General features: G+C 46.6%; 1 protein-coding gene across 1 annotated transcript; it reads left to right on the top strand.

The window, feature by feature from the left end:
* Nucleotides 1-45504: 45504 nt before the first annotated feature.
* GDPD5 (glycerophosphodiester phosphodiesterase domain containing 5) lies at nucleotides 45505-142317 on the top strand (the record flags this gene model as incomplete). The annotated part of the gene is made up of 15 exons (XM_079549170.1): nucleotides 45505-45621; nucleotides 101362-101465; nucleotides 106322-106415; nucleotides 107371-107430; nucleotides 109814-109912; nucleotides 110564-110657; nucleotides 113588-113733; nucleotides 123176-123258; nucleotides 126758-126908; nucleotides 128130-128348; nucleotides 129714-129871; nucleotides 131395-131542; nucleotides 134119-134201; nucleotides 140736-140848; nucleotides 142202-142317. The coding sequence occupies 15 exons, from the start codon at nucleotides 45505-45507 to the stop codon at nucleotides 142315-142317; spliced, it is 1785 nt and encodes a 594-aa protein (XP_079405296.1).
* Between the last annotated feature and the right edge of the window lie 966 nt (nucleotides 142318-143283).

Raw genomic sequence — 143283 nt, 5'->3', positions numbered from 1 at the left:
AAGGTCAGCATCAAGTGCTCAGGTTTTTGGGGATGGTGAGATGTTGCTTGGAGGAGATGCTGATGGAGAAGCACTGCGTGGGACAAGGCTGTGGGGAGGTGAGAAAATCTCGAGGTTCTTCTGCATCTGTAGGAATGGAAATTGCCTCCCAGCAGAAATCTCTCCCACAGACATGTTAGTCTAAATCTAAGAATACTGGAGAGAAATCTAACACTTGCTCATGCAAAGATGGACTTTTATTTTTAGTTTTTCCTCTGCTTGCCTGACTGACCATGGGTACCCCAATGTGCCCTCCCACACATGTGGGAATGGGGGCTGTTTGGTATCTAAAGGACACATGGAGAGCAGGAATTGCAAACAATCCTCAGAAATGACTGTTGACTGAGAATTGCTGGGAAATTCCTCCCTGGATGCATTCAAGGCCAAGCTGGATGTGGCTCTGAGCAGCCTGGTCTGCTTGTTGGCGACCCTGCACATAGCAGGGGGGTTGAAACTAGATGATCTTTGAGGTCCTTTTCAACCCAGTCCATTCTATGATTCATTCAATGATTCTCTGAAATGTTTGCTGACTGGACGGATAAAGCCCTGCAGTCTGAGCTGTACCTTAGCATCTGTCCTTGCTGCATCATAGTCGTTGAGGCTGTACCTACATCTGCAGTGGTTGAAAGCCAGATGTATTTTTAGACAGTGTTTAAATAGACCTCGTCAGAAGCGCTTAATGCTGTCTCATGGGGACAAGAGATGGCACAGAGGACTTTTCTCTGGTACTGAGAGCTCACTTGGGCATTGTGGATAACGCAGAGGGCATGCTGATACAGGGAAACTTAAATATCGTGAAGCAAGTGAGCTATGAGGATGTGCAGGAAATAGTGAGTTGGTCTAAGAATCATGGACTGGTAGAGCTTGGAGGCACCTGTGAGTCCCTGTGACTCAACCCTGACCCAACAGGGTACCCAGAGCAGGGTGCCCAGTGCCACGTCCAGGTGGCTTTGGAGCTCCCTACGGAGCTGCCCCCAAGTAGTTTCCATGACAAGCTCCCGTGCAATCTGCAGCAGCCCTTAAATTGCTGGAGCCTGTTTTGAATCAGAAACGCTTCACGATTACAGCTGTAGTAATGTTGTTTTTCTGAAGTGCTGATCCACTTCCTTCTTTTCCAGTTCCTCAAAAGAAAACAAGATTCAGGCGCCGGGATGTGCTGACTCTGCACACGTTGTTTGCTCTTCTCGTGTCCTTTTTTCTTAGCTGAATTGCCTCAGAGTTTGGACCCCAGTTTTGGTACTCCTAGAAAGGCTTCAATGCAGAGCTGATCCACAGACATGGAAAAGAGCAGAGGGACAGAGCTGATGCTTAAGGACATCATCATCAGATGGGCTTGTTGTGTAGGGACCTCCTATATTAGCTGTGTAATAATTTAAATCCATGCTTAAATGCTGCTTCTTTCAACAATGCATCTGATTGATTTTTTTAAACAATTATTTATTTTTAAGAGCATTCCCCCCTTGGAGGTCTAAGCTTGGTCTCCACAGTGTCCCATACAGAGGAGTTGCGCAGGTTGGCTTCGTGGCAACCTCTGCTCCTGGTGCAGGACCTGTCACTCTTGGTGCATCCGTGCTTCAAAGGGTCCAGGAGGCTCTTTCCCTCCTGGGATGAGTTTTGGGCTCCCATATACAGCTGTGTCTCTATGGCTCCATCCCCTATCTAATGGCAGCAGCCTCAGCTTAGTGCTGTGGAAAGCATTTGGGACAAGGAGCTGGGATGCTATGGACAGGGCAGGCGTGTGCTGCTGCTGCACGAGTGACTTCAGCTCCCATTCAACCTGACCTTGGCAGTCTGCATCACCCCTTTAATCCCCATGCTAACTCAAAATTGGTGTCAGCAGAGCGTCTAAGCAGAGATTAGCGGCGGACGAATGAGGCTGCCTGCAAAAGCACGGAGGGGAAAACAGAAGTTTCTCCAGAGCTGAAAATTGCTTTGAAAGCCTTTCCGTATTATTTACAAGGATTATTTTAAGATTTGCATTTTGAACTAAATACTGAAGAGCTGCCTCAGGGTCTGTGGTGTTGGAGGGTTCCTTCACTGCTGCGCAAAGCCGTCCCAGCTCTCCGCAGTGCCTTAGAGGTGACAGCTGCAGCGTGGCCCGGCTGTCGGTGCTGCTTTGGCTGATCTGCACTAATGCACTGTTTGTTGAGTCGAGCCTGTTTTGCTAATAATAGGCAGCTTTGTAGGAGATAAACACCAGACTGCCCTTATCTGTGCCCGTCATGTTTGGCCTGGGGGAGCTTATTAGCTTGTTTCACGCTGTGATGTATGCGAGGGGAAGTAAGGAAGGAAATGCAAATTTTAAACTGTTGGAGGAGGCTTTGGAAGGGAAGAGCTGGTTGAAGAGGCTTGCTTTGCTGGTTTTGAGGCTCATCCCATGTGCCTTTCCCATCCCTTTGTCATGGGTGGTGGTGGCATGGCATGTGCCCAGAGCATTGGGGTATGGACTGCGTATGGCATGTACCAGTGGCACAGCTGCCCAGGGAAGGGGGCTCACCATCCCTGGGGGTGTTCCAGAGCTGTGGGGATGTGGCACTGAGGGATGGTGGGGGATGGGTTGGGGGATCTCAGAGCTCTTTTCCAGCCTTCATGATTCTATGAGCTGAAGTGCAGAAAGTTTTCTCATGCAGCTCAAGAGGAAGAGCTGGAGAACAGCATCTGGCACTGCACGTCTAATAGCGAGCTTTCAGAACCAGAGGCAAACGTTGAATTCTCATTTGTACCAGCTCACTGCATTTATTTAAAGTCTGCAAAGTGTTTATAGTTGCAGGGGGGTTGGAACTGGATGACCTCAAAGGTCCCTTCCAACCCAAACCATGCTGTGATTCATGTGCTCTTTCAGTGTTTGTGCCTTCTGGGTAAGGTTTTAGCACAAAACGTGGCTGTATGAAGGTTCTTAAAATGGCATGCAGAGTACTGGGAGGACAGCTAATGTGAGGGCAGACTTTCTGGGAGATGGGAGGATGTTTGCTTCTGCCCTTGCTTTGATGCAAAAGCTTGGTGTGTTTGTCTGCTGAGCCATGTGTTGGTTTTACTAACGAGACACCTCCTGGGCTGGTGGGATCAGCTCTCCTCCTCTCCCTGGCATTTGGATAAAAAATGCTTGGGAGGATTACAGTAGAGAAACGTTAATGAATATTTATCAGGGCTGCTTATAACTGCTTTATTCCCGGTTGCACTTGCATTTCTGTTATCTTGTTATGCCTTTATATTTTTCCCTGGAGCAGCAAGAAGGTCACTGTGACATGTATTAAGATGTCAGCCGTTGTCTGTCTCCAGTCACACTGTGGCAGTCCTTGCTGGCCATTGCTGGGTGAGTTCTTGGTTGCTAAAAGAAACTGCTTTGTGACAGCAGTGGGGCCTTTGTGGCAGAGGAAATCTTGGGAGCGTTAAAATATCTTGTTGTGGTGCTTTTGGTAAGAGTTAACCGTTGGTCTGTGTGGGTGTCCTGGGCTGTTTTGGGTTCAGGGGTGTCTTGGGAAGTGTTGATCAGCCTTCCTTTGGGTGTTCCTTGGACTCTTGGTCTGACACGAATCATAGAACCGTTCAGGTTGGAAAAGACCTCCAAGATCATCCAGCCTAACTGTCCACCTACCACCATTTCCCCACTAAACCACTTCTCTTAGTACAACATCTAAGTGTTTCTTGAACACTTCCAGGGATGGTGACTCAACCACCTCCCTGGGGCAGCTCATTCCAACACCCCATCACTCCTTGGGATAGGAAACTTTTCCTAATATCCAGCCTGAAGTCATAGAATCATAGAATGGTTGAGTTGAAATGGATCCCTGAAGGCCATCTCTGGTCTCACTCCCTGCAATAAACAGGGACACCCACAGCTCCATTAGTGCTCAGAGCCCATCCAACCTACCTTGGGTGTCTGCAGGGATGGGGCACCCACCACCTCTCTGGGCAAACCAAAGCCTTGACCTGCGCTGTTCTTTGTGGTAGAAGCTCCATGAGCTCTTAGCATCACAAGCAAATGCTGGTAGAAACGAAATGCTAAATGCAGGTGAGTGCTTTGCTCAATGTCATCTGCTTCCCTGACGTGAGAGGATGGTGGGAAGAGGCTGTACGTATTTGGCAGGAGGTGGTGGCACACATACGTCGTGCAGCTAACCAGGTCCCCAAAGCAGTGGCTGAGCTGTGAAGGTCTGATGTCAAGTTCTGGGTCAGCTGAGGGCACTGTTTACATTCTGTAATTAATATCTGTGCTTTTAATTACTGCAACTGGCAGAGCTGGAGACGCTGGTCTGGAGCTGCAGTTGGTTCCCTGTCCCAGAGATGACAGGAGGATAATAAGAAAGATGTGTCAACTTGGACCGTCAGCTAATTCATCCTCCTCCCATTTCCAGCATGAGTTAGCAGCATATAAATCAACATCTTTATGAATCAGTGCTTTAATTTCTTCCTCCTTCTTGGAAGGAAAGTTCTTCTTTTAACACGCAAACGCATGGGGCAGCTTCAACACAACTTGGCAAAGGCAGAGCTTTGAACACAATGTTTTTGTGCTTTGTGGGGTGTTGAAGCTGCTCGTGGGAAGCCAGCCTGAGACCTTGGTGGGTAGCACAACAACCTCTTTGACTCGTGGAGACTTGAGGATCTTAATTACAGCTCAGGGTAACTGAAAAACTAATATTTGGCAGATAGCTGTGTTCTGAAAGATGTTAATAGCTTGCAGGAGCGATTAACCTTGCAAAGCAGGAAATGCCTGTGATGCATTGATTTTTCTTTCCTCTCCCTTCCCCCCGATCTCTTGGTGAATGTCATTAATGCTGCTAACAGAAGACAATTGTAGGCTTTCCTGGGTTTAATGCAAGCTTCAGAGGATGCAATTACTGTCCTTCACAAAAGGATGGGGATGGCTGTAAGAAACCAGGAAATGGGGAAGGTGACTTGAGGTCTCCAGTGTTTCCACCATAGAACGTGAAGCTGAGATTTCCCTGGGCTCCCTGAATCACACAGGAATCCCAACCATCATTAAATGCAACTGGCTTCTCTTCATGCAGCTGGTCTGTCTTTTCTGCTGTAAAAATGACTTTGCTGTAAAGGTTTAAAACCTATTTTGTATGACTTGCGTTCTGCTTTTGATTGATCAGTGAGGTGAAAAGGAATCCATCCATATGCTCTCTCTAACCTTGCTCCAAGCTGTGTACAAAGAAGGCTTTAACTCTGAATCAGAAAAGGTGGTGAGGAGCAAAACAGTGCTTTCCTTGTAGGGGTATGAGTGACCTGCTCCTTCTTAAAACCCTGGGGTGTTTTAGACTACAAAACCAGCCAGGGCTGTAACAGCAGAGATGTCATTAATTGACATTTATCTAAATATCCACCACTTCTGGTTGTGAATTGCTTGTGTTTTTGGGACAGTGCCTCCAAAATAGCCCATCTGGGGTACGACTGTTTACATGGGTGGACAGTAATAGGACAAGGGGGAATGGCTTCAAAGTGAGCCAGGGGAGGTTTGGGTTGGATGTGAGGAGGAAGTTTTGGAGGCAGAGGGTGGTGAGGCACTGGCACAGGTTGCCCAAGGAGGCTGTGGATGCCCCATCCCTGCAGGCATTCAAGGCCAGGCTGGATGTGGCTCTGGGCAGCCTGGGCTGCTGGTTGGCGACCTGCACACAGCAGGGCTTGGAGCTGGATGAGCGCTGTGCTCCTTTGCAACCCAGGCCATTCTATCATTCTGTGATTAACAGTTTTTCAAGAAAAGGCCAAGAGAAGATCACAGGTCCTTCTTAGAGAAATGGGAAGAAGAGGGAGGGGATGGCTGAGAAGCTAATTATTTCCATGCTGAGAAGTTATCTGGATTGCTGGGCATTGCTGGAAGAAAGGCTGGAGTGATATAGAAAAAGAAGAAACAGGTGAGACTGTGATGGGGATGGACTGACTCGGATTTGCACCATCTGCCCCTCCCCTTTAGAGTTTTGTAGGTGGTTGTGTGGGATTTCCTGAAATCCTCAGTTGGAGATGTGGATTTTCTGATCTTCTGCTGAAAACTTTGAATCTTTAATTCTGGGTGGAAAAAAAAAACAGATAAAACAAGAATAGGGCAAAGTGACACAGCTCTGCTGTATTCAGCAAGTGGCACAGCTTGCATGTGTGATTTCCTGCTGAAAAACATTGCCCTGCCTCTCCTAGTGGAACATTTTGCTGTGTTCCTCCAAGGGTGAGGGAGAATGAGCAGAGGGATCTGCATGGACTAGGGCTTATCTACCTCACTGGTGGTTTTGAATGGATATGCTGCTGTGTTCCTGTAGTATCTTAGCTAAGAAGCAGCTACAAGAAAACCTTTATGTTTAAGGTACGTTTCTACCGTTCTGCAGTGAAGGAATAAGCAGATTGTTCCTTTCTGGTGGATGCTCTGCAGACACATGGGATAAGGGAGAGTCCTCCCTGCAGAGCGTGCAGCCAGTAAGTGATGTGGTGGGGGCTGGGAGAGGGTGTGCAGGTGGTCCAGGAGTTCATGTGAAGCTGTGCTAGGGGCTGCTAAAGGCAGGAAGTCATGCAGGAAGAAATCCAGCCAAGCTTTTGTCTTGCCACAGAGGCAGGAAAAGCTTTTCCTTATGTCTGTGACCCATGGCTACATCCACCCAATCCTACAGACCCCAATAATTGGGACTGGTGATCTAAGGAACTAAAAACGTCATGGCTTGTGTTTCTGGGAAGCCAGCAAGAAGATGTACCCTATGGGATACATCCTGATATTTTTCCTTTCCCACCTTGAATCAGTAAGTTGGGCCTGGTGGAGAGATTGTTTGGAGTAAGAAAAGCTGATCTAGTTTCAGCAGTGAGCAGTGAGGGCTTTGGCTTGGTGGAACAGGAGAATCAGTTGTGTTGGGATTCGTCAGATGTTCGTACTGTGGCTGCTCTTCTTTGTGTGGGGTTTTGTATGGGTAGAAGTGAGCAGTTGGGTCAGGGTGACTTGGTCAATTCACTTTAGTCAGGCATATATTTCTGAATAAGTGCAGAAACAAAAGCTAAATTAGTCTGGGAATCTACTGGCACCAAGAAAGTTGTGTGTGTATACAGTGGCAGCTGCCCTCGCCTGGGGAGGTGGGAGGCAGCCTGTTGGTGCTATTTGCAGTTGGGTTAACCCTTCTCTGGGTCAGCTTCAAAGCTTTTTTCATCATTAGGTTAAATGCTCACTTTTATTTGATGGTGCAAAGATCTCCTTTGTATGAAACACCCAAATCCATAATAATAATAATAATAATAATAATAATAATAAAAACCCAAGCTCCCGTGCCTGATTGAAGCTCTTCTCTTGATTTATGTCTCTATTATTATGATAAGAGGCTCCAAAATGCATAATTTCAATGCACGGTTTTGCAGATAAGCTTTTCCCTAGTGATTTTTTGTTCCAAATCCCTCTTTCTTTCCACTCCAGACCAGCAAACCCAGAAAAACCTTTCACAAACACAGTGCAGTGCTGATGACAAAAGCTGTGTTCCTTACCGGTCGCAGTTGATACGACATATTACGGTCTCTGCTGCTTCTCCCTGTGGTTCTCTCACCATCTTGCTGGAAGTGAAAACAATCCATATTTGCTTCTCTCGTGCTGTGACTGGCCACAGGGACTGCAGCCGTCTGCTTCGCTCGTCCATCTGCGGTGCTCTCATATCCTCCACGTGCTGTGGGTTGCATCCAAACTCTTGGTTGCTTACATCACACATCTTCCCCTTAACGTCACTCTTTCTGTGTTAAGAATCTGCCTCCAAACCAAAGGTGCATACACAGAATCACGTGGGATGGAAGGGACCTCAAGAGACCGTTGAGTTCAACCCTTGCTAATGCAGTTCCCTACAGCAGGGGACTGCATGGGTCATATTCCATATGGGTCTGGAATATCTCCATAGAAGAGTCTCTATCACCTCTCTGGGCAACCTGTGGCAGTGCTCCATCACCCCTACCATAAGGAAGATTAGTTAGTCTTCTTGAACACAAGAAGAACGTTCACATAACGTGAATGTCAAATTAGATACCTTTGTTGTGCCGAACTTGATGGCAACAGGTCTCCATGGGGGTACTGTGTCAAACAACTCTGAAACAAAGGTGCTCATGTGCTGCTTGACTCCTTGGAAGGGACTATCTGGACCCTGATTAGAGCATATCATCAGTCATGGGGCACTGGCTTGCTCAGAGCTGCCCTGAAACCTTGGTTTCAGGTGTGCATGAAAGCAGGGGCAGCAGTGTCCTGCCGGAAACCTTGAATGATTTGCTAATTGTCAGCTCTTTGCAAGGATGTGGCAGTTGCCACATCTGATTGGAATTGGCTGGTTCATTTGATTGCTGAGATCAAATGCCTGTGTCTGGTAAAGTGTTCCCAAGCTCACAGTCTCCATGCTGCTCCAGTAGAAATGGTGCAGATGGGTGCAGACTTTGGGAGTTCTTCTTAACATCTGTTCCCTGTCGTTAGGATGGTTCTCTTCAATGTTTTCATCAATGACTTGGATACAGGATTTAAGATAAACTAAGTAAATTTGCAAATGAGATTAAATGGAGAGGAGCTGTTGATGCTCTTGAGGGAAGGGATTGTCCCACTTTGCTCTGCATGATGCAGCCTCACCTTGAGTGCTGGGTGCAGGTTGGGTGCCACAATAATAAGGACATAAAATTATTAGTGTCCACAGGGGGACTACAAAGATGGGGAAGGGTCTGGAAGGCAAAATGTGTGAGGAGCAGCTGAGGTGCCTTGGTTTGTTTGGCCCAGAGCTGAGTAGGCTGGGGATTGGGGTGCCCTGTGGCAGCCCAACAGCTCCTCATGGCCCTACAGCTGCTCATAGGAAGCACAGGGAATGGTGTGGAGCTGTGTGTCAGGGGAGAGTCAAGTGGGTGTGAGGGAAAGGCTGTGCCCCATTGGGCAGTGGGCATGGCAGAGCTCCCATGGTGGTAGGCACAGCCCCAAAATGCCACAGCTCAGGGAGCATTGCGAGGCTGCTCTGACATAGGGTTGGGTTTGGAGGTGCAGTGTGGGGCTGGGGCTTAAGCTTGGTGGTCTCCGTGGGTCTCTGCCAACTTGGGGTATTTCATGATTCTGTCTGGAATCAAAGCCATAGGGGCCTGGCATGCTTGGTGACTCTTCATCCTGGAGCTGAGAGCTGTCTTCCTCTTGGTTTGAATAGACTCATAGAATCAATAGAATCACAGAATGGTTTGGGTTGGAAGGGACCCTTAAAGGCCATCTGATCCCACTCCCTGCAGTGAATGGGGACACCCACAGCTCCTGCAGTGCTCAGAGCCCCATCCTATGACCTCAGATGTCTCCAGGGATGGGGCCAGTGCCTCATCACCCTTACTGTAAAAATTTGTGATGAGTAGGAGATAAAATCCTCTGCCTGCTAGAGTGTTGACTTGGATCTTTGAGTGGCTAGAAGTACCTCAAATACAGCATTTGTGACTCTTTTGTTTAAACGGGGTCATTACATTGGAGATGACAAGGTAGTGGCATCAATTAATGAGGGATGAGCTCTAAGGACTGTGGTGGTTGACTTGTCATCACTCAGAATAAAACCAGTTTTTTAGTAAGACTGACAAACAGCCTCTTCAAGTTGAAACGATTCCTGGCAAATTGACTTCTTTCCCCTATTTTCTTCCAACACTGTCCCCAGACAGTCTTTAAACCTGGAATACGTCTGCAATATCCAACTCTCCTGTGAAGCTGATAATCCTTCTTTACTTTGCCCCTTCATCTGCAAATACCTGTGTGCATGAACAGTCAGCAGATCTGACTTACAGCCATAGGGCTCTGTGGCCACTTCCATCATGAACTCAGCTCAGCCCTCAGTTCTCTCACTCTCAGCAGGGCTGTCTTTCCACATAACAAATTGCCAGCATTTATTGGTCTTCTGACATATATGTTTCCCAAGGGAAAGGAAGGAGGCTGGCTGAACAAAGCCTTCTCTATAATCAGAGTTTGCAGTAGGCTTTGGGCAGAAATGGTGCTTGCTAGCCAGCACAGCTGGGATTTTATTGCTCTGTCTGTAATGGCACTTATACCAACCATGAGATTTGAGACATACTGAGTAATATACCTTAGTCTGTATTAAGAGCTTAGTGTGTATAAAATATGATAGCATTTGCAGGAGCTGATAAGAAACCCACCTGAGCACTGCTTTAGTGGCACCAAGTGCTGTTTGCTTGCAACTGAGCTGGCTGCTGAGCATCAGCTGCATCCTGTGCCCTGAATAAAGCAAGAGGTGCCAAAAGTGAGCTGGATTTTTGGTTGATGCAGGACAAATAGCCCTTGCTTCTTGGTTGCGTTCAGTCTATATCACCTTGTGCTGGAACAGCTTGCTGCTTTAGTGAAGGCATTTTGCAGTGACATCTCTGAGACTCATCTGACTTAAGCTGATGGTTGACTCTGTCAGTGCTGATCTGCGTGAGATGAATTTCTTCCTCTGAAAGGCTTTCTCCTATAAAAAAAAAAGAGCATGGGATAGTTTGGGAGGAAGACTTCTTGTTACTTCTTTTAAAGACCACTCTGTTTGTGCACCTACATAGAAAATTGAAACCTCCTGAGATGGAGCGTGGCCAGCAGGGTGAGGGAGGTGGTCCTCCGCTCTGCCCTGGTGAGGCCACACTTACAATACTGTGTCCAGTGCTGGGCTCCCCAGTTCAGAAAAGACAGGGATCTCCTGGAAAGGGTCTGGTGGAGGCCACAAAGATGATGAAGGGCCTGGAGCATCTTCCAGAGAAGGAAAGGCTGAGAGACCTGGCTCTGTTCAGCCTAGGGAAAAGAAGACTGAGAGGGGATCTGATCAGTGCTTATAGATATCTGAAGGGAGGTAGAAGGCAAATGAATGAGGCTGGGCTCTTCTCGGTGCTGTGTAGTGATAGGACAAAGAACAATGACCTAAAACTGGAACATAAGAAGCTCTTGGAAGATCTTCCAAGAGTAAGGGTGATGGAGCACTGTCACAGGCTGCCCAGAGAGATGATGGAGTCTCTTCTATGGAGATATTCCAGACCCATCTGGATGGCCACCTTTGTGACTTCTTGTAGGGATCTGCTTTAGCGGGATTTGGGCTCAATGATTTCTTGAGGTCCCTTCCAACCCCAGCGTATAATCAATGAATATGAAGATGTTATAATTTCAAAATAAACAAGAGAATTTGGCAAACCAGATAACGATAACAAAAAGAGAATAGATAGAAGGCTTACCCCTATCCTGAGCTCACTTACAAAACTCCAGCAGAGCAGATGTCCAGAAGAGATCCTTCCCCACTGGTAGCCAGCTCTTCAATAGGTCTAGGAGGGATGGAGCCAGGCAGCACAGGTGAATTGCCTTCACCTGTGCTCCTCTGGCTGACTCATGGCTCGCCTAAGGTGATCAATCAGAGGTTCAGGCCGTGGCTCAGCAGTTCCCATACACTCCACCACTTCACGGCGCGAACCAGTGATCAGGTTGACTAAAGGGTAAGCTTTCCCTAATACAGAGATCCTCTATATCACGATGCTTATACAGTTTTCATTGCTATGCATGTTGGTACAATAGGACGAGTGATGATCAGTGAATGTCCATATTATTTATGGGTCAGTGCTCGATGATGTGACTGGAGGCATGAGGTCCTGAGGTGCAGGTCTGTTCCATCAGTCCCATGCAGACCATCACCAGGTGTTACACATGATCTGATGGTAACACTGGAACGCTTGATGGCATTTTGTTCCTTCCGGTGGTCCTGAAGGCTCACAGACTCACGGGGAGTAATACAGATGTTTCAGAGGTACCAGGAGGGGAAGGTCTGCTCTCCAGGGCAAGATACAGGCCGTATTTCTATCCTGGGTCAACACTTCTGCTTTACAGGGCACGTCCTGGCTGCCTGTACCACAGCTTCTGGACAGATGTCTGCGGCTGCATAACGATATCAGGCACCAAAGGAGGTGTCCTGATCTGCCACAGGGACACGATGGGGGTCCCTTTAGCAATAAAGATCGGAGTGTTGACCACAATATCAGTAGGCCATGTACCTATTACTGGAGGGACTGCTGAGCCTCCCACCTCCAATAGTCTCCCCCAGGGTGCAAATAGGCCACACCACTTGGGTCCTACCTGCACCTTCCAGGGCCATTTTATTTTATGGGTACCCAGGGCAGGGAGCAGAAGATTATTTTCGTTACCAATTTGGGGTCTTACCTGATGATCAGTGCCCATAATTTGGATGCTAAGCGGGGTGGCTCATGTCGTCTGCAACATTCTCAGGGCACTGGGTCTGCAGTCTCGAGGTCTTTCATTCAAGTCCCGCAGGGTTTCATACAGTCTTTTGGTCCATCCCTGCAGGGACTGGGAGTCTGTCTTCAGGGCAGCCTTAAGAATACCATTATAACGTTTGATGAGGCCTGCCCCCATTGGGTTGTATGGCAGGTGGAAGAGCCATTCAGTGTTGCTGTCTTTGGTTCAGCCTTGTGTCATGGCACCAGTAAAATGAGTCCCTTGGTTGCTCTCGATGACTGGAGGTGTCCTGTAGGCAGACATTCAGTTCAGTGAGTGCCTTGATGGTACGTGCCTGGTTTGCTCTCAGCACTGGATGGACCTGCAGAAGCCCACTTGTGGTGTTTATGCAGGTCAGGGCATATCTCACCTCCTCAGACCCACGGAGGGCCCGATGTAACCAACCTGCCATCGCTGGAGAGGATTGTGTCCTCTAGCAAGACGAGCTGTTGTTTCGGGCAATGATCTCAGTCTCGTGTTAGAGCAAGCATCACAGTCTCGGCGTGCCTGGATGATGTCAGGTAGCTGTATGGGCAGTCCCCACGTTGTGGCAGCTGCCCACAGTGTCTTTTGTCCTCGTGCTGTAGCTTCTGATGTAACCAGCGGGCGATGTTCTCAGATGGTGAATTCTCAATCCATCGAACTCGGGCCAGCGTGTCGGCTTTGTCGTTTCCCGGTGCCTGTAGGGGTTGGTGACCAGAGACGTGGTAGACACGCACAGTCCTGTGTTTGACCATATTCCATATGTCTAACCACATGTCTCTTTGCCCCAGATCGGTCGGGCGTGGATTGTCCATTGCTGGGTGGCCCACTGTGCAATGCAAAGAGTGAGCCCCCGTACACAGCCCAACTACCTGTTGGATGTTCAGGATACCATCACCTGGTTCCTTGGTTATAACCCTGCACGCGGCTCGCAGTTCTGCCCATTGGCTGCTCTGACCATCCCCCTCGCCAAACCAGATTGTCTCGGTGGAGGGATGGGATGCTACTGCTCTCAATTGCTCGGGTTGCCCTTGCTGGACCCATCTGTGTACCAGGCATCTTCAGGAATGGGATATTTCCCTCCTGAACGGGACTCATCTCCGGTGGAGCGAGCAGTGTTTCTTTCGATGCATCACTGTGTTACTCTCTGGGCCTAGGATCTTCTGAAGTTCTTCTTCCAATGGGGATGTGGACAGACTACTCCTCTAGAAATCAGCCATTGGGAGAGGGGTTTCACCATAGGACTGCTGTCCCCTGTAGGTCCCCATTCTTTGATAATCTGAGCAGGACTTTGCCAAGGGGAACCTGAGAACCCAGGGGTTTCCCCTGGGAGTTTCTCTTTTGCTGTGTTTGTGGTCCCTGTGACCGTGCAACATGCAGCTGGCGTTGTCCAGCTTGCAGTATTGTTTTCTTGCAAAGGCTTTTAGGTGAATTTCTGAGAATGGAAATGTGGAGGGAGAAGTCTAGAAGTCTGCTAGAAAGGAGAGAAGGTCTTCAAAGCTCTTTGTCATTGTGGAATGCTCTGCCATTGAAGCATGGAGAAATGACAGTCCAGAAAGAAGGGATGCCACGTGGAGGACCTGGGTAGGATGGAGAGGCGGGCCCATGCCAACCTCGTGGAGTTCAACAAGGCCAAGTGAGAGGTCCTGCAGCTGGGTGGGGGCAATCCCAAGCACAGACAGAGGTCAGGCAGAGAATGGCTTGAGAGCAGCCCCGAGGAGAAGGATTTGGGGCTGTCAGTGGATGGAAGCCTCAACGTGAGCCAGCAATGTGCGCCGGCAGCCCAGAAGGCCAACGGTGTCCTGGGCTGCACGGAGAGAAGTGAGCAGCAGGGCAGGGAGGTGATTCTGCCCTCTGCTCTGCTATGGGAGGTGTGCCTGCGTGCAGCAGGGGGTTGGGACTGGGTGATCTGCAAGGTCCTTCAAACCCAAACCATTCTGTGATACCATGATATACAGGAGCATAAATTGGAGGAGATGGAGAAACTAAGGAAACCTCCCCAAAGTTTGCACTGTGGATGCCACGACATGGAAGAAGCACTGTGGGTGTAAGGAATGAGAAAGTTTACTCTGGAGGTTGTTCAATTAGTCTTTAATTGTGTGTTATATTCTTGGTGGTCGCCTGGGGTGGAGGCAGGAAGGCTGACAGTCTTGGTGGCTCCTAAACTTCCATGCCGGCCTCAGCAGCGCTCGGTTACGGTGCTTCCTTCTCTTCTGGACGTGGTGTCTGTGGGATTTCGGAGTTGGGCCCATCCATCCCTTTCAGCCTCTTGTTCCATCCTCCTCTTCAGAGTTCTGTTTCGCACAATCCATGTGGTTCCTGGAGGTACTGATGTGTGCAGCACTGCAGGTCCTGACTGGGCTGTCGATCTGCAAGTGAGAAGGGGAGGAAGGCAGAAAGGAGCAGCCTCCTGCCTGCTGCCCTGTGCTGCTCTCCCCTGCACAGCCCTGCTCACCGGGTTGCTGCTCTGAAAATGGTTTCCTTGGCCTTTTGGGGCTCAGTGTGTCAGCAAGGCCACTTTGACACGGCCACTGCAACCAGCAGGTGTGGTGGCAGCACCTGCAGTGGGGTCAGGACTGAGCAAAGCAGACTCAGAGTTTTGGGGTGAGAACAGGAGGATCTTGGGGAGCTTGCATTGTCCTGTAGGAGCACAACAGCTCACAGAATGGATGTGACTTACCTTTTTTGTAGGACACCAGTTTGGAGGTCTGAGCCGCAGCACTTTGGCTGATCTGGTGCCATTAGTGTAGGGCTGTAAATCTGCAAGGCAGAGGGGGAGGAAGGAATGAAAGGAGCAGCCTCCTGCCCTGCTTCCCTGTGCTGCCCTCCCCTGCACAGCCCTGCTCACCGGGTTGCTGTCCCCAGGGCTGTGAGGAAATGCCATTGCAATCAGCAGGTCTGGTGCCAGCACCTGCAGTGGGGTCAGGACTCAGCACAGCAGCACCAAAAGTTGGAGTGAGGGCAAGGGGATTTTTGGGAGCTTGCATGGTGCAGTAGGAGCACGACAGGCTAGAGTATGGAGCTGACTTATCTTTTCTGTAGGACACCAGTTTGGAGGGCTGAGCTCCAGCACTTTGAGTCATCTGGTGCCATTAGTGTCTGCATCTGTAAGGCAGAGGGGAAGGAAGGCAGAAAGGAGCAGCCTCCTGCCCTCTTCCCTGTGCTGCCCTCCCCTGCACAGCCCTGCTCACCAGGTTGCTGCTCTGAAAATGGTTTCCTTGGCCATTTGGGTCACTAGTGCCACGTTGACACAGGCACTGCGGTCTGCAGGTCAAGTGCCAGCACCTGGAGTGGGGTCAGGACTCAGCAAAGCAGCACCAAAAGTTGGGGTGAGGTCAGGGGGAATTTTTGGGAGCTTCCATTGTGCTGTGGGAGCGTAGCGGGCTCCAGTTTACAGATGACTTATCTTTTTTGCAGGACAGCCATTTGGAGGGCTGAGCTGAGGCCCTTTTGGTCACCTGGTGCCATTTTTGGGGGGGCTGTCCATCTGCAAGGCAGAGGGGAAGCAATAAAAGGAGCAGCCTCCTGCCCTGCTGGCCTGTGCTGCCCTCCCCTGCACAGCCCTGCTCACCGGGTTGCTGTCCCCAGGGCTGTGAGGAAAGGCCACTGCAGTCAGCAGGTCCGGTGGCAGCACCTGGAGTGGGGTCAGGACTCAGCACAGCAGCCCCCAACATTGGGGCAGGGCAAGGGAAAGCACGGGGAGCTGGCAGGGTCCCGCCGGAGCGAGGCGGGCTGCAGTTTGGGAGCGACTTATCTGTGGTGTGGGTGAGCACAGGAGCGTCTCGCCGTCCTGCTGTGTCCCTGTCCCCGCGTGTGGCTGTGAGGCAGAGGAGGAGCGGCGCCATCCATCGCCATGGGCTGCTCCTGCCCGCCACAGCCCTGGCTCCCTCGGTCCTCGGCGGCGCTCTGGGGCTGGCACTGCCCTTGTGCTCAGCATTCCGGGCTGCTGTGACAGCAAGCTGGCTCTGGAACACAGCCCCCCCAGCGTTGTGCTCTTGTGACATGGCTGTGCCGGCTGCAGGGGGCTTCCTGGAGCTGCTGGCTGCCCCTGGCAACGTGGCCGTGCCATAGCAGGGCTGGTGCTGCCTGGCGTGGGGCTGCTGCCTTGCGCCGTCCGTCCAATCAATGATGCGTTGTTCATCCCGGAGTGTCTGATGGTGCTTTGGCCATGGCAGCATGAGCGTCACTGCGCGGTGTGTGAGAAGAGGAAGGCCATCTTTGGCATCCAGCTTTGCCATGTGATCGGGGGGCTTGGATTGCAAGCAGCCAGGGAGGGGATCCTCAGTGCATCCGGCTTTGAGGCTGGTGATGGGAATGGATGCTGTGGGCCTGAGCTGGCTGCCAGGGCAGTAAGAGAGCAGCAAAGGTGCAGGATAAGAGAAGTGCAGTAGGGAAATGTGCCTGCGTGGGAGCCCAGCTCAGATGCTTGCACACGAATGCACAGAGCATGGGGAAGGAGCCACAAGTGTGTCAGGTGTGTGTGTGCCTACAGGGCTGTGATGTCACTGGCATCACTGAGCTGTGGTGGGATGGCTGTCATGAGTGGAGTGCAGGAATGGAGCAGGCTGCTGGCGGACCTGATGGCGGCCTTCCAGGACCTGAAGGGGACCTACAGAAAAGCTGGGCAGGGACTTTTTATGTGGGCAGGTGGAGGCAGGATGAGGAGAACTGACTTCCAACTGGAGGAGGGTAGGTTTAGAGTAGGGACTGGGAGGAAATGCTTTCCTGTGAGGGTGGTGATTTTCTCCTAGGTCGGCCACTAACTGGGCAGCCTGCTGGACTACAGCTTCTGAGGCCACCATGGGATTTAATATAGAGACTAGAGTACCATAGAGATGAGAGGGAGCTTGGTGTAGAATCAAGTCTCTCATCCCTGCTGAAAATTTGACCATATCAAGGCCATCAAATGTGTCTTCATAGAGAGCTTCCCTTACGCCCAGTTCACAGATATAATTCTGCAGGTCCTGCATGGCGGACCACATCCCTGTATTGTGTAAGTCTGTTGATTCAGGAGTCTGGTCACTGTTTATTGAAACGTTACAAACTCGGCCTATTGGAAAATGTAGAATTGGTTTCTTCCCCGTTAACATGCCAAGTTCTTGCTCTAGTTTTTCCAATACGGTCTTTCAGAAGTTGATTTTCATTCTCTAAAGTATTATCTCTTATTTCAGCATGATTTAAGGCATTTAATAGTGGCCATGCCACTGTGGAGGCAGCCAGTTGTTTTTCTTTAGTGATCAGTACATCCTTGCTAAGCCCCTGAAAGTGACCTGCCATGCAATATGGGGAAATACTTCCCATAACACGTAAGGGACCCCAGTTCTCAATGATAACCACTAGCTCATAATAGGGAGATCCCACAAATCCTGGGATCTGTCCTTGAATCATTTTCTCTGGAGGAGTACTGTTCTCCTCCTTGCCCCATTTATGGACATTCCAAAGAAAAGACATGATGTAAATTTAGGTATATTTGGCCTGCCTGGCTCGCCAAGTGTATAATCAATGAATATTAAGATGTTATAATTACAAAATAAACAAGAGAGTTTGGCAAAGCAGATAATGATAACAAAAAGAGAATAGATAGAAAGTGTACCCCTATCCTGAGCCCACTTAGAAAATTCCAGCAGAGTAGATGTCCAGAAGAGCTCCTTCCCTACTGGCAGCCAACTCTTCAATAGGTCTAGGAGGGATGGAGCCAGGCAGCACAGGTGAATTGCCTTCACCTGTGCTCCTGTGGCTGACTCATGGCTCGCCTCAGGTGATCAATCAGAGGCTCAGGCCATCACTCAGCAGTTCCCATACACCCTGCAATTCTATGATTCTGTGTGATACTGTTGGCCCAGGTGGTTGTGGTCTTAGAAAGATGATTCCCACTGCCTTGCAAGGAACCAGCACAAGTCAGCCTACGCGTGGAAGAGGCACTGCTGCAGCAGTTTGGCAGGGTTCCTGCTCGTCTCATGCTACCAGAGCAGCAGTAGCAGCTGCCTCTCTAGCAAGGAGGAGGGAGAAGTAGGTCAGAATTTGCATTCTTTGCCCGACTTCTCGGCATGACATGCATGCTTTCTTTTTTTTTTTCCCAGGTCCTCTTTTTCAATGAGCTGTTCCTGTACATGTGTGTTCCTCGGGCTGCATTGAATCAGAGGGTGAAGACATAAATCCAAATGTATAATTGAGCTTTAATGTGTGTTTGCCCTCCGAGAGCAGTTCTGGGAGCCTCCTCAGACTCGAGGGCTGATCCCAGCATGTAAAATCTGAAACGACTGCTTGGGGCAATCACTCTGGTTGTGGTTTTTTTTTTCCCCTGGTCAGGATTTAAACCTTCTCCTGTACGTTTTCTTTTGCATGACAAGAGCAAGTCACCGGTCTGCAAATGAGATGGTGAGACTTCGTTTCAGCACTTCTCTGTGGGCTGTGGTATGGTTATGTGGGTCTGGTGGAGGAGAGGAGGGAGATGGAGCACAGTGGATTCCTGGCAACCGGAGCAGCATCCAAGCATTGCTTTGAGGCTGCAGGGTGGTCTGTTGTGGTTTGACCCTCTGCAAGTTGGTGGAAGTTTTTGAGCCATAGGGTGGTGAGGCAGTGGCACAGGTTGCCCAAGGAGGCTGTGGATGCCCCATCCCTGCAGGCATTCAAGGCCAGGCTGGATGTGGCTCTGGGCAGCCTGGGCTGCTGGTTGGCGACCTGCACACAGCAGGGCTTGGAGCTGGATGAGCGCTGTGCTCCTTTGCAACCCAGGCCATTCTGTGATATAATATAATATGAAATGCAAGAATGTCAGATGGGGTCTGGTGTGAGAGGGCCCCTTATGCAGAGTATGAGAGGGCAGAGTGGGGTTGGCTAATGGGTTACACGGGGGCAACATCTCTGTGTGAACTTGAAGGCTTTAAGGTGCAAGTTTTGCAGTTCGTCAGCACATCTCATTATTATTGTTATATTTCTGCTTATTTATTTTCGTTCCAGAAAAGAAAGAAGGCAGCAGTCAGTCTGAGCTACTTCTCGTTGCACGATGGCCATTTGTGTTGAGGTTTTGGGAGTAGGGGGACATTTCATGGGGGAAGTTCTTGACAGAGAGAGTGGTGAGGTGCTGGAACAGCTGCCCAGAGAGGCTGTGATGCCCCGTCCATCCCTGGAGGTGTTGGAGGCCAGGTTGGATGGGGCCCTGGGCAGCCTGGGCTGCTGTGAGATGGGGAGGTTGGTGGCCCTGCATTGGTGGGGGGTTGGAGCTTCGTGATCCTTGAGGTCCCTTCCAACCCAAGCCGTTCTGTGATTAGGATTTCTGGTTCCCATTGCTGTTTGATGTCCTCAGTTCAAAACCAGGCTTTGCAGTTCAGCATCTCTGTCCTCTCAGAGGGGAATGTAACACCACTTCCTGACACATATGTTCACAGATGGGTGATTTTCTGCAGGGAAAAGTAATGCTGAATTTAGTGTGCGGCAGAAAGAAGTGCCTGCTGCACAATTCCAGTCTGTCTTCAGATCTGTGGGTGATTTTTGCTAAGAGATTTTGTGGTCAGAGTCTTAATTGCTGCTTTAAAAAAAAAAAATTGTCAATGTGAACTCTAAAGCAGATCACCACGTGATCTGAAGGCAAGTGCATGGGTAAAAGCGATAGAAAATATATCCATACCATAGAATCACAGAATGGCTTGGGTTGGAAGGGACCCCAAAGATCATCTAGTTCCAACCCCCTGCCAATGGGATCATTGCTTCAATAGGCTTCCAGTTGATTTTTGGAGTAGGGGCAGCATTTCACAGAGGCTTTTGCTCTTTTTTTTCTTTGTAGATGTGCATCTAGCCAGAAATGACTCATTTTCTTTCTTTTCTTTTTTTTTTTGAGGAAGTTTCAGGCTGGTTGTTCTAATGCTTTGCGCGAGTAAAACTGCAACCTGAACCTCTGCAAACAGCAGTGATGTCACGTTTGTTCCCATTTGTACTTCCTCTGCTTGTCGTCCTGCCCTACTGCTCCTCCTACTCCCCTCGGGGTTTTTCATGCCAAGCACTGGTGATAGGAACGCTGCTTAAAAGTAAATATAAGAACATCAGAGTCTTTCTAAAGCATTGGGAGAACTTGATTTGAGAGGAGGAATGGGAATTGCAATCATTGCCCTGAAAGCATTTTGGATTCCTTCTTGTTTTTCCATGCCATCCAGCCCATGTCTGCATTAATCTGTGTGCATGTCCAATTGTTCCCTTCAGGTGCTTGGTTTTAATTGCACTGTTGTTTCAGTGGCGGTGTGTCTGCATGCTGACAACCAATTTTTGGAGTTGCATGACACGTGGATGTATTAAAGATCATCCGGGGGAGAAGAGGTGTTGCAAAAAGGCTCTGTTTGTCTTCCTGCTTGAAAATAACCCCTGAGATGAAAGGCATCCTGCACAACCATGTGCATGAGCACAGCTAATCCTCCCCACCCAGGGCACTCCTGTGTCACTGTGTGTGTGTGGGCTTTTAAGGTATAGGGACTTTGTCACATATTCCTGTTTCCAGCATGCAAACTTATGTGCTGTTTTTGCAACTGTGGGATGTGGGCTCTGGTCCCTGGAAGGTCTGTTTACTCACTGCTCTGTCTCCATAAGAGCTTTTCTCCCATCTCAGTTATGCCTCACGTTCCTTTATCTCCAGGTAGGATTTGAAGAGACCACTGTTGTTCTCTCAACCTTCTCACTGCTTTCTGTTCTGTTGCTGATGCCCAAGTGATATTTGCACCTTGTGCATGTGTTCTAGTGAGCAATCTTCTCTGTCTGCACTCACAGAATCACAGAATCATTAAGGCTGGAAGAGACCACCGCAACCTCCAAGTACAACCCCATCCCCTGCGCACTCATCCATGTCCCCAGGTGCCACATCTACAACTCAGTACCACCCAGACCACAGCAAAGAATAGCTTGATGGCTGCTAGATCTATGCATAAATCTGCCAAGGTTTGCTTGGCATCTTTCTTCTTGGTTTCTGTGTGAATAGTGAATGGGCAAAGTGCCTACGCAGGTGAAGTCTTGGCCGCCTGTTTCCAAGTTGTGTTAGTGAAACCATCCTGTGAGAATTTCAAAGCCCAACAAGATGAGAATGTAGTTAATGTGGGTTTGTTTGTTTGTTTGTTTGTTTTTTCTGCCTCTGGGACCTGATTTCAGCAAGAAATTGATGATGAGCTTTGACTTTCTTGTACAACCTCATTTCAGGGTGATGAATGGTTACTGGTTCAGCTTCTACCAGGCAATAACTGCAGCTGGAGATACTTTCAGCTAGTAAATTGCATTATATCTCAGAGCAAAAAAAAAATCAAGGCTGTCATAATACAAAGATGGAGACTGTCTTAAACACAGCTTATGGCTGCTGAAGTGAAAAATATCAAGTCAGTTGTGCGAGAGTGCCCTGGAGAGTATTTGCTCTATAAAGCAGGAGGAAAGCTGCTGACAATTCCTGTCTTTAGAAATCCAGTGATTCGGCCTCCTTGGGAAAAGAGTGCCTGTAACAAAGCATAAACATGCAGTAGGAAAAAATGTGTGAATCTCAAACATCTTGCCAAGGTTATTGACTGTCCTCTTCAAAGCACTTTTTCCTTGTTGCTTTCTATTGTGCCTTGCACTGGAGATGGAGATGGCTGGAGAGTTGCCTGTCAGGGTGGTGACAGAGCTGGGGGGGGAAGAAATATTCTTCTCTCCCTTGAAATTAAATGCAGGCATGTTTAAATGGTACCATTGGTGCTGGAGTTGTCTGGTATTTGCTCTGGATCTGCTGGAGCTGATCCTGTCCCTGCTCTTGGTTTCCTCTGTTGGTGGTTGGCTTTAGCAGATTGTTTTATCAGGGAGCAAAATGGGTGATCCTGTTGGCTCTGCCTTCGGGATGATACTTGACAGGCCTGAAATCTGTGTGTGCCAGCTGCTAAACTGACTAAAAAATCAGGCTTATTCTGATACATATAGAAGTCATCTCATCATGCTTGGTTGGTTCCTAGAGCGTAGGGCAAGTCTTGATAGCACGTGTAGGAGAAGAAAAAGGAAAATCCAGTGTGGTGGTAGGTCTGAGCTTTTTCTGCAACAGCAAAGAGAGTGGCAAAGGTGTGACTGTGCTCTTCAATACCCCCCTGGCTTGAACTAAAAATGGATTTGCTGTGTTGTTTGTTTTGTGATCTCCTCCCCATGCTCTGCTCCTTCCTCCAGTGATGCCCATGGATCCTGGTAGGGACTTGAAGCCGATGCTCTGAGGGATGCCACTGTTCACATATTTTGTATATCCTAAATTTAATGTGGAGAACAGGAGGAAGCACTGAATATGAGGGATTTCGGCCCTTGCAAGATGCAGATGTTTGTGGCTTCTTCCACAGATCTCTTCCGACCTTGATGGCAAAGAACTAAGAATCTTCTTAGAAAAAATTCTGTCACAGAATCATGCAATCATTAAGGCAGGAAAAGACCTCTCAGATCCCCAATTCCAACCCCAACCCACACCCATCGTGCCCACTGACCGTGTCCCTCAATGCCACACCTCTGTGGGATGGAGACTCCCCCCCTCCCTTGGCAGACGGTGCCAATGTGTCACCACTCTTTCTGAGAAGAAACCTTTCCTGTTATCCAACTTGAACCTCCCCTGGCACAACTTAAGGCCAGTACTTCTTGTCTTACCACTAGTTACCTGGGAGAAGGTAGCTGTAGAGATCAGTAAGAAGATAGAACTCCTGCTTTCCCTATATGAAGAGGTGTCTGAAATTGGGTATGTCCACCTCCGTCCTCCTTGCCTAAACAGGACGATGTGAGCTTAGTGGCACAACTACCAAATCTGTTCTTATCTTAAAGCCATGCAGCCATATCATTTGGAAACTTCTCCATAGGTAAATGCGGAGACGGGGTTTCATGATGGAGAGAACATAATCCATGGCTGTGCTCTATAAACACATCTAGCTGTGTGTTTTGGCTTCTCCCAAAGTGAGATAGCTGGACTGGTTGACATGGCAGAGAATGACTCCCATGGTGACTGTAATGGGACCTTGGGCAGCCTGTTTTGTGTTGGCTGGAGGTAAGGGTGGGTTTACCCAAGGTGTGCTCTGCAGGCAGTTGTACTCTGTAGGCAGTTGTGGAGGCCGGTAACAAGTGGTGTCCCCCAAGGGTCTGTCTTGGGACCGGTGCTCTTTAACATCTTTATCAATGACATCGATGAGGGAATTGAGTGCACTCTCAGCAAGTTTGCTGACGACACCAAGCTGAGTGGTGCGGTTGATACGGTGGAAGGAAGGGATGCCATTCAGAGGGACCTCAACAGGCTGGAAAGCTGGGCTCGGGTGAACCTGAGGTTCAACACGGCAAAGTGCAAGGTTTTGCATTTGGGCCGGAAGAACCCCAGGCACCTGTACAGGCTGGGAGGAGTGGTCCTTGAGAGCAGCTCGGCAGAGAAGGACCTGGGGGTCCTGATGGACGAGAGACTTCACATGAGCCAGCAGTGCGCTCTGGCAGCTCGAAAGGCAAATGGGATCCTGGGCTCCATCAGGAGAGGGGTGGTCAGCAGGGACAGGGAGGTGATCGTCCCTCTCTACTCGGCTCTTGTGAGGCCCCATCTGGAGTACTGTGTCCAGGTGTGGAGCCCTCAGTACAAGAAATACATGGAGATTTTGGAAAGGGTCCAGAGGAGGGCGACTAAGATGATCAGGGGGCTGGAGCACCTCCCCTATGAGGACAGGCTGAGGGAGTTGGGCTTGTTGAGCCTGGAGAAGAGAAGGCTGCGGGGCGACCTCATTGCAGCCTATCAATACCTGAAGGGAACCTACAGCCAGGAGGGGAGTCAACTCTTCAAAAGGGCTGACAATAGCAGGACTAGGGGAAATGGATCCAAGTTGAAGGAGGGAAGATTTAGGTTGGATGTTAGGGGGAAGTTCTTTACGAGGAGAGTGGTTAGGCCCTGGAACGGGCTGCCCAGGGAGGTTGTGGATGCCCCGTCCTTGGATGTGTTCAAGGCCAGGTTGGACGGGGTCCTGGGCAACCTGATCTAAATGTGGATGTTTAGTGGCCCTGCTAGGCAGGGGGGTTGGAACTACATGATCCTTGAGGTCCCTTCCAACCCGGGTGATTCTGTGATTCTGTGATTCTGTGATTGTACCCGTTATGCTGAAATATGATGTTCCAGCTGTGCATTGGCTGTGCACCATGTGCAGCTCCCTGCAGCCATGGCTGAGCTGTCAGCAGGGTCACCATCTGCCACGTGGCTGAAGGACAAGACTGAACTTGGAAGTCACTTTGGATGAAGTCCTAAGAAAGCAAAGAAAATTCACTTAAACCTTATGGGAAAGGTACTTGCTGAGCATTCCGTTGCCAAAGAACAGCCAGCTCCACTGATCTCTCCTAATCCTATAACATTTTCTGTGGTTATTTCCCTGTGCATGGGGGCTAAGTACCAGTTTGGATTTGTCAGCTTTGCAGATTTGTCCCAATAAGCATCTTGGTTTTTCAGCAGTGGGTTTGAAAAACGTCAGCTTTGACATCGCTTGTTTGTTTAGCTGGGAGAAAGCTCCTGACTTCAGGATCCCTTTTTAAAATGCCTATTCTGGGCTCAACTTGAGATTTAAGAGAAGCAGCACTTACATCCCTGTAAAAAGCTGAGCCACCTGTTCCAGAGAGCTTGGGCACGCTGAGCAAGTTGCATATGCTGAATGAGTGATGGATGGAAAGGCGCTTCTCCTGCATCAGAACGGATCCTTATTAAGCTGTGAAAAGAAACATGAACAGACCATTGAAAGACAGAGCTAGACGAGACGTGGAGCTGCCTCCGTGTTTTTGCTCTTAGAGGGATGTTGTGAAGCCGAACAGATTGTGGACCAAAGCGTGGGGGATGTGTGAGGAAGGCGCTTGCATCATAGCCTGGGAATAGAAATGAGCATGCGATGCTCTGCTCTCCTGTTTGCCAAAAAAAAAAAGAAAGAAAAAAAGAAAAATAGGGAAAAAATAAAAAAAAAAAGAAAAAAGGTTTTAATAGGCTTCATTCCGTCAATATAAAAAGCAGAAAAAAAGGAGAGAAAAAAATATCTGGAATTTAGAGGCCTCAGCAGAAGGTTGTACAACAAAACACCACTGGAAAATGCATGCTATTTGAGTTAATTTTTACAAGATACTGCTGAATATCAGGATGGTGTTTCCTAGCCCAGTGCAAACATCACCCCTTCTTTAATACTGCTAGGAAGACCGATGGCAAGTGAAGGTAAGGATTATCAAGGACTTCAGTGAGTCTTGCAGCGTGCTCACTAGGTTGTAATTGCTATGCTGCTAAAGACAGAAATGGATATTCTTGGAAAGCAGCATGTTCCAAAACCCTGACTTTCTGGAATATGCAAAATTGCTTAGAAAGCTAAAAGTTAATAGCCAGGATTAAAGAGAAGATGGTGATTTATATCGCCTCAACCAACGTTGTTAGCTTGAGGGTTTATGCTGGAAAATGTTTCCATCCGGAGCAGTCAGACCCAGAGTTTTGTTGTTGGCTGCAAACCTCAGACTGTTTTAGAACCTGGTAAAACATTTTGTTTCTCTACTGGAAACAGCCATTTAGAAAGGGAAGGAAAAGGGAAAAGGTGACATTCTTCTCTCTTTCCAACTTGCATCTGAATATAGCTCAAGCAGGGATTTCTTTTCCCCAAGTATGCTGTGCTCTCCCCATCCAGGAGGCAGACAACCAGAACTTCTCTCTGCAGACTTCTTTCCTCTATGGACGCTGCTGTTGGAGACCTGGGATTGGTGAAATAGCTTCTGGGCAGCTGGATTCCTTGCTTTCCTCTGGTGTATTGATGGTGTCTTGAATCAGTATGTGGATGAAATACAACATTTCTTTTGCTGTCAAGCTCTTGGCAAGGCATATTTTCTCCTGTCTGTTCTCCTTGTTTCCTCCATTTTCTTGTGATGTTTTGGGGTGCATCACTCGTGTGCATACCTGCCTTGCTCATTACTGCTTGCACACAAGAGTGGCCATGCTGGTATAATGGACAACAGAGTCCAGCTGTGTTTACTGCAGAACAGGATTGTGTTTTGCCTTGATTAGTGAGATAAATGCTTGAGAAAGTTAGTTTTTCCTTATATGGAGGAAAGGGCTGTGAGAACACGGATTCTGGATACCTTGTAAGGGCGGATTTTGGATGCTGGGAGATAAATGCTCCTTTGAACGCAAGTGGGCTTGTGAGCCTGGCTGAGATCAAGCAGCCAGCAAACTGAAAGCATTCCTTTGTAACTTGCTGCTGAGCTGTTCTGAGAATTTACTGGAATGTCCCCAGAGTTGTTCCAGAACCGTGGAGATGTGGCACTGAGGGATGTGGGCATGGTGGGGTGGGCTGAGGTTGGGCTTGGTGGTCTTTTCCAGCCTTAATGATTCTATTCAATGGTTTGTTGTTGCTGCTGTACGTAAATATTGTCATAGAATGAGTAGCTCAGTTTGGGAGGGACCTCATGAAGTCATCTAGTCAAACCTCCTTCCCAGGGCAGCTGTGGGATCATGTGAAAAGCGGGTTGATTAAGTAACTCTGAATCTTGTGGGTTGGCATAGCCTGGTTTGGCACTGTGGAATGCACAGCCTGATTCTAGAAGCATTGCTGGATGAGCAGGAATACCTCAATGCCATCCTGCATGGCACAGAAGAGTGTGAGCCCAAGGGCTTTAAGTCTGCTGTGCTGTTTTGACTGATTTCACATAATGTGAAATAAAATGCATTCTCCCTTAAAGAAGTTGTCTTCTAGCAGTTATTAATCCAGATCTCTTCTGGATTGTGTTGAAATAGCAGTAGTGAAATCACTGCTTCACCTGGAGAGAGCAGGAATCATTGAATGATAGAATGGCCTGGGTGGAAAAGGACCACAATCATCTCATTTCAACCCCCTGCTATGTGCAGGGTCGCCAACCACTAGAATAATATGGGAAGTTTCCTTCATGTCTCATTTGACAACTATGGGCTTAGGTAGGTAACAATATTTCAATTAAATTTTCAATTCAGTTGACATTAATGAGTGAAGACATTAGAATGATGGTTTTCTGAGTGTGCATGAGGCCAGTTTCCATCTCACTCAGACTTCTGATAAGCTTCTTGATGGCTTGAAGATGCACATATTTATTTCTCTAAGGCATTCTTGGCTTAAGAGCTTCCCAAACCATGTAATGGCTGAGCTGTAAGTTGACTATATAAGAAGAGCCAAGGTACTACTGCAGGTAGAGTATCCCAGTCATTCAAGCTGGGGAGTTTTCAGGAGGAAAAAAGTGGCTTTCTGGTTAAGGGAGTGTGTTGTATCTAATGCCTAGACTATTTGAGTTTTGGGGAGCAGATTTGTTTTGCATCTCTGGGATGAGTAAGGCTAGAGCTGACAGAGATGTGGAAAATGTGCTAATACTGCCAGAATTCAGGTCAGAGAAGAAAACTTTTCCTTCCATTGTAACCAGAGGGAATCTTACATAACTGTTCTTGGGACAGATTAAGAGATAGCAAAGTTTGGGTGGGGGGAGGGGGAGAAAACATTCTGCTGATAATCCACAGAATCAAAAGATAGGATCAGGCTCCTGGGAACAAAAAAAGACCTGTTGGAGGTAATGCTCTGCTAGACTGACAGAAGCTCAAATGAGTGTCAAATCAACTGTGAGCCAAACAGATCTGCTGTCGCAAGTCAGCTGGACTGTATCTTAATGCAAAGATACCTGTGCTGGTTTACAAATTGAATCCTATCTGGAAAATAGCCTTCAAGCTGTAGCAAGTGGAATGGAACGTGTAGGTGATGTGCTAAGGAACGTGGTTCAGTGGGGAAATAGTAGTGGTAGACGGATGGTTGGACTGGATGATCTTGGAGGTCTTTTCCAACGTTGGTGATGCTATGATTCTATGAATAAAAGCTTCCCGTGCCTTACTTAGACCACAGTGCTCTCATATCAAGGATGCAGAGGTAATCAGAGGTCATTAACTCCTACAGTGATTAAGCAGATGGAACACTGATGTTGAGCTTCTGGCTTTCAGTTGAAAATAGTTCTTAAGACAAGGGAAAACAATTGGACTGCCATCTTTGGAAACTAAGGATGTGCACTTAGTTTTCTCTTTTTCTTTTTTCCATTATTTTTATTCCTCGTGGATGATAGATTAACCTGTCAATGTGTTGTGCCAGTGCTGATGCCTTCTGCTTTGTGCTTTTGATGATCCCTTGAGCAGGAAACTGGGTATTTCTGTAAATGGAGCAATGCATTGAGGCCTGTAAACACCTTGAGAGCAAAAGAAAGTGGTTGACTGAGGAGTTTTCTATTCTTTAATACGTTGTTGAGAGGAAGATTTCTTTGCTCAGAATGCCTGAGGGTGTTTCATGAACTCTGTACAAGCTACGGTATCAAACTGTTTTTCCTCGTTGAAAAAAAAAATGTATTTTTTCCTGCTGCTCAGGTAGTTCTTTACCTCCTTAATGCAGGGTTTTACAGAATCACAGAACCACGAAGGAAAGCCCTCCGAGATCCCCAAATCCAACCCCAACCCACCCCACCATAACCCACTGCCCACAGCCCTCAGTGCCACATCCCACAGGTCTGTAACACCCCAGGGATGGTGACCCCAACACTCGCCGTGCAGATGTGCCACTGCATCTCCACTCCTTTGGAGAAGAAATGTTTCCTAATATCCAACCTGGTATGTTGCAATCTTCTGCAAATTTGCATAAGCTACCTGTTGCTGAATGCAGTCCTTGTGGTTCTCTGCTGCGTGCCTTCTCATTTGTGGCCTGAAGCATGTGTGGACAGTTGGGAATACTCTTCTTTTCCCTCTCTGTATAACTATCATAGAATCATCATAGAATGGCTTGGGTTGCAAAGGACCACAACGCTCATCTATTTTCAACCCCCTGCTATGTGCTGGGTCACCAACCACCAGCTCAGGCTGTCTGGATGCCTTTTTCCCTGTTACTGTGCACTCAGCCATCATGAGCAGCCTCCCTGGTGCTTGTGCCTCTGATTGATTTCCCAGTTCCATTCTCCTCCTCCCTTCTCCAGTCTGAGCAGTTACCCAGCTAAGGAATGCTCTCTAAAGCATTGCACCACTCTCTCCTGTGGCAGAGATCAGTGCCCCCTTCTCTTTTCCGTTCCCATATTTACTATCCCAGTTCTGTAGCTGGCATTTTCTTTCCTTCTTGGGCAGCTCTTTTCCTTTGAAATTAAGTACTTTGTTTTATCCAGCCTGGATGCTGATGGCACTGAACTTGAGTATGCTTTTCCAGGGAAGAGTAATTCTTGTGTTGGTTTACCCTTGAGTTCCAGGAGTGTGTAAAAACCATTCCAACAACAACAAAGACATTGCTAGCTGATGGTTCTTTATCTAAAAATTATTTTCTGGTCCTTATAAGGCCTCATCCTGAAATTTCTCTTTGCATTCACATTTGCACAGATGATTAGCAGCTTGGTGATTTCTCTTAATGTGGCTCATGAGCCAGTAGTTTTTTGAAGTGCACTCAAGGAGTAGCAGATATTGGCTTGATCCTCCACCCAGCAAGTTATCTAATGGGAGATGTTCTCAAAGTTTCTCTGTATAACTGAAATAAAGTTGACCGAAGAGCAAACAAAGCCCTCCTTCTTTGAGGCTTATTTCAAATTCTTTCATCTTCCCTCTTGCCTTCTTTCGTGTTTTCAGCTGTACGTGCTGATTAATCTTTGATAGTGGGCTGGACTGGAACTGCTCTCCCTTTGGGGAGGCTCATGTGATCCTGTTCCACCCAACAGTGACTCTTTCAGAGTTTGGCTGTGCATAACTGCTCAGTGCATTGGAAGAGGCTGATGCTCTGGAGCATGGCTGCTTGGAGGGAAGGAGGGGTAGTGGGGGGCAAGGAGTATGGGACTGGGGAGACTTATGCAAGCAGGCTGAGTTTTACTTATAAAAACAATCATAGAATCACCAAGGTTGGAAAAGACCTGAAAGCTCATCCAGTCCAACCGTTCACCTATTCCCAATAGCTCCCACTAAACCACGTCCCTCAACACAACATCCAGCCTTGCCTTGAACACCCCCAGGCTCGGTGACTCCACCACCTCCCTGGGCATCCATTGCAGTGCCTGACCACCCTTTCTGAAAAGTAATACTTCCTCATGTCCAGCCTGAATCTCCCCTGCCGTAGCTTGAAGCCATTCCCTCTGCTCCTATCACTGATGACACAAGAGCAGAGGCCGACCCCAGCTCACTGCAGCCTCCCTTCAGGAAGTTATAGAGAGCAATGAGGTCTCCCCTGAGCTCCTCTTCTCCAGGCTGAACATTCCCAGCTCCTTCAGCCTCTCCTCATCAGCCCTGTGTTCCAGACCCCTCACCAGCTTTGTTGCCCTCCTTTGAACACGTTCCAGGGCCTCAATATCTTTCTTGCAGTGAGGGGCCCAAAACTGGACGCAGTACTCGGAGGAGTACAAGCTGACAATAAAGGTAATTTTAGCTCTTGGCTAGTGCATAGAAATCTGCTTGTGGGTGGTAGCTTTCATCATTGTCCCTAGGTTAGAGGCCATGGTGAGGATGGGCTGATGGTTGGGCATGATCTTAGAGGTCTTCTCCAGCCTTAAGGATTCTATTATTTGATGTAAATGGGCTCTTAATCTGAATTGACTCAAGATGGAGACTCAAAGTGAACTACTAGATGTGAAGTGAGCCAGGCTGGAAGTAAAATGCTGAATCGTGGAAGCTTTGTGTGCAGCTGACCTGCCCTCTCAAGTTACATGGGGTAATTTCCCAGGAACCTCTTAGTGACTAAACCCAAGAGGTACTTTTCTATGGGAGGCTTTTGGTCCCCAAAACCCTTCTCTGCTTCCCTGGAAAGCTGCTTTTTGGGCTGTGTTCTGGACACCCGGTGTATGACCTACCTGAGTGGGTGCTTCTGTCATCAGAGTAAGCATAGCTCTGCAGCCCAGCAAGTGCTTGTTTTGCTTTGTGCTTGCATAAGGATGGCTTATCAAAAGATTTGCAGGATGCCTTTTTGTGTTTTATTTTGGTTTGTTTTTTTCCCCCTTTTTCCCTGATACTGAAAGGTCTGCTTTGGCTCTGCTTGTGTCATCTTTTGTGATGACATCCATGTCTTTCTAGGTTAGGAACAGAAAGGTCATCTTGTCGAATGCACAGTTTCCTCTAAACAAACTATTAGCAACAACTGAACACCTGCATAACTGGTCCTTAATCTGTGATGCTGAGCACTCTTCCCTGGTAAGCATTTTCATGTGGGTTTTCTTGGTGGTGGTTGTGTTGATTTTATTTTATTTTATTTTATTTTATTTTATTTTATTTTATTTTATTATTTTGTTCTTCCCCTACTGCATTGTCATAGAATCACCGATGATGGCAAAGACCTCCAAGATCATTCAGTCCAACCACCCACCTACCACCAATATTTCCCTACTAAACCACGTCCCTTAGTACACATAGTCAAAGGACTGTTAAAGAAAATCACCTCTCCTTTTCTGAGTTTTTTGTTTGTTTGTTTTTGTTTTTTTTTTTCCTAGAAAGATGAGTATTTCTTGGGGAAGGGAAGAAAAATACTCATCCTTTTGCATTTTGGTCTCTGGGTTCCTGTGGGACTGCTTAGCTGCTCCAGATGTTTGGATGAGTTGTTCTGGGCTGGAAGCAATTCCCACCAAACTACATAACTCTGTATTAACAGACCCCTTGGGTTCTTGCCTTGAGACCATGTTCTTTGCAGCACGAGGCTAAGGATCATAAGCAGTGACTTAAAGGGACGCTGGGGCTTTGAGGCACATTGAATGCAGAGCTTTGCATCAGTGTTTACAAAGCCTATAGTAATCTCATCAGATTTTGCTCTGGATGTCTTTGCTTGAATTACATCAATCACCTGCTTGTTGTGAAGGAGAAGGGGAGAAAGATGTAGAAATAGCTGTAAGGATGATCAGTAATGCTTGGCTTTCATGAGTTATCATGAAGAAGTATCCTATTTACTCACTCTAAATTAAATCCTGTTTAGTTTTACCGTGAGCCTCACTGTGAGTGGGGTGGAGGAAGGATGGCTGGATTGCTGTGAAGGCAGTTTGCCAATGTCATTGTTTAACTCTAATGGTAACTTTCTTGTATCCACCACTCCATTTGTCACTGTTCATAGCATGCTATGAATCGGGGTCCCATTGGTAACTGCCTGCAGAAATCATGGTTAATGCTGGAGAAGACTCTGGATTGGACTTGTTTTAATGCCTGTAGTACTGAGAGACCTCAGAAATGTTTGAAAGCATTTGATGGGTTTTGGAGTTTCATCAGTAAATGAGCTGGAATCCCTCATGGCTTGTCCCTTCCATAATGAAAACAATATAGTACCTGATGCAACTGACAGATGGGGTTTTGCATTTGGTTTTTATTAGAAAAGGACTCTTCAGGCATGGGTTGGAATTGATCTCCTCTGTTAGCTCTGGGAGTCACCCTGTGGGTGCAGGGTGGGGGTCCCTTCCTGACCTCCCCCTCCCCTTTCACTCTGAGTGTCAGTTCTACTGCCACAGTCACAATGGCCTTGACCAGAATTTTGGGATGCTTTTTTGAAACGGGAAAGTACTCGAGAGTATTGCAGCTGGTTTCCAAGTCAAATGACAATTCCCTTCTCCTGAAAGGTTTACTCTGCTGCAAACAGAGTAAAAGCACTTTGTCCTTATTCGTGTCTTCCTAAAGATCAGCTCCCGTGTTTTGAAAGTGTCAGCAGTCAAGAGTATTTACCTGTATGAGTAGCTGTGTGATCTGGTGGCTGTAGCCTGTCTTCCCTTACCTGCTTCTTTCCCTTGATGCCATTTTCATGCACCACAGTGTCTAGATTGAGCTTGCAAATCCTCTGGGAGAGAAACTGTCACGTCTGTGTCTCCTTGCATTGAACAGAGACTGATTTATACAGAACTGGAAAGAATTCAGCAATAACTGGAAAGAGGCTTTAGGAAAGCAAGAGAAACCTGTGCTCCACTGAATGTCTTTGGAACAGGAGGCAGGGAAACTGGGCTTGAGTTCTTCCTCTGTTAGAAGTTAAAATATCTGTGGTGAAATAGAGCTGGAGGGCGTTACGGGGTAAGGGAGCGTATAGTTCTTGGTCCTGCCTTTGTTTCAGTGTTTTGTGTGTGTGGTGTTCTGGAAGCTGGGGCTCTTGTGGGAGCTGGCTCTTGGTGTTTTATTTCCTCATGGAACCACAAGCTCGCTCAGGTTGGAAGGGACCTCAAGAAGGCTCTTCTCCACTCCTCCTGCTCAGAGGAGCACTGAGCCAACACTAAGCTCATGCCAGGCTGCTCAGAGCTTTGTCCAGTCAGGTCTCTCCAAAATGGATCTTATATAGCCTTCCAGAGACACCTCTAGCATCTTCTGGAGTCAGAAGTGGTAGCTTCATTTTCAAGAGATGTTGTTTTGCATGTGTCTTCCATGAACCTTTTGGACCACTTTCTGTGCTGGTGTCACATCTGGCCTTGCTAGGCACGAGGCAGCATCTTTCATTATCATCACAGTGGATTCTTGCTAAGGATTTTGATTATTTCTTTCTACATAACCAAGAGGGGTTAACAATCCTTCTGTGTTCACCACTCCTTAATCCTTGCTGACCATTCACAGAGTCATAGAATCATTAAGTTTGGAAGAGACCTTCAAGATTGCCAGCACAACCCCAGCCCCACCATCCCACTGCCCACATCCCTCAGTGCCACATCCCATGGTTCTGGAACACCTCCAGGGATGCTGAGCCCCCCACTCCCTGTGCAGCCTGTACCAGTGCCAGACTGCACTTTGGAGGAGAAATTCTTCCTAATATCCAACCTGATATTTGATCATCTTGGTCATCTCCTGGGCTTTATTAGTTAGCTTATGGCCTTTTGGGAGTGTCCTATCCAAAGGTTAACGCCTGGAAATCCTTTCCAGCATTAGATGGTCTCATTTGGAACAATGAGAAGGAAAGAAATAGTGCTAGAGGTGGAAGCTCTCCAAAATCGGGAAGACAGGATTGGCTTTGTGTCTTTCACGTCACTAGATCCTGCCAACTATTTTCTTTTCTGATTACTTTGGCCACAGGACATCTACTGTGTTTGCAGCGGGAAGGAGCTGGCTGTGCAATTAGTCTTATCAAGTTAATTTATGCATTCTTTGTGCACGAAGCCAAAACAGTATCCAGCTTGTAGAACAAGGGAGCTACAGAGGAGCAGCTAACCACTATGGAGCAGTGAATGTTTGCTTTGGGAATGGAAGCAGAAATAACAACTTGGAAGATGCAGAGGGAGCAGCTCTTGTGCACGTGGTCATCTCGTGCTCTGGTGAGCGTACTGTGGTGCAGAGCTGCATATGTAACCTGCAGAAAGCAAGTTTGGGAGGAAAGAGGCAGCCACTGTATGGGAACAAGTTTGCTGCTTCCCTAATTGAGCCTCTCTGCTGTGTAAGAACATTTATGAAGAATGGCTCGTACAGCCGCATGGAAGGAATCAATCATAGGAAATAAAGAGCTTGTAATCCATTTAAGTAGGACTTTCCACCTCTCGTTAAGCCAGAGACATTCGTGCTTAATTCTCTGGATAGCAGTTGCACAGCAGACGTGCGAAGTATTGATCGTAAAATGAATCTTGCTGTTTCTTTCCCCTTACGGTTTCAATTAAAGTGTGTGCAGTGGGTGTGGAGGCATTTTACTCCTTCTCAGTTGAGTGCTATTGGCACGGTTCATGCAGTTCCCTTCCTGCTGGCGTGAACCAAATTTTCAGCAATGCAGCAGGGAAGATGTCAAGGGGAAAGCAGATGACAAGACCTCTACAGCAATATGTTGGACTGGCTTCTGCTCTAGCTGCTAACATCTTCCAGATGAAAACTGCCCCTCGGAGGACCGGCTAACACAATTCATGTGTGGTTATGGTGAGCTCTCCTGCGTGTGTGTAGGAAAGGGTAATCAGGGAGGGAGGAAGAAAGGCTTGTCTGTAAAGGAAACTGCATGGCAGGGTGTGCATGTTCGAAAAACACTTCTGTTTCCACTTAGTTTCTCAGCAAAAACACATGCTGAGAATGGATAAGGCTCCGTGTAAACTTCTGTGCTTCAGCTTGGCCGAGCTAGCAAAGCTCTGGAGTCTGTGGAGAGGAAAAACTGCAATTATTTAAGCTTCTTAAGGTATTAATAGTTTAAATAATTAAAAAATAAAAGTTTCTTCAGTTTTCCTCAGCATCTGTCTATGCTTCCTTCGTCTTGTCTTCTCTCACTGGGGAGAAAAAGATCACTTCTCTCACCTGTCTCTGTGTTCAGAACCTGCTGATGTGGTTTCATCTCTGAAACTGATGTCACAGTGCATCCTCCTTTGGATGGTCTTTAGGTAACAGAGGTTGAACACAGAATCATAGAGTGGCTTAGGTTGCAGGAGACCTTAAAGATCATTGAGCTCCAAGCCCCCTTCCATGGGTTGAGTGCCACTTATCAGATCAGGCTGCCCAGGGTCCCATCCAAACCAGCCTTGAGCACCTCCAAGGATGAACATGGGGTGTATTGGTCAAAGTGCAGCCTTCCTCTGCTTCCAGCTTCCCCCAGACCCACTAGGCACATTGTGGCATGACTGTTCAGTTCTGTGACTCAGACACTTCCTCTTCCATGTCTTCTGCCAAGATCAGCAGCCACTCCTGCTGGTTCTGTCTGGGTCCTTGTTGTCTCACCCCAGTGTACTGTTGAGCTGTTTTTCATAGAATCATGAATATTCTGATCGTGTTCTTAACTGCTGACCCACTGTGATGCCCCCAGGTGACTCCTCCAGGCATGAAACATGAAGGTTTCTTCCCATGGTCTGTCCTCTGTTTATTAGCAGTGGTATTAATGGTTTTCTTTTGTAACATGGAAACAGGCTGCCTTTCCCTCTTCCCAAATGCCACTGTGCTGGCTAGCTTGAACACCACCTGGATGCAGGATGACCCTAGTGAAGGGACTGGGATCTCTGCTAGCTGACCTGGTTCAGGATTTCAGCAACCTCATTTTGAGTAGAGCTGGGGTTGTCCTTGTCCCTCTGATTTAACTCATCAGCACGTTCTGGTGCCCAGCTAGACTTTTCAATACATCAAGCCCACCCTCACAATGGAAAAAACAGAATGTTCTGTGACCTCCTGTTTGTTTTTCCTGGATGCCACCAAGCAGATCTTTATGGGTGATGTTAAGGCCTCTTTGGGAAGTCTGATTAGCATGTGCTTAGATGGAAGAACTGAAGCTTGGTAGCTTCTCCCAAAGAGAGGTATTATGCATTGACACAGGCTGCCCAAGGAGGTGGTGAGGTCACCATCCCTGGAGGCGTTCAAGAACCATGGAGATGTTGCACTTGGGGACGTGGTCAGTGGGCATGCTGGAGGTGGACTGGGGTTGGGTTGGGGATCTGAGAGTTCTTTTCTAACCTTAACAATGCTATGAGTGTCTGCTCAAGTCCACTGTCTTCCTGGCATCTTCTGGCTTGGAAGCTGGCACGTGCTTCCCAAATGCTGGCTCAGTAGGGCAGGCCTAGCCTCCCTCACAGTGTAAAGTTTACAGTTGGTTTGGCTGCCCTAGCTTTCTACGGGAAGCTGTTTGTATTTCTAATTGAGTAAATGTTCCTGTTGCGGCACTTAGTCTTAGTTTTTCTCAGCCAGAAAGCACTATACAAAGGCAAAGTGCTTAAAGGGCTAATTAGCTCCTTGGAATGGAAATTTAGGTATTGCTGTTACTTCCTGTACTGATCTTTCTACTTAAGAAAAACCAACAAAACGAAACTCCCTTTTAAACTTAACTTACAACTGAATTTCACATTTATGTTCCAGCAATGAAATAACATTTTTGTGTCTGCCAAACAGCATTCTACCTTGTCTGGCAGTTGCCAGCATTTCTGTTCAAGCACAGGAGACACTTTCCAGTGGGCAGCCCAAGTTGGGCTTCCCCAGTGATGCATGCCCAGAGGTGGAAGTCGACCTTAACACACTCAGCAGCTAACCTGAGGATGGGATTAACTCTATTCCACATCACAACAAATTCTAGCTCATTTAGATACTTCAAACTCTCCCCAACCATCTGTATTTTCATGGTTTATAGTTGGCTTTCTCTGCCAGGAACAACCAGGTTTTACGCCTCTTAAGCTGCTTAAAACTTCTTCGCTACTTCTAAAAGCAAAGAACCTCATTAGATTCACAGCTGTAAGCAATTCATGGTGCACTGACAGGAGTTGTTGCCCATCTCTCCACCAAACCAGAGAAGAACAAATTATTTTCCCAGTGACGTTGCCAGGAAGATATTGTGAAAAAGGAACAAAACGTGTTCTGTGCTTCCTCTTAATGAGAAGCCTTGGTGTCCTATCTGCGCTTTGCCTGCGTCTTCCAATAAGTTCAGAACGTTTGTAGTTTCATCTGATTTTTTTTAAATTTATATAAGTTTTATTTAAGAATAAGTTTATTTAAGAATAGTGGATGTCTGAAGAAGGAGGGCTCTGCTGCATAAGCCTGTGTTGAGCTGTTCTCTGGTAAAAACCTTAAACTCCAAACAAGGAGAATGTGCCCCTTCTGGACTTTCTGTTCCTGTTGTTGTTTGGGGGAAGGGTTGGGGATGTCTTGTTTGTCGTGTTATTTCATTGCCTGAAGTGACTTCATTTGCATCCATGTATTAAAGGTCTGTTTTGTGCAGAAGTCTTTGAGAGAAACAAGAAATGGAGTCTGAACAGGCTGCCCAGGGAGTAGTGGGGTCACCAACCCTGGAGGTGTTACAGAACCACGGAGATGTGGCACTGAGGGATGTGATCAGTGGGCATGGTGGGATGGGTTGGGGTTGGACTCGGGGATCTCAGAGGGCTTTTCCAACCTTAATGGTTCCATGATTCTGTAATTGGATAATTCCCCTGTTGAGGAATCATTTGCCACAAGCTGTGATTCCATCTCCTGGGGCACCTGCATGAAAATGTTTCATCTTCACTCTGTGAAGTGCCAATACAACCTGTGTGATTGCCACCTTGTCATTACAAGTAAAAAGACTGCAATATAGTCTTAATGACGTTGGAAAGATCTGTGTAACCAGTGCTGGTTGCTTCCTGGCTTTGGAGAAGGGGACAACCTTGCCTTGAGCGTAGCAGATGTTGGGTTTTCACAACTACACCAGTGTCCTGACTTGCAAGGTTTTTTTGTTAGGGCTCAAGCTCATGCAGAAAGAGGAGATCGCTTCTGGTTATTGCTCTGTAAGAAGTTTGCACAGGTTCTTTCAGTGATCTGTTCTGCTTCTTCAAACCTTTTAAAATGTGATGCACGATACGCACTTAGTTTGTGGAAAACGTGAAGAAGCTGGATTGCAGAGAGTATTAGCGTGCACTGTGCTTATTTATTTAGTGAGATTAAAGAATAAGTTTTTCTTTTGTAATCCCTTTGAAGTGTTTTATCTTTTGAAGTCTGAATTCTCATTAAATGGAAGCGTACAGCCCCCAAACTACATGCTGCCCTGATTTCAAAGCTTTAATTAAAAAAAAAAGCACCAGAAAACTTAAGAACAATAAACAGCAGGTCAGACCCATAGGGGCTACACGTCATCCAGATCCTGACTATTTGGGTCATCACTCAACACTTTGTGAATCAAAGTGACTCAATGGGGCGTCTCCCAGAATTAGGATGCAGTCGTAGGGTTTTTGGCGTCAGCAGGCATCGGGGTTAGACAGCGCCGTTCCCCTTGATAGATGTAAGAGTTCTCTGGTAAAAAACGGGCGAGAACATAACAACTTTTTGGAAAGAATAACCTCACTGATTCATCGAGAGGCCTTCAGGAGTTGGGTGGCCGTTTGTTGGGCGCCTTCCACCACCGAGATGCAGAATCTCAGTGATTGAGGCTGTTTGTGGCTTTGAGGCCTTCTCTTGCCGTCCGTGCCCTGCAAGTTTTCCTCTCGCAAGTTGAGATGTTCTGAGTATGAGCCAAGAAAATGTGGGAAGTGCTGCTCAGTGTGTGCATATAGATTTCCTCTTGTGGGAACGGCTGTAGCAAACATCCCGTCTATAAGAATTGTCCTGTTATTGAACAGATGGGAATGTTGACCCTCTTCCACTTCTGTCTTCCAGTCTGGGGAAAATGAGACGGCGTTACTTTGTTTTGGATGAGTTCAGTTTTATTAAAGAAAAGATTGTTGTGAAGACTGTGAAGAGTCAGTGAAAGTCACAAGGATTTAGATCAGTTCCCTTTTGTGCTTTACATCATTTCAGTCCTGGCTGGGCAGAAGGGATTGCTTTTAGTGCATGGAACTTGGAGGGCTTGCTCTTGAAGAGCTGAACTGCCATTATTATGAAAATATTTTAAGCAAATCAGCATTTCCCATTTTAATTAGGGAAACAATTGACCTGAAGGCTTATAAGAATGTTAATAGGGATAACTGGTTATCAGTAAGGTTCTCATGTAATCATCATTGGTAATTACCTGCTTAATAAGGTCTTATGCATAACTAGCTTGATAGAAGTTGTAATAAGAGATATAAGAGATGGAGATGTTGAAATTTGACAGAGAATCTTGACAAACAGTGATCCTGTGAGTCACAAATGAGAGGAAAAGCATTATCTTTAATGTAGAAAGCAGTGGAATCTGCCAAAGCTCTTTTAAGATGGGTTGGTAAAAAACAAACCAGAAAAAAATCTCAAACAAGAGCGGAGTTTGTATTTTCTGCATCTGTCTGCACGGTGTGGGGGATATCCCTGTCCATTACAGGGGAGTTGGACTGGATGGCCTTTAACGGTCCCTTCCAACTGTGAGGATTCTGTGATTCTAAGTTTACTTGGGCCTGATGTTTGGGAGATTGCACTTTGTGTGCTTGGATCTCATTGTCACATTGCTGTGATGCCAACACTAAATACGAGACGGGACATGAAGGTATGACTGTGATGGCAATGGCATTTCTCTCCTATCCTCATCACCTCCCCAGCAAATCTGCTTCTCCAAAGCTATTGCCTCCCACGTTTCCTCTTTTCAAATCCAACAGTGACTGCATTTTCCATTGGCTAGGTCCTTCCACCTGTACCTTGATGGGTAGGGATGCAGGCCACAGCTGTCCTCCTCTCCCTGACTGGCTGAGCCCACTCCATCTTCTCTCTTGACTTGAGGACTCTTAAACATCCATCAAAACATCACAGAATGATAGAATCACCAACGTTGGAAAAGACCTCTAAGACCATCTAGTCCAACCATCCCCCTATCACCAATATTCTCCATTAAATCATGTCCCTCAGTGCCACATCTATACTATATATACTTTTGTTAGGCTCCCATTAACATCATCATTTAAATCACTGTTAAATCCTGGCTGACCCCACAGCTGTTCAGAGCAGTATTGCTCATGCTGCTGCTGGATGTGCAGCAAGCTGCTCATCTCAGGACTATTAAAAGCTTTGTCCTGAGTTGTTGAATGAGATCAGAGTGACCTGTGTGAAACTGGGTTGGTAGACAAAAACCGAATGGGCATTGCAAGGGAGGACTTGGGCTGTACCAAGCCTTGTGGGAGGGTGGGCTGCTGTCAAACCTGGCATTCACTGGCTTCTTTTGTGTTATATTTGCCCAATGCACTTAAGCATTTGTGTTGTTGCTCTTCGTGTTTCTCAAATAGCATCGAGATTGAATAGTCATGGTTTAATGGTTGATCCCACCTGCTCTATTCTCCCCCTAGTCCACGGTTCTGTAAGGCTACAGGGATGGAGGAGTTAACTCGTGTGGACAAAAAAATCCACATTTTTTTAGGCCAGATCTCCCCAGAGAGCTTCCCTTTTAATTCCCTTTTAAAGCTGCAACTTCAATTCAATTCTCTCTTGCTTTTTTTTTTTTTTTTTTTGGTTCCAAAAGCTATTTGGAAAGGAACAATGTGTGGCAGACTGAAACGGGTACCTACAGTCCAGTATCTCAGGAATGCAGCGTGTGTGCTAATTGAGCATCCTGGAGCTTTCAGATGATGATCCCGCTGCATTTGCAGATGGACTCTTCCCTGCTCCCTGCTTTTTGGACAAGCTAGCTGGCAAATCTGGTTGTTCAGACCTACCATGTTTGCAGCCAGTGGCAGGCAATGCATTTTTAAAATCAAGGTTGATGGGTTGTGTGGGTTTGTTTTTTAATTTCTTTCCCCCCTTCTGGTGTTGACTGGATTTGAATAATTAATGTATGTTGTCTTGCTTCCTGTTTTCATTTCTGTGTGTAATGCTAACCAGCAGAGGTTTGAATCATTCATAGCCTGCTTTCTCCACCTCAAAGCAGTAGATGTCATGGGAACAGTGATTGTTTGGTATGGACTTTCTGTTTCTCTTTATTAAATCCATTCCTGGAAGCAGAAGTAAGTATTCAGCCCGTGATCTCAGCCAAGCAAAGATCTCTGGACAGATGGCATCCCTGTGGCAGTTCTGTTGGTGTGGTTTTATGAGCAGCATTGTGCTGTGCCTCAGTCTCTTCTACTGCTCAGAGGTTTGTATGTGTGGCGGGGAGGATGGGTTCTGCATTTCCTCTTTTCCTGTCCTTTCTGTGCATGAATGCCCTTCTAATGGCATTCATGAAGTAGAGGGAATGCTTTTAGGCTTGCAGGTCGTGCCTTGTGTGATTCAGGGCATGTTGTGCATTTAGGCATGGCTTTTTCTGAACTCATGTTGGAGTTGTTGCTCCTCCTGACCTAGCCTATGGAGGGCAGCCTGAAATGGATGGAGAAGCATCCTAAATCTAAGGGCTCCCATAACATCTGCCCATGCTGTGGTTCAGCAAGAGGACAAGGGCAAGAGCTTCACTTGATGGGCTATGGACCCTTCTCATCTGTGTTTTCCTTTTCCAATCCCTTCCAAGCAAAATATTTTGACCTTCTTGGTTGTTTTTGGTGGATTTTGCTGCTTTATAAAACCTCCATCTGCCTTCTGGTAATGATTGACAGATGTGCTTTTTGGCTGCCTTTTTGCACTTGGAGGGCACTCAGGCCCTCTGTGCTGAGACAGGAGTCTGGAGATGCTGGATTAAGTACTGCTGATGGAGACTGGGGGAGATTCTTCAGAACTGGGCAATAAACTTGAACTCCTTGCATTACCCAGGCTGTTGGTGTTCCTGGAGGGACTTTTCTTTAGAAAGAAGAGTTGATTTTTGGTCCCTCTCCACTCATAAAATACACTTGTACCTTGTTGAAGCAGTGCTACTTGAAAATGCTTTGGTGCATCTCATCAACTGTGGATGTGCAGCTTACTGTGGTGAAAATTCAGGCCTTAACAGGTAGCTTTGCTGGTCATGCTGCTGCGACAAGGTGGGATGTGTTCGTATCTTGAACTGGTTGGTCTGGGGATAATGGTGGAAGCCCTGGCAGCAAAGTCCTTCCTGTACATGCTGACGTGATCCCTGTTCAAATTCCCTCCCCAGCCTCATCAGTGGTTTCTTATGAGCTGAACTGTTTGACATCTTTCTCTGGGAGGGTATGACTGCTCCCTCATTTTGTGTTACTCCTTGGTCATGGCCCTGTCAAACAGCAGCACTGACTGTCATCGTCTTTTCTTGCTTCAACTTTGTTTTTTCCCATGTTGTCACCCATTTAGATTGGCAGCTCTTTCGGTACATAGGAGTGTGTGATATAGCTCTGATCTCTGGAAGCCCCTGGTATGTCTCCATCAGGCTATAATGATGCTGACTGTGTCTCCTATCTCTAAACTTTTGCATTATAAAGCAGATGAAGCTTCACGTAGGGACTTAATGATAAACACTCTAACTTCGGCATCCCTAAAGGAATGGTGGATCCAAGACTTGCATAACACATGAGATTTATTATTGCTGAAGGGCAGCCTCCATTCACAAGCTCTTGGTTCTTCGGATGAATTGGATTTCTGCTTGAAAAATCAGAATTTGCCAGCTTTGGCAGTGTTGTGTGGTGTCATTTTTCCAGGTGTCTGGGCTGGAGGAGATGGGTTTGGTGGGTTGATGGTTGGACTAGATGACAGCAGTCTTCTTCAACCTAAATGTTTCTGTGACTTGAAGAGGCAGTGGCTTCCCAGAAAAGTGGACTGCTGAAAAGCTCAAGTGCAGCACTTCTGGTTGAGATTGCCTTGCAATTCCTGTAAGCTAGCAAATAAAACACCTGGTTAAAGCTTTTAAAGACAGAGATGCTCTGTTCTCATCTCACACAGCTAAAGCAGAAAGGAGTGGAAACTGTGGAGGATGTCCTTTGGAACTGAGTTCATGTAGGCTTTCTAATAGCAACAGCTGTGCTCTGCTAGGTTTTCACGCAGTAATACGTGTCTTGATGGTAGGGTTGTTAATAGCTATGCATGAATTTTGTATTCCATGTCCTCATGTAATTATTTGTTGTTCTGGAACTTCAGGGTGCAGATCGTGGCTTTTTTGAAGTCTCTGAAATAGAACTGAACTCTGTGTGTCTTCAGCATTTCTGTCCTATTCCATCTGACAGCTGTTTCTGCCTGCGGTGTGTAGGGATGGCAGCCTGGGAAACTCGCGTTGCAGGGACAAACCGAAGCAGACAAAAGCTGAAGGAGGGGAGATAAGAAGCAACTTGTGCTGTGACTAATGCTGAGTTTTATAAATAACGTGAGAAAAAAAATGGAGTGCAGGTGGGGAGGTGACCTCAAGCACGGAGGTGGCACAGAGCCTGGGGCAGAGCACAGAGGTGTTCTGGCTAGCAAAGAGCTCTTGTTTCAGACTGGATGTGTTTCTACCTCTGTCCTGTGTGTCCATCCCCAGGGGATGGAGATGTAGGTTGACTCCAGACAGCAAATCCTCTGCATGGATCCCTGAGCTGTGCTAAGTGCCTTAGAGAGACATGTCCTGACAGGGCAAAGTTATGTTTTGACAGAATAAGAGGCAGAAGAGCTACAGATTCTGAATTCTGCAGGCGCAACAGTAATGGTCTGGTGGGCAGCATCCAACCAGCGAGGTCTGTCTGTCTGCAGGATGCTCATTGCTTGGTGGTGAAAGCCAGGACAAGGCTGCCTTAGGCTGTCTGCATGAAAATCAAAAGCTGGAAAGGCTGAGCTGTCTGTACCCTTGTTGCAGTGTCTAACCTCTGCCACAGTGTTCACAACACACACGACCTGTGCGCCCTGTGCATTGGCTGTGATGAAAAGTCACGTCAGCCCAGTTCTTAGAGGCTTCCCTCCATATGACAAGGCAATGGAAGGTTCCTAGATGGCCAGGATACATCTTTAAATCATGTCATGTGTTGAGGCAGCCACTGATGCATAAAATCATGAAGGTTGGAAAAGACCTCTAAGATCCCCAAGCCCAGCCCACCCCCACCATGCCCACTGATTGTGTCCCTCATCCCCACGGTTCCTAAAAGCCTCCAGGGACAGCGATCCTCCCCACCTCCCTGGGCAGTCCATTTCTGACTGAAAGAGCCTGACTGCTCTTTCTGAGAATAATTTGTTCCTTATATCCAACTTGATGCCAGTGAGGATGTTGCTACCCTGAGCTGAGGCAGCTTTTTGCGAGATGTGGGTGCTGGGGATGTTGCATGCAAGGAAATGGTTGTCTAAGAGGGTGAGATTTGCACGCATTTCACGAATACAACTTTGCATGCTCTGGACCGGCAGCTGAACACTTTGCAAGCTCAGTGGCTGATGAGCATCATTCACAGAGCATGAATTATGTAGGCAGCAGCAATGTGTGTGTTGCAGTTGTGCAGCAGTGCACGAGCAACCTGGAAAACCCTTGGTTGCCTTGGTGCTCCAATGGCAAATAGAGCAGCTTGGTCTTTTGGGGAGTGTTTGATGGAAAGGAGATTGGGTGAAAGCTGCATCCGTGCGAGTGCTTGCTGATATGTTTTGTACAGAGGTGGAAGGTGCTGTCTGCCTTTTTTGCACACACAGAAGCGTCAGCACCTCATCTGGGACTGTTCTGCAGGCTCCATAGGATGCTTGTGATGAACTGATAGTACCTTGGCTGGGTTTCAGCCTCACAGAGGTTGAACTCTGAACCAATTTTAAGGTTGTGCTTGTGGTGGGCAAGGCTCTTTACTTTTCAATCACGTATAGAGACCTCATCTGAGCAGCAAGTCAACTGTTCTTGTCCTCATGTGGCTTTCCTTACTGATAACTCATAGGAATGCATTCTCTTTTGGAGATGTGGGAGAAGCAGCATAAGGAAACAAATCTTGCAAACTAATTAAACTTCTCAGATTTATAGAGTAACAAGCTGGAGATACTGGCTGGGCTGGGAATAGATCTGATTATCATTCCTCCTCTCTCGGTAACCAGAGGGCATGGTTAATTATTAAATTGCTTGTTGAAGTATTGAAATATCCCTTGGAACTTAATTTCCTTTTCTCCCCCCTTTTTTTTTCTTTTTCCTTCCTCTTGCTGAAGGGCTCTCCCAGGACCTGATGGCTTTCTGATACGTCGCTCCTGAGGGGCTGGCAGGAGCATGGTTAAACACCAACCACTGCAGTACTACGAGCCACAGCTATGCTTATCATGCCTGACCGGGATCTACGGCTGCCGATGGAAACGGTACCAGCGGTCACATGATGACACTACCAAGGTGGGTGAGAACCCAACCAGAAGCCTGGGAGCCAGAGGAGAACATGGGCAGAAAGTGCTGGGTGCTTGGGTTTTGTTGGCTTGGAGAGATTGTGGAGATCCGTGGTTCTGTGGCTGCAGGTCTGGGAGAAGTCATTACCATAGAGCTGATGTGGCAGATGGACGTGGGGAACTGGTTGTGGTGCTCAGTGGGTTTGAGGCTTTAGGTATCTGGTTGTGGTGCTCAATGGGATTGAGACTGAGGTATCTGGTTGTGGTGCTCAAAAGCAGTTGAGGTTTTAGGTATCTGTTTGTGGTGCTCAGTGGGATTAAGACTGTGGGTAGCTGGTGGTGGTGCTCAATGGAGTTAAGACTGTAGGTGTCTGCTTGTGATGCTCAGTGGAGTTGAGGCTGTGGGCATCTGGTTGTGGTGCTCAAAAGGGGTTGAGGCTTTACATATCTGGTTGTGGTGCTCAATGGGGTTGAGGCTGTGGTATCTGGTTGTGGTGCTCAATGGGGTTAAGACTGTGGGTGTCTGCTTGTGGTGCTCAGTGGAGTTGAGGCTGTGGTATCTGGTTGTGGTGCTCAATGGGGTTAAGACTGTGGGTGTCTGCTTGTGGTGCTCAGTGGAGTTGAGGCTGTGGCATCTGGTTGTGGTGCTCAATGGGGTTGAGGCGTTAGGCATCTGTTCGTGGTGCTCAGTGGGATTGAGGCTGTGGGCATCTGGTTGTGCTCAAAAGGAGTTGAGGCTTTACGTACCTGTTTGTGATGCTCAAAGAGGTTGAGGCTGTGGGTAGCTGGTTGTGGTGCTCAATGGGGTTGAGGCATTAGGCATCTGTTCGTGGTGCTCAGTGGGATTGAGGCTGTGGCATCTGGTTGTGGTGCTCAAAAGCAGTTGAGGTTTTAGGTATCTGTGATGCTCAGTGGGATTAAGACTGTGGGTAGCTGGTGGTGGTGCTCAGTGGGGTTGAGACTGTGGTATCTGGTTGTGGTGCTCAATGGAGTTAAGACTGTGGGTGTCTATGATGCTCAGTGGAGTTGAGGCTGCGGGCATCTGGTTGTGGTGCTCAAAAGCAGTTGAGGTTTTAAGCATCTGATTGTGATGCTCAATGGGATTAAGACTGTGGGTATCTGATGGTGGTGCTCAAAGGGGTTGAGTGTTGTGGGTTTGGCTAAATCTGTCCATATTTTCCCATTGATGCTGGGGAGAATTCTATGTTGTTAATGTTTTTAACTTGCTTTTCTATTGTTGATGTTCTTGTTCTGCCAGTTTGTGGAGGCTGCATTTCTGCATAGTCTGGGCTCTGTGTGTGTGGACAATGAGAACTAACTGGGGATGGACCAGGGCGCTGTTAGAGGTGACTTCACTCCTCTGAATAAATGCTGCTGTGAAGAGTTCTGGCAGAGGGAATCCAGGCAGTCAAGGCCAGACTCCCTGGCTGTTTGAGATGAGTCCCCATCTGATAAATCTGTGGGAAGGATTCTGAAACAAACTGCTGTCAGAGCTGTCACATCCCATCTTCTGGGTAATGGTTGTTGTGTTCTTCTGTGCTCTTGTGTTGTCTGGTATTCTTTTTTTCCCCGATGTGTGTGCATATTACATAAAGAAGGAAAAGAAGTCACAAACACAGCTTAAATCTTGCTTGTTCTGGCAGTGGTCCCTGGGGATCCTTTTGTTGCTTTTTGAGGATACAGTTTTGTTCCAGTGACAGTCAGCTGCTGTTTCACTTCTAAGTCAATGAGCAGAAATCTTTCAGGCAATGGAGTACTTCTCCTCTGCAGAAGAGGCTGAGGGAAAAACACGTGGGTGCAAGAGATCCCATGCCAGAGTGTTCCTGGTTCTGAATTGCATCGATTGCAGACGGTGCAGCTGGACTGGGAGCTCATGGCTTGTATTTGTGCACCGCAGAACAAATTTCCTTTTGTAAAGCAGAAATGTTTGGGCTGGTTTTTCTCCTCTCTTGGTATTGGAACACAGGCCATATGAGGAGAGGCTGAAGGAGCTGGGAATGTTCAGCCTGGAGAAGAGGAGGCTCAGGGGAGACCTCATTGCTCTCTGTAACTTCCTGAAGGGAGGCTGCAGTGAGCTGGGGGTCGGCCTCTGCTCTCGTGTCATCAGTGATAGGAGCAGAGGGAATGGCTTCAAGCTACGGCAGGGGAGATTCAGGCTGGACATGAGGAAGTATTACTTTTCAGAAAGGGTGGTCAGGCACTGCAATGGATGCCCAGGGAGGTGGTGGAGTCACCGAGCCTGGGGGTGTTCAAGGAAAGGCTGGATGCTGTGCTGAGGGACATGGTTTAGTGGGAGCTGTTGGGAATAGGTGAACGGTTGGACTGGATGAGCTTTGGGGTCTTTTCCAACCTTGGTGATTCTATGATTCTATGATTCTCAGCAATGGCTTTTCTGCTGAAGTTTCCTTTGAGCAAACGCTCAGGCGCATCCACACTGAAGGGTGTAGTTGTGTTTCTAAGATTTGGTCAGGAAAGCAGTGAGTTGTAATGTCTTGGCATGCATGCACATACTAATTTAAATACTCAAAATGCCATATTCCTTATGTCTTACGAACCAGAACATTATGTTTCCAGGCTAAAAATCCACGGAAGAAAGCCTGCAATCGACTTTTATTTTTCATTGAAATCTGGCTGCTTGCGCCGGCTTCATTTTTAACCAGAAAATATCAGTGGCAATTTGCCAATTCTGCTTAGAATTACGTTTGTTTTTCTGGTGCTGGAGAAGGACTCTTGTTCGAAGCTGGGCTTAAAAATATGTCCAGGTTCTCGAGTCTGTTTTGAGGTATGCGTGTGTCTCAACTTCCACTTTAGTGCCCAAAAGGAGTAAACGTAGTTCTTTTGGGAGCAAGAGAAGAATGTCTTAATTATTTACATGCCTTTGGAGGTGTTCAGGGCCAGGTTGGATGGGCAGCCTGGGCTGGTATGAAATGTGGAGGTTGGTGGCACTGCTTGCAGCGGGGGGTTGGAGCTTCATGATCCTTGAGGTTCCTTCCAACCCAGGCCATTCTATGATTCTGTGATCTACAGGCTATGGAGAACCAAGGTATGAGGGTACAAAGAATCTGTTCCCAGATTCAGAAAATACCACGTTGTAACCTTTACATGAAGGCTTTACCCAAAGGCATGGCACAAAGCTCTTCTATTGCCCTGTACCCATTGCTATCGCAACTCAATCACTGCAAACCCAGAGTAGAGCCAGTTGTAGCGTAGTGAAAAACCTAGAGTTACCTCTAGGAAGGGCACGTATTCATACAATCTTTACTGCTGTGTAGGCTGTAGAAAGGCTCTCTGCATTCTATTTAGGAGATATGGCTTTCTAGAGCCTTCCCCCACCTATGACCCAACCTTGCATAGAGCATCCTTCAAATCTGCTGTGTGTGACTATGAATGTTTATTTTCTACTTGTGTTGCTGCTGAGCAGCCAGAGTTCTTAGGGATTCTGCTCCCCTTCACTCACATTTATGCAGATCAGGCTTTCTACTACACTTAAAAATTTACATGAAAATGTAAATTGTATGCTTGAATGCCAAGTTGTTTGGTTTTTTTTTTGCCAGAATTGCGATGGTCTTTTGCCTTCACCTGACCCTTTGGGAACGGAGGAGAGGGGCTGAAGGCACACACTTGTGCACATGGCCTCCTTTCTGAATTAATTTTCATCAGTTGCAAAAAAGTTCATCAGCTGCAAAATTCCGTAATCCATTGCGTGGCTTTAGCTTTATTAGCATGATCCCCATTTGTGGTTGTTGGGGAAGATCTGGACACACCAGCTTTGGCTTGTGGCTGCCAGGCACCCTTTTAAAGTTCTAAAGTTCAGACAGCAGCAAGGTAGCTTGCAGACAATGCGATCCTCTTGATGAATTGCCAGCAATTAAACATGGGGCAGCACTGCTAATTGAGCTCTATAAACACAATGCTCCATAAGCAGCCTGTCTGCTTCACCCGAGATGACCCTGTGCTGGGCACTGCAGTGCCAGAGCAGCTCTTGCTTCCAGAGTATCTTTTAGCATCTTTGATCATCCATCCAGAGCTCCTGCAGGGTCAGTGTCCACGTGGGAATTGTTGATGGATTGCATTACGTAAATGTGGAGTCAGATCTGTCAGCTGATTTTGTGCTTGTATTGATTCCAGAGTCATGTTATTTCCACGCAGCAAATATCACGCCAGGGAAATCATCCTAGGCAGGACTAGGGAGAGATTCTGTGGGAGAAAATTGCCATGATAATTTTTGATCTATGCAGATAATAGAAGTAGCTACATCCCTTGGCTGGCTGTTTTTTTGTTTTTTGGGTTTTTTTTTTGTGGTTACTAAATATTGCAGCCTTGGGTGTTTTGCAGTACTGTTTAATTTGCTGTCAAAGGGGATAAAATACTGCTGCTGATTGCAAAGGGCTGTGCTGCCTGGCTACAGGCTTATCCTAGAATCAGAATGTTTGGGTTGGAAGGGACCAGCTCAGGCTGCCCAGGGCCCAGCCATGGCCTTGTCACCTTCAGGGATGGGCACCCACAGCTCTGTGCAGCAGTGCTGTGGCATCATTGCCTCTGGCAAGAATTTCTCCCTAATGTCTGACCTAAATCTCCCCTCTTTTAGTTTAAAGCCCTTTCCCTGTCAGTGATAACCATACTCCCCAACCATGAACCCTTCTGGGTTACAAGTGGGTGATCAAAATGTCACTGGGATCTTTTCTTGTCTTCTTCATTCACCCTGCAGCTTGGTTTCAGCATATATGCCATCTTTTTCCTGGTACACAAGTTGCCAAGGACGGGCAAGTGTAAGGGCCTAGTTTGGTACATGTAAAAGGAAGGTCCATCATCTGGGAATGAACCCCAGATCCCTGGATCATAGACTCATTAAGGTCGGAAAAGATCACTACGATCCAATCATCAACCCATCCCCACCACGCTCACCAAACCACCGGGAAGCTTTCAGACCCAGGTAGCTGAAAAAACAGGATTTTTTGTTGTGATTTCTGCTCTTCAGTGCCATCTACCACACACTTAAATGGGGTCTTTCGGATGCATTCAAGGCCAGGCTGGATGTGGCTCTGGGCAGCCTGGGCTGCTGGTTGGCAACCTGCACACAGCAGGGCTTGGAGCTGGATGAGCGCTGTGCTCCTGTGCAACCCAGGCCATTCTGTCATTTTATGTGGATGCCCCATCTGAGTGAAAGGAGCAGTGCCAGTGATGAAATCCCACATAGGCAGAAATCCCAGTGCTTTCTAGATGCCCAAATCCTCAAGGTGTGAGACTGAGTGTCTAGCAAACCACATCCTTATTAAGAACCTGGAAAGACAGTGAAACTGGATCTAAGGAGGTGCAAGTCCAAGTGCAGGAGTGGATTTCTTTGGTGGCCAATGAAGTGTTCCATTTGCAGGGTTGGAGTTTGGACATAGCATTAAGGTTTTACTGTCCTAAAATCAGGACTTACTAAGAATCCAGCATAAAAAATTATTTAAAAAAAATCTATGCCTTTGCTGGGGGAAATATTGAGAAGTGTTAGGAACACCCTGTTCTGAACCTCTCTCCATGCAACTTGTGGCCATCACCTCTCATCTATCATTCAATGTGTGATCTTGAAGGTCTTTTCCAACCTCTGTGTTTCTGTGATTCTGTTACAAACTTCCACCCTCTCCACTCCTCCAACACAGCGTTCTTAACTGGAATTTAGTAATTGTGACATCCCAAGTTTATCTTGTAGTGTGAAGTGATATAAGTCCCTCTACAGGCTTAATTCTTACTGTGTTACTGGGCAAACAGAGGCATAGAAGCCAAACTGGTCTGTGATGAGTTGTTATTTACCCAGACTGGGTGAATGATGAATCGCAGGGGGCATGGAGTCACAGAATCACCAAAGTTGGAAAAGACCTCCAAGATCACCCAGTCCAGCTGTCCCCTATCACCAGTATTTCCCTCTCATCCTAACATGGATGCTTCCATTATCTCAATACTTGTGAATATGCTTAGGGGCTTCCCAATGGCTCTGGGTGCTGTCTGTTGGATTTGAGGACAGGATCTCAGCAGCTTCTGGCACGGGGGCTGATGCCATCAAGAACTGCAGCTACCTTGGGTCACAGATATGTTTCCTGCAGGTGATGCACTGGCACAGGTTGCCCAAGGAGGCTGTGGATGCCCCATCCATCCCTGCAGGCATTCAAGGCCAGGCTGGATGTGGCTCTGGGCAGCCTGGGCTGCTGGTTGGGACCTTGCACACAGCAGGGGGCTGGAACTGGATGAGCACTGTGCTCCTTTGCAACCCAGGCCATTCTATCATTCTATGATTCTGTGATTCAGGCTCTGGGTAATGTTATAAATGGCTCGTGGGTAGCCTGACCTTTTTAGAGGTGATTGAGTAGCTCTTACAGCAATGGCTGGAAAACTTCTAATGCTTTGCTGTTACTGCTTTATTCAGAACCTTTGAAGTGCTCCATGCATGAACTCCTTGCAATAAACAGCCAGACCAGCCCCCCTGCATACACAAAGGTGCCTTGTGTCTTTCCCAACATTATGGGCCTCCAGAGTTTTATTCAGATGGTGGCATTTCCTTGTTACAGCTGCCAGATGTGCTCCCTCCAACACTTTTTTCTTTGTGTTGCACTAATTATCTGGGTGAATAATTATGTTGCTGGAGCTCATTATTCCTTCCTCCCTCCTGCTTGCTCTTGTGCATTTTCAGGACGGTGTAGCAGATGCTGCTGATGCTCTCCTTTGTGTAGCTGCTGTGTGCATGGTGTTGAGTTAAAAAAAAAAAGAAAAAGAAAAAGATTAAATAAGGTGAGCTCAGCATCAGTGATTGTCAGTAGGTTTTTTGCCCTCTTATCGTAGAATCATAGTGGCTTAGGTTGGACAGGACCTCGGAGATCATCCAATTCCAACACCCCTGCTGAGGGCAGGGCTATCAGCTCAGGCTGCCCAGGATCCCATCCAACCTGGCTTTGAATGCCTCCAGGGATGAGGCACCCACAGCCTCTCTAGGCAGCAGTGCCAGCACTCACCACTCTGAGTCAAAGAATTTCTTCCTAACATCCGACCTAAATTTCCCCTCCTTTGGTTTAAAGCCATTCTCCCTTATCCTATCACTATCTGTCCATGTAAAAAGTTGCTCCCTCTCCTGCTTATAAGCTCCCCTCCAATACTGGAAGGATGCAGTGAGGTCTCCCTGGACCTTCCCTTCTCTAGGGAACTCAACCCCCAACTCCCTGCACTCAGCCTTGGGGAACCTCACTGGTTCTCAAGTGCCCACTTTTGGAGCCTGCCCAGGTCCCTCTGGATGCCATCCCTCCCTTCTGCTGTGTGACAGCCCTTGGTGTCATCAACAAAATGCTGAGGGTGCACTGATCCCACTGTCCACATCCTGGATAAAGATACTGAAGATACACCAGGAAGTCCCAGAGTGGCCATTGCTGGACCTAGTTTTCATCCTGGATATTAGTGAAAAGCAAATTAGAATCAGTAGCTTAAGATAGGTCTCAATAGTTGATGTGCGTGTGGCATGGGTGGACCAGTAGATCCAAGGGCTGGTGGACAACTTTTGTCTGTGCAGGAAAAGGAGCCTTTGGGCAGCTGAGGATGGAATGGGAAAGAAAGATAGGGACAAAACTGGAGGTCACTTTCTCCTTATATTCAAGATTTGTAGAATCACAGAATATCCTGGGTTGGAAGGGGCTCATAATGATCTTCAAAGCCAACTCCTAAGAAATCTCCACGTTTCTTGCTGTCCTTAAAGCAGCAACCAGAGGAGGTAACTTATGTGTATTTTCTTCTATTTTTTCCTTTTTACCTTTGGTTTGCAGACAGAAGCTGGCTGCCCGGGCTGCCCAGGAAATCCACTATGTGTTATCAGGGGGTTTTGCCAAGCCTTTCCTAAAAAGTATTCAGAAAGTGATGACTCTATGCTCGCTGTGCTCACCCTGGGGGGAAGACAGGCTGGAAGCAGGTAGGGCCGGTGCCTTGGAGCTCTAGAGGATAAGGACTGCAGAAAGAGGATTTATTAAAGGCTGTGAGGACCCAGATTGGTAACCTACTGCTGTGGTGAGCTGATGGAGAGAAGAGGTGGGGCTGATGGAGAGAAGGGTTGGAGTTTGATGCGGGTTTCTGGATCAACAGATGGAGGGGAGAGGAGGAAGGCGCAGCCCACTGTGTTGCTCTCTGTGCTGGGAAAGCCGATCAGAGACTTAGGAGCTGTGGCTGTTGCCAAAATGGCAAGAAGAATGACTTCGGGTGCTGTGCTTTAGATTAAGGCATGTTCACCTTGACTGCTTTCTTCACGGTTTTTCTCTGAATTCCTCCTCGGATGTTCAGCTGTGCTGGTGTTTCCATGACGATCACCCAGGTTTTTTTGGCACTCAGAGCAGAAGCTCAATGCATCTGTTGCTTCCTGATGCAGTGTGTCCCACCCGAGATCCTGCAGTGCAGGTTTGCTGAACATACGACTGCTTTGTGGGCTTCTGGGGGGCTATAAAATGCCATAAGAGCTCTGTTTTGTCCACTGACCAGTCGTGTGCAGAATCACAGAGTGATGCACAGAATAATTGCTTTGTGCAGATGTCCCTCCTGGCTAGCTATGTTGCACAAGGGTAAGGATGTCGAGTTATGGCTCATGGACAACTGAAAGCGCTGTCTGAAAAGCAATGCAAGGTGTCTGAAATGTGCAGATGTGGGTTGGGCAATGTGGGGAATATCAAATACTTACAACGCCTCCCTCCTCCTTCAAAGCATTGAGAGCTGCTTGTGTAGCTGCAAGACAGTATAAATTAGTTATCAAAGCATTCCTAATGAATTGGGTGTTCGCTGTTGAGCCTTATTCCCTTCAAATAAAATGGTAATGATTCAGGATGGTCCATCTGCTTAGAAACATCACGTGTCTTTGAGCTGAGGCTTCTGATGGCTTTCTTTTTTTCTTGTTTCTTTTGTAAAATGATGAAGCTGCGAGGAGAATGTGGAGCTGTGATCCGTCGACATAATGGATTGCTGTGCTGTGTCTGTGCTACGTGTATTAATTCATTTCAGAGTGAAATACTCTTGTAATTCCTACTTGGCAGGAGTTGTGAAATGACCTGAGCAGATGAGCTGAGCCACATTGGTGTGATCTATCTGTGGGCTTTAGAGCTGAGACTTTGCTGTGTCTTTAGTGCTAATCCCCTGATGGCCAGAGGTCACAAAAATTGCTTGCCTTGCTGAAAGCTGCTGTTAGAGGAAAGGTGGATTCGCCCCTTTGGGTACAATTTCAATTTGTTAATGCTCATGACTGTAGGACCAAAGATGTGAGTGCTCTTGATGAAAGATGCTCTTTCATGCCTGTTTGATTCTGCTTTGGTCCCTAAGGCATCGAATGGTGGTTTCTGCAGTAGCATTCGGCCAGTGATCCAGAGCTGAATCTCCATGAATTAATACATGAAATGATGTTGGAGTGATGGGCTAAATGCAAGAAAATCCAATTGTTGCATTACATATTGATTTTTTTTTAATTGTTTCTCTTCAATGCTTGCAGTCAAAACCAAAACACTCCTGTTCTCAGCACTTGGACATCCTTTAAATACCCCCTTTGAGCTTTTCATTATACAGGAAGGCTGTAATGTGACACAGGGCTGGGGGGGGGATGGGGTCAGGGTGCTCCTGGCTGCACGTAGCCGTATCACCCTGCCCACATTGCAGGGTCTTCTGCTGAACTCCCTTGGTTTTGTCCTCTTTGCAGTTGCATTGGCCTGTAGGAATTATACTGTCTGTTTCAGCCCCACTGAAATCAGCCTCATGACATCAGTTTCTCTTTGCTCTGGGAGATACCCAGGTACTCAGGAAAGATGCAAACCTCTCTTGGCACTGCTCTCCTGGCATCAAGAGCTCTCCCAGGAGCATGGACACTATCAATGTGTTTTCTTGGCAGTGTTGTAGGATTCAGCTGCTGAAATGTGTTAAAAACTTCAGCAGCAGTAGAAATGCTTTGTGAAGGAGTGAGACTTCTTTTAGTCTGGATAGATGGAAGTCTCCTGGTTGGCTGCATGGAGCAGAGAGGTGCCCTTGTTAAGGTTATCGGATGATTCTGAGTAGGATGGGATCCACAGGGATCATGGAGTCCAACCCCTGGCCCCACAAAGGACCACCCTAAATTCAAACCCTGTGTCTGAGAGCATTGTCCAAATGCTCCTTGAACTCTGGTGTGACAGACTCACAGTAGCTGGGACTCAGAAACTGTTCTTAACCCACTTGAGCTTGCTTACTGTTGGGTCCTGTATCCTCAGACAGTAAGGCTAGTGCTGAAGCCATTGACTGCTTAGAAAGTCAAACCTGCAGAAGACCACTGTTGCTTGTATCTGTTCATACCATGGATATAAAGCCCAGAAAGCCGATATATTTATAACTGACCAAAAGCCCAGTCTGCTGGGCTGCACTGTAAACAGAATATATTGCATACAGTTCCAGTCTTAATGGATTTAGGTTGTATTTTTCCTCAACACCACCCTTCAGTGTAAAGGAGTCACCAGTGATTGCAGATATTGTGGCTTCTGTAAATTCCCTGTAAAGGTTGTTTCCTACTCCAGTAATGCTTGTTTGAAGGATGGTGAATTCCAAGCCCCAGGAAAGCAATGGGGTTTGACTTGCTGCCTGGTGCTACCACTGCTGTCAGGTGAGGGTATTTCACTAAGGCTAATTCTCAGGCTTAGTCCCCATGCGAGCAAAATGCTGGTGGGAGGGAGTCTGCAGAACCCATTGGCTGTGTGTCTGACTTTGGGTTAAGGGGTAAGATTGAGTGATTAACGTGCCCTATGATTTATAATGCTTTATTGGTGTCGAAGGTTTTTACTGCACAGAATCTTGCAAAATGTGTTCCAGGCTATGGATGGTCAGCACTGAGCTGGAGCTGCAACTGGAGGAAGGGGACAGCAAGGCAGGGGGAAGATATGGGAGAAGAGATAGGGAAGGGGGATCTTTGAGACCTGGCTTCTTGCAGCAAACCCTATGCTTTGCTAACAAGAGCTGGTGGCTGTACAGTTTTGGGTTTTACCAGGGCTTTTCTCTGATATCCTTTCTGTCTAGAGGTGGTGATGTGCAGCCAATCTTGCAAAATCTTTACCTGTTGGAAGGATTCTAGCTGAGAGATGAGGTTGGGTGCTCAACCAGCGCATTGCCTTGTATGGGAGAACTTCCTCAGCTGTCCCTGTAAGTGTCCTCAGACAGCAGCAAGAGCATTGCACTGGGTGAAATCACACACTTTGTGTTTTGTTTGTGAGCTAATGCTCAATAGAATCAGTAGGGATGGAAATGACCCCTAAGATCATCCAGTCCAACCAGTGACTCCTTACCACCGTGCCCGATCAGGCTGTGGGATTCAGCAGGCTTGTGCTTTGCTATGGAAGCTGGTGAGGCCACTTGATGTCATGTCAATTCCCTTAAATGCATGTTTTACTTTTCTTTGTGACTCTTTTTTCTTTGCATAAGCAAATAATTCACTATTCCCATCCAACACCTGTGAAAGGACTGGGGAATTCCAGCACTTGCAGTGAGGAAGGTAGAGTATTTACTGAAGGCTTTCTAAAAGCAGGAAGAAGTATCATTTTTCTTCTTACTTTCCAAAAGAACTAAATATATTTTCCCTCTCAGCCGTGTAGCTGCCACCAGTGCTAGATTTAAGCTTTTAAAATTGAATTGGAAATACCTTTTTCACAAGAGGCAATGGGAATGATACTCCTGCCAGCACAATGAAGGATACTCCTGCCAGCATAAACCTTGTTGTTTGTAGCTGCACTATCACAGGTTGATTTGCTGTGTCACTATCTACATGGAGAGTTTGTTCCTTCTCATGAAGACAGCAAGTGCTGTAAGTGAAATGTTGGTAGAATCATGGAAGGATGACTGGTTGGCCTGTTCTGTGTGAAGCCCTATCTGATCTCAACAGGGATGGCAACAAATCAGGGTTCTTTTCCAGAGGACTCTGTCTTATCCTTATTCAGAGGGAAGCAAGGATGACTTTGCTGCCTTTCAGTTGAGCTCAAGTGATTTCCTTTATTTTTTGGCTTTGAACTTCCTTGCCTGCCAATCATCAAATCTCTTCTCCCGGTGCCGTTCCCTGATTCCCAGGTGTCCTGGAAGAGATGCAAGGACGGAGCATAGAAAGGAGAAAGACTCTGCCGTGTGTCCTTGCTGGGTAGCTGAATATTTGCGTATTAGCTGAGAAAAGAGGTTTTGTTTTTTCACCTCACATAGGAAAAAAAAAAAAAAACCAACTTTATTTGTGTCTTATAAAATTACTTCGGTGAAATCTGATCAGGGATGCCTGTGGGTCCAAAATGACCACAAAAATTAACCAGATGAGAAAGAAACCTGGCACCAATGTGAAGAATGAGTGGAACGGAGGAAATTAAAGGAGTGGGATTAGCTTGTGTGGGATTTTCCCTTGGTAAGCATGTGCTGAACCACAGAATGGCTCGGGTTGGAAGAGACCTCAAGGTTCATGAAGCTCCAACTCCTCTGCTGCAGGCAGGGCTGCCAACCTCCACATTTAATACCAGCCCACACTGCCCAGGGCCCCATCCAACCTGGCCTTGATGTGTTGAATGGTGGGACAAGTGGAAGTCGTAGGATTAGATGGGGATCCTGCACACCTCCCCCTTCTTCCTGCTGCTGTGTGAAATGCTGATGGGAGCTAAGGCTACGTTCCCATTGGGGGTTGCTGGTGACAGTGCGTTACATATTTATAAGAACAGTTGACTTTTGGCTCTGCTTTTGTGCTTGTTTTAAATGGCTGTGGGATAGCAGCCTTCGGGGGAAGTGAATAAAGAAGGTCAAGGGATTGTAGTGCTGAAGAGGTTGAGCTTCCAGTGAAGCCGTGGGCGGAGAAAGGGATGGTGGTGTCCTGCAGCTATAGCTTGTCTTAAAGGCAAATACTGATGTCCATGGTATGTGTGTGTTTCTGAGTGCTCCACGAGGGAGGCAATGCTTCACCAGCAGGAAGAAAGACACAGTGATGGATGTGAGGATGGTGGGCAGTGCTGTGCATTGCAGCTCGATGGGCTGTGCTGCAGCGTGTTGCCAAGATTAAGGTGAGAAGGCTTCAATTGAGACTGCCCAGTGCTTATTGCAACTAATTTCTCTGCCCGAAAAAGCACACACTGTCCTTCAGCCTCATCCCTCTGGTTACAGATTAATGAAGAATTGAGAAGAAAAAGCTTGGGAAGAGTAAACTTCCAGTGGAACAAGCAAAGCAGTTCCTTTTGAAGAGCTGCTGCCATGCTGTGTGCTAATGAATGGTGAGAAGTGTCTGTAGAATGAGAAAAAGGAGAGCTATGGCAATATTCTCACCTCTCCTTTAATAAAAGTGCCGTCTCTCTGCTGTTGATAACCGACTTGGAGGCAGGGTAGGCTGAGGACAGGGGTATTCTTGTGCACTGTTTCCATAACTGATCTCATTTTATATGTACAGATGCAGAAAATGAGCATCTGGGAAGAGCGGGGAGAGGAGAATGGAGCTATGAATGGGGCTAAGAAATCTCTTCTCTCTGTCTTGGCACCTGGGCCATGACCATAAACCCAGTTTATACCCAATAGCACAGGGTAGGCATACACCCAACCACTCCAGGTTCTATACCCAAAGCATCAGTGGCTTTTCGACCTCCCATCCAGTGCGTAATCTGGATCTGGGAAACCTCCTTGGAAAAGATCTTGTGGTTTCCTGGAAAGCTTCCACAACTTGGCACTTGGAAGGTCGTACTGAAAAATCCCAGTGTGCTGTTTTCTTTTGAGCTGACTTCTCTGAAAATTAAGTTTCCTGGCAGTTGAGTGTGCAGCTCTCCTCAAAAGTAATATATGTAGCTCTAAATGAGGCACATCTCACCACGTCTGAAGGCAAGTTGTAACTGCACTGTGTTACAATCGTGTGCGGATTTATTCGAGGTGAGCTTGCGGATTCTGGTGCTGCATTCTCAGTGCTTTTTAGGGGTTTTGATGCTATCTTGCAAATTACCATCATCCCATACTCCTTGGCCTGAAATTTTGGGGAGAGGGTCAAGCATTGGAATGGGGAACTGGTGGAGTTCCTGGAGGTGTTCCAACACCGTGGAGATGGGGAACCGTGGCACTGAGGAACATGGCCAGCGGGCATGGTGGGATGGGTCGGGGTTGGGTTTGGGAGACCTTGGAGGGCTTTTCCAATCTTCATGATTTGAATTTTGAATGCAGTTGCATGTCCTCAGTGAAATATTGCAGAAGCAGTTTTGTGACAGCTGTCTTTGCATGAGCAGGCGTGATTTTTGCCTGAATAGACTCTAACAATTCTTTGCAAAAGTGGATTACAAAAGTCTGTGTCTCCTTAATTTACTGCTGTCTAGGATCCTCAGTCTCCAAGACCACAGAATATCTTCTGGGAAAGCGTATCTGGAAACCATGCCTACCAATAACACAGTATTCAACTAAGGTGATGACATTCAGTGGCATTTCTTGTACAGAAGTCGAGCTAGATGATTTAATGGCCCCTTTGGTTTTTAAAACGTGTACATGCTTTATTTTGTGATGTAAAAAGCTTCTAAATTGAGGGCAGAGGTTAGCTTGCCAAATACATCGCAGCTGTTCATCCTAATTTGGAAGGGGAGGCTGCTAGAAATTCTGGAACAGGAAGGCTTGGAAACTAGAATGCTTTTGCATATTAATATCTTTCTGCCTTTAATACAGATGTTCACATTCATGCCTCCTGTTCTGGGAGTCTGGCCAAGTTTCTGCACAGAGTAACTGCACACAGCTCCGGGTCCTGTCCTTCACCCCCACATCATCCCAGAACAGGTACAGCCTGAGATTAATTTCCCGTTTGGAGTTTCCAATCCGTTTATTAATAAATGAAACACGTGGCTGGCTTTTGCATGAAAGGGGCAGAGAGAGCTTATTTCCCTGCAGGGCAATTGCTCTTTGCAGTTTGCAAAGTCGTCCCATTGAATTAAAGAAGTCACCACAAACGGAAACTCCTGGCCTTGCGTGCGTTGTTTCAGCGACGGTTGTTGAGGGGATTTATTCTGACGGTTGGGGCTGTGGCTTCTTCCATGTCTGCCAGGAAAAATACAGCATGGTTTTATTTCTGATGCTGTGGTTTTTTCACATCTTATGTGCTTTTGGTCCCAGTTATGATGGCTGTATCTTTTAGGAGCAGGGCAAGCACCTTCTCCTCTGCCCAATCTGTGCGCTCTGTCCCACGCTCTCAGGACACTGCAGTTTGGATCCAGCAAAACATTCAGATGACTGCAAAATTTCCATACTGCGGGAGTTCAGTGATGTTTAACGTGGGATTTTTCCTGAATGTCCATGATGCCTCGTCTGAATTGATTTGATGACCACTCTCCCACCAAGTTTTGATCTTGGTTGGAAAAGACCTCTAGGATCGTCAGGTCCAACCATGAACCCATCCCCACTCACAGAATTGTAGAATTTTGGAATCATTGAGGTTGGAAAAGACCTCTAAGATGTAGAATCATAGAATCATAGAATCACCAAGGTTGGAAAAGACCTAAGAGATCATCCAGTCCAACCGTTCACCTATTCCCAATAGCTCCCACTAAATAGAATCATAGAATCACCAAGGTTGGAAAAGACCTAAGACCTAATGTGCCTGCTTTGAGTCCCCATCAGGTCACAGGAGAGATCCAGCCATAGCCAGCCACTCCAGACTTCTTGGTTGCATGGAGGAGCCAAGAAATCCCTCCAGAATAATAATGCAGGCGACCAGATTCTGATCTGCAGCCAAGGCAGTGAGAGGACACCTCTTCAGCAAAGGCTAGCTGAAGCTAAAAAGCTCACAGCAAAGATGGGTTATAATGATGGGTTTGGGGTTGTTCTTGTGAGCTTCTCTCAACGGATGTTGAGTTTTCTCAATGAATATTGGAGCAAATACCCAGAGTACCTGCCAGGGTAGCTGCCAGACCAGCTCTGCCTCCTGACCCCAAGGTCTGCGCATCTGGATATAAGAATGTGTAAGAGTGTGTGAAATATTCATACAAGATGCTGCTAACCTCAGAGCTTGGCTAGAGCTACTGCAGCCTCACTGATGCTGGGCTCTGCTAGCAGACTCTCCTGTTGCAGTGCTGTGCTGTGCCATTTGCTGCAAGTTCCCCATGCTGCCATCTGCAATTCAGTACTCATCCCAATAAATTTGGGCAGGGAGGGAAACATTGCTGTGCAAACAGGACCAAACTAACTAATGAGAGTAAATCCTTGGCCTGTAGGAATGCCCTCTGCTTAATTCTGCAAACAAGATCAAGCTGGCTACATTCCAGCAGAGCACAGCCCATTCTTTTCCTTGGTTTCCTGTTGTGATGGAGAAGCATGGCAGCCCACAGCCATCTGATTTAAGACTTGTTTGTGTTCTGCTGTCCTGCACTTCCCAATGCTCTCAAGTGTCATAGGGGTGAGAGTGAAATGAAGCCATGCAAGAGATGAGCAAAGGTGGGTTGGTTTCTGGCAGCCTTGCCGTTTGGGGAGAAGAACTTGAAGTTGTGTGAAGATGTGGCTTTCCTGGCATTTGTCTTGGGTGAATCACAAAACAGTTGAGACGTCTGCCAGCTCGTCATTGTACAGACAACCTGGCTGCTTGTGGGGTCTCTGCAGGGATCCCGATGTCCTCAGCACTGAGGTGATCAACTTGGACACCAGAAATGCTTGCGTTCCTATGAACTGGGGAGCTCTTTGTTAACTCATTGGCTTGCTTGAAAAAATAAACAAACAGAGGAGCAAAGCTTAAAAATCGAGATTATTCACCGGTGGCCATGTGTAGAATCATAGAATCATTAAGGTTGGAGAAGAGCACTCAGATCATGTAGTCCAACTGTGTAGTTGAACTAGGATTTGTCTGCCTTTCTGTCTTGACTTCCTCTTGAAAATTATAAATCTTGATTTTAGTGGTATTTGAATACAGACTCAAACTCCTCCTAGTTGTTTCTAGGAGATCTACTGCTGGGCTCCTAAGTGTGGTTTAAAGGGTCTAGGTGCCAGTTGGAGATGTACAAGGGGAAGCTGGGCTTGTCTGTGACTGGAGGTTTTAATGGGCTTTTTAGTGACTGATATTTGTAGCTCATCTCAAGCTTGAAAATGTTCATCCCTTCATGCCACCTTTACAATGAGGTGTTAGTGGAGGAGAAATGATGAATTGGTTTGAACCCATCATTTATCATCTCCTTGACGTGTGGTTCTGAGCCTTTATTTGGCAGCATGCATATTTGCACATGACATCAGCCAGCACTTGAGAATCAACTGACTTCGTTGCAGTCAAAGGAGGCTCGTTTTCAGGAACAGTTATGGGAGGGGAAAGAAAATAAAAAGCGTGAAACTTAGCTTTGTTTGAAGTCTTCTCAACTTGGAACGTTCTGCCTGTTGAAGGTTCAGTCACTAGTGGTTGACTTGTGTGCTTTCCTGAAGCTCGCTGACCAGTTGTAGAGCCAAAGCTTTGTTTCAGGGCCTGCTACTCTCAGATGAAAGGTGTGGTTATTCAAGTTTCTTTCTATGTGCCAAAGGCTGCTCATGCTTAAAGGAGTGCAGCTCTGACGTCTTTGCTTTGTCTCTTGGGTGCTGGGTAGGGACCATGTGCAGTAGCTGTTGATACAAAGGTGATGTGGATGGAAGTGTGGTGCTTTTAACCTCAAACTGTGCAAAAGCCTTCTTCCTAAACTGGAATTCCCAAAGTCCGAAAACTCTTCTCAACAGGGTCGAACCAGTGGGATATTTAGCAAAGGGAGATCACGTGGAATTGGGCTTCTCTCCTCTTTACCCAGGAGAAAGATTCATAGGATCCCAGAAGGGCTTAGATTGGAAATCAGACTGAAAGCAGCTCTTCTGGTCATGATGCTTAGGGCGTTGCTTTTTTGGTGTAGTGCAAGAGTCTGGTGGCATCAGCCCTGTCACAAGGCTGAACGCTGCGGGTTAACGGTGGAGGAAGAGCACGCATTGACTTCTCCAGTTGCCCAGACTGCTGGTTTCACCGCAAAGCTGTTTCATTTGCTAGCTGTTGTCTCTTGTGGTCTATTTTGTGTTGGTTTTCTTTCTTGTTTTCTTTTTTTTTGGTTCAGCTATGCTGGTCTCTCTGAAAAAGCAAACCACCTCCTGGTTCCTCTAATTCAGTACACGCTGCTGCTATGTCTTGCTTAGGGTTTGCTTAACAAGCCTATCTTGTAACCACTTACACCACCGCAGAGCTTGAGCAAACCACACTGCTGTGAGCTGTGCTGTGCTGGAAGGTCAAGAGCTTGAAGCTGAGCAGGGTGTGCTGGGATTGGTTTTAGCTGAGTGATATCTGAAAAGGATATCTCATTTCATTGCTTCTCTTCTTGAGGTCGATGAGAATTAGTGTGCATGTTTGCAAGGGTTATTAGCAGGGCAGCTGGGTCTGAATGAACACTTTTATTGCATTTGTCTGCTGCCATCTGGGGTTCCTGCTTCTTCAGCAAGAAGTGAATGATAAATGGCACAATGCAAAATGAAACTAGTCTGGATGCTGTTCTTAATGCACTTTAGTGTTGGCTAAGTGTGGCACTGCTGTGGTTATAATGGACTGTTGTATGACACACAGACCCCAGCACCCACATTATAGCCGTGATGGTTGACTTCTTTAACATTCAGCCCTTGAGAGGTAAAATGAAATCAATCCTGCAAGCAAAGCTTCTTCCCTCTTTCCAGATGGACGCCGGCTTTGGGTACTCAGCTGCTGCTGAAGCCTGTGACTTCATTTGGTTTCCCTCCGGCAGTGCACTGAACCCATTGAAATCTCTTACAGGCAAAAAGAAGAAAATCCCTTCCATATGTCAAGTATTAGAAAAACACATGATTTTTTTGACTTGCACAAAGCGTCCCGTTGTCTGACAGATATGGAAACAAGTGCACTCTTGTTTCTGGGAAGCTGAGCTCTGACCTTACACTGATAAGTCTGACATGTCACTGTCTGCTGTTTCAGATGGTCTCTGTTCGCGTTAACTGGGCATGTGGAGGCTGGGCAGGGCTCTGATCTTATCATTTTTCCCCTTAAAAGAGAGAGACTTCAGTATTCTCTGCTCTAAATCTCTTACTGTAGTCTTTCAGGTCACTGGATTGGCCCCCCAAAGACAGGGGAGAAAGCATTTTGTGTGTTAGCTTGTTCAGTGGCTTTTGTTAACAGATGTCTTTGCCCTCTGGATTCCCCCAGACTAATAAATCTGTGATCGATGGGGCAGTGCCTCATGAGGCCAAGTGCAAATGCATGGAACTTGCCAATTGAGTCAGACCACAGATTACATTGCCCAGCATCCTGTCTCTGCAGGAGCCCAGCAATGGGTGCTTGAGAGGGGCAGCAATCCTCCTATTTGTGCTCTGTGCTCCTTTCTTCTCTCTCTTGACCTCTAGCAAGTGGCAGCTGTGTGCAAAATGTAGTGTTGCTTGTGCTCAGCTGGAGTGGTGTTGTGCCAACAGCTTACTCCAGAATTGCTGTAACAGGAAAATGCATCATGGTCTGAAAAATGGCCCTTGGGTCCCTTGGAGGGGCTCCTGGGAAAGTGGGAGCCTGCCTTTATCTAGACTGGGATCTTCATTACAGGACTGCAGTGCTTGCGGTGAGGGATGCTGCCTGGTGATGAATAATGGGATGAAGCATGAACCTTGTGGTCTCTGGGTGTCTTTTTCTTCCCACTGCAGTGGATGGTTAGTTTGGCCAAGAGGAAGGTGAGAAGGAGAAAGACAGGGTGGGAAAGGGAGGAATAAATGGGGTAGGAAAGTTCAGACAGAGCTGCAGCAGAAGCTGTTGGAGGTGCTGGCAAAGGTGGTGCATCTCGTGCTCTCAGTGATCCCACATTCTGGGGGTCTTTGTCACTGTTTGTTTTGTTTCTAAGTCCTATCAGCTCCCATTAGCATTTCACACAGAAGCAGCAATAAGGGGGATGTGTGCAGGAGTCCCCATCTAATCTCATGACTTCCACTTGTCCCGTCACTCAAGCACATCAAGGCCAGGTTGGATGGGGCCCTGGGCAGCCTGGTCTGGTATTAGACATGGAGGTTGTCAGCCCCTGCCTGCAGCAGAGGAGTTGGAGCTTCATGATCCTTGAGTCTTTTCCAACCCAAGACGTATAGAGAGGATGCAAGTTGCCTGGTACTGTCATTCGACTACTAAGATGATCCAGTCCAACTCAACCTGTCCTCACCATGCCTACTAAGCATGTCTCAATGTCATGCCCTCCGTTTGTGTGTGGGCGATGACAAATTTGTTTGGCTGTTGTGCATCAAGGCAAGAAAGTCTCGTTTTGGACTCTCATTTGAGCTAACAAGTCACAAAAGGATGGAGATGAAGAGCTACCAGCTGTGCACATACAGCTGACCATCAGCCTTTCAGTGAGCACTTCTCTGAAGACCGGGCAATTTTGAGTGACTGGAGTAGGAACCCACTTATGTATACAGCTATTTTCACATACTTGTTAATCTAGGATATTGTTCTGTTCTGCTGCTCTGAGCCTCTCTGTGCGTAGTGTGACTTGGGCAGGGGTGTTACCTTCATGGCAATAGAAATAAATTCAGGATCATCACCTCCTGATGATTTTTGCTGGAGTTGTGCTGTTGCTCTGTAAAGACTTATGTTTTCAATAAAGCTTTTAGTTTTCCTCAGGGATGCTGCGTTGGATACTGGCTTCATAATGCTGCCTAATTAGGCCTGAGTGGAGTAAAGCACTGTCTTCCAGCTTCCCGTTCAAGTATAGCTTGGGCTAATTATTTTGCATCTTGGTTGCTCAGGAGTCTGAGCTGGGCACACAAAATGCAGGTGACCTCATCCAAATCGCTGCTCTTCCTTCATGTCTGGCTTTGACCCAAGGTTGGAAAATCCCTCCTAGAAACCCAAACCCTGCCCACCCCCACCGTACCCATTGGCCTTGTCCCTCACTACCACATCTCCACGGCTCCAGAACACCTCCAGGGATGATGACTTCCCCACGTTCCTGGGCAGCCTGTGCCTGACCACTCTTTTTGGAATAAATTTCTCATACTACCCAACCTGATGTGCTTGGTGTCTTGGGATTATATGTGCTTTTTTGCTGGATTATACAATTGTAGAAGAAAACTGCTGCTGCTGCTTTCATTTTGATTCATAGAATCATAGAATGATAGAATGGTTTGGGTTGGAAGGGACCTTGAAGCTCACCCAGTCTCAACCCCCTGCTGTAGGCAGGGACACCTCCCATAGCCCAGGTTGCTCACAGCCCCATCCAGCCTGGCCTTCTGTGCTTCCAGGCAGGGATTCCTTAGGAATGTAATGGCAGGACCAGCGTGATGCCCTTGTTTTGTAGGAGGGTGCCATGACACTTATATGATGGTACATGTTGATGCCAGGGCACGATTGGTGCAGACACCAGGAGGTTCTGAATGGTTGTAGGCACGGTTTGGATGGAAATGCTGGTTGATAATGGTTACAGCTTGGATCATTATGAGAGTTTGGTTCCTAAGAGGCTGGTGGGGTAAATACAAACAAAAGGAGAGATGAGCACTGACTGCCAGCCTGGGTCATCTCTGTAATTAATGCTTGGCACAAAAAGCATCACAAGGTGCTGTTTCTCTACCATCCAGCATGTGATGATAGTACTTGGCTCCTCCAAGGTCTTTCTGGTGGAGTAAACATTCCCTTAGAAGTAACAAACTTGATGGATTTTTCTCTATTTTCAGCTCTCCGTTGCTGACTCTCTCAGCAATTTCCCGTTAGACTCTGGGAAATGCTCAGATATTTCTTCCTTCCCTGTCTTTCCTGGCTGGCTGGGATGGGGCTTTGAGCAACTCCCTGCTCAGTAAGTCAGTGTGTGTTCTCACTGGGTTCAATTTCATCAGTTCCTCTCCGGGAGCCTGTCACTGTTTTCATAATAAACTGTGATATTTATGGGTGGAAGATAAATCTGTGGGTTTTCCTTTGTGTATGGCAAGCAGAGATCTGGGAGGGACTTCATATATTCAGTTGTTTGTATCGGAGCTGGAGCAAAAAGTTACTTCTATCCAGTGCGGTTGGTTTTTATTATTACTTCAATAAAAGTTAGAAATTATTTTCCATATATATATGTATATATATTTTTTTTCTTGGGCTGCTTATGATTGTGGAGTGTGGGAATGCATTTGAGAGAGAGTATTTCTGAAGTCAGCTGATTTTCGCCAGCATTTGTTTGGAAATTTGGGTTGTCGGTGCGGCCGGTTTTATTGCTGGTCTAACAGTGAGAGATTTTTGTGACAGGAACAGCCTGCCCTTTGCAAACATATTGAACCAAATGGGAGGTGACCTGGTATTTCCTACAAAAGGGGAGCTGAGAAAATAAATAAAAATAGTCCCTCTGCCCACCTCGGGCTAAAGTGACAGCAAACACCACTGAGGCAACCCATGCTTCCATGTCAGCATCCTACTGGGTTAACCTTGGCTGTGTGGCCCACGTCCATCCTCCCACCCAGGCATCAGGAAGGGTTTTGCATGGGAGGGGTGGACAGTCTTATTGCCCTTCTCCAGAAACCACAGTTTATGGACCCAGCAGCATCCAGACACAACACAGCCAAGCATTTCTTGTGTAAATACCTGCACTTGCTGTGCAGCCGTCCCATGTCTGGGAAGAGGACTGGGGGAAGGGTTGATTTGATCTGGGTGAGCTGCTCCTCTCCCAAGCAGTTCCCTCCTTGCAGCTCTAATTGGTACCTGAAGCACCCAGCTGGGCTGTGGCATTAATGAGGACGATGGCCATCAATCTAACGGCGTTATCTTTTGGTTGATAAGGAAATGTTGGGTGTGAAGATGTCCTAGATAAAGGATTTACCAAGTTTCTGGGTACATGTGAGGGCTTTAATCATGTTCAATAATCAGTGAATGGATTGATGTGTAGGTTCAGTACTTGCTTTCACAGGTTTTACATTTGCAGCAGTTCTTAACTAAGAACAAAATGGGTAATCTCAAGGCATTTTCCCTCCCCTGCCCCCTCTTCTCTTCAAAGTTTTCCTTTCCCCTTTCATTTTCTTCCCTACGTCCCTTCATGCAGATTTGAATCTGATATGGTCCTGCTCCAATCTCAGATCTGCTGAAGGACATTGTTCAGCAAAGCAGGACTAAACTAGCCTAAACTTGGTGGGAAACTGGTGGAAAAAGGAGCTGGGAGGTGGGATCAGGTCCCAGCCCTGCACTGTGCATCTTTGCAAAAAACCCTTCCTAAGCTGAGAGTGTGCAGTGATGGAGCTGCACCTATGAGCTGGTTCATCTGGGGTCAGAGGGGGATTTTCCTTAGGACCCTATACAAGTGCTCCATCTCCAGTGATACATTTGTGCTGAGAAAAAGGGATTGTAATTCAGCCCTGTGTGACATGTTCATCTGCCAGCCAATTGACAGCCTTATAAATCAGGTCCTTTTACTGCAGTGCTGCCCGGATCTCTAGCCCAGGGTCCGTCCTTTGGCTGTGGTGCCATACAGGAACGCAGCTCAGGTGGCTGTGCCCTCTCCCATGGTAGGCAGATGGAAGGTGAGCAGCAAATCTTGGAGGGACCACTGGAGGAGCTACAGCCTGGACCACAGTGCAGGACACGAAGCTCAACTCACCATCTCCTTGTCCATCCAGCCCTTCTTTTGAGTAGGATTGTGGATGTTAAAGGGATACCGATGCACAGTGGTTGGCTCTACCCACAGCCTAGAGGTGTGGGGGAGTAGTGATGCAATGGATTTATTCCATTTTCATCTCATTAAAATTTGATCTTGGGGCAATACTTGGATAATACTGTTCTCATCAACAACCATCTTATGCCATCATCATTGGATAATCGTAAGGCAAGCACCTGCATTTGGTGCTTTCTTACAACATAAATTCTACATCTGACTTTCTGGTTGGGTTTGGATCTGACTTTCTGGTTGGGTTTGGGAACTCTGTGCCTTGTTTTTTGCAGTGATTATTAGCCAGGGCATTGCATAGTCAAGAACTTGCTTCTCCAAGGGAATTTGGGGATATCTGTGCTACTTGAGGAACAACTGTGTTGTCCCTGCCTCCCTCCAACGTATTACAAACGAGCAGAAGAATTGTTAACAACAAGGTAACTTGCATCACATAGCTTGCATTGTCTGATGGAGCCTGAGTTGAGGAACCAGCTGATTTTACAGCGGATTTATTGCTATGAAATGCAAACTCATCTGGTTCAACAGTTTTCCCCAAATCAATATGTCCTTTAAGGCTGTCGGGTTCCCTTAGGTCAGCAGAGCAGCAGTGATGTTGGGCTGGAGAGGTGCCAATCAGCTCAAAAACATCTCTCCTCTGCTTGGATGTGTCTGAGCTGTTCTATTTCAGGAAGCAGATGGATTGGTGTGAAACACAATCACCTGGGAGTCTTTGCTGGGCATGTTCCTGCTTGGGAAGCCAGCCCACTATGGAGAGCTGCTCCTCTTATTGCTGCCTCTTTTCTGGCTTTTGGAATAAATTAATGGTGAGTTTGCTTTGATGCTTACCAAAAACTTGATCAACTTTCCAGCTGGTTTGCCAAGAGCATCCCCACCCCAGGCTGCAAGGCGCTTCCTCAGGCACTGCTGCCAAAACTTCAGTCTCCTCCATCTTCCTTGGGGCACTGGGAGCTGCTTGTTTCGTGTGGAGCTTTTCCTGGCTGAGGTATGGACTGTGAGGGCAGAGCTGAGCATTATACTAATAAAGAGTGATTCAGCACCTTTCACTGTGTTTTGTTGCTCCAGAAGACTGAAACTCGTTGAATGAAAAGAATGTGCTCGATCCTGAGATTTTTCTTTTTGCTCATCTTACCTTTCTTATCAGCCTTGGACTGTTTGTGCTTTTTTGCATTAATATTACAGAATCGTCACAGAATTACAGAATCATAGGGGTTGGAAGGGACCTCCAGAGATCATTGAGTCCAACCCCCCTGCCAAAGCAGGCTCCCTACACCAGGTTGCACAGGTAGGCATCCAGGCAGGTCTTGAACATCTCCAGAGAAGGAGACTCCACAGCCTCCCTGGGCAGCCTGTTCCAGTGCAGTATTCTATTTGTTCTTCATGTATTCTTTTTTTCTTCATTTCCCCCAAATTTCAAATTGCAGTAAAAGCCTTGAAGGTAGAATCACAGAATGGTTGGGTTGGAAGGGACCTCAAGGATCACGGAGCTCCAACCCCCCACCAATGCAGGGCCACCAACCTCCCCATCTCACAGCAGCCCAGGCTGCCCAGGGCCCCATCCAACCTGGCCTTGAACACCTCCAGGGATGGACGGGGCATCACAGCCTCTCTGGGCAGCTGTTCCAGCACCTCACCACTCTCTGAGTGAAGAACTCAAGAACCATTCTATGATTCTGTGATGGACCTGGTGGGTGCTATACTTGCAGTGTGATCCTCTTCTTGCTCATCATGTTGTCTTTTGGCTTTCAAGATGGCGGTTATCTCTCTTTCCCATCTACTGATAGGGGAAGGCTGGTCAGGCATCCAGAAGGTGGCATTAAACGCTTCCATGAATGCATCTTCAGAGTGGTGGAAGTGCTGAGGGTGTGATGAGCTGCCTAGTGTGGGCACATACCACTGTCTGGGGAGCAGTTGTTGTATTGTCCAATATGTGCTTTTGCCCATACTTCAGTGGTGTGGATTGAAGTTGTAAGTGGCTGTGGGGTATGTCAACCATGACGAGGTTGGATGAGAGTGGAAGTTCTTAATGCCCTCCTGGCATAAATAAAGTGAGCAGAAGTGGATTTGGAATGGCAGAAAGAGATTTTTTCATAGAATTATTGAAGGTTGGAGAAGATGTTCAAGATCCCCAACCCCACCCATACCCCATGCCCACTGCCCACATCCCTCAGTGACACATCTCCATGATTCTGGAACACCTCCAGGGATGGTGACCCTCCACTCCCTGGGCAGCTGTACCAGTGCCTGACTGGTCTCTGGGGAAGGAATTTTCCCTAGTATCCAGCCTGTCCCCTCCCCAGCACAGTCTGAGGCCATCACCTCTTGTCCTGTCACTGTTACCCAGGAGCAGAACCAGCCCCCACATTGCTACAGCCTCCTTTAAGGGAGTTAGAGAGAGCAATGAATTCTTAATACAAATCTTCCCCATTCAACGTGTTTTTTTATTGTTTTGTTTTGTTTTAATGTAGCTCCATGCACTCTAGCAATATTAGGTGAAACTGGTTGTCAAGGGGCTGGGTTTTTTTAATCTTGAACCATTGCTAAAGGGATTGGTGCATTGGATGATGGCAAGACAGAATTCTCAGCCCTGCTGACACTGGACACACTTCAATCCATGGGTGCCTTGACCTGCTGTGACACCATAAGGCACTGAGTCAGCTGACAAATGGAGCAAAACAATTATATTTTGCAACAGGGTTAAGGGCTAGAAGTGTTCTCCTCCCTCTCTGTCTAGGTATGATTCATGAGATAATTCACTGCCTCTGCTTCTGAATTGTTTTCCTTATCTATTATCTCTTGTTCTCCAGCCTGTCATTACTTGCTGCTGTCAATGGGGATGATGTGAGCCGCCTTAGGGAACGCATTTGCCTTCGTGGCTCTGGCAGTGATGGATGGGTTCACCTCGAGTCAGATGCTGCTGCTGCTTCCTTCAAAATGATGCTGAGCAAGCACAAAAGCTGATGGATGGTGGCAATCCATCACTGCAGCTGATGTGGGTTGCAGCAGCCCCGACAGCCTCTGGAGCAGGTTGCTGTTGCTCTGCCTTGTTCTTTGCTTTTGTGCCACATGTAGGCTGTGCTTGGACCTGCTCTGTTTTCAAGAACAGGAGTGACAAAGATGCTCAGAGGGCTGGAGCAGCTCTGCTGTGAGGAAAGGTTAAGGGAACTGGGCTTGTTGAGCTTGGAGAAGAGAAGGCTGCAGGGAGACCTCATGGTGGCCTTCAGTGCTTGAAGGGAGCGGATAAACAGGAGGGGAACGGCTGTGTGTGAGGGTGGGTGGTGACAGGACAAGGGGAATGGCTTTAAAGTGAGCCAGGGGAGGTTTGGGTTGGATGTGAGGAGGAAGTTTTGGAGGCAGAGGGTGGTGAGGCAGTGGCACAGGTTGCCCAAGGAGGCTGTGGATGCCCCATCCATCCCTGCAGGCATTCAAGGCCAGGCTGGATGTGGCTCTGGGCAGCCTGGGCTGCTGGTTGGCGACCTGCACACAGCAGGGCTTGGAGCTGGATGAGCGCTGTGCTCCTTTGCAACCCAGGCCATTCTATCATTCTATGACAGTATGGGACTCACAGCCATTCTGTTTATTGAGGGCTGTCTTGTAAAGCACTGTGAGACATCTTTGGAGATGAAGAACTGTCTTCCTTTCCTCCCCTCAGTCCCTCTGACTTGTCTCCAAATGTGAACAGCCATATTACCCTGCACATGCCCTCAGAGCCCATTGCTCTGTCTTTGGGCAACCTTTGCTTTATGAATGCCCCCTACCATTGTACTGCAGGGAAATTTTGGAAAGAACTGCTGGTGTTGACACACAAACTAGTTTATGAGAGCTTAGCATAAAACTGCTTTATGAGCAGCCAGCACTCAACTTCTAATTAGTCCAGTGCCTCTGTGGCTTAAGAACAAATAAAATTTGAGGTTTTAATCACTTGCAACCAATGTTTGAAGCTATCAGAGTGGTAGAAGAGGTTGGAAGGACTGCTGAAGCCTCTGTTATAATTGTCAGCAGTGATTGAAGTGTTTCACAAAGGTGTCTTGCAATGGGATGGCCATGGTGAGGACAGCCTTCCTGCTGGGAACAACCCCTTTGAAGCCTCATGGTGTCCCCTCCTCTGCCAGGAAATAGCCCCAGTCCCTCTCAAAGCTGCTATGCTAAGTAACATCAGGCTGTTCAAATGCAAGCTCTTTTTCAGCTGGATATCTGATTTTCTTTCTTTTTTTTTTTCCTTTTTGCTGGTGCTTGCAGAGGACAATGAGTTCTTGTACTCCTGTTCCTGATGGTGCTGATTTTAAACCATCAGAGTGAAGAGCAGATTGCATTTTCTCTTGCTTTGATATCTGTAAAGAAAAGAACTAGGTGATACTCACAGTACTTCTCAGAAGCAGGCAGAGTGTATTCCTTCTTCTCGGAGATATGTTTTTTGTTTTGCTGCTTAAAGCATATGAGCAAATCTTTGAAGACCAACCAGCCCAGGTACTGCTGGGCAGTAGATGTTGAGAAGGGATAGAAACTCCCAGGAAAACAACAACAACAACAAAAACACCAAAGCAAAACCCACAGATTTCAGGTTGTCACTTCCATGGTGCATGTTTGTAGCCTCTTTTGGAGCAAACAGAAACCTACCTGAGCCCTGCAGCTCATGCATATATCCAACATCCTTTGCTCTTGCACTAATGAAGCAGCAGGGGTGGACGTTGGATTTTCCTTGCTCCATTGCACAAAAGACAGAGGCTGGCTCTGGCCAGGTGTATCACAGTGTTATTAAGGTTGGAAAGACTTATCAAATCCCCATCCCACCCCACCCCACCATGCCCACTGACCATGTCCCTCAGTCCCCATGGCTCTGGAACACCCCCAGGAACAATGACCCTCCCAACTCTTTGGGCAGCCTGGGCCAGTGCATTGCCACTTTTTTGGTGGAAAAAAAAGGAAAATCTCCTTTTTCCTCCTACTAAACATGTGGCTGTGTCATCTGAGAACCCCTTTTGCTTGCCACACAGGTGACCCATGAGACCAAATCAGTTCGTTGCTGTGTGTGGTGCTTGATGTCCCCCGTGGTCTGAGCTCGGCACGTTGGCTGGTGGCACTGTCTGCAACAGCCTAGGAGATGTGTGTGCTGAAGGGCATGTATAAGGAATAAACAGCTTGCTGAAATAAGGCCCAACACCTGGCAGACGAGAGCATTAATTTTGCAAACAGTATTCAGGTCTTTAACAGTTACGTTTTCTTCACGCTGAAAGGTGTGAAAATATGGGGGTGGTGACAAAATGGTGGAGTTAAGGAAAGCTTGGGAAAGGAAAGAGATTTGGAATCAGGAAAGGTCTCTAGATGTGGAGCTGAAAGGGAACATTTACAAGTGGCCATCTTCAGAATCGCGTCCTTCCTGTAGGCAGAGGAACCCTTAGAGATGCAGGAGAAGCCGATGCATTGAATGCATCCAGTTGTCTCCAGAAAATTGGTTCCTAGTTGTTGGTTCCTACGTGTCCTTTGAAGGATGGGAATGATGATGCTTTGTGTAATGGAGGATCTTAGATGGTTCCTCCCAGCTCTCCATGTACAAGCAGCCCGTGGTTCAGACTGGGTATCAGGCTGCTGGGACTGGTTGGAGAGTCACAGGAGGTTTGTCTGGCCTGGGACTGACTGCACTATGTAGAGCCTTCTGTACCCCATGGCTGTCCATGAGCAAAAACTGTAGTGTGTCACCTGCTTTTAGGGCCTCCATTGCCCAGGGAGAAGGATGGAGCCTGAATGGAGAGCTCAGGTCTGGCTTAACATGAGACAATGGGAGTGTTGCACAGCGACCACCCATCTCTCTGTAAATCCTGTATTTCCTTTTATTTTTAAGGCCTGAGTGAATATAATACTCAAGGATAGATGGTGTTGCAAAACCAGCTCTGAAAAAGTACTGCCTTGTTTGTTTAACCTAATGGTGCTGCTGCTTGCTGTGATGTTGATGACTTTGCAACCATGTGTGCAGGAAGAAAACTGAATCACTTAATTTGCCTATCAAATACAGCAGCATTTGATTCAGATTTGATTCATGGAGCTGAATGGGGTTTTGGCCCCTCCTGTTCCTAGATAATGTGGTCATAGTATGTGTCTGTGCAAAGCATCTGGACCAATGCACAATAACAGCTGGGTAAAAGCCATGCTATGCTGTACATAAGCAAGTATCAAGTTTTGTCCCAGCACATGATGGGCATATATGATGTCAGTCTTATATATGCTCCCTTCTGTGCTATCTCTACCTTCTAGCCATGCCTATCCCACATCTTCTGACAGTAAACATATGTTCAGTGACCAGTTGGTTGACGTAAGTTTGGTAGCCTAAAGCTCCATCTTTTATGGAAGGAGGCCAACACGCATCATGCAAACACTGCTGCCAGATCTACTGTGCTGCCAGATGGGTTCCTGTCATAAAATCATGGAATGGTTTGGGTTGGAAGGGACTTTAAGGCCCATCCAGTCCCAACCCCTCCATGGGTGACAGTCACCCTCCCATTGACCAGGAGCCCAAATCCCCATCCATGGCCTTGGGCACTGCCAAGGATGGGGACCACACAGTTCTCTGGGCAGCAGTGCCCGGGCCTCACCATCTCAGTGAGGATTTTCACCCTAATACATAATATATTCACCCTTCCATCTTTTAATTGGAGACTGTGAGTGAGATGTTGGCCTCTAAAGCTGTAGGACCTCTCTTTGGGATTTCTCACCTGTTGGGAGTCCATGGCTTTTGGAGGTGCATCCTTCAGTGTTAGCTCTGAGGGTTCCCCACAGCTTGCCCCATGGCTCTGAAGGTGTGTCCTGTGTCACCCTTGTTGTGGACAAGTATCTGTTCTCCCAAGATTTCTGAGAAATACTTAAAGTAAAAATATTCTACATAAAATGCTCCCAGTTAACACCTCTTATGCTCATAGATTCATGAAGGCAAAAAAAAAAAATCTGCAAGCAAATATACCGAATTTGCTTCTTTCAGCATACTGTCTCATTCTGCACTAACAAGTCTCTATTTTGATTAGTTATTTAACCTTGGAGTGTTTCCACATAGCAATTTGGCTTAGAAAAAAACCTTTCTAGCAACGTGAACGCTTCCAGTGTACTGTGCACGAGGAGAACAAAGCCCTGGAGCTTTGGCACTTCTTGGCTTAGGCACTTCTCCCTTTGGTGGTGCTGTAAGACAGTTGGGCTGTTTCCCCTGAGCAGTGTTGTGAAGTATCTCGTTGCTCTCTGCAAACCTTGCTTTGCTGCCCTTCGTTGGGAATCACAGGTGCACACCATGAGAACGACTGGGGATAAGATTTTCATTGTGCATAGGCCGTCTTCTCCCAGTAACCTCTCAGTGGAAAAGACAGTAGTAAGTTCTTTTTCAAATGGATTGAGTGGTGCTAAATGAGTTCATCCCTTCAAAGCCCAGCTCTAACATCAGTTAGCTGAAGAACAAAACCAGCTAATATAAGAGGAATGGGGGTAGGTCGTACTCTTGGGTTGGCTGTGCCAGCAGCCTGTTACAGGACGTGGGATGCAGTCTGGATATTGTGATTGGAAGCTGAAGGATATGAATTTCTCACCCTACTGTGGCATAATATTATGTTTTTTTTTCAATGATTGGTACTAAAATGGGTTCCTAACACTGCAAGGCTGTTGGGGCACTCCAGAAATCTCTTGCCCATCATCTCGAGTTCAGTGGAAAACGCTTGTATGCAGGCTGCCTTGATGCTGGGTCAAATTGAGACAGTCCAAATATGCAGAGAGGATCCAAAAACACCCACAAAACCAGCAGTGTCCCCAGTTGGAAGGAGTGCCCTCCAATTCTCCTTGTGCACCCAGTGCTGCAGACGGTGAGTGAATGACCTGCTGGAGCACCTCCATTAAGGTGCACTTAAAATGATGAGGCTGCTGCCTGAATCAGGATACTACAGAGCTACAAAGAATAATTTAATCATTTTCCATCTGACCGAGTCCAAAATCCTCTCTATTTTTATGTTGCCATTTCAGTAGTTTAACAAATGCATTAAGACAGCTGTGGTGAAAGCACCTGTAACTGCAAATCACCATGCCACGTTTTAATCTCTGCTTTATTCTGCCATAGGTCAAAACAGAGGCTGTTAGCTTAAGCCCAGAAATGGCTTGCAAGCCTCTTAATTCCTTTGCCCCTTACTCCTTTTTTGAATATCTTGTTCAATAGTGGCCATTCTGGCAATTTTGGAAAAGTGAAACAAGTGTTCATCACTTGAGTTCAGAGCATAGTCCTGTGGGGCTCCAGGAAGTATCAGCTTTGTAAAAAGGGGCCTGGGGGGTTGTTTTCTATCTTCCCTTATGAGCTTGTTCCTTTTTTTATTTTATTTTATTGTAAGAATTAATATTCCTAGAAGCAGAGCTGCTTTTTGGAAGTTACTTTGCGTAGTGATGCCATCAGCTTGGAGTCAACCTCTCCCAAAACTAAGATTACACTTACCTGGGTGGCCAGAGGCCAAACGAAAGCAGGAATGAATGATGAAGTGAGGAAGACAAAATATTTAGGTTTGCTTGGGGGAGAAAAGTCACTGAAAGGATGCATTGGCAAATTTTTGGGCTGTTGTCTTGCTTATGGCCATGCAACGAAATGCTCTTTTTCACTGAATCAGAAGACATGCAAAAAAGCTGTTGAGTTTAGTAATTCCTGCATCAACGTCTTGAGCTTTGTTTAAGCACTTTTGTCTGTGATCATAGTACTGGATGAAATAGGATTATGGTTTGTTTTTCTTGGCATCCTGACATTTTGCTTAAGGAGGACTTTGTTATTAAGCCATCTTTAGTATGTAAAGATACTAAAACCAGTGATGAAAGCTTGTGAAATAATTCATGTGCTTCCTGTGTGTTTGGCTACTGCTTTATATTCGTTACAGCTTTCTGCAGTAGATTGCTTTCATACAATTTGGGGGAGGAGGGTTACATGCATATGAATCTAATTATTTTGAATAGGAGTAAAGGAGTCCTCCATCGCCGCGTGCTCTGTCATTCCTGTCTGCAAAATTGCAGCTATTTATCCTCCTTGGGGTCCCGTTGCAGTGAAATTCCAGATGTTGGTGTTTGCTGGGTTTTAAAAATGATTTTAATTTTCTCAGAGGTTTAGAGCGTGTCAGGATTGATTTGCTGTCTGTGAATGGAGACTTTCCTTCTGTGGGCTCTGAGCTTGAAAGACGACTTGAGAGACACAGCATATATTTTTGATAGGCTTTGGAATATTGAGAACCAGGTTTACCCAGATTGATCTCATCTTGAAAATGTTACTTCTGTGGAGACGCCAAGAAGGGAAATGGAATAGGTTGGGTTACCCTGATGCAAGGGCTCATCTGTGCCTGTGGAATGCACCTTTTGCTCTGATCTCAGAGCCAAACAGGAGCCAGCAGCAGCCATCGATGGGCTTGGTGCAAGAAGAACTTTAATTTTTTGAGGAGGATTACAGACAGGATTGTGCCTTGCCTGAACAGAGTTGTCTGAGTTGTAAGCTCCTGAAATAATCAAGATTGCATATAGGGACAAAAATACGACATGGATACAGCCAAGATGTGCTTGGTTTGGCTGCTGGGTGAACTTGATAATGACAGTCCTTCTGGAAGAGCTTTTCTGGTGTTGGTTTTCAGGGGAAACTGGATAAAAAGAAAAACATTTTACAGTAGGGATAGCGAGGCACTGGCACAGGTTGCCCAGAGAGGTGCTGGTTCCCCATCCCTGCAGAAACCTGAGGTCAGGAAATGGATCTGTGAGCACTGATGGAGCTGTGGGTGTCCCTGTTAATTAGAGGGGATTAGACCAGGTGGCTTTTAAGGGTCCCTTCCAACTCAAATTGTTCTATGATCCTCTGATTTCTGTGTACCTGTTGTGCTGATTTGCCTCCACTTTCCTGGTCTCACCTCTTGGTTTGGGCTGACTCTCTGCTGGCATCACTTTTCTCTTGGCTGCTCAGCATTTCTTCTCAGCAGCTGAAGACACAATATCTTTTCCCACACACGAAACAGGGAAAGGAAAAATAAGATCTGCAGAAAGCAAGGAATGTCCACACATCTGGGCCTTGCTCGTGGTCCAAGCACAACATCATCAAGGTATTGTTCCAGGCCAGCCTGCCCTGCTGGATATCACAGAACAGGGTTTTACTAGCAGGGGGGTTTTCCCTTGCACTGCTCAGTGTGTGGGATGATCTGTGCAGCAGTTCTCAAGATGCTTTTATTACGTATTGGCTGCTATTCAAACCCTGATACAGACCTGTTGATTCCTTCGGTCTTTCTGTGATTTTCCCCTCTGGAGCCATCTGCGTTTTGTCCTTGGAAAAGTCTGAACTCTTTTCTTTGAATAAGTTACATGGAATAAGTGGAGTCAAGGAGCACAAGGCTGGGTTAGAGCAGTGGGAAATGAGATATTGGGCTGATGGTGGATGGGCTGGCGGGGTTGTGGACTAAGCAAATGGTAAATCTCCTTCCTCTTTGTGTGTTCAAACAATGCTGTTCATCCTCAGAAGATAAAGCTGTGTCTCTGCCTGAGTTCTGAGGGTGGGTTTTTAGATTCAAGGTGTCCTTCTAACTGTCCTTGTTTTGCCTTAAATTCCTTTATTTTTTTAATATGAATACTTTCAAAAGCTTTCATGGTCTTACCAGGTAGGGAAGGATGTTTTCCTAAAGCTGTCCTTGACCACTACATTTTTTTTGCTGAAGTGCTTGAGCACACATTTAGACTCCATGTAGCAGATACCTGAGACCAGACAGATGACACTTGTCATGCTTTGGTTAGCAAACTGGGCACTTTTCATAACAAAAAAACCTTTAAAAATGTTTTTCAGACCTGTGGTTTCCACGTCTGTATGTCCTTGGCAGTGGTGGATGAGCAGACAACAGCTGAAGAGCAAGGCTGGTGCAATTTCCCAGTATTTGGAAGCTCCAAAAACTTGCTGTGTTCTTTGCCTGCTCAAATAGTCCTGGTGTTTGTGTAGAATGAACCACAGTTTTAGGGTTGTGGGAAGCTGCAAACACCAGATTGGGTCTGCAAGAGATGTGGACGAAGAAATGAGAGCCACTCAGCCTGCATGAGTGTCTGAAGGCCTTGGCAAATGCTGGTACAACCCTGGGGAAGAAAAGGATGGGAACTGCTTGCCTTTCCCTTCCATTCAATTTTTCTGACTTTATCACGTCACAGAGGTAATTACTGTAACCAAACAAAATCCCTACACAGCTTCCAGAACTATTTTTTCTGGTCTTACCTATTGGGACAGGTTTGCTCCGTCAAAGAACCCAAAAAAAGCAGCATTTCTTGAGGCAAAATGTTGTTCTCTGGTTTATCTACAGTCAGCCTGGGCTGTGCTATGGCAAGGAGAGTTGGTGTGTTGTAGTGATATTGTTTGTCCCCTTGCCCTGCTGTCTTCCCCATCAACCAGCCAAAGGGGCTGGTAGAGTTGTATGCCCAAAGCTCAGTCACTGCATCCATATTTCTCATCAGAGTGGATCTTTGGCCTCCTGTTTCTGTATGTTCTCCTTCACAGATAAGGAAATATTCCAGTTTTCCTGGTTAGCCCTTGGGAAGAGGTGCTGTGGTCAAAAAGTTGCCATTGGAGAGATGTCCATGCTGCAGGATAAAAGAAGGGAGATGCCATGCATGTAGCATTGTTTCTGGCATTGTGACAGTTATGCTCCCAAAGCACATTTTTAATTGGTGCTCTGCTGGAGCTGTTGACTGTAACTTGTAATCCAATCAACCTATATATTGTTGCTCAAGGCAGGCAGGCATGTTATGTCAAGCCAAACCCAATAATTCATGAGCTGTTTAGTAAGCTCAATAAAATCTGTAACACAATTGCTTTATGGGCTGGTTTATCCCATTTGGCACTATCTAGTTTGTTTCTAGCACGCTGTTCTGAATTTACTGCCACAGCTCGAGAATAGCTTGTCTAATTTGTCTTGGCTGGGGAAATGAACCTGCCTGTGCAGTGATAGGACTTGTTCTTGAACATCTCTGATGAGAGAGGAGACTCTATGGTGTGGATGTGAGATGGCTGTGATGGAATGGATGCTGGTGTACAGCTCAGAGTGGGCTCTTATTGCTGTTATTTATTGCTGGGGATGGCTAAGCTGAGCCTTGATGAACGAAGGCATGAACCTTATTCTAAACTCATGTCCTGTTGTTTCCAACAGTTCCTGGGGACATTTAGCCCTTGCAAACCAACTTTGTGAGGAATAGGTGTGTGAGCCCTGATGATCCCATGTCCACAGATGGCTCAGAGATGTTAGATTTTTGTTTTAGAGGCAGTTTTGCACCAAATGGAAGATGTGGCTCTCATTTTTTATCAAGTGTTTAGTTGCTCTAACCTCGGAGATCGCTAAAGTAGTGGTTGTTCACGATACATATGTAGTAGATTCTGTTGAAAGAAGGAGCTGAAAGGACTTAATAAGATTTGCTGATCATAGAGAGCCTTTCCTAATCCCCATAAGGAACACTCCACCCCAGATGGAAGCTTTCACACGGTAGTGAGTAGAGTAGCGAGATGCTCAACTGTACTCCACCGATGCAAGCAATGGATTAAAGAGGAAATCTGCTTATCTTTCACTATATCAAGCCCTGTGACAAAGCAGTGGGGATGTGCTTTTACTCACTGCTGACATATACACGCCATTTGTTACCCACGTGTTTGCATAAATCACTTCCTGTGTGAAACCCAAATTTTTGCTGAGGTGGGATGTTACGTTTATTCAACAACTGCCAGCAGAGAGCTCAGAGTTCAGCCCCTGTCTGCAAGCTGCTGTGATTCTCTTGTATTTATTTTGTATTCCATCTTGCATGACAGCAGACAGCTACCACATCTGTCTTCCTGTTGTCTACATACATATCTGCTGTTGCTGGGGAGCACTGCATGCTAATAGCTCACTTCTGCAGACAGCATTAAGCATGTCAAGAAGAGAAGATTTGGCCAGGAAATAAATCTACCTGTTTCCTTGCAATCAAATCATTCTCTGGAGAATATTCCAAGTCTAATGAGCAGTACATGAATTTCTGACTATGGGTGTCGGTGTGGTTGCCGTTGAAGAGGAAGCACTGGGAACATCTTCCCAGCTATTCTAATAGCTGCTGAATTAATACTTGGTGGTTGCTGGTGCTGAGCAGAGCCATCTCCAAGTGCCAAATTGGTCTGGACTGATTATGTTCTTAAAATTGAATGAACCCATGAGCTTTGGGCTGAGAGGCAAGCGAATTTGGTTCATAGTTTCCCATTCACACAACCTATGTCTTTGGGTATTTCCAAGTGGAGAAAGACTTTTCCATTCCTCTGTTGCTTGTTCCAGCCATGGATGTGTTGAGCCAGAATGAGGTGTTGTGCTTTGAAATATACCTGAGAAAATGGTGTGAATAAGTATAAGGGACCGGAATGCTCAGTTTGCTCTTGGTTAAAGGGTTCAGCTCTGTTATTTTGATGACTTGCCTAAAGGGGATGTTCCAACTCTTGTCTCTGGCAGCACTTCTCTTGCTGAAAATACCAACAGCCATATGCAGTTTTCCCTGTGGCTTCCTAATTTGAATTTGGGGGGGTCACCTTTCCACCTTTTTCCTGCCTCTCACCTCCTGCAAACTCAACTGTAAATTAGTTTAGGCTGTGGTCGCAGCCTGCTTCCAGGCTGCTGCCATGTGATTTATGAACACCATTTTATTTTATTTTCTGACAGTGCAATTGGTGCCTTAGGCTGGTCTTTCATGGCGGTCCTGGGCTGGAGAAATCAGTCCTGATGTTTCCTTAATGGATTAACAATTGGTGGAGAAGCTTTGCTCATCAAACATTCATGCCCTTTTTGCTGGTGGATAAAAACGTGTCTGATGCCAGGCAGGAACTGGCTCCATCCTTTTACCCTCACAATCCTCTGTGTTCCTCCCAGGGCTACTGGCCACAACCAGCAAAAGCTTTGGGAAATGCCCCCTGTGCTATGAGTCATTCACTGAACATTCAGCTGTCTTTCAGGTGCACCCGTGGTGCTATCAATTGCTGAACTTTGAGCATCTAATGGGATCATTTGGGGCTAGGATGTCAAGGGGGACGACGAAAGAGCCTTTAATAATTCAGGCAGAATCTGAATGGAGACCGGAGAGAAATCCTGCTGGGCTGGGAACAGAAGAGCATGATACGGGAAATCCCAGTCCACGTGATTGCTGGACAGCTGAGCCCATCCAGGAAACAAGCTTTGTGACCACCTCATGTCAGGGACCAAACCTCACCTTTCGAGATGCCTGTCTTTAATTTGTGAGTTTGCCAAGAAAACACAACCAGTTCAGTATTAAATTTGGTAGGAAAATGCAAAAGATGGTGTTCCTTAGGGAGTCGGGAGTTACTGCTTGTGTGTAGCAGCTGGTGTGTGAACCACGTGAGAGCTATTGCTTCCCGTTTCATTTTGCCTCTTCTAATAGCTGCAGCATACTGGGTCCTGGAGTAAGTCCAAGGACAGTCTCCTCTTGAGCTTGAGGACCTGAACAGCGGGCATAGCTCCCACCTCTGAGCATCCTTGCCTATTTTTGGATGGGAAGGAACAGAGAGTCCTTTTGCATCTCTGCAAAATACCTGGGATATTTTCTCAGCAGATTTGAAGTGTTAATAACCTGACTGCTGAAAAGGGATTTTTATGGCTACGTTGAAAATAAAATTTGGATGTGTGGCTTTGCATGTGCTGTATTTAGAACCTCCAACAGTGTCACTGGAATAGGAATTGAGGTGCTGTTTTTAACTTGGATAATCCAGGTTTCTTTGTCACAGGAAATGTTTGGACGGCCTTCCTGCAGGCAAATGTTTGCCAGCCTTGTGCTTGGTTATGAATTTACTTTTAGCCTTTACTTTTCCATTGTCCCGTGCTTTGTGTGGGCAGCATCCCTGCTGTGCTGTTGGTATGAACAGTAAGCTGAGAATGACAGAGGAGTCATGGACCGTGCCTGGAAAGACTTGTAGCTGTGGCTTTGAGATGCATTGGAGAGCTCAGGGCCTGGCAAAGCTCAAATCAGAATTATGACCCACTGCACATCATCCATTCCCCTGACTATCTACCTCAAAGATCTCCTGAGTGGCATAGTTTAGTCTGATAGGCATAGTGGACATAGTGGGAATGGGTTGCCAGTTGAATTTGATGTCACTGGACTTTTCCAACCTTTCTGATTATATGATTCTCAATTAGCCAATCTTTTGCTTCAGGATTTTAATGGCAAAGCCCAAAGAGATGACAGATGTCTTTGCAGTGACTGTGCAGATGACTTTCCAGCTGTGGGATTTATTTCACCAGCAATTATAATCTTGCAGGGATAGAGCTGGTTTGGATAATTCTTTTTTGGGGAGGTGCTGCTATAATGTGAATCCTTTTTTTCTTCCACCACGCATTTCTTTCCCTTTGTTACTCCTTCATGTCTGAGATATTTGTTGAGGAGGAGAAGCAATTGCTTCTGATAGCAATGCAGTCAGCAGCCCTTGGTGTCTTGACAGTCTGCCAAGGGTCCCTTCCATCCCGTAATAAGAAATGAAGATTGAAGAGCTGCTTTTAAAACTACTAAAGTGAAAAGAAGCCTGGAGCAAGCCGTGTGCCCAAGCTGCCTGCTCAGCCTCTCTGTGCGGCTCTGGCACTTGAGGAAAGTACTTTGGAGGGCATCCATGCATTGAGCTGTTAACGCCCGCCTTGGCTTTGCTTCCTTGCTTCTCTCCTGCCTCTTCCCTTCAAGTTTCTGTTAAAGAGAAGGGGATTAGTGCAGACCTTTAATTTCTGTGGGTTAATTAGGGTAAAAGAACCCTCCTGCAGCAAGTGTGGCAGCCCATGGTCGTTTTCTAGGCTGTGCTGACATCCTCCTGGTTCAGTTTGGGTCCTCGTGTCTCTTGATGTCCTCTGAAGGATGAGAATAAATTAATGCCAAATTTAAAGCCAGCTGTAACTTGTCAGCCAGAGGGAAAACAACTTCATGCTCATTAATTGTCACGGGGAGTACCAACGAAATACTGGAGGAATTGATCAGTAGAGCTGTCTAAAACACAAGAGGCAATGCTCTACCAGAATCTGACTTGTTGGGTGGGAGGCTGCTGTGATCTCTCCCTTTTCCCCTGTTGCTTGCAGAGCGTTGTGATTGAGTTCTGTAGATAAAGAATTTGCATTGGGTTACTGTGACTTGGAGGTGGTTTCAGGGGTTGCAGTGCAGTGCCTAGCAGATGAAAACCAACGTGCAGTGTCCATGCCTTGGTCTGTGTGGGGAGGAGAAGGAATATCCCATAGGTGGTTCAGGCAGAGCCTTGCAGATGCCTCTGCAATCACACCCTTGCTCCCTGAGCTGCAAAAACCAGCATTTCCTCCCAGGCAGCCATTGCTGCCCTTACTGAGCCCTTTGTCACGCTCTGGTGCTTACGGCGTTTGTGGCTCCACGATAAAGGAGCCCGTCTACATCCCAATAAAAGCACCTTTGTCAGCAGTTAATTATTTTAAAACTTGTGGACAGTTGAGGAAGTGAGCAACCAATATATGTATTTATGTAGCCTCTGGACATGGTAAATCGGTGGCAGTGTTGGGGAGAGCTCAGACTGTGCTGTTATTTATCACAGAGGGTGGATTGTGGCTTTGACCTGTGTCAAGGAAAAGCATTTCACTGCTCCATGAGAAAGCTCATGAAGAGTAGTTGAATGCAGGCTTTATCCCTTGCTACAATGCTGGTAGTGCCCAATGTAGTCTGAAGCCTTCGTCTGTCCCACAGCCGGATGGAGGTTATGTGTGGTGGTCTTTGGGGATGGTATTGCTGGTGCTGTGGGCAGTGTCTACGTCATAATCTATTCTTACAGTTGGAAGTATTTTTTATGACCATGTGTCTGGGAGTGGAAACCAAAAGCCCTGTTGTCTGTTGTCTATAAAATCCCAGAGTGATGCTTTGGGAAGTTTTTCCCCATGTGCTTCCCCTGTTTGCTTTCCCATGCACAGCATGGGTCTGTTGCATCCATCTCCTGGTCAGAACTGTGGGTTTATCTCCAATTCACAAAATATTTTTTTACATTGAGTGAGGCAGTGATGCAAAAGCAGGTTGCTCCTGCAAGATGTCCAGCGTCATGCTGGAGAGTTGCAAAATGAGCACTTTTACATGACATACATCTGCAGCCAGTCACGGTGAGCTGGGAGAAAGCTTAAGCTTCAGCTCTCTGGGTTGTTCTGAACCTTCAGGAAATGTTTCTGTTCAGGTTAACTTCTTGAAGGAGAAGGAAAAATGAGTAGTGCTGCTTTCAGAAAACTGCGGGGAACAGCAAGCTCCAGAAGCAGTGCTACTGGAGAGACTTGCTATTTCTGGAACAATTTCCATTGGAGGAATTGGAGTGCTTCAATCAATGCGCCGCTCTTGATGAGAGGAATAATTATTTCCATTTTTGTGGAGTGAGAACGAGAGCTTAAAATGCCTGCGAATAATTGTAGGGCAAAGAAATGAGGTACAGTAGTGATGGGTTGATGGTTGGCTGGATGATCTTAGTGGTCTTTCCAACCTTAATGATTCTGTGATCCCCTGTTCATCACAATCTTTGTGCTTTTGCTATAGATAGGGTAAATGAAGAGAAGAAAAACTGTCTTTGTTGTGTCCTTATTCAGCTGACTCTGTTAGGTATGTCAGGATCTGAACTGTTCATGTGCAGGCTTTTCATTTGAAAGCACCAGGACACAAAGTGATTATTATGCCTTTATCAACACGTGTAGAGCAACTGGACTTTTGCCACGGCTTAAAACAGGATAGAAATAAGTTGCAGACATGAGATGCAAGCTGGCTGCTTGCAATTTAGTCATGGTAATGAGCACTGAGAGGACATAGCTGCAGGGGGATCTCATGCCTTCCCTCCAGACAAGGATGGCAGAACTGCTCTTATATAATTTGACTTTGCTCTGCCAGAATTATGCAAAAAGCCCAATTGCAACAACAGTGATATGTGATTTGTCAGAGATGCTGGAGAGCAGAAACGGGACCTTGCATAAGCCACAATTTCAGCTTAGATGCAAATTTCATTAGCCAACAATTTTTGCCTAACGTCATCGGTATTTTTGTGCCTGCCACACAAAGTTTTGAAATAATGCAAGCATTTGGATATCTACAGCTTTATGGCTTTCCTTGCTGCTGTCCTTAGCTGGGGTTCTGCTGACCCATAGCATGATCATCTGCCCTCCCAAATGCCTTTATAAGCTGTCATTGCCTGTTACTTATGACACTGATGGGGTGGACCAAAATAACACATGTGAGACCAGTGTGGCTTTGGAATGGCAGGTTGCACAATGTATAGTCTGACATCTTATGTGGAGGTTGAACTTGTTTGTTTCTGTTGTTCTCATGGAGCAGGGAGTCAAGGGGCTTTTCCTAGACCCAAACTGAGCTTGGGTTTGGTCATAGCAAAGTTGAGTTGAGGTTGTAGCGAAGTGGGGATCAGTCTCTTCTCCCGAGTAACAGAGATAGGATGAGAGGTGATGGCCTTAAGTGGCATGAAGGGAGATGCAGGTTGGATATTAGGGAAAATATCTTCTCCAAAGAGCAGTCAGGCACTGGCATGGGCTGTCTGGGAAATAGGGGAATCACCATCCCTGGAGGTGTTCCAGGATGGTGGAGATGTGACTCTGAGGGGTATGATCAGTGAGCATAGCGGGGGTGGATCGGGGTTGGACTTGGAGATCTGAGAGGTCTTTTCACACCTTAATGATTCTGTGAGTCTCATCTGGGATGTGATACCAAAGTCCTTTTAAATCACTGCCACCAAGATGAGCTTCCTGGTCATACTGTGGACATCCGGTCCTGTTCTCTGTACATCCTTTCTAGGGGAGGAGGGAAGACCTCTTCCTGATGTTCTGAGTGTGCTCCGTTGCTTTGCTCACTGTTGGATTTTCAGCACTTGCTGCTGATGCTCTCGCCCAGTGAGAGCAAAGAAACACGTGCCCTCAAATGAGCATTCAGGTTGGATGTTAGGAAACATTTCTTTTCCAAAAGAGTGTTCAGATGCTAGAATGGGCAGCCCAGGGAAATGGTTGGGTCATCATTCCTGGAGGTGGTTGAAGAAACATTTAGAATTGGTACTAAGGGACGTGGTTTAATGGGGAAATATTGCTGGTAGGCAGACATTTGGACTGGATGATCTTGGAGGTCTCTTCCAACCTTGGTGATTCTGTGATTCGATATGGTATTTGTGCCAAGCATCATGATAAAGTAATATTCTAGAGTTGGTCTTTCAGTCATTTTCTAGTCATTTTCTGCCAACAAGATGTGTCAGAGTGATGGAAATAATTCAAGGAATACGTTTATTAGCTGTTTGTTCTCTTTGTCCTGTCCTTTTTCCCTGAATCCACTTGACATTTGTAGCAGGCTCTTTGGGGTAGAACTATTTGCTCTGAATCAGAGCATTTTACAACAGAATTTCTGTAAACACTGCTATAATTACAGTAATTCTCTTTAAATATGCATTCAGTATTCATTTTGTTCCCTGTTGCTCCTAATGAAAACCATGCTTATTAAACTCATAAACACCATGCAGGAAGCTGGAGGCACGTCAGAGCCCAGGATTACACTGAGCTGGACAAACTGCACAAGCAGAGTGAGGGTGGGGCAGAAGAAGGATCAGCAAAGGCTAATGCAGAGCTTTTTCCTCCTGTAAGTGATCTGTTGAGGTGCGAGATGGTTGGGTCACTGCTTAGCTGAGAGTGTCTGGAGGTTTAATGTCTACATTTTCTTTACAGTTGTATCTCCAACAGAAACCAGGAACAGACAGCTGGGGAAAGTCCAAAACCCAAGGTGTGCACAATGTGATCTTCTGTCTGATTTTGTGAAGTTTCTTGTGTCAGAGGTGATGCTGAGGTCGATACAGTTAATGCCGCTCATTGGCTCTATTCTCAGTTAACTTGCATAACTCTTTTTCTTCCCTATTTGTGAATATGTGTTTGTAATCTCAAAACCCACTGCCCCAGGATGTCAGTGCTTTAAAGTGAGCTGTCTGCTGAATGCAAGTCAACAACACACGTGCCTGCAAAAAGAACTAGCATGAGGCTGGAGTGTGATGGCAGGAACTGCATCCCTGGGAGGCATTGAAGAAGCCTTCCTCCTGCTGTTTGATGCTGATGAGACCTCAGCAGGGATGCTGTGCTCAGCAAGGTGCTCCATTTCAGGCAGGGCTTGGACTTCCTGCAGTGGGTCAGCAGGAGAGGAATGGGTTGCATTCTTTTCAGATGAGCCACATCAGTAGATGCTGAAAGGCCTGTGCCTTTTCAGGCTAGAAAGGGTAGGTGCTTCCTCTTGGCCTGCAAATATGCATTGTGTGTTGTGAAGAGGAAGAGCATAATGCATTATTAGCATTAGTAATAGTTTTATGATGCACCAGAGCCCCCAGCACTCCAGTCCATCCATCACTGTGTTCAGAAGCACTGGAGTCAGTTGTTACGTTGTCTGGGGAAGAGGCAGTGGGCTAAAAACACATTGTCAGGTGCTGTGGAGGTACAGTCGATCACACTGCAGGGAGGAGGCTGGGGAGCGCCTCTTGCTCTTTCATGTTCCACCCTGAATTACAGGCTCCCTAAGGAGTTTCATTTACCTCTGCACTGAATGAAAGAGGGAGGATGTAATTGCAGTAGGCAGAAGCTGGTCCAGGACATTATGAGTGCTGTAGAAGGTCTCCCAGGACCACTAATAGCTAGAAAAAGAAGTGACTCCAGCTGTGCATCATCTCTGCTGTGCTGTAGGAATTCCCATAGCAGGGCCGCTGGGATTCGTCAGTGTTTTCTGTGTTGTTCAGAGCTGCTGAGTAAAGTAAAACAAAATACACCTACAGAGAGGCACTCAAGAAACATCATCCCTTCATTGGGAAGCAAGATATCTGAGCAAGAAAACAGCCTACTTGCTCTTTAGGTTTGCAGTGGTGCAAGCCCTGAAGCCTGGAGAGAATTAGTGGTGCTGCCTGGCTATCCTTTCTGGTTGTGTTTCTTGGGGCTGGAGGCGAGGTCCTTTGCAAAGTGTGATGATGCTGTTCTTAGACATCTGGCTCTCTTTTTCCTTGCTTCTGTTGATCTACAGTTCAATTACAGCAGCCCCAGCAGGAACGCGTATTTCAATAATATGTTCGCTGCCATTTGCTTTGAGCTGCTAAATTGAATTGTAAATGGAGCGTGTCACAGCTCAGGAATCTCATTCATGGCCTTCTCTAACAAGGTGTGCGGAGAGCTATTAGCCTAGTCTTTGCAATAATCAAATAAGATGTGTCTGAGATTTGCAGTGACTTTAGGAAGCATCTGGTGAGCTATCGAAGTCTCAGCAGCCAGAATAGCAGGACTATTTTTTCCTCCTTACTTCGTTCTCATTGTCTGTTAAATCCAGTTTCTTCCTTTTCCTTCCCATTTATGAGTCTACTGGCAGATGTTTCTTATGCAAGACCATCATATCTTAACTAGGTGTAGTAAATTGATAGGATCAAGGGGAAATGGTTTTAAACTAAAAGAGCGGAGATTTAGACTGGTTATAAGGAAAAAAGAGATGTTTTGCAGTGAGAGTAGTGGGGCACTGGCACAGGTTGCCCAGAGGGGTAGTGGCATCCCATTCTTGAAGACACCCAAGGTCAGGGGATGGGGCTCTGAGCAATGATGGAGCTGTGGGTGTCTCTGTTCATTGCAGGGGAGTGGGACCAGATGGCCTTTAGAGCTCCTTTCCAACTCAAGTGATTCTATGAATCTGTAAGAAATTAGCTGAAACCTTTGCAGTGCCTGTGAAGCAGCCAGACTGGCTCGAATCATTTACATTGACAGATATATCCTCCTGATTACTGCTTCTTCTGCTCCGAGACAGCTGTAGGAAATGGAAAAATGCCACATACTTGAGATTTGATGTGCTAAGCAAAGCAGGGGAGAAGGAGGATAACGATGAAGAATAAAGCAAAAGATGGAGAATGTGTTCAAGTGTAGTTTTGCACCCAGTGTTTGTGGTCTTGGTAGTTAGGAGAGGAGATAATGAAGCCTTTGGATGTGTTACAGAGTGCTATGAGAGCTGACTGATGCTCCTGCCTGGTTTCTCTTGGGTTTGTGAGTCCCACATCCAACAAAAAGATGAAAGCCTGTTCCCTCTGTGGCCTCTTTAGAGTTGAAGAAATTGAATTCCAGGCGCCTTGATTCTGTTCCCAATGTCTGTAAGGTCTGGTGGATCAGCATCCACGAGTCAGGTATTGATCCAGTCACAGAGATACTTGAAGTCCTTGGAGTGCAAGCTACATTGCCTTTATTATCTCCATCTGCATCACGAGGTTCAGCTACTGGATGGACTTTTGGCAGTGAAAGCTAATTGTAACCCAGGCTGCAACAGAGCCATTGCAGCCAGCATTGGATCTGCCTGGGGGCTCCCCAGAACAAATGGAGCTGCCAACCTGAGTTTGATCTTTGATGCTGAAGTCAGAGATAATATGCTCAGCATTGGCTGGGGTGGAAAACTGTGCACATCTGTAGTACAAGGCTCTGTTGTAAGGATTGTGTGTTCATATACTGCGGGTTATTCACGATATTGTAACTTCACTGCAGGAGCTGAAGCATTGCGCACGCTGACAAAATGCTTCTGCTGATATTTGCTCTTGTAAATCCTCAGTTCCTGGCTCTAATGGGTGCAGCTGGGAGATGCAGTCATCTTTCATCTTCAGAGATGATTTAATAATCTGCTTGAAGAAGGTTTTCTTTTGTTAGCCCAAAGAAATTCCAGTTGGTAAGCCGGAAATGAAGAATCATGCCTTTAATTTTTCTTCTGTATTTACTGGATAAATGTTTGCTTGCCTCTTTTCTGTTCTAAGCTAATGCTGATAAATGTCTGCAGGAAATTGATTCTTGAAAATGTCAGAAAACAGTGTAGTGAAGACTCAGTAATAAACTCTTCACTGTATCTGGGAGTGAATATAAATGACCTGAAAACACACTTGAGTAATGGTGGTGCTCCAATTTGAGGTCAACTCTTGTGTTTACTCTTCAGGTAAAGAGCAATTACTTACAACTGTATGGCCTTGATCCTTCATCCAGACCCATTCACTTGCTCAAAGTAGGTACAGCCCTGGGCCAGTGGATATACAGGGACATCAGTAAGGTGTGCACTGCTGGAAGATAAAAGGCCTTTCTGGTTTGCAAGTTTGAGGACCTGGTTTTCTTGGATGTCTCTGTGAACACTATTCAAAGCCTCCAGAGGGAAAATGAATAATGCCTTGTGGTTACATGGTGCTGGGGTTTGCATAGCTTGCCTCTTCTGAAAGCCTACCACTTAAACTTCAGGTGTTCTCCCCTGCAGTGAAGCCTGAGTCTAAAAGCAGTTGTTGGAGAAGTGGAGTTGGATGGCTAACATAGGGGCTGGGAAGAGTGGCGGGGAAAAAGACCTCACAGCAGCCCAAAGAAAGACAGTGGGCATCAATCTGTGTGGAGTTCTGCAGGCACTAATGTAACTTTTCAAGTCTCTGCACGTTCTAGTGTTTTTTTTTTTAACGTGTTTTTGTCAATGCTGGGAAACCAGCATTGGAATGGACTGCCCAGGGAAGTGGTGGAGTCACCGAGCCTGGGGGTGTTCAAGGAAAGGCTGGATGTTGTGTTGAGGGACATGGTTTAGTGGGAGCTATTGGGAATAGGTGAACGGTTGGACTGGATGATCTTTTAGGTCTTTTCCAACCTTGATGATTCTATGATTCTATGAAACCCCAGTTGCTCCTGGGCAGTGTCATTAGAATAGCAAGCAGATCTGATCAGAGTGCTTTAAATCAATCAAGAAGTCTAAAATAGCTGTTGGCTAGAGATCCAAGTGCGGGCAGATCAGAACGGATGTAGGATGATTTTCTGTGGTTGTGGATGTGACCTACGATGTGTAGAAAACCAAAGCTGACCAAACGTTGATCAGGGGTTGACTTTGCACGCAGATAATGAGACTAAGATCTGTTCTTGTCCCTGTCCCTGTCTCCCCCAGACTTCCATTTTCCCCCGTTAACTTTTCCATATCACCCAGGCAGATGGATTGTTCCATCAGCATGGCTGGACAGGCAGAATTCAAGAAAAATGTGCAGGTTGGTTTCCTCATTTGTGTTCAGATCCACCTGCTGCTGTTCTGCATCCGCTTTGCCCAAGGAGGCTGTGGATGCCCCATCCCTGGGGGCATTCAAGGCCAGGCTGGATGTGGCTCTGGGCAGCCTGGGCTGCTGGTTGGCGACCTGCACACAGCAGGGCTTGGAGCTGGATGAGCGCTGTGCTCCTCTGCAACCCAGGCCATTCTATCACTCTAAGATTCACTTGTGCACATTCTAACTTAATGCACTGCCAGATTTGGGGACAATCCAGGACTTGGAGCTGGGTGGGATCTGTCATGAGGGCAGAAAGTGGTGAGTTCCCAGAGGCACTGTGACTTGAACAAGAGCCTTCTACATGTTGGATGATTGGCGTTTCTCGGAGGCCATCAATCCCTCCAGTTGCTCCTTTGTTTCCCACTGGGAAGCACAAGCTGTGCTGGGAGATGCTCCAGGTCCTGGCTCAGATGGTGGCATTTTTGCTGGAGAGAGCAGGCAGAGCTGAGGCTGATCAGCACCCGTTGTGCACAGAGTTACCACGTAAATCCCCTACAGTCATAGGGTCTAGAGGTGGAAGATGTTTCTGCTCTGTGGGAGAGAACTGTGGGTTGGATGGTGGGGAGGTGTTGTTGTTGTCTAGCTGTAGATGGGGTGGAAGTAGGAGGATGCTTTAAACACCCAACAAAGGGGGGCAGCTTCCTCCAGAGCAAATTTAGAGCATTTAATTGAAACTCTTGCTTGGGGAAAACCTCTGGTTGACTGTACATGGAGACAGCTATAACCTCACATCGGCGTAAATAGTAATTTTTGTCTGGGGTTGTTACATGTAAATACACTCACTGCTTTTTCTGTGCGGTCTGAATTCCTTCCACATTTTTCAGTGGCTGGTTGTATTTGTTAGAAATAGGCTAAATGTTGTCTGGTCACAGAAACCCCCAACTGGAGCACTGATACTGTCAGCACATGAAATGGCAAAAATGATTTTGTCCTCTGAGGGTTTTTTTGGTACAGGTTCCTGTGCACTCTGTTTATTATAACTTAATACTCACATGGAGAGGTGAGGGATATTTTTATGGCTCTGGATTGCACTGAATTTTCAAAACACAGCACCACAGAGCGCTCGGTTTTTGGATTCAGAAAGCCAACTATTTTAAGGAGCAGGTTGAAAAACAAGTGTTTATCAGGAGGAAGGTGATCTCTGAGCAGCTCTGGCAGAATAACCCTCAGTTCTGCTCGAAGGAGCAATGAGACAAGGAAGGCGCCAGCTCTGCCAATAGCATTTAATGATGAGTGATTTCCTGGTGCGGCGTGAAATCTAAATTAACAGCAGAGAGGAATGTAGAATTGAAAGGAAACTCAATTTATCCACTTTCCTGAAATAATGAATCTAGCAATAAAAGATGTTGGTTCAAAGCCAGGGTACAGGGAGGAGAGTGGTGGTTTTTCTAATGATTTCAGCAGGTTTGTCTAATCCTTTTGCTGCCCTTCAGCCTCCTGCCTCTTTGGTTGGTAGTGGACGCTCCCCATCATCCTCCCTTTGCTTTCTAGCAAGGGCTGGGCCCCTCGTGGCAATCTATGACAAAGGGCTTTTCTTGCTCTGTTAAGGTGTTTGGCTTCGCTTTGTAAATGTTAGTGATGATCTTCCTTCATTCAAGGCCCTCCAGGGTAAAGGTGCTGTACATCTGTTGGGAATCAATAGCTACTTGGTTTTTTTTTTGCTTTCACATTTTGTTGTTTGAGCCCTGCTTTGAGGAACCGTCTTTTTTCTTTATTGACTTTTATTGGAAGACCAAAGCACCTGCAGAGCCGACTCACTTCTGCTGGAATGCAGAAGTTGTTCAGGACAAGGAGAAATAGTTTGGAGTTGAAGGAGGGCAGATTGAGGTTGGATGTCAGGGGGAAGTTGTTTAGAGAGAGAGTGGTGAGGTGCTGGAACAGCTGCCCAGAGAGGCTGTGATGCCCCGTCCATCCCTGGAGGTGTTGGAGGCCAGGTTGGATGGGGCCCTGGGCAGCCTGGGCTGCTGTGAGATGGGGAGGTTGGTGGCCCTGCATTGGTGGGGGGTTGGAGCTTCGTGATCCTTGGGGTCCCTTCCAAGCCATTCTATGATTCTGTGATTCTATGATTCTTGCCTTGCTTTCAGCCCCATTTCCCTCAGCTAAGGGTTTTCGTGGCGTATGTTACCGCACTTGGTGCAACCATTGGACTCAACAACCATTGGACTCAACAACGTGTGGTTTTGTGGCTGATCTTTCCCTCTGATTGGTCTCAGCTGTGCCTTGGTGTAAAGTTGTTAATGTTTTTCTGGCTCAAAGCCTTTTAGAGAAAACACATTTTAATCGGGGAGAAAAAGGAAAAGGAATCTTTTTTGTTGTCCATTGTTGCTTCCAGGCAACCACAGCCTCACCCCTACATCATGGGGCAAAGTCCCAGAGCCATCACAGCAATGACATCCAGCTGCCTTCCCCAGAAGGCTTCTAGGGACATACATGCAAATGGAAAGGACCCAACTTCACCCACGCTGACTGACAGAGGGCTGTTTGCTATGAGCTGTCTGTTGGAGGAATGGAGCCCTTAATCCATCTGGCATCAGCGTTTCCTCTCACCTGCTCCCAGTTCAAAGCCTGCTTCTCTCATTCCGGTCCATTTTGAAACCACGCTGATCCTGTTTGCCAGAGAGGAAGCTGGAGGCAGTAAGTTTGCTGTTGCAGTTCTGTCCTGATGCCAGGGGGTGTGGGCACATCTCAAGGACATGAAGTCATGCTGCTTGCATGGGATGGAGCTGACAGAGGTTTCTGGCAATCGCTGCAGGCTCAGTGTTGGCTGCAGGGACTCCAAATACTTCAGTGAAGCAAAGTGTTTATGCTCGACTTCATCCATAAGCTGCCAGTAAATCAGCTGGCTGCAGGCTGGGCTTCTGTTGGCTTTGGCAGAACAGACCTTATGTTAGCAGCGTACTTACCCTTCTGAAAATGCAATGTCTTCTTGCAGCTGAATGCAAAGGAAAGGAGCAGCTTAGCTCTGTTTGAGCATTGCACAGCATTTTGGTGAGTTTCAGGAATGCGTTGGGAGTCAGTGTACAGATTAATGCAGTCTCACAACGTTATTTTGCTCTGTGTCCCAGACAGGGATGTAATTCCTTTTCAACCTTGGAAAATGATGATCCACTTTCAGATGGATTTAGTTTACCTAAAAAAAGTATGGTTTTATACTCAAAGAAGAGGGAAACAAATCAATGAACATCCCTTCTGATCACCCCAAGCCATCTTGACTTTAGGATTTTACATTTTCCTCCTCTGAGACCAAATCACACCCTGCTCAGATCACGATGTTGTGTTGATCTGGGCACTGCAGTGGCCCATTTGGTGATGGAGGGACTCGATAAGCATTCCTCAAGTAAATTATCAAATGGACGCTGTTCTTTCATCTTGAGAAAAGCACAAGATGTGCATCCCATAATTCTTCAGAGAATAGCTGTGCAAGACAAATGGGCATCAGCTGTGTACACGGCTGGTTTTGGCAAAGGATTTATTTCTGGCTGTAGCCAGGACATGTCCTCTAAAGGAATTGTGTTAATGAAAAAAAGGCAAAATAAATAGAAATAGTAAAATAGTAAATGTATTAATTTAATGAATTTGTTTGATTTAAAAATGGTATTGCGGTGAGGAATGAACTCAGCGATCCCCAGGGCCCGTTCCAACTTGAGATGTTCTGTGGTTCTATGATGTCTTCCAGGATGAGTGCAGTCAGACTGCAAAAGTTAATGGGTTCTAGCATAGCAGGCTTGAGTAAATTAAGTAATCCCCGTAGGAGGGGTAGGTGGGACTCTGTGTGCAGATGAATTTCATGTAGCCTCCTACAGATCTTGTAGGAAATACAAATAATCTTCCTCAGCCCGTCTGCTTCCCTGCTCCACTGGTGCCAGGTGGTAAATAGTGCTGCAAGCTCTGTATGCACTGGGGTGATGCAGCAAAAGAGGCTGGGTTGCTTGCCCAAAACTGATCCCCACATTGGAGAAACTACCCATGCTGCCTGACGTGATGCTCAGTGCTGTTTCCAACCGTTTTATCAAAACTCATAGCCCAGGAACAGGTGAAGAACACAAGCCAGCTTCAAAAGTGATTCACAACTTGGGGTAATTCCCTTTTATTTGTTTTGCTTTGCCATCACGCTCACTTTGGAGCTTTCAAATCCCAATCTGCCATTTCAAATGAGGCTCTCCATCCTTGGGGCTGTGGCCACGTTGCTGGGTGTGCCTGGTGAAGGCTTACCCCAAGCATCTGTTGGCTTTTTTTAGCTTAACTGAGCTCATGGTACATCCGGCCTCTTTGCTGGGGGAAAGCAGTGACTCTTCATTTATGGCTTCTCTTTAATAATAAATGTTGGTGTAATTAGACTAATTCTGTTTTGTGCCATTCCACAAGACACCATGGCCACATCAACACTAGCAAGAGGTGTGGTCCTGAGCTCCACTGCCCACAACCCAAGCCTTTTGGTGATGAGGTCACTTAGGGCTTGCTGTAGTCTCATCCTGTGAGCCAAGTGTGTGTTTGTGGTTAAGGAGCACCGACTTCACTCATGGAGCATCTTCTGCTTTCCCCCCCTTCTGCACCATGAACCAGAGCACAGAGAACAGGATCAGAGGGTGAGCTGTTTCCCAGATGCATCCAGGTAGGGGTGAAGTTGCTGATGCAAATGTGGTTTAGGTTCTCCTGTGGGACAATCTTGAATGCTGTGTGAGGTGAGTGTGGTTAAGCTCAGCAATAGACAACCAGCAAGCACACTTATTTTATCCCAGAGGGGAAACAGAGAAACCTAAAGGGACAGAGAGAGGAGGAAGACAGGTGTTCTATAAGAACTGCCAAAAATGTCAGTGCTTTTGTCATCTCATGGTGCTGAAAATGTGGACTTCTTTTTTTTTTTTCAAGCACCTTTCAACATTCTAGTGGTTCTGCTTGAACTTCTGTAAGCAAGTTGGCACCGTTTCCTCCACCTCCTTATGGCCGTGATTGAGTGATCGTGAAGACATGATCCTGAGCCCTTTATTTTTGGCAGTAGAGGTCAGAGGCTGTTGCACGTTGCAGATTTCACCCTACTGTAAAGCATGTGGGAGCTTGTGAAGTAGAGACTCACAAAGCTCTTGGGATGAGGGACTGTTGGATGGAGGTTGTGCAAAACCCAGACTGTATCTAATACACTGTGCATGCAGATTGGACTTGCTCTGCTTCAGCTGCTATCGAATTATCTCAGTGGTGCTGGGGAAATGTTCCTTGTTCTCCTGAAAGCTTCTGCTTTTTAACTCACTGGAGTATTCCAACTTGTGAAGAATCTGTTGGGTCTTTCACAAAATCAGGCAGGTGTGTGCATCTGGCAGGAGTACACCGTGGGGCAGATCAGGGGTCTCAACACAAGCTGTGCTACTTGTGTGTGAATGCATAGAGAAAAAAAATCATCCATTCCAAAACGTTTTCCTTGTCTCGTTTATCAAATCCAGTGCATAAATATTGACCGAAATTATCCTATGAATTAATTTTTTGCAAGTAATGTTGGTCCAAAATCAAGGATTACTTCCTAACCTTCACTCATATTTTTGTCAAAATGTGTAGTAGCTTGTAGAACAATCACACTTTTAGTAGATAATTTTCCATGACTGTAGTCTTGGCAACGTTGTTAGAGTCCTGTGATTGGTTTTTCAGCACTTGAGATGCATTAAAACTCACTTGCCACGTGAAGCCTGTCTGGGTAACTGATTCAGCCACATGGGTGATAAGTACAAGGAGATGCTGGACCAGGATGGGGGGGAAAACACAGCAGCAAACAATAGAGAAATTGAGAAAAAAACAGTCTGCTGAAAGGGTAAGGAACTGCCTCTCCCTGGAGAGTTCAGTGGGATGGAGTGGAGATGTGAACGGGTTTTTATTTGGGTGCTTACAGAACCCAAAAGTTGCATGGGTGAATTTTAATCCCAAACTTCTCAAGTTTGGCTCAGCTGTGCCAAGGCAGTTGCCTATAGAGGTGGTTCATACACTGCAGCCTCACTGCTGCTTTTTGGGCCAGGAAGGGTAAGTTGTAGTCGTGGACACCTGGGCTGACACAAGCACTGAGGCTGCCACCAAAAGTGGGGTGTTTGGTATGGAAATCCTCATTCCAATTTCTGTAATTTTCCTTTAGGAGCCCACCTGTGCTTGTAAATACAGACGTGTGTGTGGACTGGGGAGTGTATGGACTCTAAGCTCATGGCAGAGCAATTTGGCCATGTGGATTGGATTGTTCCTAGTGGCTGTGCTGTTGAAGTACCTACACTTCTCCTTCCAAACCTCTTTGTCCCATTTATTTCTGGGATGCAAAGCCTCTGGTTGGAGTTAGGCACCCTGTAGCACTGAGATTTGGTAGAAGTTGGGTACCGAACTTGAGCTGAGTTGAGTTTGAACCATAATACTGGCCAGTAATGAGGAAATCAGAAAACACTGTTTGTTTTATTGGCACAACAAAAAATTATGTAATTTCAATCCTTTATTTCTTCTTTTGTTTGGCACTTTTTATAAGATGGAGCATACAAGGAAGAGCAGCATCAAATGCCGATATCCAGGGTGATGGGAGATGAAACAGCGTGGCCAAGTAAATAGTTTCAGCCTTTAAGATGGAAAGAGAAGGCACAGAAGAACAGAGTTGCTTATGTATCACCAAACACTTAGTCTTTTAGACTTGGTTAGTCTTTTGCATGCTTTTGCATAATTAAAAACCCATGTAACAATTCAGTAGAGAAAAGGGCATTTTCAAAAGAGATTAATGGTGTGCTCAGAACTTGGAAGGAAATGATAGTAGTAGTGTTGCTCATAGACTTCACTTTATGTCCCTTCTTGCTCATTGTGGGAAGAGAAGATTCATTTGAATACTTTCCATACCTAATTTATTTCAGTGTTTTGTTCTGAACAAAATGAAGCAGAAACATGGGTTATTTAATGCCTGTGAAATAAAACCAGCAAGGGAAACATGGAAATGGTGTTGGTTAGGGACAGTTTTCTTGCAAAGGTTCTCTCCATGGATGTCCTTATGGTTTAGGATTCGACCCATGCCTTTGGAGTGGGAGCACTGAAAAGCTTTTGGGAGGATTATTTTGACTGTTTTGGGAGGTGGTGGTGATCACAGCTTGAAACATTTCTCTAAACTGAACACTGATGCAAATGTCTTTCATCTGGTGTGGCTGTGGTCTCTTCTGCTGTGTTATTTGCTGAAGACTTACATATGTGGTGGTGGTGGGAAGAAGTACTGTGGTTGGGTGGTTTGGCTCTACAGGATCTGCAGAAGTGGCATGGGGGAATGAGAAGAGAGGTTCATACGTGGCTGTTCTATGATTCTGTGATTCACCAACCTGCTGTGAAGAGTCCTTGCCATGCGGTGATTGCTGTCATTTACGCTGAACAGGCAGAGCGAGATGTTGAGTTGCATCTCTCACACGTGGATGGAAAAGTTGATGAAACAATTGCCTCATATGCCAAAAGCACCCAACCTCAACCGAGCAAAAATAGAGCTCTGTGCCCGGAAAATCCCTTGTTCCACCTCCCCCAAGGGCTGTCCCAACACTATGCAAGATGTATCTGTGTGGTGAGTGACACTTCGGCCCAGAGCTGGCGACAAGAGTTGCCTTAAGTTTTGTCAGGGGAAGCACACGTTGGGTATTAGGAACAATTCATTCTCTGAAAGAGTGTTCTGGTCTTGGCACAGGCTGCCCACGGAGTGGGAAGGTCATCATCCCTGGAGGTGGTCCTGAACTGTGGAGATGGTCAGTGGGCATGGTGGCAGTGGGTTGGGGTTGGGCTTGGGGATCTTGGAGTGCTTTTCCAGCCTGCATGATTCTATGATCTCCCACCTACCTGCATTTCTGTTGAGACGAGTGTGAAGAGTGAGATCTGACCTGACCTAAAGCTTTCAGGGCTGTTGTATCAAGCATCTGACCCGCAACGTTTGTAACCTAGAAGTGACCCAAAAGCTTCTTGCAGCCAGGTTCACATTGATGTGACTAAAATCTCACCCTCAGAGATGTCTGCTTTCTCCATCCAACCTCGACAGCCTCTAGAAAAGATGTGAGACATGACGATGCAATAGTATTAATGTGATTTCTCTTCCTGTCCGCAGTGGGAGCGCCTCTGGTTCCTGATCCTCACCTCATCCTTCTTCCTGACTCTGGTCTGGTTTTACTTCTGGTGGGAAGTTCACAATGACTACAATGAAATCAACTGGTGAGTAGTAGCAAATCTGCCCACTGTGCACCTCTGAGAGCTGCTTCAAACCGGGTTGGATGCATTTAGGTCCTTCTGATGGACTGTTTAATGACAGTCAATGGGGAGTGAGGCTGAGCGCTCCTCCTGCCCGCCTGCATTGATGGTAGTAACACACCTCCCGTCTCCATTTGTCTGCTGTGACAGAGCTTGGGGCAGGTGTTCTGCCTTGTAAACAGCTTGTGCAAACAAAGCAGAGCTGAAGTTGTCTAGAAGCCTTTTGTTTCTGTTGGTTTGTTTCTGTGGTCGGCTGTTTTCAGAAGCACTGAGCAATCTGGCTGAAACTTTCTGGAAAGTCCAAATAAAAAAGCATTCAGCCTGGAGCAGAAAAGGGTGTGGGAAATGGTGCAATGTTGGAAGAAGCTGTAAGCAAGCTTTCCACTGGGATGTGCTGGGCAGTTTGGGGTACTGCCAGCTCCCCCCAGTGCTGCAAGTCATCCTCCCTTCTACCATCCCAGCAGCATCCTAAAACATTTATACAGTACCTTGGGCTCTGCTTTAACCAAACTGCTTTGACAACATCTTCTTGTCAAACATAATATTTCAACAGCGTTTTAAAAACTTTTTATTTTATTTATTTCTTACATAAACTGCCTGCTTGGGAGGCTGTGTGATGGAGAGTGTTTATTGACTTAATGTTGTGAGCTGTCTCCTCCCAGCAGAGTGTGCTTTTCTTGTTCGACTCAGACTCACACTCAACTGAAACTCATCACTGCCACTCTTGCTGTTTAGAGTAGAAGCATGAAGGAAATGCTTGATTCTTTCTTCATTTTCCGGGCTATTTTGCTCTCTCTTTCAGTTTACACCTTCAGAACAGGATGTGAATACTCCTGGTCTGCTAAAGACAAATCTGTCTTAGCCCAAAGTTGGGAAAGAGCTGTAAAATCATGCAGGAAAAGAAATATTAAAAAAAGCCCTGGGAACACTGTGAATACTCATTTGCAGCTGTGGTGCTGCAGGGATCTTTTTGTTTTTTGTTTTGTTTTCATTTTAGGAGGAAGTTTTGGAGCCAGAGGGTGGTGAGGCAGTGGCACAGGTTGCCCAAGGAGGCTGTGGATGCCCCATCCATCCCTGCAGGCATTCAAGGCCAGGCTGGATGTGGCTCTGGGCAGCCTGGGCTGCTGCTTGGCGACCTGCACACAGCAGGGCTTGGAGCTGGATGAGCGCTGTGCTCCTTTGCAGCCCAGGCCATTCTATCTTTCTATGATTTCCCTTTTTCATCTCTACATTTAGTTGCATTTTACTTTAGATTTGTGCAATGTCAAAGCTCTGTACTGTAATGAAAAGCTCCGTCTTGCTCTTAGTGGGGGCTGTGTTTTGTAAACCTGGCTGCATTTCCTCTGGAGAAGGGCTACAAATGTGAGTCTCTGTAGAAATGTATTTTGTTTTCTTCCTTCATTCTGGAGAAGACTCATCTGATTCATAACTACCATGGAAACAGCACTTGATGTGCAAATAACTGCTTTAAAATGAAGTCCAGAAGGTCACTTTGAAGAAGCATCAGAGCAAAATCCTGTGTGTACAGAAGCTGTGCTAAGGAAGTTGTTAGCGGTGCCATGAGCAAAGAATTCAGAGAAACCCTCTTTTCTTCTTCTTCTTCTTCTTTCTTCTTCTTCTTTTTGGAATCCTTGAGCAGAACATGGACATGGGCCAGGAGGTCATGGCAGCCAAGTGCTGCTCCAGGTCTTGTATTTCTGCTGTGCCTGTGTGAGCAGGACTGCTCATCCACCTTCCCTGCAGGCATTCAAGGCCAGGCTGGATGTGGCTCTGGGCAGCCTGGGCTGCTGGTTGGTGACCCTGCACATAGCAGGGGCTTGGAACTCAATGAGCATTGTGGCCCTTTTCAACACAGGCCATTTTATCATTCTATGATTCTATAGCCATTTTGTACTTTCTGTACCAGCACGAAGGTTGTTAACCCAAATGCAAGCCAACACAGTCATGCTGTGGGTTTTTTTTCTTCCCAGAAATCCACTGGGAAATGTTTTAATTCAGATCAGACCTGAAGTTGCAAGAAGGGTTCTGGCATCTGACTGCCTCTCTTCTGGTGTAGTGGGATCTGGGTGCTTTGGGACCCAGATCTTGGGGGAGATCTCTGATTGGACATATGGTGGCCATAGACAGCGTTGGCACAGGAGATGGGTCTGTGGGCCTTGCAAGCACATTGCCTGCTTGTAGCAAGAGATTTTGGTTCCAGAGCAAACTTACAAAAGCATCCGATAAGAGGAATTTTTTTAAAGCATCTTTTACTCCTCCTGGCTGCCCAGGAAAGTGGGGGGTGGCACAGAAGGAAGTGTGCACGTGCTGTGGTTGTGTTATCAGCAGTGCACAGGGAAAATTTTCAAAAGCCTTTGCAGCCAGAAATGGTGTTGGTGATACCAGCTTCCATCTGGGAGGCTGGGATGGAGAAGAGGAGATATCTTTGTTTAGGAGGGTGTTGCTCCCTTGGGCTGTATTTCCTTCTGCATTTCTACAGTCTTTTAGGCTGGAGGAAGAACTTGACTGGGTTGATCTCGTGTCCTGCTGTGGCTTTGCTGTAAAGTGCTTTAAGGACTTTCTAGTCCACCTCCATGATTTTTTTACTGGGAAGTGTATTGCTATTTAAATGCAAATTTGACATTTGAGACCCACTGGCAGACACAGGGGACTGTCTCTTACTGTGCTGCCACTGTGAATAATGGACTGCTTCACCTGGCACTCCTGTTCATAAAGCTCTTGTTGCACTGTGGCTCCATGAAAGCAAAGCAGAGAGCCAGGCTGCTGAGCTGAAGCTGCGCTCTGTAATATAGAGCTTGGAAACCTGATGAATGTGATACGTGTGAGTGATGACCTAGACACATACTTGTCCAACTCATCAGTTTTAGGCTTTTGTTGCCCTCTTTTTTATGTTTTAATAAATATATACTTATAAAATAAAAGAGTTTTGTTGTTCATACACATTAACTATATTTTGTATGTGATTCATAATGATCCCTCTTTGGTTCCTTTTGACATGGTTAGGGCACAGCAGAGAGGGGTTGATGGTTGGACTAGATGATCCTAGAGGTCTTTTCCAGCCTTAATCAGTCTATGATTCTCTTCACTCAGTGCAGCCCAGCCAAGCCAACAGGTTGGACACCCATGGTAGAAGAACTAGAGAAGTTGGCCTGGGGATAAATGCTTTGGATATAAATCTGATGTGTCCACATCACCCCCTGGAGAGGAGGAAGCTGACAGGGAGCTCGCCCAGGGCTGGGAGTCCCTGCAGGGAGATGGGACAGAACAGAGCTCAGCACCAGTGCTGGTGGGGCTTGGAGACCTGAGCACAGCCTGGAGCCCAGGGGGCCTCCTAGGACCTCAGGCAGCACTTCTGTGCTGTGTGGTATCACTGGGACCAGAGTGGAGCTGGGGGCTGCTCCCTGGGGAGCTCCTGAAGCTTCCTGGATGTGGTGCTGGGCACCCTGTTCTGGGCATCTCTGCTGGAGCTGCGTTGGCCCCGAGGGACCCAGAAGTCCTTTCCAACCTTAACTACTCTGATGTCATCTGTATCTCAGTACTCTTCCAACTTTGCTTCAGTCCCTGCTCTGATCCTGCAGAGCATCAGGATGCTTCAGGTTGGATACTGGGAAAAATTTATTTGATTTTAATTCACTCCCAAAGAGTGATCAGGCACTGGAATGGGCTGCCCAGGAAGGTGGTGGAGTCACTGTCCTGGGAGCTGTTCAAGAAACATTTAGATGTTGTACTGAGGGGAAATATTGGTGGTAAGTGGATTGTTGGACTGGATCATCTTGGATGTCTTTCCCAACCTTGATGAGCCTATGACTGCTGCTGCTTCTTGCCAAGGTTGGATCACAGAGGCATTGAATGGCCCATCTCTTACAGTTCCAAGGTGTGTGGCAGGACTGGAACAAGGGAATTCACTACGTCAGGAAGTCTACAGGCATCCTTCAGGCTGAGCAAACAGACCCTTTGGTTGGGTGAAGAAGATCAGAAGAATGCAGTTTCTCAAACCAGACCCCTTTTGGGAAACCCCGAGGCCAATTTCTGTCTCCACTCTTGCAGGAATCGTAGAATCACAAAATATCCTGAGTTGGAAGGAATCCATAAGGATCACCAAGTCAAACCCCCGGCCCCACAGAGCCCCCAAACCCAATATTGTATCAGTTTCCCAGTGTGAGCTCTGGCAGCTCAGGGCCGTGCCCACTGCCCTGGGAGCTCTGCCATGCCCACTGCCCAATGGGGCAGAACCTTTTCCTGGTATCCAACCTGAACCTCCCCTGTCACATCTGCATGTGTTTCCTTTGGGTTAAATTGGGCATTCTTTCCGCACCACTGGAATAAGAGACACTGTCTGTGATGTGTGCAAATTTTTTCCATCATCTTGTCCCTTGCAAATGAGTTTGCACGTTGAGTGCACAACACAGTTATGCACAGCAACGTTTGTTTTCTTCCCCTGTCCTTGATGTGATCCCTGTATTGAATTTATTACTCTGTGAACACATGGGACAACTTAGGCAACTCTTCTCTTGTTCGTAGGGAATATTCTTCTGAAAACTCAAGCCCTCCTCATGTCAAATTGGTGGTTTTTCTTTCCCAAAGTAATGTTGTTGCTGTGTTTGACATAATTGTCTGATTCCTCTTTGCAGAGTTAATTTCCCATGAGGGATCAAAGCACAGACCCGGGGTTTTGTTTCAGAGTGGTTTGTGCTTTTTGCTGCCTATCTCTCATCTGTAGAGTGGAAGCAGAAAGGCCCGTTTTCTAAAGTTCTGTCTCGCCATGCTGAAGTTGCTATGGTTTTGAATTCCTTAATCTCTATTTCATACTTACCTTTCAGGTTTTTATATAACCGAATGGGATATTGGAGTGACTGGTCTATTCCAATACTTGTAACAACTGCTGCTGGCTTTACGTACATTACAGTGTTATTGGTGAGTATAACAGAAATGTCATTTGCCCCAGGTTTGTGCATTATTTTCTTTTTAAAGGGCGTGAATTTCTCACTCTTCCCGTAACCTGAGCAATTTTCCTTTCAGAAGTGATTTTTTTTTCTCTTTCATGGCTTTAAGCGGCCTGAAATAAATAGAAAGTGAAAAACGTGTGGTCCTCAACCTCAGATGATACAGTGCAAATATGAACACCCTGATGCTGGAGGTGCATTTGGCTTAAGGAGAAAAACAATTCTTGCTTCCTTTAGTATGACAAAGTCCAACTTTGGTGTGTCAATGAAAACCAAGAGCAAGTTTTTTCCCCTAGTGTGATGAGGTTCCATGTTTAATGGGGTGCCCATGCAGGCAGCAAGCCAGTATCTTGCCCACAGAATCATTTGAGCTGGAAGTTGGAAAGGTCATCTAGTCCAGCTTCCCTGCAGTGAAGCCATATAGGGTTCCCAGGAACTGTGCACCTACGGACCACACTCTCCAACTCTCTGCCTCTTGGAGGGCAAAGTCTCTTCTTCCACATTCCTGGCTTTCAAGTGGATCAAGGGGAAATGGTTTGAAGTTGAGGGAGGGCAGATTGAGGTTGGATGTCAGGGGGAAGTTCCTTAGAGAGAGAGTGGTGAGGGGCTGGAACAGCTGCCCAGAGAGGCTGTGATGCCCCGTCCATCCCTGGAGGTGTTGGAGGCCAGGTTGGATGGGGCCCTGGGCAGCCTGGGCTGCTGTGAGATGGGGAGGTTGGTGGCTCTGCCTGCAGCAGAGGAGTTAGAGCTTCACGGTCCTTGAGGTTCCTTCCAACCCGGGCCGGCCATTCTGTGATTCTCTGACCATCCCCATTCTGATGGGATGCCCTTTTTGGTTTTCTTGGGGCTGGTGGTGTATTCCTGTATGTGCAAACACTTAAAGGTCATGATGTGCCATTGTTTGACTCTTGTTTTCTTCTTTCCAGATACTAGCACTATGTCACATAGCTGTGGGACAGCAAATGAATCTACACTGGCTTCACAAGGTAAACAGCTCTTTTCAGCTTGGAAGGGAGCAGGGGTTTTAATTAAACATGAGGTGAGGGAGTGGATGCTGCATGGGATGCTCACTGTCCTGGAGCTTGGGGGAAGAGCATAGACTTTACATGTTGGTGGTGCTTGAGCTCTCATCTCGTAGGACTGAGCAAATTAAGAGTAGTGGCAATCAAAGCCTGGGAACAAAGACTTCACTCTGTGCTTGGTGAACTGCTTCAGGGTCCCTGCTGACAGAGGATGAACATCTGGAGTGAAAACCTCTGTTTCGTGAGAGCAACCTGACTTTGGTCTCAGCTCAGTGTGGTGCTCTGTTATGAACCTCTCTCACATTGCTCTGTGCTGAGCCCAGCCCTGTGGGAGAGGCTGAGCAGATGTGAAGCTGTTTGGGATGTGGTTGAAGTCAGTGTTGGGGGAGAAACCCTGGGAGAATGTGTGCACCCCCAGCTTTACACTGACACTGTAGAGGCTGGGGTTCGCTCAAGTCCCAAGAGGCCTTGATTTGCACATAAAGCAGCTTGAATAAGATTTCTGTGAAATACAAGAGAAGATGCAGACCTGATGTTTGGAGTACAGAAGGGGAGAGGAAGGGTAGCAGAGACAGTGCCAAAGCAAATGGCTTGGCAGCATTGTACTTTAACTGGCAATTTGCTAATAGGTAATTAAGGGACCAGTCCTGTGCGTGCCAATGCGCCTCCTGAAGGCAGAGCACAGACCTCCCCTCCCCCTCAGTTTCCTTTGTCTAGAAGTGATAGAATTGGTTCTTCCTCAAGGTGAGAAGATGCAACGTAAAGAGGGGGAGGAGGCCGTCTGACTGCTGCTGGAAAATAAGTTGTTGATCCTTGAGTCTAACATATGTTTCTTCACTGGGGGAGATGGTATTTTCAGATGCGCTCCAGGTGGTTGGTGGGTTTGGATGAGTAAGTCCTGAAGAGGAATGTGTTGGAGATCAGTCAGTTCTCCTTGCCTACAGAAACCCACCCTGCCTCCCTTCTTCCAAGAAAAGCCCACCGCCACTCAGACACATTGCTCTGTCTCTCTCTGCCCTTCCCCACATCTCCTTTCTAGGAAGGGGGAGATAAGAGGCTGAAATAAGTTGACGTGCTCTCTGCAACCATCCTGAGTTACCTTCAAGTATGGATTAAAGCACATGAAAAGACTGATATGGGCAAACAGCACTGTTTCTTTCAGCTTTCTCGTTGAAATGGTGCTACTTGTTCCTATGGAGAGGTGGGGGTGACTAAACTAGAGGACGAATCCTGTCCTTATGTGCAGATGTTGGGGATGTGGAGTTTTCTGTTTGTCTGAGATATTAAGAAAATATGAAGTCAGTCTAGAGAGGTCCAAGGCATCCTAGATGACTAATTAATAGCTAAGTATCAGCTTGTCTCCTGGACTGATTTCAGGTGCAGACAGTACATAAGATCAAGACAGCAGCAGCATCCTTTGAATCCAGCAGGCATGCAGCACAGCAGAGGCTGAGATAGCAGACAGAGAGGCGGAGGATGGCAAACTGTTTTTTGATAGACAGCCCACGTGTAGTCTGTTAGATCTTTAAACTGAAGTTATTTCTATGGCAGGTTTTGATGGTTTGAACTTTTTACCTTCGAAGTGGAGGTGACACTTCCTTTTTGACTGCTCCACTCAAGCTTCTGAGTGCTTCCACTTGGAGATGGGGGGTGGGCTGGGGGAGGTGGCTGATGGACTGGGTCTCATCCTGCTCAGCCAGTGTGTCACCTAGAGCCTCTTCTCGTGCTACAATACCTGTTTTCACTGCTCTGTGGACATGGTTTGAATGCTGGCCATGCAGCTGTTCCATTTCAAACCCAAGTGCAGTCATATCTATGGACAAAGCTGTGCTGATCTCAGAGATGACTGCTTAGCAATGGGGATACATATATATTCACCCTCTACTGGAGGGCAATTTCACCATCTGTTGGGTTTATCTATGTTTTTTATCTAAAGGGAAGTGATGGAGAGGCAGGGTGGGTGAAGCTCACCAACCTACCACAATGCATTGCAGAAGGGCCACAAGATTCTGGGATCGTTGCTTGAAGCTGCATAGCAGAACCCAATCTCTATTCAACTATTTGTTGGCAGGGCAAATCACCTGATCCTTCCACACAGTTGACCTCTGTGTGAAGAAAGTGGGACCTGAGCCATCTGTGAGATGTGTCTTACTGTGCTGTATCCCAAGTGGTGGGGAAGTGGAGATGATGCTGGGACAGCACACAAAACCAACCTCTCTCCTTCTGAGTCCTAAGGCTGGTTGTTTTAGACCACTTATTACATACACAAGTTTTTTTTCCTCTCCATTTCCCAATCTGTAGAGACTGTTATAACAACAATACAAAGGTTCCACTCTGTTCACTGCAGATTGGCCTGATGACAACCTTGATAACCACCGTGGTGACAATGTCATCGATAGCACAGCTCTGGGACGACGAATGGGAGATGGTATTTATCTCACTGCAGGTAAGTTCTCTATGGGCCTGCTTCCCTATGTGGGTGAAGAAGCAGTCATTCTGTTTCCATATCTTGGGCTCCTTCCTTTGAACTCAGAGCCTATGAAAGGCTTGAGAGGTTCTACTGTTGACTACTGCTGAATATTTAGTAATACACAAATCTGGGGAGAAAAAAATAGCATTCATGCAAGTGACTAATATTTCTCAGAAGTGCTTCTGTTTTCCCTGCTTTCTGAAGATATAAGCAGACACTGGAGGACAGAAGCATGACTCAGAGGAACTGTCTCAAACTTTCTCTCCTGGTGTTGCACCATGGTGATGTCCAGCCCAGTGTGCTCAACTGGACTACAGGAAGAGACTCAGTGGCACCAAGAGCCTTGCCTAAAATTGCATGGTATCTAAGGAGGCCTTTATCAAATATGTGTTACTGGAAGGGAGTTAGAGGTTTCTTGCTTTCCTTTCATAGTGGTCTGAGTGCCAAGGGTAGCAGTAGGGTTTAGCAAAGAGGGCCAAAGTAGAGGCAGGAGCCTTAAGCAGGAATGCTGTGAAATTCAACTCGAAATGGAATCACCAAATGCGCTATGGAGCCCACAAGATGAATGAACTTGGAGGATGCTGAGGTGTTTAATCACTTTTTCTCTCCTGTTCTTGTGTCCTGCAGGCCACAGCCCCTTTCTTGCACATAGGAGCACTTGCAGCAGTCACAGCCTTGTCGTGGTTGATAGCGGGGCAGTTTGCACGAATGGAGAAAGCCAGTGAGTACCAGTTGGGCATCTCCTCTCTTGCCCTATGGAGCACTTGTGGGGAGGGCAGGGGCTGCAGGTTGGGTCCTCCCAGCAGAAGTCAGGACTGAGCCCTTCGTGCTCCTTCATGGGGATGTGGAGGCTCAGCTGTTCTAAGGAGGTGGAATGTTCTCCTGCCAAAACCTGGATGGAAGGGGAGCTTCTGGGCTGTGGATACACCCAGATCCCATGGATGATGCTTTATTGTTGGAACCACAGCAGGGCTGGAGGTGAAAGGGCTGTTTTCAATGATGTAATGAATAGAAGGATCTAAACTTCCTCTAATCTGCAATAGAAAGTTGCATCCTCCACAGCTAACACACAGTGTTCTTCTCTTATAAGCACTTTGCCTTTAACCCAGCAACTTGGGTCTTGTTCACATGCATTTCTAGGTGGACCTGTCTCTTCAATGCCTTCCTGGAGTTGTTGCTTGTGATACATTAGAGGGCTCAGCAGGGATCTGACCTTAGATGCTTCCAAAACGCACACTGAGACGTGATCAAAGATCTCTAGGGGAATAGAGAAGTGAAAAACACACGTAACCCAGCCTGATGGCTGGCAACCCTCCACATAGCAGGCAGTTTGAAACGAGATGATCATTGTGGTCCTTTTCAACCCATTCAATGATTCTGTGGTCCTATCCACTGAAACACGTGTGCATCTCATGGCCATGGGTTCTCCCAAGTCCAAGCTTTGTGTTTTCTTGAAAAATAATGTGCTCCTTCTGTACCCTCAGTTGCACTTTTCCTAAGGGTGTCCATGGATGTCTTCAGATATCCGTGCCAGTTTCAGAGCAGCGATTTTAATTGGTATTTAACCTGCAGCAAGATGGGAACCCTGGAAGGATTTGGCAACACTTGTGAAAGACTTCCGAGAAGAGAGTGCCAAGCTTGAGGAAGGTGGTGGCTGGAGATTGAAAGATTTTGATATCCAGAGAGACCTTCAAAGAAAGAATTGCTCTGCCTTAATGTATAAATATGCCAAAGAAAAGTGTACCTGGTTCTTCTTAAGTATGTCCTAGCATGTAATTAGGCTGCCAGCTGGGGGAGGATTTGTGGTAATGCCTAGCGCAGGGACTGCATGGGCTCCTCCTGAATTCACAGCTTTTCTCTTGCAGTTGCTTTTTCTGGTTCTAATTTATTTTTAATACAAGTTCAGGAAGCTGTTTCCCTTTTCTTTTTCTGCTCCTGATGTTTTTTATTACTATTATTTTAAAAAGGAAAGATGCTCATCTTTTCTGTATCATTGGATCTTCATGATGCATTTCAGGGTCAGTTTACTTGTTCAAAGTGTCTCACCTGGAGGAGTTCATGTGCTTCTTGGTGCAGATATTGTTGACACGGTACTGTAAATTCTTTTTTGTTGCTCTTCAGTTTAGTTTTTCTTTTTAAAAAATGAAATCTCTGTGAGAACATACAGTCCCTTACGATGGGAAAATTGTATGCCACACAGTAATAGTAGTCTTTTGGAAATAACTGGTGCACCTACAGTCATTGCTCCAACGGTACGTTCTTGTTCTTTCTTTGATGCATCTGATACTTTTCAGTACCTGCCTTTTTTTTTTTCCTGAGTAAATTGGCACTTTCTTTAATCTCCTATGCTCTGTTTTCCAGACCTGCAGAATAGAAGTTTTTTGAATAGAATTAATTTAGAAAAACAGTATCTTGTTTTCAAAGCCTGTTTCTGAGGTCAGATAGAAAACAGTGAGCTCAGAGCAGCCCTGGAAGCCTTGAGTAGCAAGGGGGAATATGAGAAACATGCCCTGAGAGCTCAGATCTCTTTGGTGTGGTCAATAAGAACTGGAGGAACGGAAGACGAAGGTTGCATCTGAAAGTTGTATTGGTCCTTCCATGTTGCTCAAAGTGGGAAATTTGTCCTGTTTGCTTAGCTTGGGTGGTCACCAGGAGACCTCCTGCCAAACAGACCATCCAACTGCAAACCTGACAGCATGAACTTTGCTTGTATTTTTCATTCTTGTATTTTTTTTTTTCTTTTTTCTTCTTTGCATCTTCCCAGTTGCCCTGTATGCATGGCTAGGTGTAGTTTTCCAATCCATTTTAACATGGTCCATGACCCATGTGTTGAGGCATCCTTTCCTTGTAGGTGCCGACCACTAACCAAATTACATTTCAAGCTTATTTTCTGTATCTGAACTGCTTAGTCCCTAGAAGCCTGATCAGTGATGTTTATAGAGTAAATGAGCATTGGGCTGGGATCACCTCCCAACCAATTGTGGTTTTGATGCCAAATAATACACAACATCATGACACCATACCTTTGTGGTGCAGGACGTAGCATGAACTCACTTATTGAGAAGCCCTTCAGTTCCTTGAGTGCTTTATGGGTGACTGACAACTGTTCCAGAGAGAGGAGGAATTATCTGTCTGGAGGAGGAGCTACAAGATGTGGTTTGGTATCTTGCGGTAGCAATGGTGATGGGAGGACGGTTGGATTAGATGATCTTGCAGGTCGTTTCCAACCTTGTGATTCTATGATCCTATAAACTGGAAAAGTTACTAGTGTTACTTTCTGGCACTTGAATGAGCCTGTTGGATGCTGGATTGAAAAAGTATGAAACCAGATCAGTAGTGGCCAAAACCACAGCTGGACTGTTGTGACCTTCCTTTAAAATTTGCTTTCTCCGTCTTGCATTTATTGCAAATATTTGCCTTGTGAGTTCCAAGGCTACCTCACTCAGGACTTCCATCATTCTACGACTTGACTAGATCCAGCAGATTTAATAGAATGCTTTTTCCTTAGCAGGGACATCTGCTGTTGTTTTATGGGCAATGGCTGTAGTGCAGCCTCTGCTCTGAAGGAGGAGGAAGGTCACTTGACTTCTGCCCTGCGGTAGGAGGACTTTGACCAACATTTTCACCATCTTTCTCTCTTTCCACCCCCAGCTTCTCAAATGCTGATGATCACTGCATACCTCGCGGTCGTAGTTGCACTTTACCTCGTCCCCCTCACCATCTCATCCCCTTGCATAATGGAGAAGAAGACTCTGGGACCAAAGCCAGCCATCATAGGTCACCGTGGGGCACCGATGGTGAGTAGCTTCACATTCAGTGCTGTGGTGTCCAACTCTTCTGCCTGCCTATGGGATAGTACTGGGTGTAATGGTCTCCAGGTTGCTCTCTGGAGAATATATATGAAGATGGTTTGGAGTCTGCATCCTTTGCAAGGCTTCACCAGTAGTGGTTAACCTCAGCTCACAGCAAGATGCCTTGAATATGTGGCAATCCACAAAAACAGACAAAAAAGCTGTGCTTGAGCCTACATGGCTGCACTGTAATCCTTCATTGCAGATCATCATGAGACAGAGCAAGGTGATGAAACATTCCTGTCATCTGTCTCTGGGTAGACCTTGAAATCATAGTGAGTTTCTGTATGTGTCCAGACTAAAGATGGGACTTGGTTTGGTCACAGCTCTGGTGTAGGTAATGGCGCCCTGTTGTATTTGGATACACTGGTCTGAATCTACAGTCTGGGTGCTTTTGGATCTGTTTCACAGATGTACCTCCATCTCACCCAGTTGGTTAATCAACTTTGTAACAAGATTGCACACTGCATTGTAGACACTGGCCTTGGAAATGTGTTTTTTCAGACACCCAGCTAACATTTTTGCTTACATTCAAAGAAGAAAAATCTCTGTAGGTTGTCAAAATGTATTTGTCAGGCTGGAGTGTGCTTGAGCTCTTCTCCAAGTGCAAGTGTGAGCACTAATAGAGATTAACGCCTACTACAACCCTGTAGTATTTTGTTTCAGTTCTCTTTCTTTTTAATTATTCATTTCTTTAAGAAATCCCTTGACACACCAGCTCAATTTGTATTGCTCTTTTAACTAAATTGCCTCTGTGAATGATGGAATGAAGTTCTGGGCATTACAAATGCTTTTTACTGTTCCACAGAGTTTTTACCAGCCTTGAAGGCCAGAAGGAACTGTGTGAGATCTTAGTCCTGCGCAGCAGGAAACCACAAAGATCTGTTATAAGTCTTCATCTCCGTAGAGTTTTTAGATCCTGTCCCTAAAGAGGAAAGCAAGCTTCTCAGGGGAGTGATGGAATCACCATCCCTGGAGGTGTTCCAGAACTCTGGAGATGAGGCACTGAGGAACAGTGGGGTCAGTGGTTGGACTTGGGAATCTTAGAATTGTGGGCCAAGAGCTGTTTAGCACAGTTCTTCCCTTCATCATTTCCCTGATAGAATGAGCTGGCTTTCTGTCACTAGAGTGGAGCAGAAGGGGACAATCCCTTCCCTGCCCTCTGCCACCCCTCTGTTGGTGCAGCCCAGGGGACTGCTGCCCTTCTGGGCTGTGACCACGCACTGCTGGCTCATGTCCCTCTTTTTGGCCATCAGGAGCCCCACATCCTTCTCTGCAGGGCTGCTCTCAAGGCATTCCTCTCCCAGTCTGTACTCAAGTCTGGTTTTGCCCAGCTTTCACTATATAAAATTGTAGAAATATGAAGATTGGAAAAGACCACTAAGATCACCAAGTTCCAACCCCAGACCTCCCCACCATGCCTACTGACCGTGTCCCTCAGTGCCACATCTCCACAGTTCTGGAACAATTCCAGGGACAGTGACTCCACCACTTTCCTGAGCAACCTGCTCCAATTAATGATATCCTGGAGTCTGGAAAACTTCATCTGACATATAGTGCAAGTCCTAAGGTTGTGCAATGTCAAGTATGTTTGAACAGTCATGATTTTGAAGCCTTGCCAAAAGGCATTTCTGGTGATAGGATCGTGTTTTCTCAGGGCTACTTAGTACACTTCTGCTCTGGAACCCAATTGTATGTAGGTTTAATTTGGAGAGATGGAGCCTAGCGGAGCTGGAGAGAAGGAAACAGCTGGAGAAGAGTGTGGAGAGCAGGCTGTAGGACACAGACATCCTCCCTTGAGCAGTACCCAGATCAAAAGTCTTCAGAGCCTGGGAGTTTGGATCCTGAGGTGATGCTGGATCTGTGGGGCTGGAGATGATAAACAGCACTGCAAGGTTTCTTTCAGATCTCCTGAAGGAAGACAAACGTGATTTGTGAGCTGTGTAGACAAGCAGGCTCTCTGGTGGAGCCCAACAGCTGCTTGTTTCACCAGTCTGGCAGGATTGGGTCTGTAATGCTGCATTTACATGACCCATGTTCTTATGCTAGAAAGATACAAATAGCTTAGAGCTGTTCTGATGACAGCCAGCACAGAAGATCTATGAGATGAAGATGCTTGCTGTCCTGAGATAAAAGATTTGTTGGGGTGATAGCATGGTTTTTAAGACCAAAAAAAATGGTGAAATCGAGCCTTTTCTTGGAAAAATCCATGTGTGAGTTCTTCTTGAGGGATGCATGACCCAATACACTGATTCACCCAGTATGCTGAGGTGGACTGCTGCTCATACGAGGGCAATGAACTTGCCCTGTGCTTTACAACCTGCTGTCCTCCCTGCGTGCACCCAGCCTATCTGCCTTCTCTCATTCCTGTAGAATATCTGAGAGCATCCTTTGCAGCATTTGAGTGCAACTCAACTGCTGTCCTCCTTCTGTGGAGGGAAAAAATGAGGAACAGAGGCCAAGTGACTCACATAATTTATCTTAAAATGCTGGTGGAGGAGTGTGTCCTTGCATTCTAAGCAGAAAGAGAAGAAAAATTGGGAAGTATCTAGGCATCAGTACCTAGATGAGGCACAGCTCTTTGCAGTACAGGTGACCTACTGTCTCCACAATGGCTGTCAGTCTGTAATGGTGGTAATGCTCCTTCAAGATGCTCCTCTTTGGTGTCATCCTTTTCTGCTGTTTAATTCATCTCTGGAAGCTGTCTTCTGCGTAATTCCTCCTTTCCCTTGCCTGAATATCATCCAGTCGTGTCCATTTCTCATTGTGCTAAATGTCTTGTCCTATTAGGGTGCTATCTAAAAACCCCTTCTCTAAATTAATCAGTTGGTTTCTTTTCAAAGGCTTTTTTTAAGTTAACCCTTCAGCATCTTTCTTTCCATCTGGACTCCCAGGAGAGCACTGGTGTAATAGCAGCAGTGTGAGAGGCTTTGAGGGCACCAGACGTTGATGTCTGTCGCTTTGAAGGGCTGTTGTGCTGGTGGATATGAGAGTCATTTGACACCCTAAAACAGGAGATGGGGGTCTCTGAAACTGCTGCATGTTAATCTAGCTTGATGGCATTACAAGCAGGTGCCCTGGGTCTCCATCCTTTTTATTTTGTTTTCAGCAATCTGGTTGCATTCTGTCTTCAATGCCAATAGATTTGAGTCCTTGTGACATTTACACTGAAGATACACCAAAACATGAGTGGGAGATAAAGCTGGGACCAAACCTGAAGTAAAAATGAATAATTTAATCCAACTAGGCACGAGTTTCAATCACCATTTGCTTCTTTAAAATCTTCTCCCAGATGCTTTCCCTTGTGGGGTGCTTAGAGCTGAAACAAGTTGTGTTTTGGTTTGAGATTTGAAGAAGGTGCTCTCCATGATATTGAGTTCTGCTTGCTTTTGGTTTTACCCTTAGTATACATTCCTTTTGAGAAATATTTGACCACAGATTGCAGGTAAACCACCCAAAGAATCATAGAATCATAGAGTGGCTTGGGTTGTATGAGACTGCAAGGATCATGAAGCTCCAGCCTAAATGAACCCAAAGAACTTGGGGTATTCAATATTTCAGCTTTAGGAAATGCATTGAACCTAAAAATTCACCTCCTGTTACTGGGACCAGAAAGGTACTGGTGGTTCTTAAAATAAGTAAATAATAGAAATAAAAACAATACACAAAAAACCCCGCAGGGCTAAAGCTGTGGAACCAATCCCAGCATGCCAGAGACGAGAACGGCTCCTAATTTCAGAGCTGGAGGCTACAAATAGTACTGAAATGAACATTTTGGCAACCCACCCAGACAGCTGGCTCTCAGCGTGTTGCAACAGCACCATCCCAACGTCTGGCTGTGTGTCACAGAGCACGCAGGGCTTGCATGCTGTTGAGCTCTCCTTGGCAGGCAGCAGCTGCCTCCACGCCACGCACAGGCACTGTGCAGGGAAGGGCGTTTTTGGCACTGCTGACTCATGGGCTTTGCACAAGTTTTGGGGTGGAAAAGTACCCATTAGTGGGATGAAGCACTTTGTGGAGCTGGTGTTTGAGTCACCGTCCCTCGAGGTGTTCAAGAAATGTTTAGATGTTGTACTAAGGGATGTGGCTTAGTGAGGAAATATTGGTGATAGGTGAACGGGTGGACTGGATGATCTTGGAGGTCTTTTCCAACCTCGGTGGTTCTGTGATCATGATTTGCGTTTTGAGATGTTAAAAGGGAATGTTTTGCCCTGGCAGGGAGCACGTGGCTTTGTTTTCAGGAGAATTCCAGCAATATATACATGTGGAGCTGTGGTTTCTGTTGCTTTTTCTTTTTTTAACATACCTGTAGGTGAAGATCATAGAATGACAGCATGGCCTGGGTTGCACAGGAGCACAGCGCTCATCCAGCTCCAAGCCCTGCTGTGTGCAGGTCGCCAAGCAGCAGCCCAGGCTGCCCAGAGCCACATCCAGCCTGGCCTTGAATGCCTGCAGGGATGGGGCATCCACAGCCTCCTTGGGCAACCTGTGCCAGCATGTAAAGATTCTGACATACACTGGCAATTCAGAGATGGTGTTTTGCCATCTTGTAATGCCAACTATTGATAAAACCAGTAGTGAAGACTTCTGGTTGGGACAGAGGCTTATTGGAGAGCCTTCAGCTAGTGAAAACCTGGTGGCTTCTTTCTGTTACGTTTTGTTCACCCCTAACTGTTAAAGATATGGCCAGGCGACCAGTCCAGAGGTCCAATTTATAGCAGCAAACAGAACTCACATCTTCTGTCAGACCTGGAGAGGAGCTTGTATTCACTGGAACCAGTCTATACAAAGCCATTCTTTAATTAAATCAGGGTTTGGCTTCTGCATGTGATACACCAAAAATAAGATCTCACATGCTTTCTCATTAAATCTCTCATGGTTTTTTGCTTAAAATTCTACCCTGCTCTCCAAGGCAATATTATTGCTTTGCACCTTTTCACTTCTTTTCAGTCTAGTAGAGCATTTTCTAGAAATGTTAGATGCAGGTGCTCTGTAAAATACCTTGAATTACTGAGGATTAAAGATGCTTTTTTAAAAAAAGCAGTGTTGTTTGTGCCTCATCGTGGCATAGTGGGACCTTAATAATGGAAGTAAAAGTACTGGCAGATCCCAGCCACAAAGAGAACATCCAAAAGACATCTTCTCGTGGAAGGAAAACTCCAATTCTCAGGTATTGCCCTCATCACTCCTTGTGCTTTGAGTCCAGTTACTGGCTCACAAGGAGACAACAGGGAAGGGAGAACTAAACCCAAATTTTTAAATGATGCTTATGGACGGGAAAAAAATCCTTAAAACTTGTTGTGACTGCAATTAGGGGTTGGAACAAATTTGCTTCTTCTGTGCAGGCTTCATCATTAGCCTCCCTAACATGCAAATGATGCAATGATGCAGTGCTAATTAGAAGGAAAGCGGTGTATGATGTCCAGCTGGCTGTGCACTTTCACAGTATTCATTAAGGAAGGTCCAGAGCTCTTGACTTCAATGCTCCTTTTGAAAGTATTTGCTTCTGAGCACAGAAATAGTCAAAATGAGTTCATTCATGGGCAATTTTCTAGAAATTACTTGCTGTGTCTTCACCCACAGGAGAAATCTGAATAGCAGGCTGATTCTTGCAGGGGTTTGGAGCTATCAAACCAAGGGCAGAGGAGGAACAGCTTTAAGAAACTGCACAGGGGGCTGCCTGTGGCCTTCAGTGGAAGTTGGCATAGTTGGCTGGAATAGATTTGGAGGTCATTGCTTCCTTCATCACAACGCTGACTTCTTAATCAACAGATTGTGTCCAGTTGCATTGGATTGCTGCAAACCCAGATTTGGGATTTAGATATAATTTGCTTGATGGCATTGTGTTAAGGAGGAAAGTCATCAGACAAAGTGGGCAGAGACAGAGGGGAACACAAGCAGGATTATGTATTTATTTAGTTATTGCAGTTTTGCTGTAGACCAGTAAGCATGCAACTTTTGCACCAACTGTTGTCCTCCTCAGACACATCTCTGCATGTCAGTCAGAATCTGGGGTTTTCAGCTCCATCTCTCCTGGAGAGACACAGGCAGGGACAGTGCAGACATCTGTTACTCTGATTTTCCCTATTCACAAGCTCACACTGTACAGAGAGGTGCTGTTTCCAGTACCAGAGGAACTTGGGGGTTGGAGCTTGATGATCCTTGAGGTCCCTTCCAACCCAAGCCATCCTATGATTCTATGAACAAGCAATATTTGATTTTAAGGGACAGATTTAAGTTTGCCTTCTTGGCTTCTAATTGAAATCTACTGGGTTGTGTCATTGGTGTGAGTGTCTCATTCGGTCTCCTTGAGGCTAGAATCAGCTGAAAAGGTTAGAAGGACCACAAGGACAGCTTTCCACATCAATGATGGACTCATTTGGAGATGCAGTTACTTACACTGATGGGACATGACACCATTGTGGGGCACAGCACTGCAGAGAACACCTCTGCTGACGTCTGTGCTGCTTGCTGGCTCAGGGCAGCCAGGGATGTTCTCCCATGTGTGATGCTCTGCAGGGTGATGCTCTTCACTTCTAGTGGTTGTGATTAAGGTGATGTTACAGCTCCTAAGAGTGCATTTTGATGGTCGGAACTGAAGTGTCAATCTGTTTTTGGAACAGCTGAAATAGCAACATAGAATCATAGAACATCCTGAGTTGGAAGGGACCCATGAGGATCATCGAGTCCAACTCCAGCATAGACCTGCATGGAGTTCTCTGAGTTTGTTTAACTTGTTAGTTCCTGGAGATTGAGTTCCTTGGAAAGGAATAGATGTGCCTCTTATCTATCGCCTGCATGCCACTCTGATGGGGTTCAGTTTTGTCCCTGATGAGCAAAGCTTGGCCTGCAACCTGTGTAGGGACTGAGGGTGATGCAGGAGTGAAATATTCCACTCCTGGGACTGGGATCTCGTCTCAGTTGGGGTTAGGCTCAGTGATATCTCTTAGTGCACTGTGTTCTGAAACAGCACTGCCACTACGATGTATGAGCATCCCTGCTATCTTTATATGACAGTCTGAAATCCTAAAATCCCACCTCCAGAAGACTGTTTTCCAATGTGGCTTTCATTTTTTACCTCTGTGTGCAGTCTTGGCTCTGTCTAAACTCATTTTTCCCAGCCTAGCTGATAGAGGAGACTTTGGCCACCCTTCCCCACCTTTACAGAGGGATACTGCTGTTCTGGCCAGGCTTCTTTGCCCTCCTTTAGCCCTGCTTCACGCAGCGTGGGCTTTTAATTGCACAGGTGGGTAACAGCAGTGCCCTTCATCTTTGTCCTACCCTTGGTGAAGGGTTTTACATCGATTGCTTAGTGGAGGCAGTCCAGCCTGCCTTTTCCAGTCTTCCTTCGCCCAAGAGATGATTTACAACTCAGCACATTTTGTTTTCTATTTCTGGCACATTTGCATCCCTAGTGAGGCTGCTTATAGGGACACGGGTTTGGTTGCAGCTTGGTGTCACCTCTTGAGCTGGGACTTGTGCTGCATCCAGCCACCAACCCTTCCTGGCTTGGGCTGGTGGTCTCGCATCGCCTTTGAGTTTCCAGTCTCTGGTTTGAACACTACCTGCTTTATTTCCTTGCAACCCCTGCAGCCTCTGAAAGCAAATATTGAGCGCTGCCCAGCACCGAGCAGTGGATCGCCTTGCAGTGCTCACCCCGAGGAAACCTGAGCTACTTGGAGAAGAAACTCGAGATGCTGGAAGCTGAGGAGCTGAGGTTGGGATCCTCGTGGGGCTGCTGCTCCCTGGTGACAGCTCTGGGCATCGTGCATCTCTTGCAAAAAGCTCTTTTCATCTGACCTTGTGTGAACCAGCGCAGGGCTGGGCGAGGGAATGTGGTGGGATGTTGGTTCCTGCCTAGACAAGCCAGGCATTGACTGGGAGCTTCTTAAGGGGAAGATGATGCACCTCAGTGTTGATTTTGTTGAACGAACAGAAAAATGTACTGATATTGGTGTGTGATTTGAGCCAGAGGCATTCAGTGCAAATGTTCTGTATCTGTACCAAGGTTGTGTTGCTGCCATTTCTGAACAGCATTTGCTTGGGTTATTTTGCCCCAGAGCTTGTCAACCTGAGTGTTTAAATCAATCAATTAATAAGAAAATGAAGGTGCTTGTCAACCTGAGTGTTTAAATCAATCAGTTAATAAGAAAATGAAGGTGCCTTCAAGATCATAGAAACATAGAATCACAGAATGGCCCGGGTTGAAGGGAGCTCAAGGATCACGAAGCTCCAACCCCCCACCAATGCAGGGCCACCAACCTCCCCATTTCACAGCAGCCCAGGCTGCCCAGGGCCCCATCCAACCTGGCCTTAAACACCTCCAGGGATGGACAGGGCATCACAGCCTCTCTGGGCAGATGCCTTAAATATAAAAGTTTATTGTGCATGTTGCTTGCACAGTGCCTTTAGGTCTTTGTTCTTAAAGTTATCCTCTTCCCAATCGCTAAGCGACCATTAAAGATCACGGCTTGTGAATCCTTATTGTCCCTTGATGGAAATTACTGTTCCTTATGGGGTGAGTGGAAGAAGAGGATGCGACAAGTGCACTAAACCTGACAGCAGAAGTGGAAAATAAGAAAATGATTTTTCAAACTTGCTTTATTTTGGTGTGCTTGTGTTTCAGTGCAGCCTGTCAGGTTCTCTCTGTAGCTGTCTGGATTTTTTTCCTGCTCTGCCTGTCAGTTTATGGGCATTTTGGATTTAACTGTACTGATTTTGTGGAAAAAACAGAGCATTCATTCTCATCCTGTATTGTTTTTAACAAAGCTTAATTCTGCTGCCATCTGGTCCATTTTACAGGGATGAATTTGAACTAACATTTGAGTCTTCATCTGTGATTACTATAGGGATACATTTTCTAGGCCTAAGGCTAATTTTGCTTCATTGTTGGAATGTTTGTTATTAAGAGAAATCAACTGTTATTTGTTTTTAATGATTGATTGCTTTACTGATGGAGGGATGTGACAATGAAATGTTTTCTACAGGACCTGCAGTCGTGTTGTTCCCCATGGTAGGGGTTATACCCTGATCTACAGACTTTCTTTTTTTCCATAGTGAGATCTTAATCACTGTTTGCATAGGAAAGCAGGAGAATAAAGAACCATTAAGGTAGCTCTACACAGAGCCTGTGGATAGAGAATTGGCATCACATGAATGATTGCTTTCTGTGGGTCCTTTCTGTGGGGACCACACTGAGCAAATCTCTCATACACCAATTTCCTGTTTGGTTTTCTAGTGCTGCAGGCTATATGTGCCTGCACTGAGCTCCATCTTGAGCATGGAAGACCCTCAGTGGGGTCAGAAGAATTGGTCATCTTCAGACTTTGTGTTTTACACGTGTGCCCACTTACTAAACTTTTACTGCTCTTTTTTTCTTGGGTCACAGTTGGCACCAGAAAATACACTGATGTCCTTCCAGAAGGCGGTGGAGCAGAAGATATATGGAGTCCAGGCTGATGTTGTACTAAGGTAAGCCAGAGTCATACTTGGTGTGAGCATGGAGGCTTTCTCTATGCACAGCCCAAACCGTGCTGTCGGGTCTCCATCTGCTGTCTGGTTGATAGTGGTTTTTCCCATTGAAAGGGGCTCTCATGGTGAATGTATCTGATAACTCCCAGGGGAGGCTTAGGTTGAATATAAGAAAAAAATTCTTCTCAGAAGGAGCAGTAACCAATTGGAACAGGCTGCTCGTGGAGGTGGAGGAGTCACCATCCCTGGAGGTGTTCCTGAAGAGGGTAGATGTGGTAACAGGGGACGTGGTCAGTGAGCAGGGTGGGATGGCTTGGGGTTGGACTTGGGGACCTTAGAGGTCTTTTTCAACTGTAATGATTCTGTGATTCCATGAACTCCTAGCTGTGTCTACCTGTAGTGCACTGATGCTACAAATCATTCCACTGAGATGATGGTTGAAGGTGAAGTTGTCCAGTTGAAAGAACCTGGATTCCTTTTCTTACAAAAATAATAGTAATTAACCTGAAGATGCTGTTTATCCTAGAACTTGCTTTACTACAGTGACACACTGCACCTGGTTTCTATCGTGGCTTGAAGTCAACTGGTCTTGGGAAAAGGCAGAAATGCTTAAAAATGACTTTTACTGGGCAGTGCAGAGAAAGAAGTGATCTCAAAGTGACTTCCTTGTGCTGCAGGTCTTCAGGAGGGTTTTACCAGCCTTGCAAAACTGTCTACAGTGATTTAGCAGCACAGGAGTAAAATCATTCCCCTGCCCTCCTTCACTTCACATTACTGCAAGGGAAGGAGGAACCTGGTCAGACAGTTGCCCATCGAAAAATCTTTCCCTGCAGGCAAGTGTTGAGTTGACAAGGCCAATTTAGATGTCATTTAGAGTTACTTTGAGAGCCGTGCTTTATTCCAGGAGTGTGATTGTTGTCCAATAGTCTTCCTTTCTGAACTGTTTTTTTGCATGTATTGCAAGAGGGTGGAAGTGGTGTGAAGGGAGAGGTAGTGCCTTATCTTGGTGGTCCCTCAGTTTTCTGAGTTCCAGTTATAAAAACAATCAGGACACAAGGCTGGTATTTTCTTTCTCTTTTTTTTCCCTGCTCTCTTTGAAGGTTGGAAAGGTAGTTTTGCCTGGTGGAAGAGAGATTCTGGAGCTTAACTGCCATGGTGCTTTCTTTCTTTCCCTAATTGAAAGAACATGAAAACTGAAGGAACTTCTTCCCCTGGGGAGTCATTGTGGAGAAACGAAGGAAGAATTGGGATATTAGCAATAAAATGCTTCTTTCAAAAATTACATTATTAATCGTTGTGAAAGGGTAACTGAATAGGTTCCTCCTTTATCCCAGACCAGAGAGAAGGCTAGACTCTGGGAGGAGGAGAGCTTGAAAAGATCCAAGAGCTCTCCATGTTGCCACCCTCCAGGCATCTCAGAGGAGCATTCCAAGCATCGCACAGCTCAAATGATGATGCTCTTAATGGATCAATTATCTGAGGCCCTTCAGGGGAGACCCAAGATGCTCTATAAAAAGAGGCCTTCAGTGACCTCCAGACCAAAACCAGAGCCATCAATACAGCTGGCAGAAGTTTTAGGAAGAGTTTGCTTGAGCAGTGCTCTTCATGCCTGTGTCTTGCTGGGTCACTTTCAGTTCACCTCCTAGGATGTTTCCATACTTCCCACTCATTCCTCCTCTTGAAGAATATAGGTAGGCCACTGGGACATAGTCACATACATCACATCCTGCTCCCTATCCAGTGATGCTCCAAACTGGGTGGTTCTGGTTACAAAGCCAGCACTGCTGCATTCAAAGCTTCTTTGCTTCAAGTATAAATAGCATAGTATCGCTGCATGTTCCCCTCCCATCTTCCATCTCCTCTCACCTCTCTTCCGAAGCTCTGATTTCTCACTCTGAATTATTTCTTCTGACCTATACCTGCTAATATGTTGGTTGTGATTCGCTCTGTGTTGTGCTGAGCAGCTCTGTACGGGGAGGGAATGGGCAGAAGGGAGTCAGTGTGAAGTGCCCCATTAGTTTCCGTGCTGTGGTTGAGTCTCAGCGGTATCTAATGATGCTCTGCTGCAAGATGTTAAGGCTTGAGCTCCTATCTTCCTTAAACAGTCCATGCTCATAATACTGCAGTTTCTTAGCACCTTCCTTTTGATTGTCAATATTAAAAACTCTTCTGACTGCAGAAGTGCACGGCTGAGCATGGTGTTGCTGTGTCAGCATGCTGCTTTGGATGGAGAGGGACACAGTTGGCATGATGTGCTCCAGAAACAGCAAATAAGATGCGAGTGACCTTTGTGATAAGGGACTTCAGCAGGCAGTGATAAAGATGGGACAGCATTTACTCCATCATCCCCAATTGTTGGCTTGTACTCCCTGTAGTTCTGTGGGTGAGTGCTCAGAGTTGTCTCCTAATTCAGATGGGTTTTGTTTTTTAACCCCATCTCATTTCCGGACATTATCTGCCTAGTGAAGATGGGCACTTTGCTTTGGAAAATGTCACTGTAATCAGGCTGGCTGTGCAGAGTTTATCTTGATTTTGGAGTGCAGACAATTGTCCTCCAGCCTTTAATAAAAGCCTTCATTATCCCACCAATGATCCAGTGACTGAAAATTAGTCTGAAAGAAAGCTTGAAGAGCTTCATAGTCTTCCCAAAACTGCTGTTCTGTTCTATCTAGGTGGCTTAAAAACCACAGGGTGTGCACTTGGCTATTTGGTTTCTTCTGAGAGGTGGGTTTTCTTTAAGATGGATTTCTTTAAGATGCGTGAGCATAGCTGCTCATGTGAGCATGGGTGTCTTCTCAAACCAGTTTCAAAATGGAAAAGATTATTTAAGAGCAATTTTAGTAGCTTGTAGCCCTTGAATCTTGTTGGAAGCTCATAAACATTAAGTTCCTGGGTAGACTGAGAGCTATTGAAAATCTTGCTCATCATCTACTTATTAACCATTTGAGAATAGTTGTACCTGTGTGGATGCATATGTCTGTGGATGCAAAGTATGGAAAAACACTGACAGTTTTTGGAGCTACAGACATTGCAGGCGTCTTAGGTTGGTGTTGAGCATTCATGGTGGCTGGTCTTGTCTGAGCTGAGAAGCTGTGGATGCCCATCCCTGGAGGTGCTCAAGGCCAGGTTGGATGGGGCCCTGGGCAACCTGATCTCTTGTGTTATTCAATGGGTGGCAGTTCTGTCTGCAGAAGGAGGTTGGTCCCTTCCAACCCCAGCCATTCTGGGATTCTGTGATGCATGAGTTTGGCACCCAAAAAATCCATGATTTGGAGAAGGGTGGGATGGACTAATGCATCTAAAACATTTTTCCTCCGGGTAAATCTCATTTCACCTGGTATTGAGGCTGTTGGGGATGGGTTGAGTTGGTCAAGATCTTGACAATGATTTCAATGTGGTCCTTAAAGCCATGGGAGAAGCTGGAGTGGAGATGCCATTTCTCTAGCAAAGTGTTACATGGTTTTTGTCTCAACCTGTAATGGAGTCTGTGTGTTTGCAGCTATGATGGAGTGCCATTTCTGATGCATGACAAGACACTCAGGAGAACAACGAATGTGGAGGAAGTGTTTCCAGGGCGGGCCTACGAACACTCTTCCATGTTTAACTGGACTGACCTGGAAATGCTCAATGCTGGAGAGTGGTTCCTAAGGGTACGTACCTATAGGATGTCCTGCAGCCACGCTCGTGGGATGAAAGCTCTGCCTAAACCCTCTGTGAGGTAGCTTCTCAGTAGGGTGGTCTGAACTGCATCTAGACCAAGCCTCTATGAATTGTATGTAGTTCAGTCCACTACTAATCATGTAGTCTGACATCCCACCCCAGGCGTTTGCAGCTGTCTTTAGGTAGCGTTGCACAAAGGTTGGAGCAGTGGCCTAGCCCCCAGGAGCACTCTATGGGAATTTGATTGCTTGGTCCTCTCTCTGCCTTGCAACCTGGGGTAGGGGAGAGAGATTGTTTTTCTCTGCTCCTTCTGCCACTTGGAAGGAGGGACCTTAATGCCTGGTTGATACTACTCAGGACTCCTAACATCCCCCTGGAAAGGGAAATATGACTATAAAGGAAACAGAAAAGAGACTGTTGTGTTTTACTTTTTCCTTAATTTATACTTGGAGGTAATTGTTTCTAAAATGGAAAGAAAAATCCACAGAGATGTTCAGCTTTCAAAGTCCAAGGGAGAAGAAATTGCCTTGGGGTGGGCTGGTCCATCTTTTGGTGCTCAGCCAGCTTACAGGTGGGCTTTCTTTCTGTAGCCTGCAGCCATAACCTTCCTGGAGAGCATTAACTGTGGTCTGGAAGGAGGGCTGCAGCAGTATGGCACATTCCAGCAAGCCTGATCATGGCTTACTGCAATGATGCAAGCTCAGGTACTGGTTTCATGTGGCTGTTTGAAGGTCCTTCAGTGCTTGCCTGGTAGTAACCTGAGCTGTAGTAGCATCACCACAGTTCTGATCTGTGGTGGGGAAGTCTGAATAAGAGCTGCGTGTGCTGTGGCACAGAGACTTGCTGGGCCTACAGATGTGGTTGTTGGAATGGGAATGCTGTGACAATGCCTCTTGCTAGGTGAGAGAGACAAAGACAGCAGCTGGAAGGCTGGTTTTGGAGATGTCCTTTGAGACACAGTCATTTCTAAATGTCCTTTTGTCAGGAGAGTCCATCTGCTCCAGCATCCCATAGCTCCTCTCATATTGCTCTTAGTTCCCTTGGGTGGGGAAACCGAGGCATGGAAAAACACTTCAACAAAGTCCTAGAATGGCATTGAGTGTAGTTGTCAGCATCCCCCACTGTTGCTATGGTGGGATGGAAAAGGAGCTCCACCTGCACCCAGGGAGCCTGTGCTTCATGGTGGTAATGCTGGCATCTTTTACTTTCAGAACGACCCTTTCTGGACAGCTGGATCCCTCTCAAGGTCTGACTACTTGGAAGCTGCAAACCAGTCTGTCTGCAAGCTAGCAGATATGCTGGAGGTGATCAAGGATAATACATCACTCATCCTGAACTTCCAGGACCTGCCACCAGATCATCCCTATTACACGTCTTACATCAACATCACCCTGAAGACGATCCTGGCGTCGGGAATTCAGCAAAGATCTGTGAGTTTGGTGGTATTTCCAGAATTGAACATCCTTATGGGTTCCCCGAGTTCTTGAGTGCCTCGTTTGACCCATTTGGATGCTTGATTTGGGATGTTACTTGGAAGTTGTGCTGGGGAGGAAAATGCTTGCAGGCTGGACCCAAGGTCTTTGCATAGCTGCATGTCTGATGGATGGGAGATAGCAGTCATAAACTGGACCAGCAAAGGGAGGCCTCCTCCAGACTTTCCTTCCTATAATTGCCAAGCAGTTAACTGCAGTGGCACAGAGCTAGAAGTCAGTGTCCAGCCAGCCTCGTTAGTTTGTCCTCTAATAGAATCACAGAATGACAGAATGGCCTGGGTTGCAAAGGAGCACAGCGCTCATCCAGCTCCAAGCCCTGCTGTGTGCAGGTCGCCAACCAGCAGCCCAGGCTGCCCAGAGCCACATCCAGCCTGGCCTTGAATGCCTGCAGGGATGGATGGGGCATCCACAGCCTCCTTGGGCAACCTGTGCCACTGCCTCACCACCCTCTGGCTCCAAAACTTCCTCCTCATATCCAACCTAAACCTCCCCTGTCTCACTTTAAAACCATTCCCCCTTGTCCCATCACTATCCACTTCCACAGGGGGATGAAGGGCACTGGAAAAACTGTGAGCAAAGAGATGTGGGGGTGGTGAAGCTGTATTTTTCACCCAAGTTTGAGGCCAAACGTTTGGTCATTAATGAGTGTTGATGAGGTCTTAAACATGTGGGTTAAAGCAATGTAAAGCCCAGTGGTACTGCCATAATCATCCCAACCTCTCTGTATGGCACAACTGATAGAACTGCCCAGCCTGCTCCTGCATCCACTTTATGCCTGGCCCCTGAGCCTGTCAACAGTAATTGATCTGACACATTTTCAAAGCCTGCTGTGAAATCTGGGAAATCCTTGCCTTGGGTTAGAAGGGATGTGGCCCTAATGAAAGAGAGTGAATAAAACAGATCTCAGCCATGGGATGTTGAGAGGCTTCTCCTGCACCATCTTGTGCTGTCAGCATTAGTCCCTGTGCCCTGAATTGGGCAGGGAAGACAGATTGTTAGGTGTGGGGTACACTAGACCTCACCTCACGAGCCCTTGGCTTGATCTGTTTCTACCTCAACCCTTTTCACCTCTAAATTTTCATGCATTATATATTTCTCTGTGTTCCCCAACCATCCTGAAGTGCATTTGGATATAAATCCAGGAGGCTGTGTGCCTCTCCTAGACTATTTGTATGACAAATAAGGCAGAATCTATCGTGCATATTTGCTTCTGGCTTAATGTAAACTGGTTATCTGCAACCCTTGGCTGGTGTTACCTGCTTTGTGAACCCTCTTTGCCTTGACCTCCTTCTGCCTCTGCAGGTGATGTGGCTGCCGGACACGGAGCGGCAGCTGGTCAGGCAGATTGCTCCAGCTTTCCAGCAGACTTCTGGCCTCAAGTTGGATGCAGAGCGATTGAGAGAGAAGGGCATCGTGAAACTCAACCTGCGTTACACCAAGGTCACGAATGAGGATGTCAGGTAGAGTCCTCCCTTTGGATGTGGTGTTGGCGGCACGTTGCTCTACAGCCACGTGTGCATCCCTGTCCCAGCAGCATCTTTCTTGACCTGTCTGTATACAAGCACTGTTTCGGATGGACTTGCTGTTAAAAAACCTGAGCTGTGCCAGCTCGTCCCTCCCGTTACCCACAATCCAGGCTGTTCCCAGGGTTGCTCATTTGCCTCGTAGAATCGTTAAGATTGGAGAAGACCTCTAAGATCATGAAGTCCAACCGTCAGCCCATCACCACGTTGCCCCCAAACATGTCCCTCAGTGCCACATCTGTGTCTCATATATGATGATCCTTTCTGAAATACAGATCTTTGAATATTTCTTATTCCATTGTTATCTCTGGAAAAAGGTGACTTTGTTTTCATCTCCGTCAGCAGCTGCCCTGTTATCTGTTAATCTGCTCCAGAGCTTCTGTGGCAGATTCTTGATTAGTCCGGTGTCTAATCTAGTTCTCAGAACTTTTTTGGCAGACAATTCACATGTTCTGTTGCTGTCACCTGCTTAGAGTGGTTAGGCCTTGTCTTTAATGAGACTGTCACAGCATGTGCAGCCTTCTGGCAGTGTGTATCTGAACTGTACACAGTGCTAGCTCATGGCTTTGCCCTTTTCTCAGAAAGCGTGGGTTGTCTCTCATAGAGACCTTTTCCCTTTTTTGGAGTTCAAATTTATTCCTTGCATAAGTATTTGAGAAATGAAACATGTTTTCAGATGGAAAATATATATATATACTTAAATGATTTGTCTTACTATACATTTGGGGCTGGAAAGAGAGAAGAACTGAGAATATGGCCCCTAACTGTTTGCTTTGTCTCCTGGAGAGGACCATATGCCTGCTTTGGAAACTGGAAGATGTATCCCTGCAACTGTCCCTAAAACAAGGGCATGGGAACTGTAGGAACTCATGTTGCAAACTCGATCCGTTTTTAGTCAAGCAGACTGCCTGTGAAACATGATGAGCATCTGAGGTAGATGTTAATTTTACATCAGCATGATGAGGTGCTGTATCTGTCCTTTATGATGATGTGTCTGAAGCAGGCTGAGTCCTGGGGCAGGTAGTGCCTGGGAGGAAAAGAAAGCTTGTGCATTCCAACCACTTGACTGCAGTGCCATTGGCTTGCCTATGAGGTGACTGTGCCCTTTTAAAAACCTACTTCATGTGATTCATAGCTAATATGTCTGCGTTTCAGCAGTGCAGATGATGATGAGAACTCTCTGAGACGGAGATTTCAAGTTGAATATTAAGAACAATTTCTTCTCCAAAGAGCAGTTGGGCACAGGCACGGGCTGCCCAAGGAGGTGGTGGTGTCACCATCCCTGAAGGTGCTCAGATCTGTGGGGATGTGGCACTGAGGGACTTGTTCAGAGGGCACGGTGGGACACATTGGAGTGGGGTTCTTGGAGGTCTTTTCCATCTGTAATGATTCTACGATTCAATGAGATGAGGCACTGATGACTGCAGGACTCATCCCTCACTCTCTCTTCCTTCTGGCAGAGACTACATGGCAGCAAACCTGAGCGTGAATCTGTACACTGTGAATGAGCCCTGGCTGTACTCCATCCTGTGGTGCACTGGTGTCCCGTCGGTCACCTCCGACAGCTCCCACGTCCTTCGCAAGGTGCCTTTTCCCATCTGGTTGATGGTAAGCACAGAGCACAGCAAGGTGCCGTGGACCCCTGGAAGTAGGGAACACCATGGGGAAGGTTTAAAGGTTGTTCACTGCATCCGTATTACCAGGGGCTTTTTCCAAGGATGTTCAGGTTCAATGTGGCCTTGAGTGTTTTCACCCTCTGTATGTCTAAGATGGCGAAGGATCAACGCACAAAACCTTCTTTCAGCTCTTTCCCAATGCAGTATTTGGGGACCTCATTTAACCCAACCAACTTTTTTGTATTCCTTCAGTGTAAAAACATCTTTCCAGACTTGCTGGGCATCTACTAGAGTTGCAGTTTTGTCTGGTTTTAATACCAGATGAGGACAGATTTTACCTCTGGCTACTCCGTTTCCATACTAGGAACAGAGTCCTTACCCATCACACAGGCAAGAAACCCTCTGAAAGCTCTGCTAGCACTTTGGGTCTCTGAACCAAACAAAACATTCACATTGGAGAGGAGGGAAAATAGTTGTATCATGGTATTCCCCAAACAAGCTCAGCTGCAGAGGTGTACATGGATATCATGGGGCTATTTTTTGGTAACAGATTTTTGTGGGGGTAGGACAGGAGGCAGCTGTTTTGCCACTGCTCTGGGAGATCCCATTGGGAAAGGGGAAATAAGATGAGCACAGGGGGAATTCAGGAGGTGTTATCTGCATCTTCAGCTGGAGGTAGGACCTCCAGACTACTGCCTGGATGAATGAACATCTGTGCATCTGTGAATGTCATTAGTCTTAGCTTAAAACAAGCATGGAAAACTGAAAATGGTCAGCAGACTGATCTGTTGGCATCAGAAATTGTCACTGTCTGAATTCTGCTGCTGCAAACATCTGTCTTCCTCTACAGTTGGCAGGAGTTTTGGGTACATCACTGGCAGCTTTTTACTCCAAAATCCTCACTGACAGCTATGAAAAGCAGCTGATGCTTGGAGCCCTCCTCCTAGGGCTCTCCCATCTGTTGGAATTCCAACACAGCATCCCATGGAGGAGGGTTTTGGAAGTGGAAAGCTTCAGTTGGGGTTCTAACCTGATGTCCTTAACATGAGTGCCCAGTGTGGTGCACCCATCCTGCCTGCGTTTTTGAGATTCTTCCTGAAAGGTTTGGGTTGCCTTCTGGATTCCAGCTTTTGTGCTCATAAAATCTTTGCTAACTCTGAGCTTTCTGGGGATTTTATGGGCGTTACAGATTTCTTTTTTTCAATCATCAATATAAAGTGCTAGAGTTTGCCCAGAAGGTTCTGTTCATGTCTGCTTATTCCTCGGGATATATCATGGGAAATGCAACTTTTGTCCCCACAGAAGAACCTGATACTTTGGGTGTTGTTGTGGAATACTAATTTGGATAAGTGAAAAACTTAGCTGTGTAGATTTTCTTCTGTCCTAGAAGCCTCCTGAGTTTTCATTCAAAACATCTATGATAGTGTTCTCCAATCAGGAAAAAAAGGCATTTTTGTGTCTTAATAAATGCAGAAAATTAGACAGGTGTTATTGCAGCATCAACACAAAGTCAAAGGTCTCTTTTCCATAATTAAGTTTGAAAATAAAGGATGAAATGTCTATCAGAAGTGTTAGCTAATTAAAGCACTGCCCTGCTCTTCCTGCTGGATAAATTGAGACACACAAAGAGGCAGTGACCAGAAAAACTAATTATTCTATTCTGGGAGACAGAGGTAGCAATGTTGGTGGTTCCCAACTGGTTTTACCTTTGTCACCCTGCTGCTGCATGAACTCCCCTTTCTGCATTGTGTTCTATTTCTCCAATTAAATATTATTTGTCTTCATTAATGGCATTGGCCATTGGGATGTTTGTGCCTGGGCTGGTAATAAATCAGAAACCTTTTCCTTAATTGGGACCGTGTCCTCCAGGATTGGGCTGGCCAAGCAGAAGTTTGTTGGCTGTTGCTGGTGGCTGTCATGGGTGGGTGTCTTCTGAGCACCATCAGGAGTTGATTATTAATAGTTATTACTTAGACCAGCAAATGTAGCAAGAGTTGCCTGTGCCTTAAAAGACAGAAATCGACAGAAATATTTTTTGTTTTCCCACAGGCTTGGATTTCCAAAGAGCCTCTCACCTCACCTTGAGGTACAGCTGAGATAGGGAGCTTCCAGCCCACAAAGCTCTGAGGAAACATCAGCACGTGCAAAATGCTTAAAGCTTAACATTCTTCCTGTTTGCTTCCTGATAATGCCACCTCAAGTGACAGGCTGACATTAGAAATGTCGTAAACATGAATTTATCTGTGACCCCTGCAGCTCTGTGCTTTTCTTTACTCAGAGAGTGGTGAGGTGCTGGAACAGCTGCCCAGAGAGGCTGTGATGCCCCGTCCATCCCTGGAGGTGTTCAAGGCCAGGTTGGATGGGGCCCTGGGCAGCCTGGGCTGCTGTGAAATGGGGAGGTTGGTGGCCCTGCCTGCAGCAGAGGAGTTGGAGCTTCGTGGTCCTTGAGGTCTCTTCCAACCCAAGCTGTTCAGTGATTCTTTCTGCCCTGGTGGTGACTTCAGCAGTGTCTGATCTCCCTGTGCATATACACAGCTTTAAGATCTGCTCCTGTTCTTTGTCTTCCAGCCTCCAGACGAGTACCGCCTGATCTGGATCACATCCGATCTCATTTCATTTATCATAATTGTAGGAGTTTTTATATTCCAGAAGTAAGTAGCATTGTTGTGGCTCAGCTCTCGTGTATTTGTGGTGTGTGTTTTCGTTGAGAGTGTGGGGTGGAGATGGAAGAGAGGACTGTGGTGCTCCTCAAGCATGTGGATTGCCATAGCAGGAAAACTGATTAAAAATTCCTCCAAAGACTGCAAACAGTAATTAATTCCACTTCTGAGATGACATTTGAATTCGATGAAGTCAGTGCTTTTAAGAGGAATAAGAGATCTCACAGCAGGAATGGCAGACTCCTTGCTCTTCTCATAAATGTGCGTGGGAGAGAAACCTGAAGTGTTTTTGGGGAAATGGACATCAAGGAGTTTAAATGCTATAGAAAAGGTGAGGAAATGGTTTGAGTTTCCGCAGTTATAGTTTTTACAGCAGGGTTGTCTTTTAGCTTTTCTAAAATCAGTTGGTTTCCATTAGGATGAAGAGAGTTACGTAAGTGATGCAAAACTGTTACAGCTTAGCAGATCCAATCGGTTGCCCAACTGGATGCTTGGAGAAAAAAATCCCCTTTTCTTCAAAGAAAACATGGAGGCAGAAGCCTCTAGGACCCTGAACACAGACATGGAGCAGAAAGGCTGGGAGCAGGACAGGCTTAAGACACCGATGAATCAGTAGGAGATAAATCCACTTGCTAATGGTAGAGTTGGCCAAACCACCCTCTTGATTCTAAGGGAGGAAATGACTGCGTCCTCCTGGTGATGTGCCTGCTCTCCTAAGAGGCACTTTAGCTGTCAGTGATGACACTGAAATAACCCTCTCTGGGAAAGAACGAGCTCAGGAGGAGGCATGCTCTTCCTCCAGTGAGAAGCAGCAGCCTTCCCCTGGGAAAATGTCATTTTGAAATTGCACCTCGCTCTTCGCCCGGCTTTGTAATCTCACCTGCTTTAGCATGCACAAAGCACTGTGCTAGAGACAGCAAGAAGCTTGTGCTTTCCTTCTTTCTTGATCTCCAAAATGCCTTTGTGTTAGGAGTTGCAATTTCATTTCCTTCAGCTTTATGAGCCAGTAATCTTGCTGTCATGCTGCCCCAGATCATCTGCTTGCAGCAATTCCTTTCCCTCCCCAGGGCAGATAATTACCTGGGCATTTTCACCACGCTACAGCAGGCTATTGCTCCTGCCAACACCTGCTATGGATTTGACTTCAGGCCATATGTTGGGTCTGTTGATTATGTCCTTCTAAATTTACAACTCGCACAGTCCCAGGCTGGTAGACCAGTGCCCAGTAGGTCATCCATTCCAGCACAGCATAATAGGATGAGAAGCAGATTCAAACCCCTCACAGATTCGATTTACCAACACTTAACAAAACCAATGACCTAAATGAGATTAACCAATCTGTTCATAATTTTGCTCAGACGTCTTGCAGCCGATTAAACCTTTTCTCCAGGTGGACGTGGTGGCTGTGTTGTCTGGAAGCTTCCTCTAATCCCTCAGTTTCATCAGTGGATTTAATAAGAGATTTCCCTGCCCTTCAGACTTTTATTTCTCAGTCAGGGTCAAAAATGCACTGAGGAGGCTGAAGGAAGGGACTGAGCTCCTTAATGCTCTTCTGTCAAGAGCAGAATTTAAAGGTCATGGCAATGAAATACTGCATAGAATCATTAAGGTTGGAAAAGACCTCTAAAATCATCCAGTCCAACCACAGACCCATCACCATCTGAAGAGTTTTGCATCATTTCCCAAAGCTGGTTTGCCAGGCTTTCTCTATCATGCCCACAGGGCACATCCAAAAGAGTTAAACTAAGCCATACTGTCGGCTATAGGTGTGCTTCATGGGCATTCTGATATATGGACTGCTCCTCTCCCCAGAATGTTTTTCCAGCTTGGAGGTGGTTTGGTGGAGTAGGGAGAGAAGAATCAGGGTGAGGAGTGGAAGGATTTTGGGATTTCTCTCCCTTGGGACAGCTCAACCCCAAGTCAGTGGAAGGAAGGAGAATAACTCTAGCGTCAGAAGCTGGATTTTCTACATCAAAAGGCTTGCCCTCCCGAGAGCTCCTGCTTTGTGCATCCCACTTAGGAGATGCCCATTTCCCTGCTCTTCACGGCTGCTTCACCACGCAGAAGAATGGGTATCAGCTCTGAGTCTGTGCCAAAACCAAGTCTCAGCAGAGCTGCCTATCGACTCCCTGCTGACGCGACTCAGCTCCACAAAGTGGGGCTTGACGTTTGGCCTTCAGTACGTCATGTGCTTTTGTTTTAGGGGTTTTTTTATGTGTGTGTATGTGTGTGTACTTCTTCCTGAAGTCCTTTTTGGGGTAAAACAGAGCTGCTTCCTCCACGCAAGGACCAGGGGGTGGGTGGGACCAGAGGCACGGCTTCGATGTGCTTGTCTCTCTCCTCCGCATGGCTTGTCTCTCCTCCATAGGGCAGGGCTTGCTCCTGCTCTTCTACTTCAGCTCTGGGAACAGGATCGTGCCAGGCCTTCCAGGAGGGAAATACCAACTGTGATGACTTCTAACCAATCTTTTTTGCCTCTTTGCCTTGTTTATTTTCTTACTGCTCTGACTGTTGTGCATGTTCCTCCTCTTTCTCTCTCTGCTGCATTCTGGCATCTCACAGCTATCACATGATCAGGTAATTCTGGTGCTTTCCTCCTCTTTCTCTTTTTCATTCAGCCTTCCTTTCTCTCTTTCTTTCTCCCTCTCTGCTATGGCTTCACTGCAGACAGACAGTGCAGGACGCAGCTTTTCCATGATGCTTTCAAACATCTGGCTTCACAGGGGGACCATAAGAGTCAGAACATTGCATGGTCCATAGCCACGAGCACCACGGGAGCCTGATGCTGAAGCTGGTGGATGCTTTGAAGGCAATCTGACCTTTCGTTACAAAGATCAAAGTTGTGCCCTTTAACACAGCCCTGTTCTGAGGTCCTGCAGTGTGCTGAAACTGGGCAGTTCCCCATGGAGATGATGCTTTCTCCGTGGAAATGATTTCACTACAAAATATCCTCTTCCTGCGTTTACCAGAGGTTTTTGGGGACCAACCTCTTCTAAGGTGGCTAATGCTAAATAAGATGAAAATGTAACCTGTTCAATTATATCAAGTATCAGTTCTCCAGCCTGGGTGTTAATTAATAGGTCTAACAGCTGAACAGGTTTGGCTCAACGACTGCTGCACTCATTGGAGCTTTGGAGGCTTTTCCCAGTTACACTACTATGAAACTGGAAATACAGTCTGAAAATAAAAACAGCAGTGAACCCAGGAATGGAATGAGCCTGGGATTTTGGATTTGAAGTGCCATGAATTGCCAACCCAAATTTCTCCTTGCGTTGACTGTTTTCTCAGTGGTAGTTCTCATCCCCTTGGAGGGAAGCACTGTCACCTTTCTGCAGTAAAGCCTTTACCATGTCCTTACTCAGACCAAACTCTCCATGTTACCTTCTCCATTCCTTCTGCTTGGCACCATGGGGTTGCATTTTTGAGGACTGGCTCCTCCCTATGTGTGCTCAGCCCCCCCGTTCCCCTACCCACCACCTTTGGGGTTGGGGTTGGCCATCTGGAAGCATCGCCTGCTCCACCAGGTACTTGGAATTGCAGTGTTCCATCCTTGCATCACCTCACCAAAATGGGGACAAGGAGGCTGAGTGTTCTCCTCCTTTCAACTCTCCATTGCTCTCTGGCATTTTTCATGTGGGTGGGGAGAAGAGAGAGGCATGGAGGAGTTGGTCAGGCTTTAGACAACGGGTGTTCAAGGCCAGGTTGGATGGAGCCCTGGGCAACCTGGTCTTGTATCAGATCTGGAGGTTGGCGGCCCTGCCTGTGGCAGGGGGTTGGAACTTGATGATCCTTGAGGTCCCTTCCAACCCAAGTCTTTGTATGATCCTATGAATAGCAGGATGGGGACTGTGTGGTTGTGTCTGGCTTGGCTCTTTGCTCACTACCATTTTATGACCTTGGTACCAACCAACTCTATTTTTTCCCCAATCTGTCCTCTCCCATCTCCTTTCCCTTCCATTTCTCCTCAACCCAAGCACCCTAGTCCTGGCCCTAACATGGTGTGTGCTGTCTCTGTGTTGTTGTCCCAGTATTTTTTAGTCTGTTCCTATCCCATGTCCGTCTGGTCTGCTTTGATGCCTCCCAGAACACGAACAACCTGCTGTCTGTCTGACACAACGAGCCCTGCTCTGGGCTGCCCTTTTTGCACATGTGACCGGTCACAACAGAGTCCAAGGGGGTAGGAGAGGTGTTATTTCCTATTAAATAAGCTTCCTGGTGACCCTAAGTCTATTGAGCTCAGCAGAAAATGTTTCATGCAGCGTAGATTGGTGTCACATCATGGTTAAATAGACTGATGGCACCTCTGCTAAGAGGGTATTTAAAATGGGGGTGGTACTGGGAGCTTGGTTTGCTTTGCATGGAGCTGCAAGCAGCTGTAGAAGCTAATTGAGTAATTGCATGACCCTTGCAAATTTGGGCTGGTTTTGATGTTCCTCCTTGGGTGCATTCCATTCGAAAATGCATCCCAGCTATGAGCCCTGCTCTGCTCCTTTTACCTGGAGCTGAAATTCCCTCCTGAATGCTCAGCAAGTCCTGACTGAACCTACTAACATTCCGTACTAGCCCAGAAAAGGGCCACAAAATGTTAGGGGAGAGAACTCAGAGGGCACCTGGAGTCAGTGTGCTTCAGCTCAGGTGTGTGCACAAATATCACCCAGAGAAGTGGTGCAAAAGCTGTCAGAGTGCTTGAGCTGGGGCATCCTGTCCAGAGCTCTGTGCCCTCAAGGGACCCAAGCCCTCTGTGAGATGACTCGAGCAAGAGATCACCCTGCATCTAGGCCATGCAATCCAACCTAATGCTCCATGTCCTAATGCTGTGGGCACAGGGAAGACCCAGCATGGTGCCAAAACGTTTTTTGGTCCTGATTAAGGAATTTCTTATCCTGTGAGACCCTGTGCACGTATTGATCTTAACTGGATCTGCCGGTGTGGGACAGTAAGGGAAAAATGGCCATCTTCCAAGTTTAAGTAGCTCAGATTAGATGATGGTGATAAAAGAAAAATCATTTTGGGGGCTTGGGGTTTTTTTTATGCTTTAATATCTTCTCCACCTCCTCGTGCTCCTTCTGGGTTGCTTTTGTCCACGGGTCCATGAGCTGTGCACTGTGACCATCCCACACCATCCCACCCCATCTGCCCTCTGTAGCAGAGCCCTGTCTTCATCCGTGCTCCAACAGTGTGGTGTCACCCATTGGGATTTGGGAAAAATAAAGTGGAAACCATGGAAATCAGCACCAGACAGATTCCTTTTATTTCACTTTATTTTGAATGGAACAACACCAGGACCTCATCTATGATTGTTTCAGGCCCGTGCTGTGGGCCCAGACTGGTGTGGAGCTTCTCAAATCTGCTCCTGGGATGGGGAGGGGGTTGGAAATGTAAGAGAAGGCAGCTGTCACTCACCCCCACCCAAAAGAAAAAAGGAAAAACAAACAAAAAAACCCATAAAAGGCAGGAATATCACGTTTTTATTTGGTGGGTAGCCACTAGATGGTGCCAGAAGATCAGAAACTCCATAGGCTGCCCTGAATCTCTGCTATTTTTCCACCAAAGAGTTTTGTTACGTCCCTGGCTCCGGCAGGGAGAATGGGAATTGCTGAAAACCTTCCTCTGTGTGCAGGAGGTGGAACAAATTGGTGGGTTGGGGGCTGTGAAAACCCACTAAGCCCCGATTTCCCTTTATTTGAAGGAAACATTCCTCCAATTCCTGTATTTTCTTTGAGGATCTGTGTTACGGAGACGCACACGGGGTGAAAAAGAGCTTTAAAAGCAAAGCCCTACTTAGCTTTGCTGCTGTTGTTGCATTTTCTTTATGTGCACTTTCAGAACAAAAAGCCTGGCCGATGTTCATGTGCAGCCAGGTTCTCATCAGCTTTACGTTGTCATTCACGTGATGGAAATTTTTGGTGAAGCTAAAGAAAAAAAGTGTGCATTTTGGGCTGGAAGCATTTAAGCAAAGACCTGGCAACTGGGGAGGGAACTGCCCTGAGGTAAATTCCATGCAGGGGCATCGTACATAAAGATCTACCTGCATTGGGAGTGCTCGTGCTTTCCTTCCAAGCATCTCATGCTGATGTCTTTGCTGCGTGTCTCAGGTTTGAGACTTTAATTTTAATTTGAGTTCTCTTCTCCTACAAATGCAAGCGAGGAAAAAGAAGTTCCTTCACTTGGCTCAGTCTTTGTTCCCTCGGAACCACTCTCAGAGTCAAAACAGTTCACCTCCTTAGTGCAGTTGTCCAGCTGATGTGGTGCAGAAGGGTTTGGGGTGCCTGCAGTCCTTGTTGGAATTAGTGGGATTGGGATGCTGAAGGCGGTTTGGAGATGACTCCTTTTTATGTTTGTACCCTCCCTGAAACCACATGCTCATCTCCAAACATCCTCCTGCCGTCCGGGGTTGTGTTGGTACAAGGGCACGAAAGCATTGAGGGCCTCCGGGACTTGGTCTTCCCAGTGTTGGTGAGCACTTTGAGGATGCTGTCAGGGGTGGGGAGACCCAGCCCCTGATTTCCCCTTCTTCTCTTGCAGGTGGCGCTTAGGAAACATCAGGACCTACAACCCAGAGCAGATCATGCTCAGTGCTGCCGTCCGCCGGTCCAGTCGGGATGTCAAGATCATGAAGGAGAAGCTGATCTTCTCAGGTATGGATCAGGGCCGGTCAGTCGAAGCTCTGTGCTTCATCCTTCAGTTGTCACTCTGCTGATGGAGGAAGCAGAGTCTCAGGCTCATTAAGGTTGGCAAAGATCCCAAAGGTCTCCTCCACCACCCCCACTGACCATTTCCCTCAGTACCACACCTTGATGTGGGTCTCATCTCCCACTGGTGGGATGGGATGGCTGGACTGACCCTGCTGTGAGACGTGGTCACTTTTGGGATGTGGTTCTGGCTCCTCATTCCCATATGGCTGCGGGTTTTCATGTTGGTATGCAGCAATCTTCCTCTTAGTGTGTCTGTCCAAGCCCACCTCCAAGAAAGATCCCAGGCATCTGTACAAAGGAAACATTTAGTTTTACAAGGCTAAAGTCGGTGTGTGAAGCTGGAATGCTCACGTTTGAAGGAATGTGACTGTAGTCTGCCTTTGGGCTCTATTATTGGCTTTTTTTCCTGGAGATCTTCAGCAGGGATCAGGGTTTATTGTACGAAGACAAGCTGTGCTTCAAAGATTTTACTGTGAGGAAAGCAGGCCTGATTCTACCCTCCATTGATGGTCAAAATGAGGATTAAACCCAGGGAAAACAGAGTAAGAGAGCAGTTGATGAGAGGAAAATTAAGCCTCCCCACTGTTTTCTAGGCATGAAATCTCTTAGAAACAAAGCACCTTCTGAGGTCAGGGGTGCATGTTAATATTTTGTGCCTCTGAAACAAACGGTTTCACTTAGAGTTGGTGGACATGATTAAAACATCAGTGGGTGTGTATTTTCCACAGTGACTACAGGAATCTTCCCGGTTCCAGAGCAGCAAATAGGGTAGAGATGATGTTCAGATATTTCTTTTTCCAAAGGTGAGTAATTCAGCATAGCATCACATGTATGGCAAGGTCCAGTTTTGTCTCTGGTGATTATGGAGCTTACAGGATCTGAAATTTAGAGATGAGCTCCAGCTTGGAGGTAATTCATTGCTGGATCTTAAATCGGGTTAATGCTACTGAAGCCAGAGGGAAATCCCTTTAGGATAAGATGGATCTCAATCTCAAATTGCATCAGGAGAGATTCAGACTGGATGTTAGGAGGTTCTTCACAGTAAGGATGGTCGAGAATTGCAGTGGGCTGCCCAGGGAAGTGGCAGAGCCCCATCCCTCGTGGAGCTTAAGGCACATGGATGTGGCACTAAGGGATGTGGCTTGATTTGGAGGTCAGGTTGGTGGTTGGACCGGATCCTCTTGAAGGTCTTTTCCAACCTAGGCGATGCTATGATTTTACTGGCTGCTCATCCACGAGGGTCTCCTGTATCTCGCACCACTGTGACAATGTCCCCCCCTCCTTTACCCTCCCCAGAGATCAACAACGGCGTGGAGACCACAGACGAGCTGTCCCTCTGCTCTGAAAATGGCTATGCCAACGAGATGGTCACCCCCACGGATCATCGGGACACCAGGCTACGGATGAACTGAGGGGCTCCAGCCCAAGCCCACGTCTGGCCAACCCCGTGTTTGCAACGAGAGCTGCGCTCTCCTGCTCTCCATGGGATGGGAAACTTTGATGAACTGCTGGCCGGGCAGAGATCCCTTTCCATTCCACCATCAGTGGCTGCTCCACCTCTCTGGTTCTGAGATTTGAGGGGCTTTTTTTTTTTTTTTTTTTTGTAAATATGTAGAAAATCTGAATTCCTTTTTTTTTTTTTTTTTTTTTTTTTCCTTCCTTGAGTGTAATTTTTCCAGGGCATGAGTGGAAATAACGTGTTCATTAAACCCTCTACGTTATGGCTGAAGTTATTTGAACCTTGACGTGACAGCCTGAGTCCCCCTGGGGGAGTTTGGGACAGTTCCCCCCACCCTGCTCCATTCCTTCCCTTGATGCATCGACTGTGTAGCTGAATTGTTTAAACTGTATGTTGTGAAGTTCTCGTGAAGTGTCATCTTTTTTTTTTCCTGTTTTCCTCCCCACCTTTTCCCTTCCTGGGCAATGAAGTGTTAGCTGTAATTGAACAGGAGCCTGCTTGGAGGAGAGAAGCTTTCCTTGGAGAGGAGATGGCACTGCTCTTCCATGTCGGAGTACAGAGCTGGGGAAGGAGTTGCACTGGCTCAGACACTTGGGCACATTCTCTCTGTCCCATTCCCCATCCCCAAAACTTGGATGTCGACACAAAAATGGCCTTCTTGAAATGTCTGTAGGCAAATCCTGGGTGGTAGCTGCAGATTGTCCTCTTGGCAGCAGTGCTTTGATTTTGCTGTTCTTTTTCTATCTTCTCCATGAGTTGGGCTCCATTGGGAGCCTGGATGGCTTGCAAAAAGCAATGCCATGGGCACCATCACTGTTCCCATCTAAAGTGCCTGCTATGCCACGTGGCACTTGCAGTTGCTCCTTACTTCACTGCATCCACGCAGGAAGAGGAGCAGCAGCAGCGTGAGCCCCTCTGT

This window comes from Tetrao urogallus, assembly GCF_951394365.1.
Source record: "Tetrao urogallus genome assembly, chromosome: 1".
NCBI lineage: Eukaryota > Metazoa > Chordata > Aves > Galliformes > Phasianidae > Tetrao > Tetrao urogallus.
Note: the sequence above shows the minus strand (reverse complement) of the source record. Positions and strands in the feature narration are given on the sequence as shown.